The sequence below is a fragment of the Temnothorax nylanderi genome, unplaced genomic scaffold, assembly GCF_030848795.1.
Source record: "Temnothorax nylanderi isolate EJ_2023f unplaced genomic scaffold, tnyl_v1.0 TNYL_tig0020_pilon, whole genome shotgun sequence".
Lineage (NCBI taxonomy): Eukaryota > Metazoa > Arthropoda > Insecta > Hymenoptera > Formicidae > Temnothorax > Temnothorax nylanderi.
This window is the reverse complement of record NW_027249082.1, coordinates 973,326-1,115,131: the sequence shown is the minus strand read 5'-3', so window position 1 is coordinate 1,115,131 and position 141,806 is coordinate 973,326. Positions and strand designations below refer to the sequence as shown.

The 141,806-nt window shown below is 39.1% G+C and overlaps 13 protein-coding genes and 2 long non-coding RNA genes across 40 annotated transcripts in view; 9 read left to right on the top strand and 6 right to left on the bottom strand.

Moving 5' to 3' along the window:
- Homer (homer protein) overlaps nt 1-7,564 on the top strand; it is an 8,292-nt gene extending 728 nt beyond the window's left edge. Inside the window, exons 2-7 of one of the 3 annotated variants that reach the window (XM_071699989.1) lie at nt 905-1,061; nt 1,144-1,275; nt 1,358-1,606; nt 1,700-1,843; nt 1,930-2,205; nt 2,342-7,564. In XM_071699989.1, coding sequence (XP_071556090.1) covers nt 905-1,061; nt 1,144-1,275; nt 1,358-1,606; nt 1,700-1,843; nt 1,930-2,205; nt 2,342-2,527 — 1,144 coding nt within the window. In that variant the 3' untranslated portion in view covers nt 2,528-7,564. Of the gene's footprint in view, nt 223-904; nt 1,062-1,143; nt 1,276-1,357; nt 1,844-1,929; nt 2,206-2,341 lie in introns of all 3 variants that reach the window. The other 2 variants (XM_071699988.1, XM_071699987.1) reach the window with 2 other exon arrangements.
- A 445-nt stretch (nt 7,565-8,009) lies between these two features.
- Nucleotides 8,010-10,733, bottom strand: LOC139769178 (uncharacterized). Its single transcript, XR_011717494.1, has 2 exons — nt 10,592-10,733; nt 8,010-10,325 (listed from the first exon to the last, which is right to left on the bottom strand). It is a non-coding gene; the product is annotated as an uncharacterized lncRNA (long non-coding RNA).
- Nucleotides 9,197-15,747, top strand: LOC139769163 (annexin B9). 5 transcript variants are annotated; one of them, XM_071699998.1, is made up of 8 exons: nt 10,752-10,851; nt 11,456-11,497; nt 12,227-12,608; nt 12,777-12,856; nt 12,942-13,188; nt 13,355-13,536; nt 14,585-14,717; nt 14,822-15,747. In XM_071699998.1, exons 2-7 carry the CDS (start codon nt 11,468-11,470, stop codon nt 14,633-14,635), a joined length of 972 nt encoding a protein of 323 aa, XP_071556099.1. In that variant the 5' UTR covers nt 10,752-10,851; nt 11,456-11,467; the 3' UTR covers nt 14,636-14,717; nt 14,822-15,747. The 5 variants fall into 5 exon arrangements, with proteins under 5 accessions (XP_071556101.1, XP_071556099.1, XP_071556100.1 ...); XM_071699999.1 differs by lacking the exon at nt 14,585-14,717 and adding an exon at nt 14,048-14,223; XM_071700000.1 differs by lacking the exons at nt 10,752-10,851; nt 14,585-14,717; nt 14,822-15,747 and adding exons at nt 9,197-9,373; nt 14,048-14,537.
- LOC139769173 (uncharacterized) lies at nt 14,937-17,082 on the bottom strand. Its single transcript, XM_071700029.1, has 4 exons — nt 16,597-17,082; nt 15,779-15,883; nt 15,607-15,699; nt 14,937-15,533 (listed from the first exon to the last, which is right to left on the bottom strand). The coding sequence occupies exons 1-4, from the start codon at nt 16,736-16,738 to the stop codon at nt 15,265-15,267; spliced, it is 609 nt and encodes a 202-aa protein (XP_071556130.1). The 5' UTR covers nt 16,739-17,082; the 3' UTR covers nt 14,937-15,264.
- A 2,988-nt stretch (nt 17,083-20,070) lies between these two features.
- LOC139769172 (uncharacterized) lies at nt 20,071-25,071 on the bottom strand. Of its 4 annotated transcripts, XM_071700026.1 has the most exons (6): nt 24,433-24,569; nt 23,940-24,071; nt 22,973-23,411; nt 20,846-20,950; nt 20,674-20,766; nt 20,071-20,601 (listed from the first exon to the last, which is right to left on the bottom strand). In XM_071700026.1, exons 3-6 carry the CDS (start codon nt 23,202-23,204, stop codon nt 20,387-20,389), a joined length of 645 nt encoding a protein of 214 aa, XP_071556127.1. In that variant the 5' UTR covers nt 23,205-23,411; nt 23,940-24,071; nt 24,433-24,569; the 3' UTR covers nt 20,071-20,386. The 4 variants fall into 4 exon arrangements, with proteins under 4 accessions (XP_071556127.1, XP_071556129.1, XP_071556128.1 ...); XM_071700028.1 differs by lacking the exons at nt 23,940-24,071; nt 24,433-24,569 and adding an exon at nt 24,936-25,071; XM_071700027.1 differs by lacking the exon at nt 23,940-24,071 and having other exon boundaries at nt 24,467-24,600.
- On the top strand, nt 24,850-33,399 carry Crebb (Cyclic-AMP response element binding protein B). 13 transcript variants are annotated; one of them, XM_071700008.1, is made up of 8 exons: nt 24,850-24,991; nt 25,799-25,912; nt 26,560-26,709; nt 27,041-27,164; nt 29,010-29,099; nt 29,655-29,798; nt 30,200-30,269; nt 30,426-33,399. In XM_071700008.1, the coding sequence occupies exons 2-8, from the start codon at nt 25,820-25,822 to the stop codon at nt 30,568-30,570; spliced, it is 816 nt and encodes a 271-aa protein (XP_071556109.1). In that variant the 5' UTR covers nt 24,850-24,991; nt 25,799-25,819; the 3' UTR covers nt 30,571-33,399. The 13 variants fall into 13 exon arrangements, with proteins under 13 accessions (XP_071556109.1, XP_071556103.1, XP_071556115.1 ...); XM_071700002.1 differs by having other exon boundaries at nt 25,799-26,011; XM_071700014.1 differs by lacking the exon at nt 24,850-24,991 and adding an exon at nt 25,088-25,214 and having other exon boundaries at nt 25,799-26,011.
- On the bottom strand, nt 33,251-35,764 carry LOC139769177 (uncharacterized). Of its 2 annotated transcripts, none has more exons than XR_011717493.1 (4): nt 35,527-35,764; nt 34,524-34,783; nt 33,886-33,929; nt 33,251-33,681 (listed from the first exon to the last, which is right to left on the bottom strand). It is a non-coding gene; the product is annotated as an uncharacterized lncRNA (long non-coding RNA). The 2 variants fall into 2 exon arrangements; XR_011717492.1 differs by lacking the exon at nt 35,527-35,764 and adding an exon at nt 34,859-34,975.
- LOC139769170 (p53 apoptosis effector related to PMP-22) lies at nt 35,072-44,177 on the top strand. 3 transcript variants are annotated; one of them, XM_071700019.1, is made up of 8 exons: nt 35,827-35,882; nt 36,530-36,607; nt 36,773-37,102; nt 37,187-38,358; nt 38,488-38,674; nt 38,752-38,901; nt 38,993-39,055; nt 39,184-44,177. In XM_071700019.1, the coding sequence occupies exons 4-8, from the start codon at nt 38,305-38,307 to the stop codon at nt 39,396-39,398; spliced, it is 669 nt and encodes a 222-aa protein (XP_071556120.1). In that variant the 5' UTR covers nt 35,827-35,882; nt 36,530-36,607; nt 36,773-37,102; nt 37,187-38,304; the 3' UTR covers nt 39,399-44,177. The 3 variants fall into 3 exon arrangements, with proteins under 3 accessions (XP_071556121.1, XP_071556122.1, XP_071556120.1); XM_071700020.1 differs by lacking the exons at nt 35,827-35,882; nt 36,773-37,102; nt 37,187-38,358 and adding an exon at nt 35,072-35,507; XM_071700021.1 differs by lacking the exons at nt 36,773-37,102; nt 37,187-38,358 and having other exon boundaries at nt 35,761-35,882.
- A 650-nt stretch (nt 44,178-44,827) lies between these two features.
- On the top strand, nt 44,828-52,004 carry Man1 (LEM domain-containing inner nuclear membrane protein MAN1). 2 transcript variants are annotated; one of them, XM_071699949.1, is made up of 11 exons: nt 44,828-45,515; nt 46,089-46,765; nt 47,166-47,274; nt 47,386-47,552; nt 48,608-48,831; nt 48,922-49,050; nt 49,141-49,270; nt 49,718-49,988; nt 50,072-50,293; nt 50,382-50,566; nt 50,883-52,004. In XM_071699949.1, exons 1-11 carry the CDS (start codon nt 45,340-45,342, stop codon nt 51,032-51,034), a joined length of 2,442 nt encoding a protein of 813 aa, XP_071556050.1. In that variant the 5' UTR covers nt 44,828-45,339; the 3' UTR covers nt 51,035-52,004. The 2 variants fall into 2 exon arrangements, with proteins under 2 accessions (XP_071556050.1, XP_071556049.1); XM_071699948.1 differs by having other exon boundaries at nt 47,338-47,552.
- Nucleotides 52,005-52,299: 295 nt separating this feature from the next.
- Unc50 (Unc50 RNA binding protein) lies at nt 52,300-54,250 on the top strand. Its single transcript, XM_071700015.1, has 6 exons — nt 52,300-52,480; nt 52,771-52,922; nt 52,997-53,183; nt 53,370-53,503; nt 53,568-53,669; nt 53,750-54,250. Exons 1-6 carry the CDS (start codon nt 52,389-52,391, stop codon nt 53,884-53,886), a joined length of 804 nt encoding a protein of 267 aa, XP_071556116.1. The 5' UTR covers nt 52,300-52,388; the 3' UTR covers nt 53,887-54,250.
- A 171-nt stretch (nt 54,251-54,421) lies between these two features.
- On the top strand, nt 54,422-56,253 carry Chrac-16 (chromatin accessibility complex protein 1). Its single transcript, XM_071700030.1, has 2 exons — nt 54,422-54,922; nt 55,400-56,253. Exons 1-2 carry the CDS (start codon nt 54,788-54,790, stop codon nt 55,802-55,804), a joined length of 540 nt encoding a protein of 179 aa, XP_071556131.1. The 5' UTR covers nt 54,422-54,787; the 3' UTR covers nt 55,805-56,253.
- Nucleotides 56,246-57,233, bottom strand: LOC139769169 (transmembrane protein 199). Its single transcript, XM_071700018.1, has 2 exons — nt 56,807-57,233; nt 56,246-56,717 (listed from the first exon to the last, which is right to left on the bottom strand). Exons 1-2 carry the CDS (start codon nt 57,231-57,233, stop codon nt 56,473-56,475), a joined length of 672 nt encoding a protein of 223 aa, XP_071556119.1. The 3' UTR covers nt 56,246-56,472.
- Nucleotides 57,210-58,665, bottom strand: Muted (biogenesis of lysosome-related organelles complex 1 subunit 5). The gene is made up of 4 exons (XM_071700031.1): nt 58,455-58,665; nt 58,243-58,325; nt 57,614-57,802; nt 57,210-57,523 (listed from the first exon to the last, which is right to left on the bottom strand). The coding sequence occupies exons 1-4, from the start codon at nt 58,471-58,473 to the stop codon at nt 57,356-57,358; spliced, it is 459 nt and encodes a 152-aa protein (XP_071556132.1). The 5' UTR covers nt 58,474-58,665; the 3' UTR covers nt 57,210-57,355.
- Nucleotides 58,666-60,359: 1,694 nt separating this feature from the next.
- Nucleotides 60,360-62,335, top strand: LOC139769176 (uncharacterized). The gene is made up of 4 exons (XM_071700032.1): nt 60,360-60,717; nt 61,240-61,384; nt 61,599-61,670; nt 61,966-62,335. The coding sequence occupies exons 1-4, from the start codon at nt 60,662-60,664 to the stop codon at nt 62,095-62,097; spliced, it is 405 nt and encodes a 134-aa protein (XP_071556133.1). The 5' UTR covers nt 60,360-60,661; the 3' UTR covers nt 62,098-62,335.
- A 15,351-nt stretch (nt 62,336-77,686) lies between these two features.
- LOC139769168 (uncharacterized) lies at nt 77,687-141,556 on the top strand. The gene is made up of 3 exons (XM_071700017.1): nt 77,687-79,349; nt 126,850-127,081; nt 134,917-141,556. The coding sequence occupies exons 1-3, from the start codon at nt 79,230-79,232 to the stop codon at nt 135,243-135,245; spliced, it is 681 nt and encodes a 226-aa protein (XP_071556118.1). The 5' UTR covers nt 77,687-79,229; the 3' UTR covers nt 135,246-141,556.
- Nucleotides 141,557-141,806: the final 250 nt, after the last annotated feature.

The window sequence follows — 141,806 nt, the reverse complement described above, 5'->3', positions numbered from 1 at the left end:
CCGGCATCCCCGGTCGCGCGTGCACGCGCCGCGCACCGCTGCCTCTGTCCTGCCGGGCCCGCCGCCGCTCCGAGCTCCGAAGATGCGGAAGAAGACGACGACGAGTCTCTGTCCCCCCGCGTCGCGACGCAGCGCCGCGTCTCCCTACGCTGCGTATATTCCGTCTCTCCCCCCGCGTGCCTGACCGCCGGCCCGATTGACACTGATGCGGCGCGTATCCGGGTAAATGTAAATGGTATAATAATGTATCGAGAGCAGAGCCGGATATGTAATGTCAACCCTTTCCCTTCTTCCGCGAGAAACTGCGGGGGCTGAGAACTTTCCGTTCTTCTCGCCCGCCGGAGGAAGGGGGTCGATCCGTCCGGTTCGAACAAAGATTTCGAGCCGCGCTCTCGGAAGCTGAGAATTCTTTTTAAATACCCGCGATAGAATATTGTCCTACGCGGGATTATTTATGACGGCAATTGTGACGCGTTAACCCTTTTTTTTCCTCCCGCCCGCGCCGACGTTTTTTTATCTGAAGTCACTCGGCGTTTATTAAAATTATTGTCCTGTATTTCGTTTAAGAGAATCTGTTTCTTGAAAATCAAAAGCGATAAGAGTTTTCTCAACAAAGTGATGTATTGTTTGATAAAACGTCGCTTTTCTATTTTACTTTGTTAATATTTGAAATGTTAGATAACGTTGAATGTCCTTTTATTGATAGATATAATGTCTCTCTCTTTCGTCGCGAGTCCTGTTTTACACGTTTCCTTCCGCGTCACAAGTTTGCAACAATTCCGCGCCGTACATCTGTAAATATGCACTCGCGTTAACTGGGTCGGTTAAAAATAGATGCTTTGTGTCATATGTATGAAAGACCATGGATACGCACTCCCTTGACATTATTCATAATTGATTACAGTGAACAACCAATTTTCATGTGCAAAGCGCACGTGTTTCACATCGATCCCAAGACCAAGCGGTCTTGGGTACCGGCGTCGTCGGCAGCAATATCGGTGTCGTTCTTTTACGATTCCACCAGGAGCTTATACAGAATAATCTCGATCGAAGGAACAAAGGTAATTTGAGAGCGACGCTCTTGTCTAGAGAGTAGAAACGGAAACGAACGTCTAAAATCACTTGTTTCCTCCTTTTCTTCAGCCTGTCATCAATAGCACAATTACCCCGAACATGACTTTCACCAAGACGTCGCAGAAATTCGGCCAGTGGTCGGACGTCAGGGCGAACACCGTGTACGGCTTGGGTTTCGCGTCCGAGGCCGAATTGGGAAAGGTTTGTGTCGCAGTCCCTTATATACGATAATCTGCAAATCCTCGTGTATCACCCACTCAGAGGAGATGTTCTTCGTTGACAGTTCATCGAGAAGTTTCACGAGGTGAAGGAAGCCACGAAGCTTGCCAGCGCCAAGCTGCAGTCCAACAGCTCTTCGGTCACGCCGGCCACGAGCGCGAACGTCAGCCCGATTACGTCCCGATCGGGTATGCCGTCGTCGGAGCAGGATCTCATAGATCCGCCCAACTCGTCGATGATTAACTCCAACGTGTCGTCGAACAACCAGAACCCGAATGCCAATATGATTTCCGCTCAGAACAGTGTATCTTCGGTAAGCAGCAGTCCTTTACCTGGTAGTTTTCAGAATAAAGTGGACGACGAATTGAAAAACGCAGTCCATTCAAGATCACAGAGTGTTTCTCAGAGTACAGAAAGTCCGCAACATCAAGGGAAATCGGGGCAATTGAGCTCAACGCAAGGACAATCGGCTGAGGTGCAGCTCAAGTATGAAAACGACAGGCTGAAACTTGCTCTAGCTCAAAGTTCGGCTAACGCCAAGAAATGGGAGGTACGAATTCCGGAAGAATGTATCCTACTTTTACAGTCATATAAATAATGTTATAGGTAATAAAATACTGTAACGTGTTATTACAGGTTGAATTGACTACCCTTAAAACTAACAATGCCAGATTAACGAGCGCGTTACAGGAGTCCACGGCTAATGTTGACGAATGGAAGAGGCAGCTGCAATTGTACAAAGAGGAAAATGCCAAAATAAAGCTTAAATACGCCGACTTGGAAGCTGGTAAGATCGCGGAGGGAAATAGCGAGGCATTGAGATTGAGAGTCGAAGCATTGGAAAGCGAGCTGAGAACGCGAAACGATGAAATCAAAGCTCTCACTATGGCCACCAAGAATAAGGATTTTATGGTATGTACACGGAGCTTGCTGAAGCCTGATGATCGGTGTTCGCGTTGACGTTGACGTTTCATCAAGTCATATTTGATTAACGAATATTTCTTTAATTATATTAATAACGAAATATTTCTTTTTTTTGTTTTGCAAGGCTCTACAAAAGGAGAATGCGGAACTCCGCGAGATGTTGAATGTAGTTCATGAACAATTAGAACTTGCGTTGAGTGCAAATAAAGTTCAAAAACAAAATTTGGATACGTTAAACGCCAGATTAGCTGGCTACATACAGGATTTGGTAACGGTACATCGAGAAATCACAAATACATTGCAAACCTAAGTTTGCACCATAGGGGAAACCTAAGAGTGCCTCTCTTAGGTCTTTTGTATTTACTGTAAGCGCGATGTACGAATGGACGATATAGATTAATAACAAAGAGAGAGAGAGAAGTTCTGAGAACACAAAGAAAAAAATTGAGCAGAAAAATTATAGAATACTGAGATAATTGTCTCGAAAATAGTACACTACAGAAGAGATTGCTCCCTGAACATGTATTTAAATTGCATCGACCTGACCTGTTTAAAGCTTTCTTTTTTTTTTTAAGGATAAGTTTTGTGCCATAATCGTGCTATTGTTATACGGAATAGGACACTGACTTTACCATCTGCTTTTATTCCTTCTACACGGAGTATATATGATTTTAGAAACTACGAATCCAGTTGAGTTTGCACTTGATTCTGTTTCTAAAAATTGATTGGTTTTCTTACCAGAGTTAACAGAAGTTTCCCGCGCTTTTCTTTTAAACAAAAGTTCTGGAGAATTTCAAGAAACCGACTTAATGCTCATCTCGATATTATTTTCCTAAACATTGCATCACATGTAGAAAGTTTGTTGCATTATCCGCAGTCTGCGAGACGTGGTAATAACTTTCCTCACAACGGTTATTAGACTCTCATTCTGGAACATAGCAATAACTGTTCAGTTATTACTATGTAGACTTTTACTGTAGATATAGTAATAATGGTTATTACTACGGTCATAATTCGGTTATACTGTAGTACATTTATAATCGTGTTCTTATTTGTAATTCTCAGAAATTGAGAATTGAAAGAGAATTGTATACATATTTAGCAAAATGTGAATACTATTAATGATGAGCTGTTTCTCGACGAATTCACAAGTGACTTAATAGAAAACTGAATGGGAGTCTAGTGATTTAAGGAATATGAACTCAAACCACGTCACATGTCGACCAGATACTTATAGATACGGGTAAATAAGGGAGATATTTGAAAACACTAGGACACATTTAAATAATTTAAATACTTTATACTACAATAGGAAGTTTTCCGTGATGTTTTTCAAGCTTCGGATAAGTACAAGAGCTCAAAGCTTTCTATTGTATTGAACGATGTCTAAATTGTTTAAATCTGTCCGAGTGTTGAAATGTTTAGTCTCTCTATGGATCATACAGGGTGTCTAAAAATATACAGTCAAACTTATATTAAAATGGTCGAGCATGTGAAGAAAGTTTATATTGAATCTCCAAAAGTACTTCGTGAACGACTTACGAGAAGTTGACGGTTCCCTGCTCTGCAAAACTGCTCTTATCGCTTTCGTAATTCTTTAGACGTGTCGCTAATTCAGAAGCAAGCGTCAGATATATTTACACTTCCGCATAACTGATTACATTTATTTAAGACGTTACAAAGCTCCAATAAACTTATATGAACTATAGCAGACAAATAAAGTGCTTGTATATATAGAAAAGAAATATGGACAATAAGAGAAATCAATTTCAAGCAATTTATATATAGGAACAAAGGAAAGAAATGTCATATTAATACCCTTTTTATATTTCTTTCATCTATGTAATTACTTTTTCTAATCTCTACTTTAGATTAAATTTAATGTTTTATAATGATATGATAGTACGTTTGTGTTACTTTTTTACTTTTCTACTACATATTCAATTTTAGAACAATTTTAGATGTAAGACGACAAAGACAAATACGAAATTTTCGCAATTTTTAGAAAATGTTTGCATAGCGTAGATTAACTAAGTGAACATAATAATGTCTTCTCTGGAATGTCCTTTAAGAATCATTGCTTCACAATATGTGTAAGACCACCTTCGAATTTTATTGTGCAAAATGCTACTCATGTGTCTGACGATGTGCGCATCATATTTACCACATTGGTACATGAAACAGCATGTGTCTGTGATAATTTTCATCTTGATATTTTTCTATCTACGTTTTTTATATGTCTTTGCTCTGGATTAAATATTTATTTTGCACTTTTCCTCTTCATCAAATTCGGATGAATTACATCTTGTGTGCAAAAAATTAATCGATTTTCCACAATATGCTAACGTTTGCTGGTACAATCTTTTTATGAAACATTTTATGTATAGCTTTTTCTGTCCATGTTGGGTGAAAGATATTTCAGATGGTAAAGTTAGGTGTCCCACTCTGTAAAAGATGCATACAATTATTGTTGAATTTGTCGTATGCGAGCACCAGTCTTATGTATAAAATACAGTAGAACGACGACTGTCTCAAGTGCGTGTTTGTGAGAGAGATGTTTTCATAAGAGCGTTCCTGCGAAATAATCCATCTGGATGAAAGAAAGCACAAGAAAGAAAAATAATATTCTTCCAACAAAAGATTAAGATATTCGGTATCGGTATGACAAATATAATACTGCTTCCCTGAACGCATTATCTAATATTAAAGTACGCATCCTCCGCCTCTCACAACTACTGCGTTTCGATGCTAGCACATAATATATATATATAGAGAGAAAATAATTTTTCAGGTTTCACGCATTTCCTCTCGATCGCAAAATTCTCTGACCTGGACGACTGGTTAAAGAATCCGTAGATAAAAGAAAATGCAGTGAAGAACTGGAACGTTTTGTACATACATTTATTTCGATTTTTGAATCCTGCAGTACTCGTGCACCATGCCCCGTCGTAAAATTTATTATCCACGCTCGCTTATCAACACGATCGCATTAATTTTGCATCAGATCGTAATCGCATTTGGCGCTAGATCGTAATATATTTTAATTACAGAGATATTTGTTGTAGTTTACATCAAGCTTGAGACTGTATGACAGTACTGGAGGGTTTAAAGCAATGTTATATTTATCGACGGAATTATATACAATCTTGTTATTAGAGAGAGAATTTATGTTTTTAAGGAATATTATACATATATTTTTAAGTTTATATTAAACTACTTCACGGATATTATCTTTTATTATAAGATTCTTCGCTAGGATTCTTTTTTGTTATCTTTATTATACTTTGTATTTAATATGTATATCTATATTTAATGTTTTTTCTATTGGAATAATCGTTACTCATAATTCTCGTGTTAATTTATAATCTCGGATAATCGACGTTTTACTGTACAATGTAGGGATAGTTTGATTTTCCATGACATGTACCGAAGTTAAATAATTGCCGCGTGAACGCGCGCATTTATAATTAAGTGATTAATATATGCACTTGTGTATTGAGCCCATCGGAGAAAATGTGTAGTAATTTTACGTCGCGTCTTGGCCGCAGATTTGTATACTCTTTTGCAGTTCGTTTTTATATAGAAATTTATGTTAAATGCATGTTTGTTATATTTTTTATCGTACGAATATCAGAACATATATGATTATTATTATTGTTGGCTGGAAAGAGCATTACTATTGTCATTGCTATTGCCGCTACTTCTACTATTGCGATCATGATACTATTATTAAGTCACTCTCTTAATCTACTATTACTATCGCTCAAATCTCTTTCTCTGTATACATCTATTATTGATAACTTCATTATATATTATTGCGAGTGGCATTGTCGTTAGAGATATTTTAATTACCGGTATTGCAAATACATTGTATTAATTGCGCCTGCAAAAATGTTTAATAGTTAGATACATAAAACATATCAAGAACGTCACACGATTAGCATAACATGCGTTTCTCGAATTCTTCCTTTTCTTTCTTATTTTTACTCCCATATAAACAGATCACAGTTACCCGTGAACATAATTAACGTCTACGCATTTAATGTTAATAACATTTAGTAAAATCCCGATTATATAGCAAAATTAATTAATTTTATTGTATATTATATTCGTATTGTTCTTGCACACAATTTCTCTTTATTATCATTTATGGGGATCTAGAATGTCGCGATACGCACTGTGTAGAACCGTTAATAATAAACGGCTTTGATTGTACAAGGTGGTTATTAGCGATACAGTCAGATAATTTTATTTAAAAAAAAAAAAATTAAAAATGCAGAATGAAATTTTTCTGCACGAAGCTTGGTCCAGAAAGTTTTTCCGAATCTAAAATTGGGAAATTAGTAGTATTTCTTCTGTTTTAAGTTTGCAGTTTTCACCGGTATTGTGCCATTAACTAGATAAATTAATTTTAATAATAATTATCAAAAAAAAATATGAATAAATATGTAATATTCTGTTTAAGAGAATTGTCTTGATATTTTGCAAATAACATTCAATTTTAATTAATCTTTGCTATTTTTTTTTAGTTGAAAAGAGGTTGAATTTATTTATTCATATTTTGATTGCTTCAGAAAAACGATAAAGACAACTAAAAAGAACTAATAGAATAACTGAGAAGAACTTGCTTACAAATATACATATACAATTGAGATTTGAGGATTAGATAGTCGCTTTATATGACTTTCCTCGACATTTTCGTTACGGGAAAATCTATTTCAAGTCCGTCGATGTTGAAATCCAAGATTGTATATCGCAGAACACCTTGTATAGTCGAAAGATAGACGATAAGTAAGATAGGATCGTACGTGTACGATTCGAAAATGTGTGTAAGATGATTCCTTTGCTACGCACAACCCGGAATCGTCAATCAAGATCTGTTCTGATGTATTTGACGAAGGCTTTTCAGTACTGTATGTTAAATTTTTCTTTTATAAATCCTTATACGGTATGTTGAAAATATACATTTTACTGTTAAGACGATGTATCATATTCTGCAAAAATGTGAGAAATTCATTATCGGGTTTTCATCATTCATAATTACGGATGATTACAGCATTCTCAGCTCGTGCGTTCTTCGCTGTACTATAATTGTATAGCGCGGAAAACGTGTAAGGGAACGATTTTCGCACAAGGAGTCTGAATAACGAGAGATCTCTCAAAGTGGTAAAGGTGATAAACCTAGACAAATTTTTAGTAGATAAATTTAGAGAGTAAGACAGGTGCAGATGTGCTAGGAAAAGGGCACTTTTTACCGAAAAAGTGTTGAGACGAATTTTAATTTGAGGAATTGGAAACGGAAGCCTCGCTTGCCATATGTAATCTTAATAAAACATTTTCAGACGGCTTTTCGATGTTTTCCTTTTACTATAAGCCATGAGTTCCACATGCTAACTCTTAATTAATACGAGAATTAGTTCTTTTCCGCGATAATACTTTTTATATTGTAATATTAAAAAATATTACAATAACGATCGAGATCTTACAAGAACATCGTTCTTCAATACATTCTCTTTATTTTTTAAACGTACCCGATTCATCAATGCAAAAGTTTACTTCTCGTAGATACGGTAGATACTCTTAAATAATAATCCTTGTATTGGATACTGGATGCCATTGTAGATTCATCGAATTCCTATGGAACGCGTCATGGAAATCTGATTACAGCGTTGAGTGAATAAATTTATAAGTATGCATGTTACGCAGCATGGCGTCATGCATGCAACACAGATATACAAAACACGGTATCTCTCTCTTGTGTGTATATATATATATATATATATATAAACACGTTCACACAACTATATAATTTAATATGTAAGTGCGGTCATACATTTAATACTACTTTATTACTTAATGGTACTAAAGCCGATAAAGTAATTAAAGTTTTAAAGATAAAAACTATATTAAAAATTCGCTTGAGAGCAATCGGTTTTTGTGGTTTTGGACACTTGTCATTTGTCGGTTTGGCATAACTGACACTTTGTTAAAAACATAATCACTTTAAACTATTATAATAACGCCTCGATATATTACAATACGTTTATTTATAGTTTAGTCTCATTCTGCGGTTCACAGGAAAACGCGTGACTTCCGAGGCACTCCGTGATGCGTGCCGATTCCGTCACGCATTCTACGTGCAAAAGAACGTCACGATTTGTTCTCATTGAGTCAAGGATTATGAATCACGTATACTTCGTGAGTAACATCCATTACGAGATGAAAGGAATACATAATAAATGATACATTCTGAATTTCATGTAACTGCACCGGCAAAATACTTCACATATAAGCTTTTATCCGCATATTTGCTTTTCTCTTATTTAGAAAAGAACGACAAAGATAACAATCAAGATGATCTTACGTAAAATAATAAGTTAAAAGTCAAAACGAAATTTTCTCTCTCAAGTTCTTTTAAAACTGTATGACACATAAAATGATTCAAGCTTTATAACATATTCTTCAATTAATAAGAAATATAAGGAATAAGATATCTTTGCGCATGGTACGATTAAAATCTTAACACACAGTCGTTAAAATCATGATACAATTAAATAAAATCGTGACCCTTATAAATCCTTTCAACATACAATTCCAATATTTTTTACTAATTGTAGATACAAAGGTTCTCCAAGAGCTTTGTAAAATTTATATCTATCCAAAGGTAAAGATGAACATATAATGAACAACTCTATGTTGCAGAACTTCAATATACAAATAATCATGTACTATTGTCAAATCATCATGTAGCGACTATTGTTGCCTCCAATTTGTGCAGATCATTAAAATTAGATAATTTGTAAATCAGTAATATAATTCAGTAATCAATATAATAGTCGAATGATGTAATACATCCGGCTTTTTGGTATCTTATATACATTGTTTTCATTATAGTCTTATCGATCTCATATATGGCATCAGTCCGACAGTTCATTCGCCATCTCTTGGCTCACTACAGGATATTCCGTTCTCCACGTCACTACTCGGTGCTACGTCGACAACCCCACCAACACACACATTCGCTCTCTCTCTCTCTCCTCAATGCTGTCTTTAATATCGCCGCTGTCTGTCCGTTCCCACACAGTTAGTGAAGCATTCACATTCGCGTAGAAGATTTGCGACGAAGAATTCCGAAAGCCGGCATCCTGCGCAAATTGTAAGTGAAGTTATAAGTTCTAACGCAAGTGAAAATTATTTAACATAAATCATGATCTGAACAGCCGGCACTTAAACTGTTACTAAAATTAACATAAAATTACTTAAAAAATAATTTAAGAGATTATTATGCTATTATAAACAGGCATAATCAGTTTGGATCGAAGTGATACGACTGTTGTGTGTGACTTCCATTACATAGCTGACCATGATTGACTAAGTTGTATCAGCATATTAATCATGTTATATGTTGCTTGACCTCAATAATCTTGGCATGTCAAATTCTAAATGTAATTTAAATGTAATCAATGATTTATTACGCAACCTCTGTGTTGAGATACTGACAGCTTAGTCCAGCAATAAAACGAATAAACAGATTACTCATTTTCCCACAATCAATTCTATAACATCAAATTCGATAAAGCTTGACATGAAAATTTTTAGGACAGCCTTGGGAAAATTATATAGACAGCGTTATTTCTTTTACGAGATATAATACAATTAAAGTTTGGTGAATTATTTAATCACCGTTATTTCACAAACAATTAAAAACTAATATTGAAAACTCTTTCGGGCATATATTGAATTACTTTTTCTCAAAAGCACATCATGCATTTGTATTCTTCTCTGAGCAAGACCATTAAGTTCGCGTGAATCATTGTGGGAACCGGAGAGTGAATAAGAAACAAAAGTTACAGCGTACTTCCGTCATCATTGTCAATTATATTAATGGACTATGTATATATAAGTATGTATCTTATACTTTAAACTTTTCCCGTTAAGACACGTAATCATCATTAATATTTCGCGTTGCGAGACCAGCCATCAATGTAATGAGTCGAACAATCGGGGTCGATTTCATGCTTCTTGCATTGGATCCATTTCCTGGCGCCGTAGTGCCTCGAAAGCGATGGCTTTGGCAAGGACTGCTTTCGACGCGCATATACCCAACGCTGAAAAAGCAGAAGTTATTGCGGTCAATGTCGAATTGTTGGGAAAAATAAAGAGCGGTATACCGCAAGCAGATTGAAATCAATTCCGTTAATTGGACATTATTATCATCGATAATTTAATTAATTTGTTACGCGTATCATTACTCAATACTGAGAGAATAAGAGAAGCACGAGCAATATTAAAATTCACGGCTTGATAAACTCGAATAATTAGGAACTATTCGCGGCGGTGTTTCGCATTTAAAGACCATGTGAGAGTCACGGACCGGTACCGGTCTAATCCGCGCTGTGTCATCCAATTCCGGGTTTCATCCGGCAAAAAATACCGAACCGTCGAACCGGTGCCTTCGTAGTCGACGCGATACGAACGCGTATTCGCCCCACCAGCGAATTCCTTTCCTCTTCTCTCTGCTGGCTCCTCGACGGAAGAGGCTCTCAGCGACGGAGAACGCTGGGTGCGGGCCGTTAGTTAGTCGGCCACCAGAACCGGTACCGTTCCCCGGAAAGAGCGTCGCCGTCGGAGAAGGTAAAGCAAGCCACACCCTGAGTGTCACTTCGCCGGTATCCGATCGATATGATCCTGCGGTATTATATCCTGCGAAATAGCGTGTTCACTTCGTCATCTAAAATCAAAGTGATACAACAACAGATTCTCAATAATCATGTAGCAACAGGCGAATGGATGCGGGGTGTTGCTCGATGACATCATCGTCACGAACGTGAGGCGTATCTGAAATGAGCCAAGGACGCAAACACACGCGTCGCCGGATCGCGTGTTTGCACTTACATTAACCGTGACAGATGAGAATTATCATCGCAGAGCGTCGCTTTCTTAATGACAATTACGATTTTCACGTTACAATAAAGCGCCGCTATTATAGCGCAAAGAATTTCACCACAAAATCATTCACATTTTCTACAGTTTCCTTAGATGCTAGTATTAATGAATAATTAATAATTTAATATCTAGAGATCGGAAAGTTGAAAAATTTAAGGAAGGGCTATCAAAATCATCTATCTAAAGTCTAACAATAAAATCTTTGCTCCCGAAATTAGTCATCAATGAATTAATTAATTCTGGATTCTTAATTTCTCACTTGATATAAAATACATACTTAAAATGATTTCAGATAACCAGCAAAATGGCAGCTAGCCAGTATTATCATGTACAGGTAATTTATATGTTAATATCTCATAGCATCGCAATAACAGTCTCACAATAGTGGCCGAGCAAGATAAATGACTCATCTCGTTATTTCCATACAGTTTTAATCTCTTATCCATCAAACATTCTAAACGAATGACTTTTATAACTTCTGTAGCGTGTTTTTAAAGTCAGAAAGAGAAAGAATGTCCAATCGAATTATTGCTAACGACACGAAAAATAGACGTCAACTGATCAAAAAATAAAGTTATATATAAATCTTGCTAAGAATGAGTAATTCATCGATACGTTAATGTTAAAAACGATCGCGTCACCACTTCTCTTTAAAATTACCGTTACATATGTAATTTAAGAGAAGCGAGTTTGAAAATACTTTTCTTACATTATTAAGTTGAAAAGATTTGTCATATTCAAATACAGTTGAAAATAAACTTTCATATACTTTGAAAATAAACTTGAAGTCGAAGCAGAATTGCTTCGCCACAGGCTTATTCTGTTGTATTTCCGAGATTCTCTATTAACTATTCAAGATATGACTGGATAGAAAAAACGACAAGTCTTTCCAACTGAATAAGTATACCTATATAAAAAAAAGATTAAATAAATTATATAAATTGTTTAATTCTAATGCGCTAATTAATTTTAGTATACTAATTAGTGAGCTCGGTATACATTTAATATCATTCATAGTGAGACTATCCGTCGACAATCGTTTCGAGACTAAAAATGCTTCCAGTGCACGCCCACCGTGTATCCGGCCGATCCTTTCGATCCCGAGGCAGATGCGGGCCTCCTACGAACTGCGATGAAGGGTTTCGGGACTGACGAGCAGGCCATCATCGACGTCTTGGCTCATCGCGGCATCGTGCAGCGATTGGAGATCGCTGACAAATTCAAGACAATGTACGGCAAGGATCTAATCTCCGAGCTGAAGTCTGAGTTGGCCGGAAACTTTGAGAATGCCATCCTGGCTCTAATGACGCCTCTTCCCGAGTATTATGCCAAGGAGTTGCACGAAGCTATTTCCGGTATGGGTACCGACGAGGGTGCGCTCATCGAGGTCCTCGCGTCTCTGAGCAACTACGGCATCAAGACGATATCGGCCGTTTACAAGGATCGTAAGTTTCGATGCAGCATATCTTCCAAGATCGATCTTGCCTCCAATTTACAGCCTTCCTGTATAGGACAGATATTTCATTTAAAGAAACGCACTGTATTTTATTTTCTAGTTCCGATCGATTCTGAATTACGTAGTTTGTGAATATATTCTTGATTTATTTCCCTAGTGTACGATAACGAGCTGGAAGACGACCTCAAGAGCGATACCTCCGGTTATTTCAAGAGACTTTTGGTGTCGCTGTGTTGCGTGAGTAACAGTTAGAAGATAATATATGTAACTCCGCGCAATTGTCCTGTCAGACAATTTCTGTAATTTTTTTATCAACGATCAGGCCAGCAGAAACGAAAGTCCTGACGTCGATGAGGAGGCCGCCCGTGAGGACGCCGAAAGGCTCCTTGCCGCAGGTGAGGGACAGTGGGGTACCGACGAGAGCACTTTCAACGCAATCCTCATTACTAAGAGTTTCCCGCAATTGCGAAGAATCTTCAAGGAATACGAACGCCTTGCCGGACATACCTTGCAGCACGCTATCAAGCGAGAATTCTCTGGTTCTGTTGAAGACGGCTACTTAGCTGTGGGTAAGAAATCAAATAGATTAAATACAATCGATATGACTGACTCATTATTCCTTATAAGTATTCAGTAAGTTATTCCTTACCTTTATTAATCGTGCCATTTCTTTTCTGTTTTTTTACACGCATTCACATACCTATCGCTCTAAAACTGTAAATGGCCTTCTTTCAGTGAAATGCGCCTGCGACAAGACGGCTTATTTCGCGGAAAGACTGTACAAAGCTATGCGTGGGATGGGCACGACCGATTCGACGTTGATACGCATCATTGTGGCGCGATCGGAGATCGATCTGGGCGACATTAAGGATACTTATGAGAGACTTTACGGAAAGTCCCTTGCGGCAGCCATCGATGTAAGTGAAACACGCTTCTTCCTAAAACAGTAATAATTTCACGCTAATTATTACTCTGGCCGTTCCGTTCGCTCCTTTTATCGCATTTTATTTACAATTGTGTTTTATTTCCGCAGCAGTAAAGTTAATAAAAGACGGAGAAACGCAATAACATAACGCAATAAATAAACATATATAAAATAATATTAATAAAAATACAAGTCTGAACAGAATCTTTTTAATGACAATTAAATTCTTAGGTGAAATTCAAACAATTTCTTTCCGTAATTCAGATTTTATCGAAAATGTTTAGACACAATTTAATTCCAGCGCTTAAATTCTACGGCTTTTACTCATTCACTTAATACAGTAATGCTTTGTCTCCAGCCGAGGTGTTAAATTACATCATAATTATCTCTTTCATACTTATACGCATTCGCAGTCGCTAAACTACAATAAAATAATAATAATCTGTTAACTCACATATACACTGTATATCTATCAGCACCATATAACTTTCCATAAATTTCAGGACGACTGTTCAGGCGACTACAAGAGACTCTTGCTTACCCTTCTCGGATGAAAATATTTCAATCGTGCAACAGACCCTTTTATTGAAAATTACTTCGCGGAGATTGTATAGCGCTTCGTTATATTCTGCAAAGATCTTGGTTTATTTAATTCCTTATGTTACGCTGGTTGTTAATGGTGAATATGGTTTTACTCGTGTTATTTATGTTTTGCGCTTGTTCGGAGTGACGCAACGTGTGTAAAACGAGTTATAAATAGGAAACGTGTACATACAACGCAATGTGTACACGGATTTCTGCGAAGATCGAGTGAAAATAGATCTGATTGGCAAATTATATACTAGTATAAATTAAGTGTGATTATTAATTTAAACGACAATTCGTCTCTCACTGTACTAATTACATTAATTGGTTCATCCATCTCTGACTGCATGCATGCTTGTATTTAGTTGTATGTATACATAAATACATGAACGTCACGATTTGCCTTGAGTTGATGTTAGCTTTTAATTTTCCTACATTCTTTTTTGCATTTACAGGACGACTGCGGCGACGACTTTAAGCGGCTTCTGATCGCGCTATTGAATTAATGAGCTCGAGGAGAATTATTTTCGTTACTAAGAACTCAGACATATTTAACACTGAATGTTAATAATTCCAAAGCATGCAAATGTAACGCATACATTTATCTGCAATAAACGTATACATTCGCAAATATTATGTCCTCGGCCCATTTTACTGATAATATGCAAGAATATCTTTGTTTTCTTTTCCAGAACGATTGCGCCGCCGAGTGGAAAAGACTATTGATAGCAATGTTGAATTAAGAGTAGCTATAATTGCGCGAGATAAATGTAACACAGGGAAAAATAATATTTGAAACCAATGGAGTATAATGTACAAAACATTTATAATACATAAACAATTATTCAATTAGTAACATGCATTTCAGATCTATAAGATTACAATGTAATGTGAAATACACTGTAATGTTTACAATTACATTTTAAAATATAATTATAGCTTTGTTTGCTTACACGAACACATAGACGTATATATACTATTTCAAATGCATATATAAAAAACATTGAATCTTTGGTCCATTAATCAAAACTTAATCGTTATGATATGGCATGATTATATTACTTAGATTGTCTTTGAAATAAATTTAATTTTATGTTACTTAGTTTATATGGAGATTCACTGTTCAGTACATTATTCACACCATGACCACATTGAGTAGTGTATCTTCTGTCATTTTAAACGGTGACAACTTATTTTCTATATATTCTATTTTCTTACGTAATTCAGCTTGGATGCAACCTAATTTTATTTTAGAAATTGTAAGTTTCATTATCCTTCCTGTAATCTCGAAGCATGCGTGAAAGTCATCGGATTTATAGTTGATATCGTAAATACGCAAGCAAACTTCAACGTCCAGCGCGTCTACAATGTCCTCTCCGAAGCAAATAGGCGGTGGATTTCGAGCTAAAAAAATTTATATTCTGTTCATTGAGAGAAATACGACACTGCACAAATCTCGCTTGTAATCAAATGGTACCTGAAACCGTCTCGTTATAAACCGTAAAGTTGTTATACGTCACTGTGAGCGAGACTCCATAGTCGTTCTCTAAATAAGTTGCATTTATGCATACTGTATCAACATTGGAATATATTAGTATTAAGTAATTATTATAGTTTATAGTACGGATTACAAGTAATTATATACTCACACTTTCCGTCCATAGAGATTGCATCCCATTCTAAACGCTTACAGCATCCACAGTTATGTTTAATGCATTTGCAACCATTATCATACGCTTTCATATTATATTCACCTAGAAAATATTTATATATTTAAATACTTACACATATATGTGTATTTTTTTATACTGGAATTTTATACATTTAACAAACATTTACCGGCAAGAAAGTTCAATATAATTTACACATTATAGTTAGAGAATTATAATTATGCATCAAGTAGAAATTTGCGAAATATAGTAATATAGCCTATTTTTCTCATATTACACAGAATTACAAGGTTTCGAGTTAAATACAGCATAAAATATCCAGATAGCAAAACGTCTGTCATATTTACGAAATATGTCCGTAAAGTGACGAGCGTTGCGCAATAATATATAAAGCTAGTTGCGTCCGCAAATGCTCAGCAATAATATTGAATTTGTTTCAATCAACGGTTTATTCAATATTTGTCATTTTTCCAGCAACAGTTTTCGCCCAGAGGTTTTGTTGGTGTACAGTTTACATATTATTGATGGAAATAATTTACATATTGTTGCTGCAAACAGTTTGCAGCAATAAAATTTACATACTTTTGCTGTAAAAATACCATAAATACGAATCCTAGACGAGCTACGATTCATGTTTACGCAATGTTTGTGGCCAGCAATACATAAATATTATTTTCAGCAATACGTTTGCATGACTTTCGCACACTCACGTTTTGCTATCGGGGTAGTAATGTATAAAAATATCCCGTAGACACATATTCTAAAACGTTATCAAAGAAAGTATATTTAATAAATACTGTTCGTCCCGATGAGGTCCAATACGTTCGATTCCAGCGACGTTATCGCATCTTGACCCGTCGCTTCTTCCGCGACTCCGGCGAAGAATAACATCCCGATAAAGGCAATGCTCGTAATATCGAAGCAACGTAATCGTCCCATATTTAGCCCTGTTGTCCTAATACTTGATATCAAATCTCGTCAGAGAGAGATATCGTTCCGTAATATAATAACTTCTGAATAACTGTCCTCAGTCCTCCTCTGCTTTTCCCTCTCGATTGTGTATCTCCGGCGAACTGCAAAGACTGCGAACTGTACGACTTTTGTTTTCTGCTGATGCCGCGCGAAATACGAACGGGCGAGCAAGGATAAACTCTGAATTCTTCCGCCCCCCTCCAACTCGGGGAAATACCAGGGAGCCGGACCTGCCGGGTGCCGGGCCGGAGTAGTCTCGTCCATAGAATGCAGTAAGCATAGACGCGCGTTTTGAGTATTTCTGTACCCTGCTTTAGAAAGAGAAAGGAAGTTCTGATTAAACTCGAATAAAATTCGGACTTTGCATCGCAATATATTGTTCATCGGACACGTAGAGAAAAAATAAAGGCACGATATATAATTCGATGCTATTACTTATAGGCCTGTTCATCTTTTTATCTGTTCTCCTTTTCTCTCCAACATGAAAAGAAAAAGAGGAAAGATGAACCGTGTAAGAGAAGTAGCTTTGAAAACGAACAGGCCTGAAACTAAACGGCTGTCCTTTTTTGTGCACTTAAAATGCAACAGATGTATAATTAAGACGTCAGAGACACAAAGAAGAAAAATAAAAAGTACAAAAAAACTTAACAAATCTGTTATCAATCAGTTTCCATTCGATACAAGTTTCCGAAAGCCTGCAATTTACAATCTACAATGCAATTACTTTTGTAATATCACGCATTTCTTTTGTTAAACGAGCGAAGCGAGCGAGCAAGAACGACGGAGAGCGAATGAGGAGCGCGCGATGGGAGGAAAGAGAGAGAAGGAGCGAAAGGAGAGCGACAGAGCGCGACAGAACGAATCGCGGGAATCGCCGTCGCTCGCGATTGAATCCGCAATCGCCCATATGACGCGCGCAGAACGTAGAGATCAGATTATGAGGGATCGGAGGGCGGAGGGAGAGCGCGAGTCTGCATCAGCAACAACATATGTATATAAAATAATATTAATAAAAATACAAGTCTAAACAGAATCTTTTTAATGACAAATTCTTAGGTGAAATTCAAACAATTTCTCTCCGTAATTCAGATTTTATCGAAAATGTTTAGACTCTATTTAATTCCAGCGCTTAAATTCTACGGTTTTTACTCATTCACTTAATACAGTAATGCTTCATCTCCAGCCGAGGTGTTAAATTACGGATTCACATCATAATTCTCTCTTTTATACTTATACGCATTCGCAGTCGCTAAACTACAATAAAATAATAATAATCTGTTAACTCACATATACACTGTATATCTCTCAGCACCATATAACTTTCCATAAATTTCAGGACGACTGTTCAGGCGACTACAAGAGACTCTTGTTTACCCTTCTCGGATGAAAATATTTCAATCGTGCAACAGACCCTTTTATTGAAAATTACTTCGCGGAGATTGTATAGCGCTTCGTTATATTCTGCAAAGATCTTGGTTTATTTAATTCAAGGAATGACGCAACGTGTGTAAAACGAGTTATAAATAGGAAAAACGTACATACAACGCAATGTGTACACGGATTTCTGCGAAGATCGAGTGAAAATAAATCTGATTGGCAAATTATATACTAGTATAAATAAAGTGTGATTATTAATTTAAACGAAAATTTGTCTCTCACTGTACTAATTACATTAATCGGTTCATCCATCTCTGACTGCATGCATGCTTGTATTGGTTGTATGTATACATAAATACATGAACGTCACGATTTGCCTTGAGTTGATGTTAGCTTTTAATTTTCCTACATTCTTTTTTGCATTTACAGGACGACTACGGCCACGACTTTAAGCGGCTTCTGATCGCGCTATTGAATTAATGAGCTCGAGGAGAATTATTTTCGTTACTAAGAACTCAGACATATTTAACACTGAATGTTAATAATCCGAAAGCATGCAAATGTAACGCATACATTTATCTGCAATAAACGTATACATTCGCAAATATTATGTCCTCGGCTCATTTTACTGATAATATGCAAGAATATCTTTGCTTTCTTTTCCAGAACTATTGCGCCACCGAGTGGAAAAGACTATTGATAGCAATGTTGAATTAAGAGTAGCTATAATTGCGCGAGATAAATGTAACACAGGGAAAAATAATATTTGAAACCAATGGAGTATAATGTACAAAACATTTATAATACATAATCAATTAGTAACAGTCATTCTGGGCGGCAGTGTGGTCTAGTGGTAGAGCGCCAGACTCGTAATCTGAGGAACCAGGTTCGAGTCCACTAGAGCCATGGAAAGTTTTTTCCGAAAGCTGCGCCCTCCGTGCAAGATAGGTCTCTTGTGCGGAGCAAACTGGGCTCCGTCTTTCGGAAAGAGACGTTAAGCCGTTGGTCCAAAGGGTTAAGTGAGAGGAGAAGGTTAATTAGTAATGGATGAGAATGGAATAAAGGGTTGGGAACGTCCCTACAAAACGCCTTGGCAACCCTGAGGGGTTAAAAGGATACAACCTGCAAAACGGGCAAACGATGCAACCTAATTTTATTTCATAAATTTTAATAAGTTTCATTATTGTTCCTGAAATCTCGAGGCATGCGTGAAAGTTATCGGGTATATAGCTTATATCGGAAATATATAAGCAAACTTCAAGGGCCCCCTGTTGATTGTCTATGTCGACTTCGAAACAAATAGGCGGTGGATTTGGAGCTAAAAAATGTATATTCTGTTTATTGAAATACGACACTGCACACATCTCGCTTGTAATCAAATGTTACCTGAAACTGTGTTGTTTTAAGTGTAGCTTTGAAAACGAACAGACCTAAAACTAAACGGCTGTCCTTTTTTTTGCACTTAAAATGCAACAGATGTATAATTAAGACGTCAGAGAAACAAAGAAGAAAAATAAAAAGTACAAAAAAATTTAACAAATCTGTTATCAATCATTTTCCATTCGATACAAAAGTTTCCGAAAGCCTGCAATTTTACAATCTACAATGCAATTACTTTTGTAATATCACGCATTTCTTTTGTAAAACGAGCGAAGCGAGCGAGAAAGAACGACGGAGCGAATGAGGAGCGCGCGATGAGAGGAAAGAAAGAGAAGGCCGCGATAGAGCGCGATTGAACGAATCGCGGGAAGTATGTATACAATGCCACGAGATCTGTATATTGTCCAGTGCTTTCACTTTCGATCACCAGATGTTATGGCGACGAATGTCAGATCCCAATTGCAGGAGATAAAATGTAACACAGGGAAGAATAATATTTGAAACCAATGGAGTATAATGTACAAAACATTTGTAATACATAATCAGTTATTCAATTAGTAACGTGTATTTCAGATCTATAAGATTACAATGTAATGTTTACAATTACATTTTAAAATATAATTATAGCTTTACTTTGCTTACACGAACACATACACGTATATATACTTTTTCAAATAGGTATATAAAAAACATTGTGATCCATTAATCAAAACTTAATCATTATGATAGGGCATGAAAATAAAAGAATATTACTTAGATATTTATATTTCTTAGATTGTCTTTGAAATAAATTTGATTTTACGTTACTTAGTTTATACCAGAAAGATTCACTTTAAATGGTGACAACTTATTTTCTGTTTATTCTATTGTCTTACATGATTCAGCTTGGATGCAACCTAATTTTATTTTAGAAATTGTAGAAATAAGTTTCATTATCCTTCCTGTAATCCCGAAGCATATGTGACATTTATCGGATTTATAGTTTATACCGTAAATATCAATATGCAAGCAAACTTCAACGTCCACCGCGTCTATAATGTCCCCTTCGAAGCAAATAGGCGGTAGATTTGTAGCTAAAAAAATTTATATTCTGTTCATTGAAATACGACACTACAGCACACATCTCGCTTGTAATCAAATGTTACCTGAAACTGTCTTGTTATTATAAATCGTAAAGTTGTCATATGTCATTGAGAGGGAGATCCCGTCGTTCTCTAAATAAGTTGTATTTACGCATACTGTATCAACATTGGAATATATTAGTATTAAGTAATTATTATAGTTTACAGTACGGATTACAAGTAATTATATACTCACACTTTCCGTACATAGAGATTGCATCCCATTCTAAACGCTTACAGCATTCACAGTTATGTTTAATGCATTTACAATCATCATTATACGCTTCCATATTATATTCACCTAGAAAATATTTATATATTTACATACTTACACATATATATATGCATTTTTTTATACAGGCATTTTATACATTTAACAAACATTTACCGGCAAGAAATTTCAATATGATTTACACATTAGTTGGAGAATTATAATTATGCATTAAGTAGAAATTTGCGAAGTATAGTAATATAGCCTATTTTTCTCATATTACACAGAATTACAAGCTTTCGAGTTAAATACAGTATAAAATATTCAGATAGCAAAACGTCTGTCATATTTTTACGAAATATGTCCGTAAATTTGTGACTAGCGTTGCGCAGTAATATGTATATAAATCCAGATAGCACAGATGATCGTTATGAACTCAAAAAGAATTTTAGAACGAATCCTTTTTGAGTTCATAATGATTATCTGTGCTATCTGGGAAGCTAGCTGCGTCAGCAAATGCTCAGCAATAATATTGAATTTGTTTCAAGCAACGGTTTATTCAATATTTGTCATTTTTCCAGCAACAGTTTATGCCCGGAGGTTTCATTATTGGTGTACAGTTTACATATTATTGATTAAAATAATTTACATATTAATTTAAATAAGAGGGCTGGCGAACAAGTAAGGTCTTCAAATTACTTTAATATAAACAATACAAATAAACAAACGTTTTGGCCCTAAATATGGCCTTCATCAGTGTGAGAAAAACAATAACCTTGGTCGTTGAAATTAAATAATCAAGGCCATATTTAAGGCCAAAACGTTTGTTTATTTGTATTGTTTATATTAACCCTAATCCCTCCAACGTTTTTTCCGCCACTTAATTCCTCCAATTATGCACTTTCGTGTCCTACGCGTTTTTCAGTATGTTAATAGCTTTGAAAAATTCCACAAAAATTATTATAATATCTTTATACTTTTATGCCTAAAAATCGTTAATTACAACCTAAAAGATTCGAATGCTATGATTGGTTGGCAACAGGCAATAGGCACAGAATTTCGAACGTGACGGAAACTTTGTGTCTATTGCCTGTGTCACTGTTTATTCTGCATTTATACATGATTTCTGATGTCTATTCCCTGTTCCTATTGCCTGTTGCCTGGCATTGTGCAAGGGGCTTAATCCTCCAACCATGCACTTTTGTGTCCCAACGCGATTTTGATTGTTTGGGCTCAGACACAATGACAAAAATAAGGAATAAGATTAAGGAATAAGGGAATGTCGCATCTCACTTCAGTACACATACATTAAAGTGAGATACAACATGCCTTATTCCTTATTCCTTTATCTTATTCCTTATTTTTCTCATTGTGTCTGAGCCCTTTGTCGTTTCGAGAACAAATGAACTATGGCTCTGAAATTTCTACCTGATGTTCCCTACCATAACTTTTTTAGGGGGGGGGGGGGAATTATCCCATGATCGTTGGTTTCCCGGGAAAAGTCTCGTCGGGATATGTTCGGACGTGTTGTGTCCTGAATAATTTTTTAAGATTGCTGATGCAATCACAATTTGCACTCAGACTTCCAGTAAATTCCACTTAGATTTTGCTAAGCAATTAGTGATTCAGACTTTGTTAAACAAACAGTGGCAAATCTGGCCGTATTGTCCGCTGAAAAGCGGCAAGAGCCAATATAAAATAAGAAGAAGAAGTTGGTTTCCCGGAACGAACGACCGTTAGGCTGAAGTCACATGGCATGTATTTTCCGCGCAACGTGTAACCGCAGAAACACGTGGGACACGGAAATGCATGATTGGAGGGATTAGGGTTAAAATAATTTTAGCACAAAGACCTTGCTTGTTCGCCAGCCCTCTTATTTAAATTAAATTGTTTTATATAAGGCGAACATTATTAACTAATTGTTAATTTACATATTGTTTCTGCAAACAGTTTGCAGCAGTTTGCAGCAACAAAATTTACATATTTTTGCTGTAAAAACCCCATAAATACGAATCCTAGACGAGCTACGATTTATATGTTTACGCAATGTTTGTGGCAACAATACATAAATATTGTTTTCATCAATACGTTTGCATGATTTTGCATACTCACGTGTTGCTAAAGTACTGTGCGTCCCGATGAGGTCCGATAAGTTCGATTTCAGCGATGTTATCGCATCTTGACCAGTCGCTTCTTCCGCGACAGCGACGAGTGGTTCGTCCTGGCCATCTTTGGAGCTGGAGGGCCATAGCTTGAAGGCCATAGCTTCTGCCGCGACTCCGGCGAAGAATAACATCCCGATAAAGGCAACGCTCGTAATATCGAAGCAACGTAATCGTCCCATATTTACTTTTTAGCTCTGTTTAGTCCTAATACTTGATGTCAAATCTCGTCAGAGATATCGTTTCGTAATATAATAACTTCTGAATAACTGTCCTCCTCTGCTCTTCCGGCTCTTCCCTCTCGATTGTGAATCTCCGGCGAAGTCAGACGAAATGCGAACCACGTGCGAGCTGTGCCACTTTTGTATTCTGCTGGGGTTCTAAAGATCCTATTTTCGAAAAATATCGCATATGATATTTTAGGAATGTCACTAGAAAATTACACTTTGCAAGTATGCTATTGGTTGCAGAGTGTGATATTCCTGGGGTCCGTTCCGTTTCACGCATATTCGCGCATTTTCTATAGTAAACGTTATGCTGGGTCTACAATGCGATTCGCAAAGTCGTGAGTCGCAAGAATTGACCAATCACAGTCGATTATTCTCCTCAAATTCGACTGTGATTGGTCAATTCTTGCGACTCACGACTTTGCGACTCGCATTGTAGACCTAGCATTACGTATGCTATAGATAAATGCGCGCATATGCGTGAAACGGAACGGACCCCTGACATATCGTATGCGATATTTTTCAAGCATAGTAGGGCTCCTATTCTCGAAAAATATCGCATACGATATTTTAGGAATGTCACTAGAAAATCACACTTTGCAAGTGTGCTATTGGTTGCAGAGTGTGATATTCCTGACATATCGTATGCGATATTTTTCGAGAATAGGTGGTGTCGCGCGAAATACGAACGGGCGGGCAAGGATGAACTCTTGAATTCTCCCGCTCCCCTCCAACCCGGGGAGCCGGAGCAGTCTCGTCCATAGAGTGCAGTAAGTATAGACGAGCGTTTTGAGTATTATTTCTGTTAATTTCTGTACCCTGCTTTAGAAAGAGAAAGGAAGTTCCGATTAAACTCGAATAAAATTCGGACTTTGCATCGCAATAATATATTGTTCATCGGACACGTAGAGAGAAAATAAAGGCACGATATATAATTCAATGCTATTAGGCCTGTTCATCTTTTTATCAGTTCTCCTTTTCTCTCCAACATGAAAAGAAAAAGAGGAAAGATGAACCGTGTAAGAGAAGTAGCTTTGAAAACGAACAGGCCTAAAACTAAACGGCTGTCCTTTTTTGTGCACTTTGTGCACTTAAAATACAACAGATGTATAATTAACAATCAGTTTTTCCATTCGATACAAGTTTCCGAAAGCCTGCAATTTACAATCTACAATGCAATTACTTTTTACGTAATACGTTTTTGCGTAATATCTCACGCATTTCTTTTGTAAAACGAGCGAAGCGAGCGAGCAAGAACGACGGAGAGCGAATGAGGAGCGCGCGATGGGAGGAAAGAGAGAGAAGGAGCGAAAGAGGGAGCGACAGAGCGCGACAGAACGAATCGCGGGAATCGCCGTCGCTCGCGATTGAATCCGCAATCGCCCATATGACGCGCGCAGAACGTAGAAATCAGATTATGAGGGATCGGAGGGCGGAGGGAGAGCGCGAGTCTGCATCAGCAACAACAGCAACATCAGCGTCAGCGTCAGCATCAGCGAACAGCGGGAGCAGGAGCAGGAGCAGGAGCAGGAGCATTGGCAGCAGCAGGGCAGCAGCAGGCGCGGCAGCAGTGGCGGCAGCAGCGATCACGACGGCGACTGCCATCTTGAGCGTGACGCGCAACTCAGAGGTCGCGGGCTCCACCAGTGACGAAGCCACTGGAGTTTTGACGTGGCTGCTACGTACCTGCCCGACTGCCCACTCCGATTGCAGCAAACTTGGTGACGAGAAATACGTAACTGGTAAGTGCCCCAGCTGGAGAATAATAACAATCGCGGGCCCGTGGACCAGCGCGCGCTCCTCGCGTCGCCGCCGGGATCGCGCGCGCGAGACGGAGATACGGGAAAACGCGCGCGTCCACCTCGTCATCGTCGTCGCCGCCGCCGCCGTCGCGCTACGCTCTCTCCCTCGCGACGCACACGCATCGTTCTCCACGCTCGTCTGCTGTGCTCCGCTCCGCTCAACGTGAGGATCGCCGCGCGAAATATGGCGACCCGACGGCCGCGCGGGAGAGAGACCGCGCGCGTCCGCGTTACTCTCCCGACGGCGGACACGAGGTGGGTTTTGCGGCCCGTGTGTCCCCGCTGTCCCTGACATCCGCGACCTGGGGGAGAGAGGGGAATCTGCCGCGCGGGTTACCGCGACCCGCGTTTCCGGGGGGGGACGTGTGCGGGATCGAGGGTTACCCTCGCCGTTCACCCGGATGGCAATTCTCTCCGTCGAACGAGAGAGTGAGAGAGAGAGAGAGAAAGAGAGAGATTATCTCGAGCGCGTGTTTATTGTCCCCCTCCCCCCTTCCTACCCCGTATTATTTTTAGCTCCGCTTATGTAAATGACGCAGTAGCAGTCATCCCGCTCGTTGGCGGGAAGTTTAAACAACTCGCGTTTCGTCGAACTCTCCCGACTCAAAGATTCCGGTCGTGTCGCGATCGGGTGTTCGTAACAATCGCCGTCGTTCGCGCGAATCAACGTTTAACGGCATTGAGATTTCTCTTTCTTTACGGAGATATCCATCAAATGTTCGTATTACAGAGCGCTTTATGTTGCAGAGCTCGCGAGGTAGCCGGGCTATGGAAAGTATGGTCGAGGAAAATGGATCAGCCGTCGATCCGTTGTCCCAGGGCTCCCAGAGCGGCGACGCAGCACCAGCAATCGCAACCTCGGTACAATCTCTCGATAGAACGCATCAGCAGCAAACTCATCACCTGGTAGCTTCTACCAGCATTGTGCAACTGACGCTACCCTCGTCGGGAACAACACAGGTATACAGGAGGCTCTCCTGTGTATCTATGTCCGATAATTTGTCTTTCTCTTTATTTCGGAGCATGCGCATACCGTTCATTTGTCCTTTTACTACCGTTTTATTGTTTCTCTCTCTCTGTGATGTAAGTGCAACCTGAACAATCCGGTCTTGCATAATGCTGGTTGGCGTCTTGGGAAGCGCACGGCGTCTTCCCAAGATCACCCTCTCATCCTTAGAATTGTAGGACGTTGGGAGTACTTCCTGTGAATGTGACATTTTGTAAGAGGCATACGTTGGCCGTACGTTTTTTTGGGTGTATGTTTGAAATTTCATGCAAATAAGTTCCCACTTTTCTCACGGCACACAACAAACGACATGTACATTATTCCTTTCTATCGTAGCACCGGTTATTAATAAGGGATATTGTTCCACGCAGTGCAATATGTATATACTTTGTACGTATAAGGAATAATGATCATGTGTATTGTGATTTTCAACTGATTTTAACGATACAGTAATTAACTTAACCGTCTGTAATATTTGACATTTCACCTGATCCTTGTACAGGTGCAATCGGTCATACAACCCAATCAACAGTCCGTGATACAAACCGCCACGAACATACAGCCCGTCACCCTCTCCAAAGGGAACGTTATCCTGGTTAGCAAACCCAATTCCGTTATACAAACTGCGCAAGGCAGTTTGCAGACGCTTCAGGTGAGTCAGACATATCAACTTTTTATAAAGTGGAAAACACAGACTTTTGCATAACGCATAATGCATAAGCATAAGAAAATTGATTGATCCTTATGCACATGTATATGGACCAATCAATTTTCTTATGCTTACGCATTATGCGTTGTGCAGAAGTGTGTGGTCCCCGCTTAACGCTTCAACCTAAAGACACATCGTTCAGACAGTACCTGGATTTTTATCAGTACGAAAATGTGTGACTCGCAGTTATACATATCAATACATATGTATAAAAGTAGGGAATAATTTAAATAACGGAGCACATTAAAATTTGGATATCTTGCTCTTTGTTAAGGTCGTTGAAACTGGCAGCGACGACAGTTTCTCAGACGAGGATTCACCCAAGAAGAGGAATATTCTAACCAGACGACCGTCTTATAGAAAGATTCTCAACGATTTAGGTGGAGGGGAAATTACAGGTAAGACAATGACGTTCCACCTTAGATAAACTTATTTCGAAACGTGTTCGTAGACATTCTATCGCACGATAGAAATTCACTGTCGCGATATAGAGAATATATAATCCTCCGTTTGTTTCCCGCGCGTTGCGAACCAATTGTATCATCCGCGTAACTTGCCTTGCGATTCGCCGCGAATGCAAAGTTATAAGATAAATATTGAAAGTAAATAATTCGCGCATGTTGGTCAATCACGTAGGACGTTAACGTGCATGTCAGTTCATACAAATCGATAACACGACTGTATGAAAGAAATATACAATTTAAATATTAATTTCTATATTTGTATCTTGGAATCGTATAAAGAATTTCAATCGCGAGATTATCTGGTGCCATTGAAATTAACATAAATATCCTTTTTCCCCTTTTTAAATTATATTGTTACGTAATTTTGTCTCTCAAATATGTATATTATTAGCAGGTACGGTATAATGAATATTTTTTGTGCTAAAGCCTTCTGGATCTTTTCTTAGTTTAAACTGCAAATAAGTAATATAAGATCCTTTAAGGCGTAATTAGTTTTAACGCGTGGTCAAGTAAGATGCCTGTATTACGATACCTTTTTTATATACTTTACGCCGAGTATATAAGAGAAGTATGCCATACCAAGCTCGTACAATATTATACAACGTTGCGAACGGTAAATTAACTTTAAAAGCAGACATGGGAGATTATTATTAAGATTATAAGAAATTGGAGATTTTGGAAGGAGGTTTGTGCAGATAGTTTCTCTGACCCCATTACCTTAACACCTAACGTTAATATGAAAAGAAATTTACGGTTGGAAAAAGTAAAATTCCTTATACAAAACTGTAATGAAAGTTTGACGAACGTAAGCTTAAAGCTATCGCCCACCTTGATTCGAAAAAGACGATTTTTCAAAGATTTATCGGCGAATACACTCATGTCCACCGCGATACACCACGGAGCATTAAATGTCACTGTAATTATCGGGTTGACATTTACGTTAAATTTAATTAATTCTCACGTACACATGGTGTATTAAAAGGTAAGTGCAATTACGACGATAATATTAGACACAAATGTCGACGTTTGATTTAAAAAAAGAACATAGTATATAACGAGAAATATATATTTAAAATGCCGGGCAAGAGTAACCACTAACATCTTAAATCGAATTAATTTCTTAAATAAATTAATTGTAATCTTACTGCATGAAATCGTAAACAGTATCGGCCCACTCCTTTCCCATTATTGATACACCTCGTATATCCTTGTTACAACTTAATGTGAGGAAATAAAATAATTATATAAGATGCATCGTTTTCACAAAGTAATTCACATTGTTTTATGTGTGAGCCACTTACGCCAAATTAATTGCTGGTTTCTATGTTATTCCTCTTCGGAATTTAATTATCTTTTCGTTTAATATTTGAGAGCTAATTATCCTTGACGAACGTTTTTTCGTATTTCCTATTTCCTTTTTGTATGAGTTGACTGCACGCAACGCAACGATAAATATATGTCGTATAATCAGCAGCCAGAAAGGAAATAGCTTAATAAATCATGATCACACGATGAAATTCCATTTTGTTCTTTTCGCATTTGTCGCTATGTTATTGTTCTTACTTTCTGGATGCAGATACTTGCAAGTAATTTAGAATATATTTATTTAATTGCGATTAATAAGGATATTAGTACGATTTGGCGCTCTTGAAAAAAAAAAAGGAAGAGAAAAAGAGAAAGTGATACATAGTACATTGTACATAGAATGACGCACACACGTTTAACGGCACCGGTTACGATCTAATTGTAATGGGGGTTTGGGTTGATTCGGTGTTGCAGACGGTCGTTTGCCCCCCTTAGAATCATCCTCCGAGTGTGATTCTAACGTGGACAGTGAAGTGTCTTCCCATTCGCTCCATTACCAAACAGGTTGGTTACTTTATCTTCCTTTTACGTATCTTTCCTGGCTGTATTACGTTCCACAGGCTGTCCACATACGTAGCTCTTGTATTCTTCTGCATACCGAGGGAGATGATGTTAGAGGAGTACTTGAATGAAAAAATAAAAGAAAAAGAAAGACAAGAAAAAAAAACAAAAATCTGAAACCATTCACATTTTACAATTGTCTTCCATCCCTGTGTGTACTGCCTAAACGTGGTATATCATTTCTCACGATACTCGCTTGGTGTGGCATTCTTGCTTATGGGATGATATCGATATAGACTCGTCATTCGGATCGCTCGACGGAACAAAAAAAAAGAGGCGCCGAAAACTCGAGGAATTCTCTCTTATACGAGATATTGCAGAAATCACGATATCACTGTGTATCACGCATATAAAATCTTTTTCAACGCAGACAATCATTTCCAGTTATCGATGCACGGCACGTATCGTTTAATTGGAGGATATTATTTTTCCTGTTTTTTTTTTGTTTTGGAAGAATATATGTGTGCGTTTATATTTCCGATATAATTTGTTTTACAGTAATTCCTGCCGGTACTATTCAAATTGCGACCCAAGGGGAGGGTGTTCCGGGGCTTCACACGTTAACTATGAGCAATGCGGCGACAGCGGGTGGAGCTATAGTGCAGTATGCACAGGGCCAGGACACTCAATTTTTTGTCCCAGGTGTGCTTTTGCATCATTTCCTATCAGAAAGTCTTGAGACAGCTTTGTTTATATTATATTACAATATTGTATTGTGCCAATAATACATTGTTGTAATGTATATATTGTTTTACATGTGGTGCGATTCATTACTTTTCAAAGAGTAATTCTATATTATTACATAGGGAGTGACATACTAATATATTAATATATTACTCTTTATAAATTTACAATAATACGGGATAATATATAAATTAATGATAATACTATTTGATACGTATTTTCTAAATTGTACATCCTCTTCATAAATACATTCTTAGTGAACAAAATAAAATAAGCTGCCTAGTAAAAAAAAAATCATGTAGAATTTTGACACACATAACGCAAAAATTTGGAAAGTGCAGTCTCTTGCAATGTTCCAGCTTATACAGGCCACGGGGTTGTAGTGGAAGATGCGGCACGAAAGAGAGAGCTGAGGTTGCTTAAGAACAGGTGAGCGATAAGAATAGACTTGTCACATACAAAGTTATATCTGTATTTCATACAATACAGATACACAGGATTTTCCCTATACTACACATACATGAGAAAAGATGAAAATCCCTTAGCGACGGAGATTATTCTTATCTCTATTTTTAATGTGTACAGAGAGGCGGCGCGTGAATGTAGAAGAAAGAAGAAGGAATATATAAAGTGCTTAGAAAATCGTGTTGCGGTGCTGGAGAACAGAAATCAGACGCTAATCGACGAACTGAAGTCGTTAAAAGAATTATATCAGCAGAAAACCGACTGAGATTGGTGTTTAAAGCCTGCGCGACAGTGTATCAAAACTATTATCCAGTCGATGAACCTGTACATGTCTTGTTTGTGTACATTATCCTAAATGTTGCTAGGGGTAAGCGATGGTGATGTACATGCATTCTTATAGATATTTCTCTGTAACATACTGTATTTAAGTATGAAATACGAAGGCTTGTGAAACTTGCTGTTACTAAAGCGGGAAGCCAAAGTTATATGGGACACGGAGGCAGCAAACACGTAGGCAATACATCAGTCTCTATTTTGGATAAACACAGCGCGCGGTTCACTCGAAGTTGAATTCGCGTACTCGAAATTTCGATCTTACAGACTATGGAACAGTTAGATTACGGTAATAACTGACAAATTATATTCGTGTTTGTTTAGCATCATTGTCTACCGACCGTTTATAATAGATGAAAGCGTGTCCTGCTTCGTTATGACACGTTACAGTTTATTTCTCTATAGTATATAGAAAAAGATATATATATCTATATATGGAAGCGTTTGTGCGCTAGAAATAGCGTTTCGACTATCTGCGTGAAAATTCTTATGTAAATATTTCCACAAGACGTGCCGTGGCTTACAATTGCGTAACAGACAATGTTCGACATATTTGTGATAGATTTACAAACATTTGTTGATAAATAGATTGAAGAAAAATGAAATATCTCTTTCGTATCCTCATCGTTTAAGAAAATAATTTGTCTATAAAAAGAATAAATTATTTTTCAAAAAAACCTAATTTATTCTGTGACAACATTTTGCAATGTCGTTATATTGCTGCATATATTTGGCGCAATCAGATCTGATGTTTCTATAATAATTTGAGATCGACTATATAACATGATGTAATCATTTCACAACGTAAGGAAATGGACAAAAATGATCTACTCGCTGAGCGTTACAATACCATTTCCTTTCGACATAAATAATACGAACGGTTTTCTGTGCGTGTAAAAATCGTGCCATGGCGAGACGCGCTTCCATCTACCGTAAATAGGTCTTAATATACGATCTGTCGCAAAATAAAACCATGGGTCTGTTTTCTGTTGCTGAACTGGCTGCGCTAGTTCAGAGTTCATCTTTTTAAAAGAGATAAACTCGAAACTAGTGCAGCCAATTTAACCATAGAAAACAGACCCCATATATGTCTAGTTTCACAAAAAAATTGAAACATATGCTTGAAAAAGAACGCTTCTAATGAAGTCGCTTTAAAATCGAATGCTTTACAAAAGAATCTTGGCATCGACGTAGGAAAAATTGTAAAAGTAGTTATACGAGACATTCGAGTGATATAAGGAAAAAAAAAAGAAGATATCTCTCGTTCTCATAATGCCTGCATCGCCTTTTTCGTTTGCTGTATAAACGTGCGCGAAGAGCGGTATTACGTCGCTTTTAAAACGAGTAAAGTGTAATCCTGTTTTATCGTCTCGTCAGAATGCCCCGTTCATTAAACGCTGAACAACACAACTTGTAAAATATGAATGTAATATACATCTGGAGTGCCTTGAAGATTTACGATATTTGTGATATACATATACATATGTTGGATACAAAAGAAGAAACGCGCAACATATGCATATGTATGTATATACGTATGAAGGAAATTATGTTGTAGGTAAATATGGGTAGATATATATATATATATTATATATGATATTTTTAAAGTATATTATTAATATAGTTTTATGTACTTGACACACGCAACTCTATCACGAGAATTGTATTATTTTTTGGAAACTCGTGTTCCCACGTAATCTCATTATCGTCGAGTCGAAAACCAATTAATGACACATTACTGACAATGCGCAATGTATTGTGAACGATACGCGTGGTTTTACCATGAAGAGGTAGCGTTAAAAGATCCAAATAAAGAACATAATTTTTTTAACAAAAGTCGTTGCAGTTGATGACGTGTTTTGAGTTTCAGTTGTTACTTTATGGGCGCAATCTCTTAAATTCATCGTATGGCGTGTTATCGCAAAAAAAAGAGATATGCCCACCGACACGTTTTTTAATACATACAATGATACGAAAATTGTTTATAACAAAGTAGTACGTACCCAGAAATTCGACGCCGGACGCATCGTTTAGAATTTCGTATTTTATCGGTCCATCTTAATTCTTCGTAGTTTTGTAATGCTAACGTGCATAATGAACATTGTCAATTTATGAAACAATGCTTAAAAAAAAGAAGAAAAGAAAACAGACGAAAGAATCATTAGAGATAATAAATGTGCCGTATCCTTTACATGTGCATTTCATTGCCGCCACTGCATTATCAAATTTTTTATATTTATTTTTACTTTGCTTACTAGATTTATAAAGCCTTTATGTTTTTGAAGAGTAGTACAAACAAGTGCATATTTTCATTAACTTTTATATATCTCCTGATGAACGTTACTCAGCAAAGAAATAGAAAGCTTTACTCTATTGTAGAGAAACCTGGTGCAATATTAAGTGTATTTCTTAATTATGAGCTTTCGTTGCTTCATTTGCACCTCTACAATTCGACGAGCATGACTGAAACTAGTCAACTTACTTCTGTTGACTTTTAATTCCGCAATATGTTTCTTGATGAGCATCGACCTAATAATCTCTTTCTTTCTCTTGTATGATAAAACTATACTTTATTTCTTATTACATGTATAAGGTTGTTTAGGAGAAAAATATACAGATGCATCTTTAATATTTATTATACAAACACATAATATATTGATTGTAACACGCAGCAACAGTTATTCTTATATATGTACAAGAGTGTATCAAAGGATAACGAGACAAATTTAATTTTTAATAAAATATTTATTTAATCTTTCAACTAATCTCAAAGTATTTTCCCTGCATCGCAATGTACTTGTCCAATTCCTTTTGTTATATTTAAAATACAAAACTGACCGTGTTAACTGTAAGGCGTGTGTAAACATTTTTAATTTAATTTCTAATTACATATGATTAATTACAAAAAAACATTATGCAAATCAGTCTCATTAGTTTTTGATGTACTCTTTTTTGTACAGTTTATGTATACACACATACTTACACCGTCCATCGCTAGACTTTTGCCATTATTTTCATCCACGCAGATACATTTCTTTTTTCCCTGCAAAAATGCAATATATATTAGTGGAGTTTTCAACAGCAATATTTTTTATGAAAGAAGTTTTATCTACGTCAGTTGGTAGTGCATGTAAAAATAATCAAAATAGGGTAAATTTTTATCCTGTTATTTCATACGCATAACATATCATCCTGTTAATTAAACTTATGTATATTAAGATATGTGCAATTTATAACGGATTCTCACCAATTTGTTTAACAGAATGCGGTATTCACCTTGGCATCGTAATCCTGAAAAATAAGTATTAGCGTAATTAATTTACATGTTCGAGCTCTGTCTCGACGAATATAAATTAACACGAAATGCCTCAGTTGGTAGTGCATGTACAAATATAATCACGACTTCATACTCGGTAAAACTCATCATGTTATTCGAGCATAAAAGATTCCTGATGCCATACAAGAGATACACACGCAAAATTTACAAATAGAATTCTATCTTGAATTCCGATACAAATTACAGATCTAAAAGGGACTCGAGTAAAAAATATATATTGAAATATACGTTACGTACATACGTACATTAAAACACGTGGCACGTAAAATGAAAAAATAGAATTTCTGATAGGAATTAAGTAGATCTTCTAAAACGGGCTCAAGTATAATCGCAAGATCGATTAATATTAATAATAAGTATATCTCCAACTTAACGATAAGAATTGAAATTTATCGCGAGCGTGCATATTACGTTAAGACGGACGATTGCAGTGGATGTACGTGGATTACAAATCGCGGCGTGTACGAGCTTTCGAGAAACCAGGATTCTTTACGCTCAAATCGTGCTTCAATTAAGCGATAGCCACAGGCGCCGCGTGTGAAAATCACCTGTCGTTATAATATCCTCTCAAGCGTGTCGATACCGTTAGGATTCTTTTATCTCTTGCAATTCCTCGTCGTGTAAACCTCCCGCACGTGCCCGCACCACGTTTCATCTGGTTTCATCGTTGCTGGCTTGCTGCTCGTCGCTGCCGGCTTCAACATTCGGCGACTCGGGATCAAATCGAAATGGCAGGAAGCAGGAACATGATGTAAGTATCTTCTACCATGGGAGGAGCCATGTTCCTTCTCGCATCTCGGACCAGTTTCTGATTGGTCAAAGAAAATGGCCGCGTTCAGGAGAACAAACCGCTCAGTAGCAATCGAACGTGATTGGCTCTTACTTTTAGACCTAACAAATCAGCGTAGCGTGTTGATAAGACGACACTCAACAGTTGTGTCATATATCCTTTATCTTTTTCCTTCCAATGTGGAGTAAAAGAATAAACAGAGATAAACTCCGAACTAGTGCAAACTAGTGCAGCCATTAGGGTGCACCTCCGGTGCGGAGTAGAGCGGGAGTAGTGCACCACTGCACTCTGAGTGCAGGCCAGTGCGGACGACCGTGGTACGGCGTTTGGTCATTCACGAATGGCTCGTATGACAAAATACGGAATTATCTTAAAATGACTCATCGGGTCTGCGAGGCGTCGGCCAGACGTTAAATATGATCACAGAGCAATCACGAATTACACTCTTCCGTCGACTCGCTTACGAGAATCTCTATAAAGCCTCCGTGAATTGATTCCTCCGCGAACCGCGGTGGTCGACGAGTGATCATGGCGTGTTCGGGATCGCGACGGTAAATACCGAAGAAGAAACGATTATAACGCGCGCAAGTCTTTCGCGACAGAGAGGCCTGAATCCCGTTCAGGATTCGTGCTCTGGGTCCTCCCGGAATAAATCACCTGGCGGTTCGCGTATCCTCGAAAACCGATACCTCGCGTGCCGATGGCACGTGCAGTGGGACGGACAGAGGTTTCTTTCTGAAAGGTAGTAGTAACGTGCTCACATATAACTATCCCCCGCGAGAACAATCTTTTCCAATCGGCTCGCTTTTCCTCTCGACGCGCGAGTCGAGATCGCTCGCTTGAAACGTGGGTCTTTCGATGCCTCGTACCCTTCATCCGGTCGGTTGAGGGATTCCAGCTTGTCGCGTCACGCGAATGACTTCGGTGTATTGTTTACTGATGTTTGACTGATGTCCATCGCTTCGCCGATACGACGGTTACTCCGATTTGTGTGGGGGAAGAAGGCGCTAGGGGTGTACCTTTCGATCGTACCTTCTGCATTCGAGGTGGATTCGAACTTGGTCGAACCTTCTCCCATCTTTGGATGGGAGAAGAATGAAGAGAGCGAGCGCAGAAGGTGCGATTGAAACGTAGGATGTAATGCTGAACGGACAATGCAGACAAATACTTTGACTGATTAACATTATGTAAACACAGATGGCTTCTGGATGAATCACATGTGGAATGTTGTCGAAGCGGTATCTCTCAGAGAGACAATTTATCAGCAGCTTCTCGATTCTTCTTTTTATTCTTCTCCTAGCTTTTGGGATCTCTTGTGGTTTGAATTTAAGCCAATCAGGGATTTGACTGCATAGAAAATATGTAGAATTAAATATTAGGCTTGATACTGGTGCATTATCAAACTGTATGTTTAATTCCGTACACATATGAATGATGAGAATAAAAGTGCCATTCAAAGTTTATGTTAGACTTCCAATGTAAGACTGTAATTAAATACTATACTTGACGGTGTAAAGCATCCTTCTTTTTATACATCTTTTGGAACCCATGGATGTCCTAAGAGATAACGTTAGACATTTGTCTTTGGTCGAATATGTTGAAGCAAGTTTTATCTTTGATTCTTTAAACGCACTCTGCCCTGTCTCGAGGAGGTTTTTCTCTTTCTTTAAGCACGATAATTTGAAAAATGTTTATGCCAAATTTTTCTTTGCACCATGTTTCTTTCTTTTCTTTTAGTTACGAGTTCTTTCTTCTTGATTACAGCCAAGTGCAAATAAAAAAGCAAAGACAATGCCTCAAACGACCACTATCGAAACCCTTACCGTGACCAGGCCACTCAAGGTAAGTTCAAAGTTTTAATCAAAGCGCATTCTCTTTTTACTGCAAACAGAATTTTCCCATGAATCGTGCATATACCAGTCTCCGTGTGTTACAAGATTTTGAAGCAAAATTTTGTGTCGAATGTAAGATTATTTTTCTGTAAGTTACCAATATTGAATCTTACAGAATTGTAATACCTGAGAATAAATAATAAAATTGATTTTAAAGTGTAATTAAGAAGGAATACATTTCTGCAAAGGATGACATAAAGAAGCTAATATAAAATGATACAGTGCAACTATGACTGCAGAATGACAGATTCATATGCACAGCGAAAAGAACTTTGAGGCTTCAATTTCAATTTGCACTTGAGTGTTCCAATGGAAAGATGAACCAGAATTATGGAGAAATAAAGTTTAACACTGCGCGGACCGTGGGCCTTTTAAGGCACGGTCGATTTTTTATTTACGATTCCCACGGAAATAGGAAAAAAAAATCGCAACAGTTCCGACCTATGTAAGTATAGAAATCACTTTTTGAAACCTTAAAGATTGATATTTAAAGATGACATGAATTTTTATAAATTTATTTGTAACACAGAAACCTTTTCGAAAACTTTTTGGACTTAAAAGTCTCAGGGTGTCCGGGTGAACGCTCCAAAAACACGGGATCCGCGCAGTGTTAATGTAACGACACATATGGATTGTAAAAAATTTGGAGTTTATGCATCTTGCAAAGAGACGAAATAAATATAACTCATATTCGAAAAGGACACGAATAGTCCTATGCAAGGACAGAATTATGGGCGATTAGAAGAACGTGAAAGAGAGAGGCAAATGGAACGGGAGAGAGAGAGAGAGAGAGAGAGGGAGAGGGAAAGGAAATAAAAATATCGAAGAGAAAGAAAGGGCGAAGGAAGAGCGGGAGAGCGGGCAGAGATTGGCGCTCGCGCGCGCTGCGCCGCGACCTTTAATGGGCGCTGATGGGCGCAGCCTCCCTGGAACCTGGAATCCGATTGCCTCCCTCTCCCAATCCCAGTCGCGGAGAGTCAGTCGCTCCCGCTTGAGACGCGCTTCCCTCCCTTTCCCTCCTTCCGTGCAACTATCACGGTCATTAAAAATCGTTCGCGTCGCGAAGGAGGGGAGGGGGCTACGACCTGGAACACTGCCATCGATCTGCGATCCGTCCGCCCCGCTAAAAAGAAGCGAGAAGAAGGGAAAAAAAAGGAGTAGAGATAGACAAAAAAAAAGGAGCAACTCCAGCGCGGCGCGTTACAGGGGGTTGCCCTCGTCCGACAATACGTTGCGGGGCCCGCCGGCGCGACGAGAGCCATTGACCCGCGCGCCCGTTAATCAACCCTTCCTCCCCGCCCCCCCACCAGCCGCACGAACCCACGATCGCCGCGCGGAACCCTTCGGCCCACGCTAGCCCACGCGACGCGCGTATCTCGGTGCCCTTTCGGGAAAGAGAGAAACGGAGGGTGGGTTTTCGCGACTCCGTGGAGATTGCCGACGTTTAAAGAGCGCCGTGGTGGCGGACGATGTCTCGTGCGCGTTGCCCTGGAAGAAGCGTGTCGTCGTCGTCGTCGTCGTCGTCGCGTTTACGTCTTTGAAGGAACGCCGCGGAGGAGGAACTGCCCCCCTCGTCCTGACCGGTCGCCGCCGACTTGCGCGTGTGTTCGTTTCCACGGAATCGTGATCGCGGACTCGTGAAGTGAAATGATTATGTACACGGTCGCCGAGGATCACATGGGCGGCAACGAGATCGCGCAGGTACCGTGTCTCTCCCCGAGGGAAGCGTCTCCTCCTCTCGATATCCCGATTCCGCGACAGCGGAATTTAAGCAGTGGTCGACGGACCCCCGCAGACGTCGCTTTGTTCACCCCCCTCGTCTTCTTGCAGGTGATCGCGTTTATATGCGGGATCATAGTGGTGCTGCTGATGATAATGGGCCTGGCGTCGACCGACTGGCTGATGGCCCTGGGATGGAGACAGGGCTTGTTCGCCCACTGCATCGAGGAAGGTGCCCCAACGCCGCTGCCCTTCAACATGCCCGATCCCCCGGGATGCTACCCAGCTAGGGACAGCGGTACCATTCGTTTCCTCCTCGCTAACCGCTCTCGCCTGATGTCCATTCGGATTGTAATTCCACGTTTTATCTTGCAGCCTACATAAAGGCAGCTGCGGCCTTGTGCGTGGTGTGTCTTCTGACGGACATCGCCGCGACGATCCTCACCGGTCTGGGTTTGCGCACGCAGGATCACAGGGACAAGCACAAATATTATAGATTTGCAGTGTTCTGCATGGCCATTGCACGTGAGTGTTATACGAGCGCCTCGTTTCTGCCTCTCTCTTTTTGTCTCATCTTCTGTTAACTGTACATCTTACATCTGTATGTGTGTTTCAGTGGTGTCCCTCCTAATAGCGCTGATCATATATCCCATATGTTTTGCGGCAGAACTGAATCTCGGTAAGCTTTCGATACGTCTCTCGTATGGATTTGATTAAATCAAAAGAAAAGGAAAGACGAAAGACTATATTGTTCTGCGCACATATTTACAGTCGAATTTATATAAGATACGTTATTTCTTTTTTCAGGAAATCGTACTAACTGGGAATTCGGTTGGGCGTACGGCGTCGGTTGGGGCGCGGTAATCTTCCTGGTCGGAGGAGCTGTACTGCTGTTATGCGAGAAGGAAAGCGAAGAAATTTACTATAAGGAAAAGAAAACCGTTCGCGATGACATAGGAAGCGGCGGTTCCATGATTGGCATGGGACATCACGCTGGACGAGGTGGAACGCAGCTAGCCTAGTGGCATTGCTCCCTGCCCGATGTTGTTCTCTAGGTGATTTGTTTCATCTCTTTCTGCTCTCACAGTTCGACACATGCGCATACGAGAAGGTATACAAGCCTATAAGAATGGTTTTTTTTTCGATAGGGCGTTTTTAGCTAATGCAAGGGAAACTACCTTTACGGATTCTCCGATCTGGATTTCCTCGATACACGAGTATCGAAGTATCGGCAGCTTTTTAAATACATACGAAAATGAATAATCTTATACGCAAGTAACGAAATAAGAAAACTTTAGTTAATCCTTCACGAAATTTCAAATGGTGAAGTTTTATTATAAAAATATTTAATGCTAAAAATTAAGATGGGAAAAGAAATAGGTTTCGCAAGAAACAATCGACTGGAAATTAGTCGAAGAATCCGTCAGTCGGTTTTCATTGTCGTTGTTTGAAAATATCTGAAGTAGGTGTAATCTGTTCATTAGATGGGTGTGTATTCGAGTTACTATTAGTTTGATGTAGGATAACATCTCGTTAAAGAAGTACGCATTTCGATCGTCTTGTTTTTGGCTATTTCTTATTTAAGTCAATTTTTATACTGACAATTTCGGGACCATTATTCTTCGATTCTGTTCTCGTATTTCCTACATTTTGCATGATTTTGGACAATTTTATACACACACTTGTATAATATTTTTACTGTAATTTAAATTGTAACAATTTATAACGTTATGACGACGCTGCATTTATTGTCCATAAACTAAATTAATAAGAGTATCATACTCGTTACCGCGAGTCTGAGAGACAAAAGACAATTCCAACATGGATTTCATGTTTATTTCGCGCAAATAACACATATACATATACACAGATTCAATTTGTTCTTAGTGAGAGTTTGATTAAATTCCATCTTTTTTCATCGAAAAAGATTAAGTTAAAGTTCATTTTATATTAAATGAATAATAACGTTTTTCTTAGCTTTACTTCCAATACTTCCAATTCCAATATTTAAAAATTCTAAATTTTAGAGGCCCCAAAAAGCCTTATTCTTCAATTTTCTTTAATTTCAAACTGATACATTTTGTTTCATTTTTAACTGTAACTTTGAGACTTTAACAGTGCATACAAAGACATTGCCTAATAAGATAATGCTCGATCAAATTTTTGATTGGTAAAATATCAACTTTACATCAGGATCTATCCAAATGTTCTGGACGCTATCTAATACACAACTACACACGTAACACAATTATATTTAATTTATTCTACAACAACGATTTTCTTCGTTATCCTTTGCAATCTATTCTCTTCTACAATGATAAACATATCACACACTCGACTTAGTTTTATTAACTTGATTTCATATGTACAGGTTGTCCCAGGAAAAATATCATAAAGTATATGTTACTCAAGAGATTTTAAATAAAATAATGATAGTTTGAAATTATTAGTAGATATTAAAAATAGAAAGAGATATAGCTAAATCTGTTGAAAACCAGAAATATAATAGAATTTGCCAGCAGAATATGATGGTAGATTGAGTGCAGAATCTATCTTTTCGTATAATCGTTCAAATGACGTATTTTATTTAAATGGTTACAAAAATGACAGATTCTGCTCGGTTTCTTCTTGTTTGTCAGGCACTGCTGACAAAGCACGAAGACGTCAATCTGTTGCAGTATTCTGCTAGATCTTGCTGCCAAAGTACTAGAATAAAATTAATTAGATTCATATATCGGTCCTGTTTCACTTATTATTACTAGAATATTATTAACACTTTGCTTACCGAGTAAGTATATGAAAGTGTCTTATTTGTTAAGAAAAATATAATAGTGTGAAGATAAAATGTGATCACATATAGATATATATATAGTAGAAAATCAGTTTTGCAATTATTTATTTTACTGAATATCTCTAACATTACTAACTTTGAAGGCTGAACGCAAATGCCATTTTTTCTAATACTCTACTTTGCTAAGCAGATGGAAATCTGTTTGAAAGCACTCGAGTAATACCGTCCAAACGTTCAGGATATTTCTGCTGGGATAGTCTGTGCATTTGTAATCTAAACTTTTAAAATAATTCAAATAATTCAAAGAGGAGATATTTACAAGTTATTGGCCTATCATCAACATTTGTCCCTATTTTTCTTAAGCAACACCACGACTGGGAAAAAAATGATACATGTCTGTGTAAATTATGTAAAATTTACCATAAAAAAGTCCAACTTTGAGAAAGATGCGTTTAAAAAAGCTTTCTTTTTCTATCTTACAGCATATTCTTGCGCGGAAACAACTACGATTTCATGGATTGTTGTACACTTATAATGGTTTTCAAACTATTTTATATGAGATATAAAAATAATGTATTTGCTTACGTATCTTTTTCCAGTCGCCGTTTTAATTACGTATTATTAACATTTCTTGTTTTTTACCGAAGAAAAATCTCCAGAGGACAATGTGTTGTCGTATGTACTATTTTTTTCATCAAATTTTTTTGTAAATGTAGTGTACATACTATATAGATGCTAGTAATTTATTATTAATTTCTATGCACACACACATTACACACATCATCTTTATTTTCTTCTTCCCCCTTTTCTCCTCTTTCCTCTTTTCTTTCACTTTACATATAATCCACATATATTACTAATATATACATATATATATTTATACTGAAATCTGCCAATTTTATTATGCATGTCATAAATTTTCGATATGCGTAAACGTGAGGGCACACACCATGAGGAGGGAATATAATTTACTTAATATATACCGATTTGATACGAACCTAAGCTATACATAAAGCGCTTCATAATTTTAGCTTTTACATTTTATTGTTGTAACGGCTGTAAATTTCTCTCATTTACGATAAGGGGCTTTATCGCAGACTGAGCAGCTCTTTAAGTATTTATCGTTTAAAACGATAGCGCATGGGGCTGAGGTGGCGTACAAGTCTCGTTTGAGCCTTACGAATCATTTGTGGGTGTGTTTCATTAATTATTCATCGAGAAGAAAGGAAATGAGCGTGCGTGATAGAGAACAGCTCGACTAAGGCTTATCGTTATTACGTGTACCGATCGTCATCCTCATCCGTTTTATATTGTCAACGGCGTTTGATCGCGAACATTACGACAAAAAAGAAACAAAGACTGTAGTAGCGTATGTACGTATCGGTAAAAAAAAAAAGAGATATGGACCCTGTGCGGCACGCAAAGCCAGCGAGTTCTCTTTCGAACGCTCGAAGGCGACGTTCTTACATTGCAAAGCGAAGCGTAGCGATATCCATCGTTCGTAGCGTGTATCTTTGAACTTATTACCTCATGTATCCTTTAAGTTAATTATAAAGCACAAGACACGTTTCTTAAGTGCAGGGATGGAACGGAGGCAGCTCGGGCAGATGTTATTTATTGCGTTATTTGCATTAGATACGTATACGTATATGTGTATATATATATAAATAAATATATATATATATATAGATATAATATTTTATAAGTACGTGTAGTTTATAGCGTTATATACTCGTGGTTGTAGCAATCTGATGCGTGCAGTTTGCGGTACTCGGCGAGTATACGGTCTACGTTGAACGCATTGAATTCCACACCGCAATACGATTTCTGTATGCTTTCGAAAGCAGACAGCGAGTGGCACGTTTGTTGAAATATTTTCGGCCGACGCGATTAAGAAAAAAAAAAAAAGGAGATGAGAGAAACTCAAGAGACTATTAAGAATTGAGTACAATGTTGTTACATTATATTCCGCTTATACAGTAGATTTTCTATTCTTTAACCGCTTAAACAACTTTACCGCGTATGTAGTAGAACTTTATAACGTATATAAGAAACAATATTACGACATAAGGAGTTAGTAAAGGAATTATCGAGTGTATGTAAACGAATTCGTGATTTCTATATATCATAAAACATGCACATAGCATATAAGACAATCCGTTATGTCAGTCGTGCGTATGCTGACTGTGTGTGTGTGTGTATGTAATTCTGTCGTCTATTTGCAAAAATGTAAAAAAAGAAAGAGAAAACACGTTCAGTGCAACGAGCTAAAAATCTGTTATATCTACGGTGAAACATATCGGAATGGACTTTTTAAAATAAAATTAAATAATATCGATTATATAGATTAAGTATTTAAGGTTTTCGAAATAGATTTCTCTACGTAATTAACGGCGATATGTAAGTTTACGTACTTAAGTAAGTTTACATATGTAAGTTTTTGAATTTGGAATCTCTCTTTCGCCGGCCGCGCCGGCATTTGCAAATCGTCGACAGAATCGCGACCGCTCTGTGTAGTCACCGGGTTTGCCATTTTCCGACTCTATTCGCCGGTCGGGATAGAATTGTACAACGGCCCGTGTGTAACGAGCGAGGGTAAAGGGGAGATATCGGCATCGTCGCTGACTTGATTACACTGATCGTTTAGGCATGCATCTCAAGCAACGGCAACAGTTGTATAGTACTTCAAAGCATATACATATCTCACTCGTATGTATGCCGTAATAAGTATACCATTACACGTATAAGTATATGGATCCTATATAATATAAATCGATATATTATTTGTGCGCCATACTCCAATGTTAACGTATTGTATTGTACAAAGAACAAAAATGTAATGTTAAAGCTACGACGCTGTGTATTTATGTATATGTTATCTAAAGCCACTTTAGACGATCTACAATCACATTCGTGTCAGGATTCTACTTATAATTTTGTGTGCTGTGTATCTTAATTCTTTTAAGTTAGTTTTTTATATATAACTTTTAATTAAAATATTCTTAAATAATTAGTTTTTAATTATATTTAATTTTAATTAAATTTATATTATCCTGATTCGTTAAATGGCTTTTGTGTTACGTGACACATAAAATTATAAGTTGTCTTTAGCTTTACCTCGCTTCTCTTAAATCTTTCTCTAATTTTGCCAATTTTTCCTTTACATTTTCGACTTGGTTAATTATTCTTGCTTAACTATATGATCAACTATAACGCCAAAAAGCTCATTTTAAGTAATCATACTTTTAGTATTTCTTAAACAATCAGTTTTTCTCAGATATCTCGTAAGTTACAAGAAAAGTGTATATATTTTTCTTCTAAATTTCGTAATCATCCAGTATATTGTTATCTATCTCGAAGAAGTGACGTATGCAAGGAGCTTATAAAAATTAAAAATTTCTCCCAAAAGCTCGGGTCATTTTTTATAAATTCCATCAATTTTATTTTTAAGCCTTTCAGTCCTAATCCGATCGAAGCTTTCGACGGCAAACGAAAATTCCCGCCGTTCGTCCGACCAATCCGACGAACTTGGCCGCGATTGGTGGACCGGCTTGACCGCCTCCGGCATCGGCGAAGGGAAGTGAGGAACGCGTCGAGCGCACGAGGCCGCGCATCTCGTATGCGCGCGACAGCGACCGTTAAGAAAATTGCGCCATTTCTCTTTTTTTCCAGTTACCGAGCGAGTTGAATCGTTCGGCGGATGAGCGAGGAACAAGGCGAAGGCGAAGCCGCGCAATAAACCAGACTAACCAGAGCGGTGCGGAAAGACGACCGGGCGGTGGTGGTGGTGGTGGTGCGCGTGATCACACGGCGGTGTCTCGGCGAAATCGAGAGAGCGGAGCGAGAGCTGGTCGTGCGGCCGCGTAGACGGACCCGGGGACGAACCGGGGTACACGACCGTCCACGTGCGCGAACGTCCGAGGCGGAGCAACGCGGCAACGGCGGTGAGCGAGCCTGCGTCCCTCGGCACCCTCGGCGCGAAGGCGGCTGGCGGCGAGCGGCGTAGAGGATCGATCATCGATCGAAATAAACGGAAGCGGGGCCGGGCGTCCGCGAAGACGTCCCGCAACGTCGCGATACGACCGCCGCCGTACGTCGGGCGTCGCTCTTCAACGAGCCGGGCCACACGAGCCCCCGTTCGGGATCGCGATCACGCTCGCCCGCGAGACAAGATGTCGATGGACGCGCTCAGCGACGCCGAGCTGCGGACGAAGCTGATGGAGTACGGGTACCCGGTGGGACCGGTGACGCAGACGACCCGCAAGATACTCGCCAAGAAGCTGAAAAACTTAATGGAGGCCCGCGGCGCGGGCGGGGGAGGAGCCTCCCGGTACTCGTTGGCCGCCAGGTGAGAGTTTTTCCTCAGAAAATATGCATCGACACGAGTTTCCTTTCAGATAAATTTGTACACTTGGAGTAATCTGGAAATTTGGGCGAGAGTGAGAGAGAGAGAGAGAGAGGGGGGGGGAGGGAGAGAAAGAGAGAAGGAGCGAGTAGGAGTCGAGAGACCGGTACGATTACACCGAGGTTTCGGATTCGCGCGAGGTCAGCATGCGATAACGATCCTTGACGGCGAAGCGCGACAAGCAAGATTCTTCTGCACCTATATCTCGATTCTGAATGGAAGAAGGTGCAGGAGGCAATGTTTACAGTCGATTTTTGGCAATGCGTGATATACCTAGTGCATTACGTTAAATTGTTTATAGTACGGCTATCTCCTTTGCGACTGTCGCCAATCCCTCACTTGACTTCCACGAGACTGTTGTATATTTTAGAAACAGATTTTATTAAGTAAACGCAAATTCTATAGGGAAAGTTTATAAAGTTTTAGAATTGCAATAACGCTAGACGCATATACATGTAGGATGTGTTGTGTATTTGGGTCTTGATATTGTTTTGTTTTCTCCATTTATGCGTTTAGATATAGCAGCGACGACACAGATGACGACACAAACACGAGTGTCGTCAAGAAGAAGAAGAGCGCGAACCTGCGCCGGCAAACGATGGCGAACCCCATGCCTCCGCCTTCGATTATTCCTCCCGATGCTGTGAACGTGGCGAAAAATCCGGTCAAGGAGAATCTGTCGCCGCCGCATTCCGAGTTCAAAAATCCCAAAGCGACGAATTACGACAACTCGGGCGTGCCTTCTCGCACAACTTTGAAAACCACGCAGAGCAAATTTATCAAGACGCAGCGTACCTATGTATCTAACGATTTAGAGACCGGATCGGACTCGGATGTCGGGGGGGATACTGGAAGCACGTATGGACGTCCGTACGACAAGTACGTGTCCAGCAGCCCGAGCAGCAAAATATACGATTCTCCGGTGTACGATCGCGGGAATTTAGATTACGATCAGTTCCCGAAATCGACCAGGCCTGCCTATCCGATTAAGGACAGCAAGTATAACGTGCCTCCCTTGAAGCCGAGCGTCTCCTCGATTCAGTCCACGAAGGAGGACGCAAGTGGAGGTGCGAATGAAACGGATCTTCTTGCTAATTATGAAACCCCATATTTATCAGCGTTTACAAGGAGTCTCAAGGAGAATTCGCAATCTTTTATAAACACATCGTCATCATCATTGCCGAGCTTAAAAAGTAAGGGAGCTTTCTGATGCAATAAAATAATATCTAATATGCTCTAATACGAGACACCTAATTTTTATCAGTCTTCTGTAATTTATCAGTCATTACTTCTGTAATTATATATAATTGAAAGTTTGCATTATCTGTAATTTTAATTTTGTTCAGATTGATTTCAAAAACACACTTGTTTGGTTCAAAATAAGAATTTTATTTTATATTAATTATAGAATTACTAATGTGTCTAAGGTTGCGGTCCACTTGACGCTACAAATACTTTGGAGCGTTCTTCTTCTCCTTCTTTCTTCATTGAAAGAATCTTCTTCATTGAATGCATTTGTAGCGTCAAGGGGACTGCAGCCTTAATTTGTTCGTTCTTTTATACCATGCATATATGGGTACTTTTTTACTTTAGGTCCATTACGCTATACTTTGTCATCTGGTTTACCAGAGGTGAAAGAGAGAGATTCGAATGGTCACTTCTCTACCGTAAGGAGCATATACTCGCCGTTGAGTCAGCCAAGGTATATATGAATTATTATTTTATCTGAATTATACGTAATGTAATATAAACGAACGCTATTTAGCTCGAGACCCAATGCATCGTCCGCCGATAGAGTTCGGGATATTTTCAGTAGAGCGACTTACAAACCGTCGACGACAAACAGGGAAGATGTACGAAACAATCAGAACATGGTATCGATGGGCCTCGTGGCAGTGCTTGCCCTGTTCTTTGTTGTTCTTGCGATAATATATCTGGGACTTGGTGGGAAAACCGAGACGTTTCCATCGCTTTCATCGGGTAGGTATGCAGAGATATAACTAGGGGAGATTTCTGAGACGGATATATAACTTTAAGGGGAAGGATAGATTTCTGAAAAATATACGTTTGATTGTCAAATAACAAAGGTGCAAGGCGCAAAGCACAATGTATATGTTCTTTTCATGAATCGATTTTGGCCTATAATGGAGCCCAATTATTGTATATTTATTACTAATTATCACTAACGTTCAGTCACATTATTTTTATGAAGCTAAAGTAATTATCTCGAGCTTACTAAATTAGACATACAAGAGAATCTCTTGAATATGTATTTTCTCTTTTCTCTCGCTCTATATATATATATACACACATGTATAATAAAAATCGCATATCTCTTGAACTATATAATTTGGATATTTTATTTCCTTTTCCCGTTCTTTCTATATGTCTACTCCAATATATTTCAACCTATATTTGCGGACATGCGTTTTGTACCATTTAACTTAGTCGATAGTACGATGTTTATTTGTATGTAGGGACATAAAACTCGTGGAGAGCTCGGAAAAATATATCAATCGAAACGTTCAATTCTTTGCAGAAGAGACCGATTTTAAGAACGGGAGTTACTTGCTGTTTTATAAAAAAAAAATGATTGAGCCGATATTTTTGTTATACATATATTGTATCTTTTGTTCTATAGAAATATTGAATTTTGAATCATTAATTTACAAGCATTTAGACATTCTTTTCAATCTCCTGTATGCACTATATAATAAACTACAGTTTACTTTGAAGGAAGATTTTAATCTGTACAGGAGAGAAAGTAGTTTTGAACATAGAATTTTGAGTTTGTTAAATAAAGGATTGACATTTTCATTTTCAAGGAGATTGAAATACATTGTTTGTTATTTCTCAGTTATTTTTCTCGTTCGTAATACTGGCTGTTTGAAAAAAGTGACAATTTTTCGTTTGAAGCACAGGAGAGACAGTATGATTTCGAAACTGCCTCACATTTACAATTATTTTTGTTTTTTCACATTATGTATCACTTGTATTGATCTTAATTTATAGTTTCGTACCACCTATACTTATAGATAACCACATACCGCAATGTTTTCACGATGGAGGAGCTACCGATCGTAAAGCGCCTGGGGTAAATTGCATAATGAAGGAAAACATAGAATCCGTGTTGCAACTGTTAAAACGCCTGCAACCCATCCTAACGAGAAAGGCGGTATCTAATATATGCGAGAATTCGAATGAAAAACCATATTTGACCGATGCGGATATCTTGGAGATGTTTACGAGCGATAAAGTGGTGGGTTGAGAATTGAAACTAATTACGAAATTAATTACTGAAATTAATCTAACAATGTAAGAACTGTATATTGATAATCTTCACTTCCAGACGAGCCTTGAGGTGAAGGAGGATTTGCAGAGCGCGCAATTTTTAATCATTAAGAACCCGAAATGGGGTATCTCGCTTATCGATATAAATGACGATAACGGAGGAACCACGGAAACGTTGGATACTCTAGTAAATATATTACATGTCAATCTCACGCTCTTTTTTGGGGCGCAGGTGTGCTCACAATATTTACTAATACATTTGTTTTTATTCGTACAGGATAAATTGTTTTCCGCCCGTCTAAATGGAAAAATTGGGATGGCGATTTTAAATCCTGAGCTGCCAATGCAATGCCTCGTTAAGAACAAACTTTTTACCATCTTTTCTTCTCTCCTTATAGTGGCAATCGGTAAAGTTCTAACAGACTGTTTATTTGAGAAAACTTACTGAACCTCATTCTGTGTTATAAGATTTCCATGTGCATGCTGTTAACATGATGTATAAGATTATTATTCACTTCTTTTTCAATGCAATGTAAGCTATACTTTAAGTAAAGTAGTTGCATTTTAAAACGATTCTATATGCTTTGGCAATGTAATTTCGTCTTCAATACGCTATCGTAAACTGGAATTATTTTGCAAGGAGACATTTCTTTCTTTAAATCATGGAGCGCTTTAATACAATGCCGTATCTTTTATATATCGAATGTATAATAAATAAAAAGAGAAAGAAATGTCGTTTTTTACGAGAATTCACAAGTGACTCGCAAAGTAATATCTGTTTACGGTACTGCGATCTATACATAGACAGAAATACGTGTATCAAAAGATTTGTAATGGTAACTGTCCATCTTCAGTCTTATTAACAGGTATCGGCATTTATAAATCGTATCTTTGGTATCTAAGATACAAGAAATCTACGGAGAGAGAGGTATTTAAGCTTGTTAGCGATATTATAAGTATCGTTGAGACACATCATCAAAATGCGTCCACGCAACCCGGGGGCGCGCAGGAAAGTTTCCTTGCCATAAATCACGTGCGAGACAATCTTATTCCACCGAAAGATCGCAAAAGAATGGCCGGTCTTTGGGAAAGGGCAGTGAAGTTTTTAGATGAAAACGAATCCAGGTAAAAAAGGATCTCTCGTGTCTTTCTCTGTCTTCATATTTTACTTGCGGATGAGTAACGCGATACGATCTTTGATCTTTTAGAATTCGAAGAGAGGTGCAGCAAGTAACGGGAGAAGAGTTTCATGTATGGCGATGGTTGCCGAATAACAGTTTGAACAAATCTCCGACGCAAAGCGCGATTTTGGGTAAGAAGCCGAAGGTCTGGCAGGGACAAGCGTTCGAAACGATGGAGGGATCGGTTAATAGCTTGACTTGTTCGCCAACGCCTTGCCTGAAAATCAGGCACATGTTTGATCCAGACATGTGAGTATAATATACACGAGTATAATGTGCACGTTTACAATCTATAATCGGTAACGGATGACTTAAGTTGCTCTGTATCACGATATAGCGAAACCGAAGACGACTGGGAGACGAGAGTGCAGGATGCTATTTTAGAAAAGTGTGGGGAGGGTGTGAACATACTTCACATTCGAGTAGACATCGGTAGCCGTGAAGGTTGCGTTTATATGAAATGTATGTCGCAGGAAGACGCTGGCAAAGCTTACAGGGCATTACATGGTTGTTGGTTCGATGGTACGTTTATAATCTATAATTTCCATTTGTTCCCTAAAACTTAATTCTTGAACGCTGGCATAGTCTGTTGTCGCCTCGCGTAAAGTTTTCGCGGAATTTAGACAGTATTATTGAGAAACTTGTTACAAGACGTGCAGAATATTAATATAAAAGGATAGTAGTACATAATTTTTTATCTTTAATGAAGATTAAAAATATGAAGAATGATGATATTGCTACAATCTGTGCCAGCTTTATGCTGATTTCTACATCGACTTTAATGTAGGTATACGTTGCAATGTCGTGCTTCCAATGGATTCCTTTATTTCCTCCCCAGGTAATTTAGTGACTGTCAAGTACCTGAGACTAGAGCGTTATCACGAGCGATTTCCGGACGCCGCCCGCTGCGTGACGCCTCTCAAGCCGAGTAACAATCAACGATTATCCATGCAGCTCCAGTACTGGCAGAACCGGGCGGAGGCGAATTAAAAGTTCACATTTTTTTTTTCTGTTCGGACATTCGGAGGAGAGTGTGCGAGCTCTCGCGTTTATATAAAATCAGACACAATTGTCTCGCAATTGTCCCGCTGGCTAGAACTTACGGAATCTGTCTACCTTTTATTTATTCCGTGATGACATACCTACGTGCCGTACAGCGCATATACATGTTGTAGGATTGAAGACACTTCTATTTTATAAGAGCATTTTCCTTTAAATTTCGTTAACTTGTGTATTATATTCTACTTTGTATCTTTTGATGAACGAGACGGAGGCGATACGTGTTTTTAATAGTTGAGTAATAATAATAATTATAATAATATTATTAATAACAGCACACAGTAACATTAATATATAATTAAATATGCTTTTTGAAGAGCTGTAAAAAATATTTTAATCTGAGTTTTATAGTATTTTCAACTAGCAATATATGTGTGCGTAAGGATAACGTATACATCGCATTCTCTATAGGCCTAATCTCCAGTACTAATTCGCATCAGCTGTATGAAGCGTATATGCAGAGAAATCGATCAATCATACATCCGATGTACCGAACGCGGCAGAGTACAGTTTTCCTACATATTAGGCTTTTGCGATCGCGTAATTTCTCTGCGCGTACGGTTACGCCATCATTGACGAAAATATCGATTTAATTGCGTAAGATTAACAATCCTGTTTTTTTATATAACTGCATAAGAGAGTTATTTTTTACGATGTATCATAAAAATGTACAGTAAAGTAAGATTAAATCACTTTGTAAAAAGATATCGAGTTAAATGATGGAACGGAAACCGGATAATACGTTGATGTTGTTCAAGGAGCAATAAATTGCAGACTGAAGCAACGTGTATGACGTATGCGTTATAAAAAGATTAAAGCATGCGTGCGCGCACAAATCTATTGTGTTACAGTAAATTAAGGAATACGATGAATAAAAATAAATCAGAAAATTCTATAATTATCTGCTAGCCGATGATTACCGAGATAATTAATATTATCGACCATCTGACGTATTCACGTCCGTAACGCGATGTTAATTTCGTGATTTACAATTATCCCGAAGTTATTTTCGCGAGCACACGATATATTCACGGCGACAATCTACCGAGCGCGGTATAATTTATTTTTAAAAGATAAAATATCTTCTTAATCGAGCGTGTCGATTCCAATTTCCCGCGGTCGAGAAATTCGAGAGGGCGGCAGTGCAACTAGTGCGAGGCGTTTTCGGGCTTGTCATAATAACGAGAACATAACCTGAAATCGTTTCCCGGACGCAAATTTATCGAGGGTATGCTTGTCTGTCGAGAATAATCACGCGAGGTGCGAGCTGTCAAAAGGATCGAGAATGAAGTATTCCACTTCGCCGCCGACGAGCCGGTGCCACTCGCCCGTCCCGACAGAATTCTCGTCCTCGTTGCCGATGCCGATCGTTTACAGGTAAACGTCGCGTATGTTTACAGGCACAGACACTCGTTGCCTCTGTTCGCAATTTATTATCTTCTAAATCAACAATTGCATCAACGTGTCCAGTTTCCGTTTTATGGTTTAACTCAACTTGGTTTTTTTTTGCAAAGCAATTTTATGCCTGTATGCGTATTATTTGTGTTTTATTACCTTGCTGTATTCAATTAATTTACCGTATTTATTTTTAAAACCGCTATTTAATTACCTTACTGTATTTCATTGCTTGGCTTCGAAGTTTGATTGAGTGGGAGAACATATTGCAGGCACAACTGCATGGGCGCGGCGACCAAGTGCTACAAATATCTGAGAAAATTGCTGAAGTTTGAGCAAATGGACTTCGAGTTCGCCGTTTGGCAGATGATCTTTCTGTTCGTGGCGCCGCAGAAAGTGTACAGAAACTTCCAAAACAGAAAACGTACGTTGCAACCGGTACCCTGTGCATTGTTAGCACGCTTTATTCTTACATGCCCGTGTGTTGGATTCTTGCAGAGACAAAGTCACAATTTGCGAGAGACGACCCAGCGTTTTTGGTGCTGGTTACGTCCTGTCTCTGCATATCTACTGTCGGTTTCGCCATAGTACTCAGTTTAAGATTCTTCCAATTTGTAAAGTTGTTATTTTATATGGTATTCATCGATTACATAACCACTGGATTGTTAATAGCGACGGTGTTTTGGTAAGCATACCAATTATCTTTAGGCTGCGCCTGTCGGGTTGTAGTCTTCTTTACTTTAGACTTGGAAGCTTGAATTAATTTGAAATTTGTCAGCTTAATTAAAGCTAGCTCGAGTCTATTCTTAATTTCTAATATATACTGTACGATACATATTAATAATATATAATGTGTACTATACGTTTGTAGGTTTATGAGCAATCGGTATCTCAGGATAGACAGAACGCAAGACGTTGAATGGGGCTACGCGTTCGACATCCATTTGAATGCGATGTTTCCCCCGTTAATCATACTTCACATCTTACAGTTATTTCTATACAATGGTACGTCAATACAGTTGTCAAGCGATATTATTGAATGATTGTTTAACGCGTTTCACCTTTGCAGCTTTGATAAACAACGATACGTTCTCGGCGCGGTTTGTCGGGAACACCTTTTGGTTCATAGCTATAAGCTATTACATTTACATTACGTTTCTCGGCTACGCAAGTAAGTTAATGCAACACGCTTAGGTAACGCGATATATCTCCTCCTATTATTAGACGTATTTACCGTTATTCTTATTTCAGATGTCGAGATACTCCATAAAACGCATCTAATATTGTCAAGTCTACCCATAATACTGCTGATATACATTACTACGTTATGCGCCGGTATTAATGTCAGTTATTTGGTTATGGAATTCTATCGTTACCGGGCTCTGTGAAATATCAGATTTTTGTCAAATGTGTCGTCTATGAACGTCGGAATAACAACCTGGCCGTACGGAATCCCTTCTATTCTAGGATCGACGACTGAAATCTCCCCTTGATCCTCGCTCTCATTTTACATGATCCGTCATTTCGTTTTCTTGTTCTACGATCACGTGACAAATTAGGGGAGCAGCGGGGAAAATTCCGAGAGAGGAGAATTCCATGATAGAGGTACAGCTGTTTCCGAATGGAGTATCACTTGAAGACTGTAGGCTCTTCAACGATCTTGCGTTCCAGGAATAATATGTCTATTTTTTTTCATTTGTATCTCTAAGAGAACTATCGACGTTCCAAATATAACCCGCGTGTAGTAGCGAATTTTTTATGCGAGAGTTTTATTGCGATATTGCACATTTTAATTCATCAATAACAAAGTTGGTGTCACGAAAAACGCGTTTTTTTTGTTCGGAAACCTGTAACAGCGAATCTATAGGCGATATATTAAGTCCGATCTTACGTTTAGGATCGTCTCAGACTTAAGATGATTTTAAATGTAAATTTCAATTTATGAGCAGATTTAAGATTATTTCGAAGATATTGAGTTGTGAATATTTTACGAGTACCGCTCTAAAACATGGAGGCGACAGCCAATCACTTTCCGCAGCATAATTGCCGGAAGGAACCGAGGAGTGGCTGTCAATGCAATGTTTTCCCTCTGTCGTGACTTCTTGCTCCATGCCGCGTAACGAAACCAGCACCATCTGCAGCGCGAGGGAGCATCGTCGAATTTAATCGCTGCACTTCAAATTGTGGGGTCTGCTGTCAATCTCCTCTTCGTGGCTTCGTTTTTAGTCGCCCGACGCTTTTTCCGTGTAAATAAAATAAAATAGAAGGAAGGAAGAATAAGTGCGCGCAATGAGTACGCAACCTCCCTCCGTGAAGATGAAAGAGCTGCGCCTGCCAATCTCGAGGGTGAAGACGATCATGAAGAGCTCGCCTAGCGTCGATACCGTCGGTCAGGACGGCTTGTATTTGGTTACAAAAGCCACGGTAAGACACACTTGGAGGTTAGAGATACGTTCCTGAAAAGATTCACCGAGACGGTTTATTAATTCATAATTATTAATTCAATTTAATAAGTAAATAGCGACTAACATATTCGATATTTATCCTCTATTACATTCATGTGACATAATAGTTGTATATGTATAACATAGAATATAAATATTTACATTTTTGAGATAAGGGGTCTGTTTTCTGTTACCGAACTGGCTGCACTAAGTTCAGAGTTTATCTTTTTCCTTCCAATGTGGAGTAAAAAAGATAAACTCTGAACTAGTGCAGCCGGTTCGGTAACAGAAAACAGACCCGAGATCTTATAGTTTTTGAAGTGTCATACATTTGGTACTTGCGTTGACCCATATATCGATTGTCATTCAGTTTTGCAATGTGGTGCCATTATGGTCTTGTTAATTTAGCATATAATATTCCACGACAAAGTGTATTCCACACTTTGCAACTTTGCAGGAATTATTCATACATTACCTGACGGAGGAGGCGCACATGCAAAGCAACAAGGGGTCCTCTCTGGATTACAAACACCTGGCAGAGGTGGTGCAGACCAACGACACGCTGGAGTTCCTGCGGGAGATAATGCCCAGGAAGATTACGGTCCGACAGTTCAAGGAGATGATGGAGGCAAAGGAGGCGTCCAACAGCAGCAGCTCGTCCGAGAGCAGCTCGGACTCGGACAGCGACAGCGACTCCGACACGGACTCCTGTTCGGACAGCGACGAAACCAAGGGGGACAACGGCAACTCGTCGGGCAGCGAGCGGGAGAGCGAGACCAAGGAGAACGGCGCTTGTCATTCGGATAGTGACAAAAGTGAGAGCAGTGTGAAAAGTGATAGTGAGGAGAACAATAAGAGATGAGAACTCATAGATACTCTACTTCTAGGAGACAGACTCCGATTATTTGACAAACCTAGATTCATCTCGTGTCTTTTTACAAAATTTTGCAGATCTGTAAAATCTATCCAGTGTCAAGATTATGCGTCTGTATCAGCAGATCTAGTTTGGCAAACGCAGTCATCAGTAGTGACTCGAAATTTAGAGACAGGCCACGAGAATTTGTCTCGAAAGAGAAGATATATTATTTTTATATGCTCACGAATGATGAAAAGTGCACCACCACGCAAGATCTTTTTACACATATTTCTTCTCTCTCACATATATTTTTGTACATATATCTCACGACATTCATTATTCACGCATTGAACTATGTTAATGAGATTAATGTTTTTTTACATTAATCATATTTATTTATGATCATGCTTTAGGATTGGTTTTTTTATCTTTGATAATAAATTGATGTCACGATATTTCGTTTTATTTGGTCTTTAAGAATCTTGAATTATATAACAATCATAGGAGAATAATTCAATGATGTAAACGTTTTAAACTTTTGTATAATACAAAGTTAGCGAAAGTAGGTTGCGTGTTATTTATATTATTAGCCTTTTAAGATTTTTTTCTTACTAATCTTCCCTATAATACGCATGTTCAAGATAATGGGACGACCGAATCCTTGGATGTTGTATTTAGTCTCGATGTAACTTTTTCGATTTGGATGTGACATCGAAACCATTCTCATTTAATTTTAGAGCTAGAAAATAGATCTCGGCTAACGCTATAATTAACGCGCAAATTATACCTAAGAGTAATCTAAATCCGAAGTCTAGGTCCCCGATTATGAGTTCTACCCCGATGAATCCGAAAGCGAAGCCAGCTATCACGGAAAATACAAATTGCGCGACAGCGATCAGTTGCTTGTTCATCTGCTTCACTGCAAAATAAAGTGATATTAGGAAGACATTAAACTGTCTTTTGTAAGCGCGCTTAAAAAATAGATTAAACAATATACAATATATTTACTTTGATACGCGATGCTGTCTTCCGGTAAGTATTTCCGTACAGAATCGATGCTCTTCGTCATCGCCTGATATTCTCGGGCGTTTTGCTGCGCCGTTAATTTCTGTATTCTAGCCTCCAGCTCTGGATTCCGTGGCGTCTCCTTTGGCGTTGGCAGTATCACGTCGGAATCATCGAAAAGTTCGTGCAGGTAAATCTTTTGTGTCGCAGTTTTCCTACGCTCTTTTAGATACTTGTTCAACCACTTGAGGTCCTCGATTTTTAACGTGGCACTTGCAATCTTCTCCTTCTTGGATTTTTTCAGTTTGCGCAAGGATGTGATGCCATCCGGTGCACCATCCGTATCTTTTACATCGTACAAGATAAAATCTTTCAATTTCTTAGACGGATTTATCGTTACGGTAGGATCTACAATCGACTCTAGCGGCATATCTAAATGAACTCAATATACACCTGTCTCTCTACCTTAAGAAAATTATTAGGTCTGTATTAAACGCTAAAATGCTAAAAGAGGCAACGCATAAGATAAGGCTAAAACGTTATTGTCATTTCTTATGGCGTAATATGCAATTTCTTTTCCAAGTCAACATAGAACTCCTGTATTTCCTTTTCCTTCTCCTGAAACGTCTGGTCCACCTTTTGACACTTGTCGCTCATATCATTTATGAACTTCTCCCACTCTCTTTTTCTAAGTAATCTGTTTTCACTCAGAACGTTATCCTGCAAAGATAAAATATACCCATGTGAAATCAATTCTTTTTCGTGTCACGAGAGATGAACGAGATGCACAAAGGTTGGCGGCGCACGTACGCTATCAAAATTTTCCTCCCTCTGTAAAACACAGTTGCACATACTCAGCGCGACATCCACGTTCGCTTTGAGGCTAGGCAAGTGGCAATCGCCGAGTTGCTCGGTGCGATCCAACTGGCTCTCCTTCAGCTCCGTTGTGTATTCAAGTATCTTAAACAGGCGTTCCACCTCCCTGTCGGACCTTCTTTCCTAAAAATAGCAAAAATGCAATCTAGGATTCGTACTGCGCACAGAATGCAACACTTAAAAATTAAACGCTTGACAATTGACATACAACAGTTTACAAAGTACAGACAGAATAACTACCGATGTCTGCTTTCATATGAATTTATGCAGTTGAATTGAAATAAGCATTAATTTCAAAAATTAATAAATTGATACATAAAAAGAGCTCTTAAAAGAAGAGGATTAAAACATTTTATTTCGCGGACAAGAGCAATTGCAGTTTCCATCAGTTGTCTTTGTTTAGTGATTAAGTTTTCGCGACTCGTAGGTTATGTCCGCGCATTTAAATCCGCATCTTGGCGGAATATTTATAATTAAATTCCAATCGGTTTTATCGCCATCGGCCATAAAACCGAGCCGACGCCGCTGTCGCGACGCTGAGCTCACGATCGCCAGGCGCTCACCTGAAACTCTCGCAGGAAGAACGTGACCTCACCCTGGACGAACGGACGATGGTCGAACAGCCTGCTCCAGATCTCGCCCGTGTCTACGGAAACGCGTGTGATTCAGTGACAGTGTGGTGATGCCTAACGTAAATGCGTTAAGTGTACCGTTCGCGCCGAGCATAAACGTCCTAAACGTGCGTGCGTTTAGGACGATACCGTGAATGTCGCACCTTTGATGACGGACGCCATGTCGGTGCCAGGTAGAAACACTAGAAACGGAGTCGAAAGTCGAACGGCAGTGACGGCACGTCGCCTGACGGCGGTGCGCCGTCATGTGACTGGCTGTACTACTGAAAACCGGCCGGCCCGGCCGCCAGTGGAAACGGTCGGCACGTCGCCAGACGTCGGTGCGCCCGTCCGGCCCGTCACGTGACTGGATTTACTACTGAACCGACCGCCGCAAGAAGGGAAAAACAGTGGAAATTTCTGGCCAAAACTAAAAAAAAAAAAAATTGGCATAAAATTAATGTTACTATCTAATTGCTACAGTTAGACAGTGACATTAATAATAATGCAATATTAGTCTCGGCTATTCTTTAATTGTTTTTCCATGTTCTCGCCACGGCCACGCGCCGGGAACATTATTGTGAAATCTGACTTATTGCGTTTATAATATTTTCTGATTTCCACCAATGTAGATTAACTTTAATCTCAGTTTAATTTATTTTTATCGTATTTTAATTCTTAGAAAAAGATAAAAAGTAAGTTAAACCGAGATTAAAGTTAATCTACATTGGTAGAAATGGACATTATTAGAGGGCAACTTCGAAGCTAAGCTTCGATTAACTGAATTTGGCGATTAACTTATACTAATGCAGTATTTTGTGAGAATTGCAGTATTTACTTCTGATTATATGTAATAACTTTATTTTGATAGAATTGTTCATTCTTTTATTGTTTAATAAAAGAATGCGAGAAAGACTAAATTTACTGACAGAGAGAAGTGGGACGCTTTTTTAAAATACTTAAATACTTGAGCTAAAGACGAAGAGACATTAGTGTAAAAAAAAGTATTGTAAGTGAATTTTTTTTAGGGGAGAGCGAGTGTTTTGCAAAAATTTTTCTTTGTCTGAAACCGATCGAATTTCGCGCATAACAAATATGTCCCTTGGAAACAATAACAGTTTGTGCTTTTGTATTAATTCGAATATATAATTCCGGTCTTTCATAAGGTTTTGTATTTTTAGAGAGAAAATTATCATACGCAAATAAACGTATGTTTCGAAAAAGCTATCGTTTCGCTGTGCTCACATAAACACTTTTCACCGATGTTGTTTTATACATGTATATATCGTTATTCTCTGTAAAATTTACGATAAACTCGATTCAACGCGTTAATGCACGTTAATGTACATTAAAAGCTGCGATGATAAAATACTAATTAACTATCTAAAAGAGCAGGTGTATAATATATTGAATATTCCAAACCTAGCATGTCATTTTCTATTTTCAAATGCTATTTATTTACTCATTTATTTATATCGTAATTATATTCTATCTATAAATTCTCTCTCTTGGAAACCAAGTATTCCAAATATCATCTTCCACTCTCAGATACCACTACTTACTTATTTATATCGCGGTTATATTCCAAACAGCTAGCATATTATTTTCTATTTTCAAATGCTATTTATTTACTCATTTATTTATATCGCAATTATATTCTATCTATAAATTCTTGGAAACCAAGTATTCCAAATATCATCTTCCACTCTCAGATGCCATTACTTTATTTATATCGCGGTTATATTTTCTATAGATTCTGCGACTAATTGCAGTCGTTTCTCAAGAAAAGTTCTTCGAGAGGCGGCTGAAGTTTTGAAGTTACAAAACGATCGGGGAACATTTTTCTCGGGGAATGGGCTTCGAAAGGTGCAAACAAGTGCGCAATTTCGAACGGACGTGACGCGAAGAAAAAGTTGATCGATAAAATGCCAAAACAACGTCGCCTTGCGTGCAACCGTTTAATGGCAGTTCCCCCGCGTTAATCACCGCGGAATCCCACGTATATTTTTCGCCGAGATCGGTAACGTTACGCCTACGAGACGAATGCGTGCGCGATAGTATTCTCGGATTACATCGCGCTGTCGCAATGGTGAATTATCTCTGTGGGAACGACGCGCTTGGGTATCGAGCATCGAGTAAAATTCGAACCACTGCGAAGAGGACGCCGACAACTAACAATGGTATCGCGTGATTACGCGTGCATTCCGCTGCGTGCACTTACATACGAGCAGGAGAGAATAGAGAGGTGGGGGGGGGGGGGAGAGGATGATTACGCAAGACTACATATGCCGCATGTCGCTCGATCGCCTGTGATAATCGCGGGTAAGGTTTATTCGTGACGATCTCGACGTGAGGTGTAAATTGGAGCGCAATGGAAGCTGCAGCGGGACGATTTCTTCTCCTGATGGCAATCTTGTCTCTCGCGACGTAAGATAGTGACGTTATGAATATTTAAATATTTTTGCTTGCGAAAGGACCCATTATAAATTTTTTAACATATCAAGTTATGATTGTAATTATAATTTTAATTATATTATATATTATAATGTAACTATAATTAAAATATATATTATAACTACAATAGACCTCCATATGTTAACATTTTTCTATCGTGTTATACGAATCTGTGTTATATGAACCCGTGTTACATGAGGATCTACTGTATATAATTAAATTATAAATGTATTTCGAAGATATATATCGAAAGTGCAAAACAGATGCATTTATTAATGCAATTAACCTCGATAATATATGGATAAAATGGAAATAATCTTTCACTTTAGTCACGAAGTTATTAATCTAATGTAAAGCATGTGTTCCTTTCTCTTGGAAATGATTAATTAATTCGCAAATCCAGTAAATTTCTTTAAAGTGTATAATTTTATTCTCACAATTGATATTCTCGCGATTATTGCGATATTGTACTTAAAAAAAATTGTACCCTATCAGACAAGAGGAAGTCGCGGAGGGTGCGTGCAGTTGCGCGGTGTTCCCTGTTCCGGGAACGAAGTCGATAATAGAGCACACGCTGAAATACAATGTGAGCTGCGATCAAGAAGGCGCTGAAAAGTGTCAACAATTATGTATCGCCTTAGTGAGTACACCTTCATGCTATTTTCCTACCATTTCCGCTGCCTGTTTTACATCATTTCTTCATTGACTACGAAAAACGTGCTACTTATTTTTCAATCGGGAATATACGTGTGTTAAATAATTTTAGACAGCAATCAGTGACACACGCTCGAGCACGTTAGTTACTAGAAACTAATTAAGAAATGATATCAAAACTGATACGTTTCCGTGTTTAGGCTGAAGGTTCTCGAGATAAGGCACCAATGCTGATTTGCGAGAAACAGAGTGTGCATGTCGAAAATTTGAAGGTAAGCGGTATAATACATTTTACATACGTACGTAAGACAAATCTCGTTTAAAAAATTCAGAGCAGAAAAAAGCTTCTCTTTGCACGTAATCTTTATCTTCATGAAAAAGTGACGCATAAACACCGATTGGGGTCACGTGTGTAAACGGGAGTAATAAAACCATATTATTTCGCGCGAATGAGACACGATTGCATCGCTTCGGTTATTTCGTTCTTTTGATGGTTTTTTTTTAGATGGTAATTTTCACAGTAATAGAACGACGCGTTTTGTTATTTCATCTTTTTGCTTTTCACAGGTGGCCGTATATATGAAATCGTGTAACACGGCTCTGTGGACACTCACTGGTTTGGAGAGCATCGAGCCCATTTGCTGTCACGAAGGGAAGGCAGTTATTTGTGACGAGGCGATGTCGATAATAGAGAATTAACGAGCTCGCATACAATTCATTATTCCCCGCTTATTTTCACCACCAACGGGTATCTTACTATTGATTACCTACATAATAATGTGCGCGGTGTAATTAATACACCACTGCCTGTTATGTTAACACATTATACGCGTATTAATTTCTAGCTTGATATATTCGCAATTAGTAATTTTCTGCAGATTTATAAGATTATCGTAAGAGTATTATATACAAATAATAAAGCACGCAAACAACAATAGCAGGTCGGAATTTATGTAGAATTCAAAGAATGCCGTTTCGGGAGCACTACCCGATATGCATTTATATATCCTTTGTTCTCCTCACAAAGCTCGGATGCCGAGACTGAAACTGCCAAGAAGTCTATCTGCCATTGAAGTCTCTATACAAATGCTAAAGCTCGAGCTTAAAATACAATAATATCGGTACTAACACAGTTCCAAAATGCCTGACTTTTCGAACAACGAAAAATTTATTTGCGCCCGTCAAGTTTATATCCTTATAAAGAAATCATGCAAGTTAACTTTAAATTACGAATGATAATAAATCATCAATGAAGAATAGAGGCGGAATTTATTTTACAAATAATATATATTTTTAGCAAAAAAATAACTTAATTATTATTAAGAAAGGATTTATTTTAAATAGAGAATCAGGTGTACCACTAATTCGCGACAATTAATTTTATGAATCCTGCTCGGCAAGTTTAAAGTTTTCCCTTAATAAAATATTGCTCGGAAAAATTACTCTATATAATTTGCGACATAAATTTAAGAATTATTAAAAGTTTCACAAGCTTATATACAACTACTTAAATTGAAAAGTTTCTCAAAACTTTACATTTCAAGGTTATTATTTAAAAAATTCGCAAACTTGCAACAAAGCGATGTTTTCTCCCGTGGTCTTTTCATTTAATCCCTGTTTCAGTTGTTCAATTTGCCAATTCAATTCAATTCTACGTTCTCTTTTTCTACCATTCTTTTATCTATCACGAAAGCAAGCCGAACAAAACAATCTCTAATAGACATCTAATAAAATCTAATAGAAAGCACTTACAGACACTTCAATTCTTCACCAGATGTGTATATTGGATTCTGCCTTACATAAAATTTTAATTAGGTTTCTGCTTTATGTTAGAAATTTAATATACAATAAAAATAATTAAACAGCTTCTTTTACCGCAGCTTTTAAACGATACGAAACGAAACGTGCGTTCAATAGAAATACACACTGCTCTCCGCACTTTTCCACGATATTACAAGCTCCGATTATCGGCAGAGATTTAATCCTACTTGGTGCTCTCGCGTATCTAAAAGTCAAAGCTCAGTTTGAGGCCGAGCACGCTTGAAAGCATTACACGGTATTTGTTCCCGGACCCGAATCTTCTTTCGCGGAGTACAAAACGCCACGGCCGATTGTACTGGGTGTATCGTCAAATGTGGAAATCGTGCGTGCCTCGACGAAGTCGAGTCTCTCTTCGACAGTGATTCCATCGGATTCACTTAGTCTAATCGAAAAACGCTTTAGCGTTAGGAATAACATTAAGGATCGAAAGCTTACGCTCGATCAGGTCTCAAGTGACAGAGATATAATGAGATCTTGCTTCTCAGACAATTTCCTTATGCCCTAACGGGGATTTAATCGGCTCAAGCGCGGAAATATTGAACTCGCGTAAGCGTCAATAAACGATGGTCTTCGATGAAAGTTTCGCCGAGGCGGAACAATGGATTTCAAAATTACGTTTCGAGCGTATTCGAATTCGCGTGTTCCATTCCGCCCCGTATACGTCAAGTCGATCTCCGGTCGAGGTATATGAACGCGGCGCGAGTCCGTTGCACACCGAGGCTCGAGATACCTTCTATTTCGACGATGGCGTTCTCAGAGTCTTGTCCCAGAAGCCGCCGCCATTGAACGGACGGTTTGTTATCTCTTTCCCGTCTCCACCCTCGACTTCCTGAGGACGGGTCCTCCTCCGAACTCCAACAGGCTCTCTATATAGGGCTTACCGCGGGAGGGTCATTGTGCAGCGAAGGTTTTGTCGTCCTTCTCGCTCGATTTTAATGACTGCCGCACCGTTTTCGAAGGCGAGCCTTGATCGCGCGACGGTCGATACGCCCAGCTTTTGCCCCGCCGCGTATCAATGAATTGGCCAGTCATAAAATATCGTTGAAAAAATTTTTCTGCGAAACAAATACATTTTTCTCGCGATAAAATTGTATCTTAAATTGTCGTACGTTCTTAAAAATAATAATGAAGGAAGGATTATTATGTGAATCGTCAGTGGACGATCGATAATTTTAATAAATGACTACTTTGACTTATACACGTTCACGGAGATTTTCAGATCTAATTAAATGAGTTTAGTTTAAATCTTTTTTGGATTTAACTGAATGAGGCTGTACTGATGGTCATTTTCAATTTCTACTTAGAGATAAATCCTGTTTATATGGGAATTGTTTTCCGTCTCGAATCGCGCGCCCTATAATTTAGCGATACTCCGCGCGTAATTTATCGATAATTCAGAATTCATTCGGCAATATCTTCCTTTGCGCCGTCCACATATATCGCCGCGTCCGTGGTAGCGGCACAATTAAACGAAACGGAAATTGAGGTAACTAATTGCGAGTTTCCGGCTTTAGTCTCCTCGCCACAAGATATTACGCGAATGCACCCACGCACAAACACCCACGCTCGTTGGTATCCACCCCCGCTCGATTAAATCCTTGTTACCTTTCCACGTCCCGTCACGTGCCACGCATTGAACGTTGTAGAGGCTCGGTGCCTCCATCGGCTCCACCATCGCCATGGCGATGGCACGTGAGTCAATCATCGCCGAATATCCACATCGGCATATAGGCCAGACAGCATCCATGAATCGCCCGAATATGGAACAATCGGCGACGTATCGGTTGGAACGTTAATCTTTGACAAGTGGGCTCGTCAAAATCTCGCTCATCTGAAAGTGAGTCTTCCGTAAAGTTACATGAAATATCAGTTCTCGTTCCTCGTAGTGTAAAAAGGATGTTTGTAGTTTTTACCGAATTTTCGCTAATTACAAAGGAGGGGGTGTAAAAAATCGCCATTTTTCGCCCTCAACGCTATTTTGACACACGCTTCAAAGACATTCATTATCGCTTCTAAAATATTTCCCGCAGTTTCCTAGTGAAAAGAGTATTATTTCTTTCTTTTTTCAACCTCAAATAAGGTAACAAAGCATGTTTTAGAGGATCCCGTTGAGGGCGAAAAATGGCGATTTTTACACCCCCTCCTTTTTCTACTGATTGTCTTAACGACGCCGTTTGAAGTATATGACGTGTCGAGTCATTAATGCGAAGTCACCAGCAGAACTGGACATAATGGATGCTTTTGAACTGAAAAAGTGATCGAAATAAGCTGAGATGAAGCCGGGGGGAGCTGAGATAAAGAGAGGGTTTAAGTTTTCGCTTATAAAAAGACCATCCCAAAGAAGAATCTATAATTAGATGAATTCGTTTAATAAATTATTAGCGGGAGGGATTAAAGCCATGAAGTCAATCACCGAAAATGAATGGCTGTTTGATCTACTAATGTTACACAACTGCCGGAATGCCAGAATGCCAAATATCCCATTAATTTCAGGCGAGTGCGAGTCGAGATAATTTGCGATAATAAAAAAAATTCACATATATACAATGATCTTTATTAGTCAAATTTATAAAATTAAATTTTTCCTCGGGTATAAATTGAAAATTATACATTCAACCGAATTACTCTCATAAAAATGCAAATAGACCTTTAATAATTTAATTAATTAAATCTAATTGTTTAAACTACAAATTTCTGTGGACAAGTTAAAATAATTATTCGTTAAAATTATCAATGGTCCACCGGTGATTTTGGTGTGTAATTTTTCTTTTATTTTCTATCTCTAAAAGCATATAAAAATTTAAATTTAAAACTTGGAAATATCAGATTAGTGTGGAGGGTATTGAATTTGGAATTGACAATAATGATTGAACTCAAAAAGATTATTCATTGAATGCAAACTCGGTGCTTATCACTTTTACGAGGGGAATAAACTATACAAAATCAATATTTATACAGAGTGTCGTGTTTTCGGAAACGTTCCTTGTGGCTGGACAGATACTGATTTGCCTATATGGGCGTTTTGTTTTTTCTGCAAAGAAATTAAACTAAAAAAACTTGCAGGATGTCGCAACGGAACAGAATGAACAATAGTAGTCGCAAGTTACCATGTAGCGAACGGCTTGTTGCGCTTGTTGTAACTTTATAATTGGAATTGAAATATCAGAATGTCTTTTGTAGATTTCGAATTTCGATTTTGAATTTATTCCTCGATCTCGCTGCGTATATCGTACGTAAATACCCGATTATTGGCTTTAATCCGAGATTTCTGCGGAAGTTTGGCGTTCCCTCGATGTAATTTCGGTTTTCGGTATATCTGGACCGGTTCGAACGTATAGGCAAGCTCCTAAGCGCACATACATCTTCCGCGACTAAGGGTATGTTTATGCACGTGTGTTTACCTATTAGCGACACGTCGGGCCCGACGGTACGTCCGACAAGCTTTGTGATTGTTCTCGCCTTGCAGTTCGCACCTTTGCATATCCATCTATGCCAAGCCCCGCTTAGCTGCTTTTCTAGCAGCTCGCGCTCGTTATCGCCCGTTATTTTCACGCATTCCAAATAAACAGGAATTTAGTTGTTTTAGCTTCTGCAACGGTAAAACTCGCGAGCACGCGATGCTCCGAAAAGTCGTAATCCCGAAATTTTTGGTAAGTGCACAGCGGCATCTCGAAAATGTAACGATTTTATATCATCCCGAAGTACAACCGGAATTGTCTTAACAAGTGGTAAAATTGTTAATTATATATAATAAATTAAAATAATATATAAATAAGTAAAATAGTATATGATTTTTTGGGGTAAAATAAGTAATCATTTCGCAAATGCGTTACGTTGCGAATACAACCCTTGGGGTTGCGAAGCGTCGAGTTTGATAGAACGAGCAAGACTTCCGGGAAGCATTCTGATCAATACCACGGCGCTAATCGGGAGAAGTAGCGAGATAGATAAGTCAGCAGACAGACGGACAGATAAAGTGAAGGGAGGCAAGGAGAGGGATATCGGTTGCGAAGGATGCGAGCAATAGTTTGGCAGAACCCGTGAGGCTGATAAGCATGCCTGCGGGGTAGCTCCGATCCGAGAGTGGAGATTCCTGCTGCGTGAGCGCGCTCCCCCCGCTCTAGCGGCCTCCACGGTTCGTCTAACGCCGTAACCAACTTGGTAACAACGGAAAACACGGTGTCCACGAGACGGGAGCATTCCGAAATCCCGGGAAACGACGAGAGACGAGCGCGATTTCCGAAATTCCCGAGAGAGAGAGAACCTTGACAAAGGCAGCAATCTCCATGATTACTCTCAATTTTCGCTCAGTTTGGAACGAAACCCGAGATCTTTCCGACCCGTGGAGCACCGCACTGGGGGCACGGTCCCCAACGACCGCGGTCGTGATGCTATCCGCAATATTCGCGTGTATGTATGCGCGGGTAAGGAGGTGTGTAAGTGGCTAAAGACAGCGCGCGCTCAGACTCCGTCGGGGCCTCGAGTCGGATGCTCGATCGCGGGTACGAAACTTCGCGGGCGGCTCCGCTTATTAACTTATTGCATCCTCCAAGTTGCCGCTAAACTGATATTAATTATCGCGCATCGCCCCTGCCGATCTACTTCGCAGGGGTTTCGCGCGACTTTCGGGCGACCCACTTCCAAGTTTCCGCCGCACTTCTACCCGTCGCGTCCGCCCGCGCGTTGACTTCTTCTCCTTTTTTTCCCCCCCCGTTGCACAAATCGGTCGCGCGACAACGTTATTCGCGCTGGTGCAGCGTGCGCCGAGTCTCTTCAAAGGGACGATCGAATTTTTCAAATTTCTCTCTTTTCGTTCGTTTTGCCGCGCCGCATAGGAGAAACGCATTGTTTCACTTTTTACCAGTGAATTCCATAATACCGCACTCCCTTCTATCCGAAGATTAATTTTTGGAAGGATGTTTTTTTGTCCAGCTTGACGACGCGAATCGAAACTAAAATGGAATGACAGCGTGATCGACAACTCGGCAGAAACACAGATATATTTATTCATATTACTATCGGAATTCGAAGTACAGTAAATCTTATCGCGAGACGTGATTTATACTCGCGAATGAGATTTTTCGTTTCTATACGTCCGCGCAATAACCGGGGCGACGGTTTTACCCGCTTCTCCGATCCCCGACTTCACGGCTCACGGCTCGAGCGCGTTTCCATTGTCTAATCACGAAGCTTTTCGCGCATATACGCGTAGCTCGGTGAGGCACCTTATCAAGATGCATAATTCATTACCGTACGCCGGATCTCGGGCTCCCCGCACGACGGGGGAGAAATAAATAAATACATAATACATCAGTTTTTCGTGCCGAGTCGCGGTATCTCGAGTGCGGGTGCGTTAAGGGTGCGCCGCCGCCGTATTTTCCAGCTTATCTCCCGGGTATACTTGACGGACGAGGATCGTGTTTACCGTGGAGGACGGCACCCGGAGAGCGGCACAGAGTGTAAGAGAGAGAAAGAGAAGGAGAGAGAGAGAGAGAGCGAGAGAGACAGCTTCCTGGACCGTGAGCCGTTGCCGAAAATGTTTTCTCGTTCCGCGCCGGCTGTTTGTCCGGGTATTTGCGCGTTGGCTATTGACACTCGCTCGCAATCGTCGTAGGGTACTTCCTTCTTTCCTTCCTTACAGCGACCCGGTGTAAAACTCGGCGCTTGTGTCTAGCGCGCCGCGAAGTTAAGTGGAAAAGCAAATTTATTGACTCCCGTAAGAGACCATTGTGTGCGGAAAAATTTTAAGGAGCCGCGCCACCGGAAAATCGGTAAGATACCTCCGCGCGCGTTCTCGTCGCGGAGGATTTCCGGGATTAAACGGCGGATTTCGCGCCGGGAGAAGTATTAGCATTTGTCGGATCTAACTCGGTAGTTTTCCGCTGGCTTTAACGCTTTACGGTCTGCGGGCTACGGCCAAGGCGAGGTCGTCAAAGACACGCGGCGTTTCGAAAAACTGTTACAAGATCTAGTGCAGAATGCTAAAGATCACTTAGAACAATAGCGATGGAGTATTGCGATAAATGGCGGAACGAAGTGTGTCGAAAATCTATTGAAAGTTGATTGCGAATGATATTACATAACATTTCTATAATAATAAATTTCTTGAGATTAGATATTTAGAAAAGACTTATTTAAGAAAGAGAGAATCGTGGATGAATAGATAGATCAAGATTGTTTTAAATTTACTACAGCAAAAGGTTTAGGAAAAAATTATATTATAAAGCAAACGTTTTTCCTTTAATCTAATTTGCATTACAAGAAAAAATAAATATATATTTTAAATAATAACGTTATTTTTATGACTAACGCTTTAGTCAGCTAACAGTTCGCATAATTAAAAGTAAAAGAGTTTCGGTAAATTAAGTTTTTCCACGTAATATAACTCTTCATTAAATTTTAATTCAAAACTCATTTATGTTAATAATAAAAGCTCATTTATTAATAATGAAAATCGGAAAGTCCCGATGAATGTTAATCTTTCTAGATTTATTTTTCATTAAAAAAAGATTAAGTCCGAGCGGATAAAAAAAAATGCATGATTAAAAACGATGCTGTAAAAGTGGAACAATGAAGGAGGGAGTTTACTTATCGCTTCTACTCCACTATATATTCGCGAGAAAGATCACGAATGCGGTCTACGCTCCGTTGGATATACCGTGATTTCGCGTACGAACTTTCGCGTAATATGACCCTGATTGGCTGCCGGGAACACTCGCGATAGCGAGCAGAGCAAACGTCATATCCGATTTTCACAGTGCGATTGACCCGGTAGTCGGCAGCCCGGCGAAATGGCGGTAAAGTCAACACGTCGATAAAATCCCTTCTCGTCATCGACAATGGCAGCTAGCCCGCCTGGCGCTACCGTCATGACTATTAAAATATTAGCGAGCGTGCATACACGCTCCCCGCTTCGTGTCCCGATACGGTGGAAGCGCCGACGTGTCGAGCAAATAAGCGAGATTGCAATTAGAAAAGTAGAGACTTCTCGGTTCGATGGATGTAAATTTATTCATGGAGTTGGTCGAACGCCGCCGCCGCGCGCCGAATCGATCGATATTTTCACGAGAATCACGGAATTTCCGATTCAAATTCCGCAGAGTGCTATTTCAAAACATACGTCAACGTAATTTATTTCGTAATTAGAATAATCAGAACTTCTGCTGTAAGAAGTAAAGTACGAAATATAACGACGCTCCATTCAATCGTTCCACTTAAACATCGTTATTTTTTAATAACGCATTTCTTGATTAAGTCAGTTTTTTTTTCCTAAACAAACACAAGTCGAAAGAAATTAACATTTATCTCAGAGCTTTCTAATTTCCATTATAACATATTTTAATAAGTAGATTTTGATTAAATTCTGTTAAATTTCAAGTTAATTGAAGCATAAGGTTCTCTATTATGTATATGGAAACTTAAGTGTATTAAAACTTTCTTATTATCAATCACTCAAGCGAGTTGGCTAAAATATCAGTCATTAAAAAATAATATTTTTATTAAGAGATAATATTATTATTAAGAGATACATTATCTTTTCTTTCAATGCAAATTAACAAGAAGAACGTTTAGTTATTCCCTTTATAATTTATAGTTTGTAATATTTAATGCACTATATACGCGTGTTGTGAATTGATAATTATTTAAATGGAAAGAAATCATGACGCAATCTTGCCGATTAATTTAATTATTAACCACGGAGCTGTTTAAAACTAACGTTGATGCAATAAATAGATAATTAAAACTCTTATCAATTCCAATGAGCATTAAAGTTAATTTCTCATTAATAATACGGCGTAACTGAAATTTTACCTTCTCCTCCATATTTTATCTAGCTAGCTTCTAAACGGAGAGAACAAGAAGCCGTCGATTCCAACTACCTCTCTTACGCAGTATATGACATATACATACGTAATATACGTAAATAAATGATCTCTTCTTAAAATAAAACAATTATAAATTTTACTCGCGAAATACAAAACCGCAAGCGCTTTTTCGACTTTTTTGCTTCCACGGAAAGTCGTAAATATATGGAAATCTATCGTGAGCAGTCTGTTCGGGTTCTGAAATAATCCTATCTTGATCTCACGATATATAAACGTTCTCTCACTTCGCATATCTTAAACGCTCAGCCCGTTTCACATTCACTCGGAGGATACGTCGATTCGGTTACTCGTTCGTTAACTCGAACCTGGGATCCTCCTCTAGCTCGGGGTATTGTCGAAATTAAAAAGGGGGACGGGACGGGATGGCGTAGTCGAAGATATCGTCGAGTTTAATTTAAGCGAGAGAACGATCCGCCGTTATCCTTCTCGTCCTTCGTTGGCGGTAATGGCCGGGCCCGTCGCCGACTCGTACTACTTGCTGCAACGCCGATGCGGCACGTTTCAGCGAGCAAGTTACTGCGCTGTCTCGCTCTTATTTCACGCCGTCGTCGCGGACTTACGGAGAAATAATCATTGTTCCTTTCTTTTGCACGTTCCCTCGCTCGTTGGTACGTAAAAAGATAAAGACTCGAGTCTCCGCCGAGTTTCGAACGAAACAAGTCGACTTAACCGCATCGCGATTTTCTTTTCGTCTTTCCCTCTCTTTGCGGTTCATTAAAGTGTCAAGCAATTGACCGACCGATTGTGGATGCTGGATTTTTAAATCTACTTTAACGCGAGTTCCCACCTCCGAGTACCTATATATGTCACAATTTTCCTCCGGGAAAAGAGTGTTTTGATACATATTTACCCACCGCGATATGTATTAATTCACGAGCGGAAAAATGAGGAGCAACGCGCGGCGCGTAATTTTATTACGGTGAAAATATCGTGGAAAGTAACGGAGACGAATGTCCATAACGTTACGCATACAACGCGGTGGAAACCAGTTTCAAAATGCTCTTTGAAACACTGTTATGTTATCATTACTATTCCGCGGCGGCTTTTTTTCGTCTCGAGATAAATTTCCTTAAATACGTACAATGCTGTACGCTAATTAATACGGACTACATTTTTTCGCGTTGATAAAATTATCGCTAAATCAAAGAAGGGATAACGTTACAATGAGCGCGCTTTGTGGATCCCCAGCGCGAGTATTTTGTTCAGTATAATAATGAAAACAAGCAGATTTATCGCAGCGAGCTTGCGTAATAACGAAAATGAAGTGAATGGTCCCGCGAGTATTGTCTGACAAAACTTTAGCTTTTCATTAGCGGGTAAATCGAGAATGTGCGAGGCGCGTTTTGATTCCGCGAGTTACATTTTCCAGTAGTAATGGCACAAATATTTAACCGCCGAGCATAATTTTTAAACTAAACGCAACAATTAATAATTCGTCCGCCCGTACCGCGAACGTTCATTAACGTTAAAGGAAATATCGCGTATGCCGGCGCGGCGCCGTGTATTTCGTGCAGTTAATTGGTACTACCCCCGTGCACACGATATCCGGGCGCATTTGATAACATTCTGACAGGCGGGATAAGCGATTTGCGCTATGCGCAAATAAATGTACCGGGAGAGAGATTTGAATTTGCTATTTTTGGCAGACGCGTCGCGCTCACTGCTAGTTAAAACTGTAAATTTAATTATTTATAATGTCCGCGCGCGTTAACTAGATTTGAATGTATAAAATTATATGTATCTTACAATTAGCCTTCGGCTAATCAAATTGCACTAAAGTGCCTTATTAAACAGAAGATCCTCTTCTCCGGGGAAAAAAATTAGTGACGTTCTCGTTACGAGTCTCACCCCCCCCCCCCCCGGTTAATGCTCGCGCATAACATTCCCGTTTTTTATTAAAATTGTCTTAATGGTACTCGGCGCAGTTGATAATCTCCTCCTACTTTAATTAATCCACTTGTGCGATATGCAAGCAAGAAGTGCATTTCGACGAGGGATTAGCGAGCGAAATTTCGAAGAGCGCGTAACGAGCTTATCATATTTTCATGCTTTTCATACTCTTGCCGTAATTTCGATAAGCGATCGAGTTACCGCGCGTTTACATCGCATGTTTGCGATGCTGTATACCTAATCATTATAAATTCCGCGTTGAATAGTTCCACGACGATGAGGGGGAAAGCGCAACGAAAAAGTTTATCCTACCGTACTGATTTACTTTTTCAGAAACGCGGAGAAGTCGAGGAAAAATATGCATGAGATGTGCCCCTTCTAATTAGCATTCGGTGAAGCTTGTAATTCTAGACTTGTCTGTTACGAAATGGGCAAGTGTAAAATACGAAATTGCATATAAATATTCACGCTAAAGCGTGTACGACGGAGCATTCGATGATGGAACGTAATTCGGTATTGATCGATACCGATGCTTTGTATTCATCGAATATCATTAGTAAATACGCCGTGTTTGACTGCACCGCGCGTATGACACATAAATATTTAACACGTGACAAATAGTCCGGTGCAACAAAATTGTGCCGCTCAAACACACGCAGCGCGTTTAACTTAATTCCTTATTCATATTTTAGTTAAACTTTCAAAAAATTATTACTTCAACGAGAGAGAGAGAGAGATACAGCCGGACGATATATTATGTTCAAATGCGCCGTTTAATTTTAATTATATGTGTTTGTAATCGCTGTAAAGCCCGAAAAAAGATTAAACTGAAGTTGCAGCCGCAAAAAAGGGGTAGGTTTGCGCGAGATATGAGTACAAAATTGAACTGCGAAACTTCCGGTCATTGTCGTGTTGCACGACACGCAAATAATTATTTTCACGAGCCATGCATCTTCGCTCGCGTCGATTAGTCATACTTATATTCGTGAAACTTATGAAACGTGGTCGACCAGCAAAAAGGAATGGGCTGCGAACGCCGAGTTAACAATCGATCTCCTTGGAGAGCAAGACTGACAGCACGTCATTCCGGTAAGTACGGGCTAACAACTTTGGAGTATAGTTCTCCACTGAGAATTCGTGACGTCTCTGAAGCGAGGAGAATTAATAATGCCATAAGCCGAATGGTAGAAATTAGGATGATATTACACTTCAACTGTGTTTTCTTTTTACTTGAGAAGTAACTTTAACTTTAACTTAACAAAGTTACTGTACATATCGCGAGTACATCAATTATCTCGTAACAAGCGCTAGAAAACGATATTTTTTGTAGAGTAACGAACACCATTTTTAAAATCAATATATCACAACAGTCTAGATTAATTCTGCAGCATAAAAATATTTCATGTTCTGAAATTTTTCCAATATTTTGAATGTTTTGTATTGCTGTAAATTCTGCTGTAAATTCTGCTGTAAATTCTAAGTATTATAAATTACAAATTTTTGTGGGATATGTTAAACTGTTTAATAACGAATGTAAAGAATTTTATTTATACTTTTGCACTAGTCAGTACCATTTAGTCATTAAAAAAATAATTGTTATTTAGATAAAATATATGTTTTATTAGTAATTCAGCTAAAATGTTGGATTCATTTAAGTCGCTGAAGCAAAATAGCAATTTCTTCTATTTAATTAATGACAGAAATGGCTCAATATTTGTAACTTTAAAATTTTTATAGCTTAATGTTAAATTTTTTATGTTCGCAAAACATTATTTGTAGTAATGCGACATTTGCGAGTTCTCTTAAAATTAGAAATAAACACGCCTAAGTGTATAGGTATGTACGGATATGTGTATATTTTAAAAAGTGAGTGTCGATCTGGGGGTCTATTCTGTAACTCATTATGCAGTATCGTTATCGTTATGCTGTCGTTGCGCAAGTATATTATATGGTAAAAAAGTTACGCAACGACAACATAACGATAACGATACTGCATAACGAGTCACAAAGTAGAACCCCTGGTGCAATAAAGTCGTTAAAGAGTCGCTAATAAGTCTCGTGTAAATACAAATAAATTCGCAAGAACGATCAACGCCAATTATTTTCGATTTCTATTATTCTTATTTCCATCCTAAATCTGACATATTTATTATTGTCAGTTATTGGAACAGAAGATGGCTATTTTCGATAAGATTTCTTAAATATTAATCCCATTTTTCCGTACTCATAAAGTCAATTGATATGTTGTGATATCAAATATCTTGAAAAAGATAAAGAAACGAAAAAGATATCCTTTGATGCTTCTGCAATATTTAAATACGAATCAGAAAAACAAGACAAGGGAAAAATAAAGGTGATTACAAATTAATTAGCGAAAAGCTGGATATTACAGAAAGTTCCTCCCTCGCGCATTTCCCATGTAGCTCTACGTGTTTATTGAACAAGTATTTTGCTTCACGCGACGTGTTTGAATTCTATCACACATGTAACTAATATATCTACGAAATGAGAAATAAACCATGGCATTGTAATTATTTCGCGCTAGAAAATGCGATTAGACCTCTCGGCGCGCAGCAGCGCGATGTGATCTTCGACGCTTCCTAAGGGAGTCCGTGTCCATGGATACATTAAACATAAATGAATTCCGTATAAACGCGGGTTGCCCCGTAAGCAACGTGAACGGTATTTTACTTTCAGTACCCAGGTGTGTGGAGAGCGAGTAAACTCGGGAAGACATGTGCTCAAACGCTTTACACCACCGCTTGTGGTGAACGATGCTCCATGGGGGCTTCCGCCTCGTTCCGGACATCTTGGCCCGCAGGCGCTCTCGATCTCGTCTCGCTGCTCTATCAGCGATGGCAGCACGCGGGCTGCGCCATACGCCGGTCTCAATGAACGAATTAAACTCTCATTGTAGCGATGCGGTCACCACGATGGACACCGTTCGTCCGTTCCCCGCGCTCCCTGCCTCACTTCTCCCGCGTCTTATCTTGATCTGCGCGCTTCACGAGCTTCTGTCCTTCTCCTCGCCTCGTTTCCGCTACACGGCTCCCTTCCTCTCTTACTTCTGTTATTGCTCGCGCATCTCGTAGCAGACCCGCAGTGTTTTCCCGCGTTTTTGACCTCGCTGCATCTTGTGCGCCGCGAACCGTAAAATTGCCAGTTTAACGATTACAATTGTTGAAATACTTATCGCTCTTAGACCGCGCAATTAGACATCGATTAGGTGCAAGAGACTATGCACCGCTTTTACGTAAAAGAGAAGAGAAGTCAGAAAGTTTACAATTGCAAAGAAGAATATTTATGCGCCTAAGTAAAAGGATGTAAATGCAAGAGCATATTTTTTCGGGAGTAAAAAGCTTTTTGAGCTTTGAAAATTCAAAATTACAACCACGTACTTTAAAGATAAATTATGCAACTAAATAAATGAAGACAAATATGGAGAGGGTGAATAAAAAGAATCGCTCTTATAAGACCGACATAGTTTTCGATGAGACTGGAACGATCATTACACATCTCGGAGATGCAAATGCTCCATGATTGAATGTTAAATATTTAAATTAATGTCAGTTTTCGTATGCTTGCATTTTTTCGAACGATAACGTGTAACAAAGCGTAAAATATTAAAATGTTGGTCAGTCAAAAGTCCTATCTTGCTCAGAAATTCCCGATTCGGCCATTGTGGTCCTACGAGCACGATTTGGGGTACGATCGATACGATCCTGATGGTATTGTAGCAAGCTCAAAAGGAGAAGTTTCTATCGAAATCGAAGCTCGAAATATTCGCGAAATTTCCTTTTCGTACGTGATCTTTTTCCCTTCTTACATTCTCGTGCATTTCTCAAAGAAATAATTGTAAATATGCAAAGATGGAATTATGTAAAGAAATATTCGTTAAAAAATTTAGTGTTAATATCTCATAATTTATGACTTGAACAGTCTACAGTCTAGAATTGCTCCTGAATTATCTATCATTTCTTTAGAAATAAATCCGCGAAAAGGAGAAGATTTCATATAGAAGGAAAAGGAAGGAAGAGGAAAAGACTTCATATGGAAAGAAAAATGTTTCACTTATCCTAATGTTTATGGATTATGTATGTCATAAGATCGTTTGAGTTAAAATTACTTCTTTTTAGCAGCGCGGAGGAAATGCAGAAATAATATTCTCTTCGGTTTAGAAAGGCTCGCATCTTTCATCTCTAAAGCAAAATACCTTATAAGAGGTAATCTCTATTTTTTAAATATAATTGTCATCTATAAGGTATAATAACTGTATCTTTACAAAATTATATATTTAAAACCAGAAGAGGGCGACAATAAATTGTTTTTTTAAGGAAACTCAAATTCTCTCGCGAATTGAGCGTATCGGTAAAGTTCCAAAAGGTCCGCAGGTCGATTTCTATTTCCCTCAATCAGCATTTATCCCTTCCCGTTTGTATCTCGTAATTTGCAACATCTTTATCGCGCGATACGGGGTTCCACGAGACGACCACAATCCCACGGCGAACGGCGGGGAGTAACAGTCGCGTCGACCATCTCATATTGTCTCCGTTTTCACAGATTCCCTCACAATCCTCCGTCGCTCTTCCGCCCACCGTCGTTATTCCCCGCTTTCCCCACTCACTCTCTCATTCTCTCTCTCTCTCTCTCGCTCCGTTCGTTCTGGCGTCGCGACGGAGGAAGGACGGACGTGGCGTGCCGTGCTGTGCCGAACGAGGACCAGCGCAGCACAGAGCAGCTGGAACGTCAGAGTGCCCTCCGACTTCGTCGCGTACACATCCCTCCCTGCTGGAGATCGCGCGGCTACCATCGCGGCGCCGGCGACGTGTTGCGAATCGCGTTACGCGATCGTACGCATATACGCGAGGCGGGAACGAGGCGGTACGGTAACCCATACGTCTCTCTCTCCATTTATCCGTCTGTCGCTCGCCGGTGGATACGCTTGTGATACTGCGACTGTCCGAGAAAGCCCGCTCGCTTTCGCAGTCACGAGAAGGGGGGTCGAAACGGAAATTGAAAACGACGGTGCAGCAATCCAACCGGCGGATCGGAGGGAGAGAAACTGAACTTCATTCCGCGCGGAATTGCCGGAGCTCGCCTTCGAGTTTCTCTCGATTACATCGCCACGGTATTTCTATCCGTATCTCCGGGAATTATCTCCGAAGAACCGTCGGCGGAAACGTCCGGTTTGATTATTGGGGATTTTACTACGAGGGTCCGGCGAGAGGACACCCTCCGGAAAAAACCCATCCTCTTTCCAGGATCTCATCCACGGGAGAAGATCCGCGCAATCGTTCGTAGGGTTTCGGAGCTATCGCTACATGTCAACGGCGACCCTTGTCGCGTCGCTCGATATAATCGTTCGACAGGTGAAGGAGGAATCTCCGGTGAAGTGACACAACACACTTTAGGGGTTTTCTCGAATAAAAAGCCGAAGATTCACGCATACAGTCGAGAAACAGTCGTCGACTTAGGATGGACATCTGGAAGAAGCGACGCTCGTAAAGTTTTCGGTGTTGGTGCTCCACGTACTCCTCTGATACTCCGATTTTCCCTGTAAGCCGCGGGCGAATCTGAAGGAAACTGAAGTGCTTGGAAGCGGTGAGAGATCGCGAGAGATCGAGCACGATGCGCTGAAGGAGCGTTGATTATCGCGGGTCAAAAGCGGGGCGGCCTATAGGCGCGCTGGACATTAAGTTAAATCGCTTCGGCATCGAGAACGGGACGGGCAGCTAGTGTAATAGTGATAAGGCGCAGGCGAGTGAGCGAGAGAGAGAGAGAGAGAGAATTGGAATCGCGTGACCTGGTCAACTCGGCGATCACGACTGTGATATCGCTATGCCGCGAAGAAGCGTTTTACATTTTCAATAAAAAGAAAGGAGCATAAGGACTGAAGCATAACGTGACTCACGAGAAGAGAATAATACTCGAATCACTTTGAAATATCATTCGACGGGGGCGATGAAAGAATACGAAAGTGAGGAGCACCCGTAGAAATCTCTTTTGAAACGCATTGCGGGGTCGATGATAACGGTGATAGAATTTGAACAGATGTAACTGAAGCACTCGCGTGGAAGGGCAACGTACATACGCGCGCATAAGCAGAGACGTCCGAACCGGTAGGAAAGAGTGAGAGCTCTGACGTCCGTGCGGTGCGGAAGCCGATATTAATTGCCCGTCGTAAGTGGGCTTTGTAAGGCTCGCGGTTAATTAGTTCGGGATCTAACGTGAACGATGAAGTGGTGCGTGTTGGTGTTGGTATTCGCCGGTCTGACTAGGGGCGATAATGCCATCGATACGAAGATCTTCAATTGTCCAGAACTCAATGCTCAAGATGAGATGGACCTCGACAAGGTACGTGCGCTGCCATTCTCACTGCTCGCTATCGTTTCGCAAACACGGTGGAAATAATAGGGTGCGGGGTGAAAATAAGTATTTGCGCGCCCCGTCTCCCGCTTGAGATAATTTTACAGGAAGAAATACATTACACCGCGTAAAATGGCTCCATCAGAGTACGTTGTTTCAATTTGTACATTGGAAATAGAGCACGCCGCGCGGCAAAATGCTTCTTCTTCACGTAAAATTATCCCGGGAAGGATGGTGTGTGCGAATATCTTCTTATTCTTTGTAATTTTTAATATTCTCCTGCAGTACAGTTATATAATTACAGGCTTTTTTTTTCTCTTCTACGGGTCTGTTGTAAATTTAACTTATCCTCGACACTTGTCAGAGATACGCAGCGTTCGGAGAACGCGTCCGCTTTTTTTTCCTCCGACAATTTAGAGGGCACGAAAAAGGATGATAATTACGGAAGATCCGTGTTTTCTTTGCGATATGTAATAACATTAGTCCGGTTGTTACAGATACATAATATGGCGTTCGAATAAAATGTCTCGGCAACGGGTATAATATATCAGACTTTTAATATGTTCGCCGTCACGAGCATTACCCGATGCCCGCCGATAATTCACCGGTGCGTCATAAGCATCACTCGTGGCGGCCAGGCATGCATTTGCCTTAATATAACTTTCGCCGCAAATATCGGACAAGAAAAATGTCGTTGTACAAACGCGCCATTACTTTCGCGATATTAGACACGCGTGTAATTGAAATTTGTCAACGTGATTTCACGTACTGCTGCGCGACACATTGATTTCACATTAATCAATTATTTTGTTTAATTTTCACCTCTCGTTAAATAAGGATAAACTCTATTAATATTATATCGCCGTGCCAATTTGCCCTAGTCTGACACGTGCGTTTCATACATGATTAAACGCGTCATAAATGTGCCTAAATTATTCGTAAACATTATATTGGCCGCTCGTGAGAATTTAAACTGTGTAATCGAAAATGCGAAAATAAGCCCCTTTTAATCAATCATCAAAAAATACAGAAAACTTGAAACCACAGTTTGAAATAAATCGGATACGCCGATCCAAATATATCGGGCCTGATAAATGTAGTATTAATAATAAACAAGTGAAAATACGACCGTACATGATGCACAATCAGATTACAAGGGAAACGTTGTAATCGGACAGGACTGGATCCTGATTGCCTATAATAATATTTTAATTATGTAAATGTGCCATTCTAGCTTTGGTTAGGACTACGTTATGTCCGAAAGTAACGGCGCGTGGTTTGCCAAGGCGAGGAATTACACTTAAAATTCAAAAATATTATTATAGGCAATCAAGATCCAGTCCTGACCGATTACGGCGTTTCCCTTGTAATTTGATTGTGTAATATTAATAATGGGAGTATCGTTTTTAAAGTAACATTTGTTCTATCAGTGAAAAAATAGTAACCGTAATATATAAACGAAGGAAGAAAACAAAAGTGTCGTCGAAAAAGGACTCGTTAAACTCAGTGATATTTAGCTTCAAACTGGAACCTTTGTGTTACATTCAAGCGTATGTACAGAGCCCAACCCAATTTGCTTTGGCTACAGATTTTACATCTAAACTAAAAGAGGCGGGAAGAACGATGTTCGTTTTAACGTCAAAGCATCGATATTTATCGTACAAGCGGACGAAAATTAAGAACATAGGTGAATTAAGTTTCCAGAACATAATAAACGTGTTCCATATATAGAAGTTTAAATGTGGTTTTTAGCTAACAGATTTTTTAATCTGATCAGTCGAGTCTTTGTTCGTTAAATATGCATTTTAAAGACATTCTAAAAAGAAAATCGGAAAACGCTAATCTTGTTACCGTATCGTTCGTATGCGTGATGTATATGCTCGCGCACTGTATATGCGTGTACGTGCAACATGGCACGTCCATTGATTAAACCAGATTTAAACGGGCGCTGTGTGTCATGGCCTCAAAAAGCAGGTCAACCATTTCTTCCTTAACGAAAAAAACTACCGAAATTTATTTCACCGGTTAATGGACGTATGCAAATTTGCATTTTTGTAGTACACGAAATGCCACTTTTAGCTAAAAAACGTTGCGCAACTATTTTTAAAGTAATAAAAGCGACTTACGTGATTAAACGGACCGAAATTCGCGAGCGCGAACCAACGAGTTCCTAATACCACGAAATCACACAACGGATGTAAAAATAATGATTTTTTTAAAATCACCTTTTTTTTAGCGCGGTGAATACAGCTGTATACAATTGGTGTTACAATTGGACGGTACAATCGTTATGGACGAACCGCATAATGGTTCGCAGTTGGGCGCAGCTTAAAGTATCGTTAATTCAAAACAATTACGAGTTCCCGGCACGCTGCCTCTATGAAGTTGTCGAGCCGCTCCGGCTTATGTAGTTACATACGGAGTGCATTAAGTGCCGGTCATAATTTATAAACGAGCGCGTCCAAGACTTGTAATTCCAATCCCACGAGATTAGCCGTACACGTAATAAATGAACCACTTTTTACCGCGCGCATAATTCTCTGATGCAGCGATACGCAGCGAGACGTCGCTACAACGCCACTAAGAAAAAAATGTTAAATATACGTCATGCCAGCCGATTAGCTCGAATAAAAGATTATCAAGTTGAGAAGTACTCGAATTCGAATTATTACGAGTATTTCAATTTGATGGAACTATGCAATTCGTTGATCGAAATACCAATGTCTCGTAATATTCGACATGTATGGATCTCGATACAGATTCTTTTTGGGCACGCGATGCGTGAAGTTATTAAAGTCGCGCTGGCTTAGAACATGACGCAGGGTGCATTAAGTGGTCGTTATGAATTAAATCGTCGTGTTCAAGACCCGTTATTTCAATGGAACAAGGTTACCCGTACGCTAATGTGGCTAGGTGCTGCGCTTTCTGAGTATTCGATACAACAGCGGCGATCAATAATAAAGCACACATAATTCTAACACATATTAAACGTTTATCTAAGAAAATAGATTATGATTTTAGTTAAAATATTCTTAAGTGTGCATATATTTTATTTATATACTTAAGTTTATTGAACCTTTCCGTGCAAAAATCGCTTGGATTATTTTTAGAATCTTAAATAGTTGGCTCTGCAACGTCAGAAACTTTAATAAAATGTTTTTATGATTTAAATTTAATGAGTTAGAACTTTATTTTCCCATCAGTGCCACGCCAGAGCTAATTACTGAATTTTCTTGGAAATTTGTATACCAAAGTGATATTAAGTTGATTATCTCTACATTATTGGACTTAATTTCTTTGGAATGCTTTGACATGGGACGATATTTTTATCCATACGAAGCTTAAATTAAATAAGTTTGACTTAATTTTTTAACGAATTCCACTAAACTCCGTAAATTATTTACGTAAGCATAAATAAATCCAGTCATATTCAAACTTAAAAACTAACGTATGCAAAGAATAATGTATTTAGCTCTTGTTTTAAAAGATATAAAGGCCCGTATTCTGAACGCACTTTTATCGATAAATGCGCGCATTCAGAATATGGGCCAAAGTGTTCATATAAAATTGCAGCAATTTTTTTTACACTTTTTAACCTTTTTTCTGTAGCAATTATATCGACACGAATTTATTTTATTTCGTTGTTGCGTGCTACCAATTTTCAAACAAACGTGATTGTGAGTTCAATTACTTTGGTTACCTTCCCCTGATACAAATGAAAGAGAGAGAGAGAGAGAGAAAGAGAATGAAGCAAGCGGCAATTGCGGAGATGTATCTTGAATGTGTATAATATACACATTCATGGATGGAACCTTAACAGAATTTTCCTCCCTGCGTATTTCATAAACTATTTTATCAACTTCGTTTCAATGCAGCGTCGAGTTAACGTCCGAAAGGTTATCCTTTCCTACATCTTTTTCCACATCCTCCACACGAACTGGACTTACGTTATATTACTATCAAGGCCCCTATCGTACAGCGAGCTTTCAAGGTTTCTCTCTTCGTCCTTCAACAGGACTCCTACATGAACTGCGTCCTACAGCCGTGCAATGAGCCAAGGGAAGAAGTCCAGATCTATAGGAGTAGAAAAATAATATCTATATTTGAGAAAAGCGGAAGGATGTAGAGAGAGAGAGAGAGAGAGAGAGAGAGAGAGAGAGAGAGAGAGAGAGAGAGAGAGAGAGAGAGAGAGAGAGAGTGAGGAAAAGAAAGAAAGAGAGAAGGTTCGCGGAAAAACATTGGAATAGTTCCGAGTGCGTCGTGTTTTATAGCCAAATAAATCACATTTTTGTTTCTTTAATCTATGGCAAGAAGTCAATAGTTGCTATAAAGATAAAAATCAATGGTCAGGCGATAAGAAAGGATTGATACAATTATAAATCAAAATTTTAGAATTCTAAGTACCTTTTTCATTTTATAATATAAATAAAATGCTCATCAATTCGCGGATTTACAAAAACGTATAATTTGCATCGCGAACAATTAACTCTAATTGTAAGTACCTGTTTTTAGATTTAGAAGATCGTTTGTCAGTATTTTCAGAAAAAGAAGCGTCTAATGATTCTTTCCGTGAGACGCGATTCGTTATTATCGCGGAGTTGCACCTGTATTTCGGGGCAGTCGCTCTAGAAAATAGCATGAAATAAGCTGTTCCTGTAAATGGTTCGTCTGTCACGCGTTGAGAGCGAGCGGAACGGCAAACTGCATCTGCGGCGCTTTCATTTACAACCGCATCGTAACGGCGAACGCAAAATCGCTGCCACGGCAGGCGTTATCTTGCTTGTAAAAAAAAAGAAAAAAAAAGAAGGAACTTTCTTCCGCGCTTTCCGTTGAAAAGGCTTTCGGTGTAAGTTTTCGCGGCAGACAATAAACCACGGCCATTTTTCATTGTGCCGTTTGTATGGCGCATTGAGAGAGGGGTATTCACCGACGACATAGAAATTTATTTCCGGATTTATTCTTTAAACTTTTCGCATCAGTAATTAGCGTGGCTTAGAATTTATTGCGCAAGTAGCAGGTGTTTGCATCATAAGCAGCGAAATTGAGGAGATATTAAGATGCAATCTCTCACGCCGGACGAGTTTTAACTTGGAAAAAAAAGAACGTCCTTAAATTCCATTTAAAGATTAATTTCCAGTAACAAACCATTTCCGTTTTCGGAAGCGAAAAATCGTCCCGAAATAAGGATTTTGCGCACGACAGCTCACGAAAGCGCCCGGTTACTTCGTGACGTGACTTCGCGGAGAATTTTCTTTCCAAAATTAATCTGAAGTTCAAAATGTCATGAGTCCCCGAGTCGCCGGCTTCTACGTCTTTCCGGCTGGCGGACGTACGGACGTGCCGGTGGAACGCGGATTAGTGTACGTGTGCGAGCCTAATAATAGTGTGCAAATATAATATAACGTCGCGACATATATCGTATGATATGTGTCACAGCGCGCGGAACGAGCAGAATCGTGGCCGTTCGTCTGTCGTCGTTCCTTCAGAAATTCCCCCGTGTCCCGGTTCGCGACCCCGAACGAGAACGCGGACCCCTATCTTTCGTTATATCATCTCCGATTAATCACGCGCTTCCGTTCCCGAAAGTATCCGTTAGGATAGGGCGCGAGACAATCACGGCCCGTCGAAATGTTTATCCGTCGTTTTCGCGCAATCTCGCGCCGCTTTGTGAGGGAGCGAATATCTCGGGAGCGAGACTTGTTCGCGCGGCCTCGGAAATTTCATAAAGCGCCCGGCTCTCTCCGCTCTCTTCCATTTATTTATGGAAATCCCCTTTCTAATGCGGCCCGGGGGATCTGAAACTTCGCTCGGTCTCGCGCGCTTCGCCCGGCCGCGTACGGGCGGGGGGAAAAAGCCTTTTTGCCTCTTGACGTGCGCCTTTCCACGCGGCCAATTTGACTAACGTTTCGTAAACTTGAAAAGACCCGCCCTCGTTCAACGGCGGGAGACGACAAGGGCGGTAGATCGCGTCTGGCGAGGCCGGAAAGCTTTCTTCCGCACATATCGTTCCCATTTCGTCGCGACGACGGGGTCACGTAAGCCGGTTACGCGAAAGTCTGCGTACTGAATATAAATTATAGCAATAGCGACGTAGAGACGGCTTATGGGCAAGCTGTTGCAGCGCGAAACGCCGCCCACCCCCTCTGCTTTGTACAGCGACGCATGCATTTGCACTTCCGAGGGATGGGAGGGGAAAGGGAAAGAAGGGAGCGAACTTTCTCTTTCGGCCCATATCCCGTATCTGCGGAACTTCTGGGAACGAATCCTTCGTCTCGAGCAAACCCTTTGAAGTTTGAATACGTATTTCAACTCTGTTCGGTTAAATAACTGTGGATTGTCGTGTATTCTCTAAAGTTTACTTGAGCTTAAAGCTCGTGAGTTCATGTAAAAATATGCACATCGCAGATCTCCATTATAACTTCGCGTATATACAAATTTCACGTAAAACCTCCGGTCCTATCGATAATTCATCGGAAATTTCCGTCTCTGAATAAAGAGGAATAAGCTTCGACTCCGTGCTATGTATTTAAAATAAGTCAGATGTGTAAATCCAGATGTTCCACGTAATGAAGGTGTCATTTATCTCAAAGGAAGGTAACCTCCGCGATGATAAACGATCCCCTGTCACATGGTACACACGATGAAACGTAACAGACAGTTTCTCGTTAGTTAAACATCAAAACCCTTCGTCGCTTTTATTATTAATAAAGCCTTCGCGCGCGATACACATTCTCGCGCCATTCTATTCCCGCCATTCGCCTTTCCGGCTTGTCTATCAACCTGGAAGAAGCTTTTTACGACGCACTCTCGAAAGGCGACGCTGGTAATCCGCTTCCGCTTCGGAGAGGCGCAGCCACTGAAAGAACCCCGTGGAAAATCGGCGCGTCGCGTCGCGTCAGCAACCCGAAACTTTCGGGCGTACTCTTTACATCGCGGGCTTTCCAATTTTCCACCGCTATTAGCGATTAACATTAATTCCGTTGGAAATATACGAACTGAATGCAAAGCGACGCCGGGCACGCCGTCGCGGCCGGAATTACGGGCAAGCTGTTGCGGGCGTTGAATTGGTTCCAACAACGTGCCGGTGCACTCATAATTGCAAGCATGTCCCCGCGTTGGCAGTTTTCCACGAGGTGAAAAAGAGCCGGCCTATTTTCTCTCTCTCTCTCTCTCTCTCCCTCCCTTTCCGTTAAAAAAAGCAACGCGATATCGTTTTTTTCAGTTTTGGGTATAACAACGTTTTCCTTCGTCAAAGGTGCATCAGCTGATATCGAAAATGATCGTGCGCGCGCAAAAGGGCACGGTCGCAATAAACCGTCTGTCCAAATGCAAACGTCAAAGAGGGATAAAGTTATGGCACTCTGTATTATATCGTATGAAAATGTCTGTTGGTGTCAGATAATATAACGAATAATAACGGCAGCTGTGAAAATTATTGACACTATCTGTATGTCGTATATTTCACTGTCGAAGTCTACGACGCGACGACACGATCGGAGTATATCCATCATGATAAATTTAAGAGCGAAATTATTTCAATCTTTCAGAGATTACACTGGTACGTTCACGGGGATTTACCTGGAATTGTACATCACAGCAGCGAAAACTCAAAAAGTCGCAATAAATCCTATGTTTAAACGTCTTATAGTATTATAAGATAAACGGGCGTTTACGACTCATGTTAAGATCCATATTTCGGACACAGAGTGACAACGTCGTCGTGTCTCGAGTTACGCGGAAGCTTGCATTTTCACGTCGTGTCACATGCATCTGTAACTGCATTCCAGGGAATTTTCCCCCCATGAGAGAAGGAATCCGATCCTGTCCGCGCGCCATTTCGCGGAGTTCTTTAGACACCTTCAACGGTTTAGCATGTTATTAAGCACGCGTGTCGCGTATTACAGGAGGCATAAACGCGACAATCTTACGAGATTCGAGTGGTTTAATATAGCAAGTATATTCTATTGAAACCCGTCACTTTCCTTTAATTTTAAATGGATTTTTATTGTCAGAATTTTAATATTTAAAACTTAGTTCTCAAGAAAAGATTTAAATTGTGTTAAGAGTGAGAGAACTGAAGCAAACACGTGAAACTTTTCTGCGGCACAGAAAGAGACGACCAATGTATAAACGAATATATAATTCCGTATTCTATTACGTCATTTTTGTACAAGTTTTAAAATCGTAGAAATACGATCCGTAGGATAGTCATCTTCAAAATATAATTTTATCGCCATTTTAAAAAATCGTATTTCAATTTTAATTTTAATTTAAAATTGAAATGTGTAATTAGATATTTTTATTCTAGGAGTATAAAACTAGTCTTCTATAGGTTTAATATAAAAAAAAATACATGTTTTAATGTGACTTTTGCTAAGTATAATTTTTATACTTTAATACGATTAGTTCCAAATAGTATTTAAATGTATCAATAAATTTCCATGCAGCATTTATTGGTACTAATACAGGATTATCTTATATATTAGGACTAATATATAGGATTACTCTGCATATTAGTTTAACATGAAGTATTACAGGATTACTGGATTACGGTGTTACGACCACCATATTGAGACAGCGAAAGTTTCTAATTTCGACCAACTTGATGTTCCCAATTTCGTCCTTCGAATTCGCCGTAACTTGTTCCTTGGTTGCATCAAGTGTGGTACACACCCGCACAAATCAAATTCCGATCGAATACATTTACCCGAATCAAACTCTGATTAAATGCGTTTGCAACTTAAGTGGCTAAACCTGCTCTACTTAACTTGCTATATGAGTTACACTCATATACTATATAACTATTTTAACGTATAACATTTCTCAACAACGTATTCCGTTTCATCCTCAGATTTTGTCGATTGACACCAGACAGCGAAATCTCTATGAATTTCTTTCTTTCTTTCAGTCTCGCTTTTTCAAAAAAAATCAGATAAAACCAGAAATATTTTAGGATGCAATGTTTTGAAAGTTTGTCACTTTGTATTTTCCGTGATAAATAAATGTCAACTTCTGAGATGTATTGATACAGATTTTAGTTAATACTTTACGAATATGTAAAATATTGTGTCATATACCTTTTATAATTATTATTTTACACACACCTAATATTTGAATAAAGTACAATAACGTATCAGTATTTTCTTTAGAAATAAGATTAAAAATTAGAGTTCTATGTAATTAATAATTTTGTGGGAAATATAATTATTATATTACACATTATAATTATTTAGACAAAATATGCCCTTTTACGCGATTATTTCCTTCAGAGTTTCTATGCACGCAATTAATATTTTTGCAAGAAATATCGTTGTCTTATCGGCCTTACAGAACTCGAATCCTGCATGCTGCGGTGCGTTTTGTACACCGGTCCGCGATTAATCCTCTGGGTTTACCCGTTCGAAGTTCGCCAAAAATATCCTCTCTCTACTACATAGATTCGCGATACATTTACCCGGTCGAGCGAGCGAAAGGATTAACATAAATTCTGTTTAAAAAGCATACGGCGAGCGTAAAGCAGCCGCGTTGCGTTCGCCCTTATGTAGAAGCCACCGCGACAACGCGTTCCTCCGTGGAATGGATACAACGGCCACCCCGATGTAACGCTCCGATGCATCGCCGCGGCCGCCGCGTCCGCGGGGTTCCCTTTTCGAGCCCGTGGAAAGGAATCCAATGTTTCCGTGCCACCGGGCGGAAATGCCTGCTTTTCTTTGTAGACCGGCGATTTACGATCGATCGGGATTGCGAGGAGATTTATTAGAGGACCTCCTCGCGCGCGACTTTGGATCCCGTCTCGACGCGTGTTCGCCGCGTTTGAATAAAAGCCCATGCCGCGATGAATCGATTGTCGCGGAGACGGCGGTATTTTTCACATAAAATATATCTTCACAATTACACTTACGATAACACGATCGTCGTTTCAATATTGTCGTACAATGTTCAATTTATAAGCCGTAGGCGACACGTCCGTTTGTTTTTCAAACCTCGTTATGCTTTTACGTTATGCTTTTATTTGCAGTTTCGGTAAATACCGTTAAATCAGAATCCTTTATGCAGTACGCCATGGATATTTTCTAGCTGATAAAGACTATAATTATCGCGCGCATTACGTGGGAGGGTATTACGCATACCTTGAGTCGAGGTCGTTCAATGGATAGATATCGAGGACTGCTGGATTGCGCGCGATCTGTTCGTCGTAACTATCTGCTCCGAACAAAGCGGGATACCGGGCGATTACTGCGAAATCTATTTTAAATTCGCTTTTAAAGCCGAGGAGAATCCAGGTAGTGGCTTTTCCCCGAGATTTATGACCGTCAGAGATCAGAGGAGATCTACACTTTCGCGGATGTCTTCATCGGCCGTCTCTAAAGATAACTTTTTATATATACGCGAATTATATATATAGAATGTGGCAATAAAACGTGAATATGTAAACGTGGTCCTGAAAGTCTTGTCAAAATTGATAATCTCACGCGTTTGTGCGGATAGTTAAATGCATTTTAATAACAACTGATATCTCTTTGACACTATTATTGCAATATCCAATTCAATATTCAATTCAATATCTATAAACCGTAACAGTCCGTACGTTACGTCCGTAACAATTAAAGCAAATCTAACTTAATCTAGCATTTAATATAGTATTGCGTAGCATGTTATTTGATTATTCAATAATCAAATATGTTAGCGCGATTATTTGATAATTAATAACTACATGATAATAGGATTGCTTGATCATTTACAATTATATGGCAACCAATATCAATATAAATTCATAATCATTTTAAAAAGAACAACGAAAATTACTCTGTATTTTATAATTTCGAGACACGATGTTTCTGGTGAGATATTTTAAAAGCTTGTACGTGCAAAAGTTTTGTTAGGTAATAATATGTTCAGCGGGCAAGAACAAAAGCGCTCTATTGAATGAACTTTTATTTCCCGCGCCATTTGATACTCGCAGAAATAGTAGGTGCGTCACCGATCAGTTTGATGGACTCTTACATAATATGTATTGGGTGAATGATCGATCGCGCGGTAGCTGTCGAGTAGGAATCGAGGTCAGGAAGATGCTGCGAATATAAAACGATAGCAAATGTTCCGTGAAACTTCTGATTAGTCGTCCCGATAGCGTGCTTTCCGCGCACGCACAGGAAGAACGTTGAACAGGTAATTCACGGAGGATAACGCGTTATACGTACGTAAGAGAAATGAGGTTGACGTGAAATGAAACGTGACGTAAAAAAAAGCGAGAACTCTAACATTTGATTAACTTTTACTGCAAGACGGTATAAGTTTTGATCAAATTTCCTAGCAGCACGAAAACGAGAAGGCTGCAGCTTCTTCTTCTTCTTCCTCTTCTTCTTCTTCTTGTATCTTGATTGGCAATCTGGTTATCGTCGATTCCAATTTGTGTCTCACTAAAAAGTGTATATAACTAGAAATGTAAAGTTATAAGATATATTTAATATGATTAAATCTTCAAGTTTCGCAGCAGTTTACGAGGTTTACTAGAAATGAAATAGATATTCGCATTTTTCGTGTCAAGAATCGTGCAACATTTTATCTACTTTATGCGCGACATCAAAATTTCAGCAAAACCGGGCAATCCTATTGTTTTCCGCCCGGTTAGATTTCATGAAGAATTGATGGGGACCTCCTCTCAGACAAAAGTGGGATAAGTTAGAAGATGGTATTTCGCATCGATTCCCTCGCGAGAGAGAGAGGGAGAGATTGAGAGAAAAAGAAAATCTTTTACGTAACGAGAAGCTAAGTTAAAACGCTATATACCTTTAGGTATATTATATAATTAATCAAATTATATAATTTTAAAATGTCTTTAATCTTACAAATTTAATTATAAATTTTTTCTATAATTAATAATAATTTTGATAACTTTGATATAAATTTGAGACTAATTGCATATTTTTCTCTTGCTGTCGTTGCGCGAAGGAATTACGTAATCGGTCGTCTGCAAGTGTATAAACCGCTTTTTCTCTCGCGCGGTTGAAGCCGCGTGGAAAAATCTGACGAGAGTCAATTCACGGCGAACAGAGACGACGATTCGATAGTACAGAAACGAGCTCGCGATCCGTCGCAAGACCTGCACTTCGTCCGTATCTCTCTTACGTTAAGAAAGAAAGTTTTTCAACGTTTTCCAGACAGCGGTTAACTTGCTGCTGCGACAGGGTAAGAAACGTCCCCTTTTTATCCCTAGCTCTCCATGCGGAGAGAGCGGCAGCGCAAAGCCCCTGCGATTCTTTCCCGATCGATCACGATCGACCCGGAAGTCCTACAGATGAACGGGCATTGCTTTTTGTTTCATCATCGTTTTAACACGCTCGTGCAAGTCGGTGTGTGAGAGAGAGAGAGTGTGTATGTGTATCTGTGTATGTGTGCGCGTATGAAAAAGAACATTTTATTATACCTTGGGGTAAAGCCTCTCGAGGCTATCCAGTATCATGATGCATGTACACATTTACGGATATACAACGTGAAATTTACGTGGATAAAAATGATCATGCGATTACGGGATTTAAAAATGTAATAATCCGATAATGTGTGATTATACTATACTTCAGATGGAAAGAAGGGTTAGTAGTGAGAGACTGGCGTTAATCAATTTTTGAAAAATTAATCTTATCGAAAACTTGCTTAAAATTTTTGAACTAGACGTATTTAATTAAGTATTTATTTATGTGTTTAATCAATAGTTTAAGAATAGTATTTAATTTATAATCTAAAAATAAATTTTCTTATGTCTTAATCTGTTAATATAGTCTGAAATTCTCAAAATATATCAACAAATTTTTTGCTAAAAAAATTAAACTCAGTTTATATTTTTGTGGCATATATTTTATTTTTTTAGCTTCTTCTTAGTGAGATTAAAAGACCTTACTAATGTATAATTCCGTGTGGAGTTACATTAAAAAAAACGTTACATTTGAAAAGTTTTTTTTAACTTCAAAGAGAAAAAACTTTGACTGCAGCCTAAATCGCCAGAAGAGATGAAAACAAATATGACAGAGAGATCACAAGAATCAGAATACGCGCATCCTGGGAATCTTTCCTTCCCTCCGAAAGTACAGAGGTGGCATTAATAAAGCGGTCGTAAGCGCATAATATACATAAGCCGCCTTCGTCGTTCTCGCTCGCGGTGGAACGTTGCATTTCAAGATTGCATCCTCGAGACAACTTCTCGGTGGTGGATATCCGAGGCATGAGGCTCATAAGAAATTTCGGCGTGACTTTTCCGTGCCGTGCCCCGGTCTACGACCGAAACTCCGAGCTTTCTCGCGGCTGTTCAAGATTCCGTGACAACGGTGAAAACGTCGCACGAGAACGAGGGAAATATTCCTGAGACCACACTTGTGACATCCCGGTCTGACGTTGTGACAACGTATGCTCGCAGATGTGCCGCGAACGCTATTTCATATGCACACGCCTGTTCCGGAATGTGCATTTGCGCAATGTTTTAATAAAATGACAGAAAATGAAGTGATAAAACGATCGAATACGTTTTTGTGCTGTGTAAGCTCTTCTCGAAGGCGGTTATAAAAATCTTATCGGTGAAGCGTTGCAGGAGAATTGGCGAGAAGTATGCTCCCTAATTTTTGGTAACTTCAAATTTCCTTACGTTAAAAGGGGAAAAACTTTAGTTTAAAAGAGGGAATCTTTTTCTCCGAGAATTTTACAAATTAGGAATTTTAAATTTGAGATTAAAAGTCCCCAAGTTTCTAAATTCGTATGTAAAGAGATAATATTTTGTATCACCGTATATTCGTGAAACACGTCTGTGCTGTCTCTATAACATTCGAATTTGAAGAAAGTTTGCCCATATTTGCCCGTCATTGTACGGATGCGACGAAGGAATATGTTTCTCTGCGACAGACAGGGTGCCGAGCTCGTTTGTATTCAAGATCCGCGTTGTCTGACCTGAAAAACAAAGCGAGCAAGTCGGCGACTATATTTTCTGAAGCAGAAGCACGCTATCGTGACATGCGTCTTGCCGCGACGCCAAAAAAGAAATGCATACTTTCACAAGCTGCTCAGAGAAGATTTCAGCTAGATGATGTCGCACACATAGCAATATTAATATATTTATGAAAGCGTTTGTTTGTTTGCCCTGATGAAATGTTGTTTTAAACCGCTGGTGCTTTTATGCGTTGAAAGCACGCTCGTAACTCTTTGATCTGCAAAATATGTTTGTACTTCCACGTGAAAATCAATAATTCAGCGATATCGCTTAGAGAAATAATCATGTAATTTTGATGATGGTAATATTTAATGAAGCGTGTAATTACGTACTTTTTTATTTCAACCTTGAATCAGCAAAACTCCGAGAATAGAAGCGCGTGATAAAATTTTGAAAATAGAAATGTAACGTGCAAAAAATTTAGAAATAAAAATGTTAGGCTGTTGAAAATCGTGCTGACAGAACTCTTTTCTGCGCGATACTTTGGGAAGAACGAATGTCTCGTACACTCATGTACTCCTCGCTATCCATCAATGTTTCGAAATAAGAACGCTTTCACGTTTCGATAGAAATTGTCAACTGATGGAATGCGACGAGACGGTGAAATGAATTTGAAATTTGTCGATCGTAATGCGAGAGACGCGCGTGTACTGTGGAACACAATATGAAATACGTAATAGAAAGTACAGACTTTATTTGAGAGATACTGTCTTGCTAGATATCGCGGGAGCGCGCTTCCTCACCACGGTTAAATTTATACTCGGCGACAATGCAACGGTTTCCGCGCCCCCCGGACTTTGTGTATAACGTAAATTTAGTTAAAAAAGTTCAACGGCAGATATGTTCGCGAGCAAACAAAATATAGTGGCTCGCGAAAGTAGCCGTACGGTTTCAATTTATATAGATATATACTAACGCAAATACTTTCACGAATCGCTGCAGTACCGCGCAGAATATCTCGAAACTGCCCCGTGCGATCTAAATTCTGCATTGTTAATCGAGATAAAAAGTCTAATAATAAATAAAGACTATTACTTTGTAATATAATAAAGTGAGGAATTATATTACTTTGATTTAGAAAGACGAGGAAAGGCAATAATAGCAAACTCAAGTATAAATGTTACTTTTAGAAACTTTTAAAGAACGAAGGAGGTAAAACATGCGAATAATGTAATAGATTATGTTAGTTCGTGCGATGCAATAAATGTTCCTCACACACACACACATACAACACATGTTGACTAGAACTATACCGAGAGGTGTTATATAATAATTATTTGGTTGACGCACGTGCACATACTAATAACGGAGTCATGCCCAGAAATACACGCATGTATTTCTGGCGTGGATAAACAACCGACGGGCATGAGGTTGAATAATTCCGCGCAAGAATAATTCCACGAGTTTGGAGAATCCGAGCTGAGAGAGTGCATTCGCGGAACGTTTCCCAAGCCGTACGAAAAGAGCGGCGAGCTTTTAACTGCGGATTCGCTGCGGTTTCGAGTCTCCGGTATTTCCTACGCGCGACTTTTCGCTCGACTACCTTGTCAGTCAACGTCAAAACGAGGCTTCCCGCGGCGACACGGAATTCTCGTATTTTTTCCCTTCCGAAAATGCCCGAGATTGGAACGTTTACTCGAGAAAGCGACACGTCGATGTATCGAGAGACGAATTTCTCAATTCTGGGGATTCTGAAAAAATTAATCAAATCCTTCGGCACGCGGAATTTTATTTCAGATGGAAATAAGGAATTATTCTTGACGTTTTGCACGAGAGTCGCGCGAGAACCATCTCGCCCGTGGTGCTGGATACTAAAATCGTCGCTCCGCACGCTTTTCTCTTATGACTTCAATCCAATCTGCATGCATCACGCTGCGGTACATAACGTGCATGCTATGTACTTCGTGAAACTCCCATGTACTTATATACACGATACGTTACCCTCTTTATTACTCGAACGGGCGTACACATCGGCATGCGCGAACGCATATAGCGCCGAGTTAGCGTTTACGCATCGGTGAGCCGATACGAAATTTGAATAGCTCAAGGAAGTTTGAAGGAATCAGCCGATTAATACCGATAATAAAGCAAGGCGAGTGAAAGACTTGTTTCGGACGGTCGAAGCTAAAGACCGCGTAAAAAAGCAAATTAGATTCATTATCATTTCTCCCTCTTATCATTCTTCTTCTTGTTTTAACGGTTGCCTTCATTTTTATCTGTTTTCAAATATTTCAGTAATATCGATTTCATATGCAAGTCCGTATCTTGGTTATTAATATATTGGAAAAGCACAGTTTCATAAAATTAAAAAAAGAAAAACGTAAAAAAAAAGAATCACGTTAAGAGGAAAGAGAGACTAAGAGAGAAGAAGCCGTCTTGCCTCGGGCATTGGTGTACTAGCATATTCATGTCTAATATCGTAAACGTGAGAAATTGTAAAAATATTACTCCCTTCATATACTTTCGAAATCGCTCGTAAATGATATTCAACGACACGTAAAAAAATTTCGACCCTTCACAAAAGAAAAATTGTCGAAAATATCCCTCTTTGATTTTTTTTTATAAACCGTCATATTAGTTTATAGTTATTTGCAAATGTAAAGATTCAATATGTATCGTTCTATTTAAATATAAATTGAATAATTTAAATTCACTGTAAAAATGTCATTTCTAGTTAACGAAAAAAACAAATTAAATATTTTATTGTAGTACCCGATATTTGTAGTATTTAACGGCATTTAAATCGTTTCAATTTATGTGACGGTATTTAAAAATATTTCCTTTCCCCCGTACACAGTAATGTTGTCAGCGTAAAATTTTTCTCGTCGACGATAACTTTCGACCATTTCAACTGGCAATAACGACGTGGAATTTCATAAACGATCGTGTAATTGAAGTGCATTACTGTTGCATGAATAACGAACGCTGCGCAACCAAAATACACTATCGCAAAATGGATAATAGACGGCGATGCATACAATTTACCTTCCTAAAGAGAATATGCGATTTATTTTCACCGGAATTTTCTGCAAATCTCTTCCAAGTGGATATTGAATATGCTATTGAGATACAAAAGTATTATCGTTCATAGATCGGTAATAAATCTCGTTTAATTTTACAAGAAATTTGCGCGGACTACAATTTTTATTGTTGAGATCTGTACTACATAATTAATTATAATATTGTTAGAAAATTTAATTAGAATAGGAATTGTTATATCGAGAGTTTCAAATTTAGATCAATTTAAATGTAGCTATCTGTAACAATTATTTGTTATAATCAGTTGCAGTGTTTCGCTTGACTTGAAGTGCTCTATGTCAATTGAAATTAACTGAAACGTAAATTGCCTGATGCTATTGTCTATTTGCTGCAAAATGTTGCGGAATAACATCCTTTACCAGTTAGGTACATGAAAAACGAATCGAGTAGTTCTCACCTGCACAAGCTTACTTTAATTTCTTGGCAACTTTGAAAATTGAGAGTCGCCAGAAGGAAATTTAGACGAAAATGATTTAATCGCAACAGCCACAACTTAAATGGGTTTTCCTTATCGCGGGCGTAACTTTTACGACATCGGCAATTTAAGTAAGGTAACTAACAGTGATACAGCGTTTCATGAACCAACATGCAAATGGAGTGCATTTACTACCCAGGTGAAACCCGGGGAATAATGAACGCGCGGCTGACAGAAATGCAATATCGCGAAACAGATAATAAACGATCATATTAAGCCCAACATGCCATAATATTCTTTTGTCCGCTCCGGGAATTTTTATGCTTCTCCCCGAATTATCAGTTAAAAATATTTCCCTTATTAAATTTTCGAGCGAATAAATTAAAATTAAATATCTCATATAAATATACGAAAATAAGATGTGAATTATCGCGCGTACTAATTTATAAATTTGAATTTTAATTTAATCGTTAACATAATAATCATTAATTATAAATGTAATGCAAATTTCTTTGTCGGCAGTTTTTATTTGCTTTCTTCGTAAATAATATGATCGCACAATAGTGACATACGCAAAACTAGCCATTATTAACTACCTCGCGATGATGTTGAAATTTTCCCGTTATAATCTGTTCTGTGAAGCGATCCCACACCGTGCCAAATAACCGTTGGCAAATTACGTAGCAGCAAAACAAATTTCGGCCTCCTTTTTTCCATCTCGATTCTCCGATACATGCAGCGCGGCCCGCGAAACACGTAATTACTGTCGATAATTTAATGGCGTGTACGCTATTAGTGCCAGACGGTACGCTGATAAGCAAATCATGATGTGTGAACAACCGGCCGGCTCAGTTATTTGTTGAGCGAATTGTTCAATCGGGCCGTTTACGAAATTCATTAAAGAGGTAAACGCAATCGGATTTAGGACTGCTATTTTTTTTCGGTCGGCCTTTTAGCCCCGATGGCACGATGGCCCGGTTTCTGTTTCATTACTCACGTACGGCCGTCCGATAAAGTCCGACTCGTAAAATGCGTCGATCGGCGGTTTGGATTCGTCGCTTAAAACTGCCCTTCGTGGAAGAATAACGTCGATGGACGTGAAGGGCGATGGCGTGTGACTAAGATATCGCGGAACGGTCAAGATTTTTCGTCTGCATCTTCTTTCTTGCAAGAACGATTTATCCCGAAACGCGGAGTTTCTTCGGAAAATGGCATTAATTTTAAAACGTGCGGTTTTTTATTCGACTCATTTAGAAAAATAAGTTCGTCTGTTTTTTTCAGAGTATAATTACAAATTAAAGGGAATCAGATAGTAAATTCTATATTTGCAGGGATTATATTATTATGGTAACAGACATTATATTTAAACAGTATTTTGCAATTAATGAATTAGAACATACAAGATTTTATATTTGACTTGTTTGAGATATTGAATAGTCTAGTAATCTAAAAAAATGTTTGATAATAATGTCTTTTATACTGACAAGATTTTATTTTTGATTTTTGTTTGAGATATTTAATAGTCTATCAGTAATCTAAAAAAAAGTGTTTCATATTTCAATGCTTCTATTGCAATGTATTGCGTATATGCGCTTCAACTATATATATATATCTTTTAATCGTATATCATATTTTATATCATTTTTATGTCATATATCTTATATCTTCACGTTCTGCCTTGCAAATGTAAATTTACTATTTTGCATCCGATATGCTTTTACAATCGAGCAATGCGCCGCGTGCATAAAATGCAAGCGCGCTTTCCATAAGAGAAAAAGCGATGGGAGGAAAAAACAGCAGTGCACAGAGAAAGCAATGCGTGATGACGCATGCAAAGGAAGGTTGATGACGACAAAAAGCTGCGGGCTTGCCGCAAAATTAAAAAGTCCTGTCCGCGTCGGAGTCCTGGGAACTGTCCGTTATGCGTAGCGAGGTACAATGGGAGAGAGGGTCGTATCGAACGCATGTGGTATCCGCATATTGTACACGCATAACCGCGCGCAAACCCGGGTCACCAGGGTGCAAGAATGGAGATGCGTTTTGGGCGGAGCGACCACACATTACAACGCCGAGGTCCCATGACACAATTATCTTAATAATGCCAGTTTATGTTATGCTTGAAACAATTAATTTCGATCCGACGTAAACAGCAATAATTGACTAATCGCGCTGTCCTTTGATATAATCCTGCCAATATCTGTACATTTTACACGTTCACATTAAAATGGACGCGTATGAATTTTTCACACGTTGCGTGCAAGGGGGGGCACGTCATCGTGACACATTTTAAATATTCAAATGTAAAGTAATGCTACGTTACCCATGCTAACTTGTTTCGACGGCCCGTCAGATACACGCTTTCGAAGTTTGACACCGCTCGATCGTACATCGTGGATAACATCATGAATAATACAAGCATGTATCCGGTTCACATCTATAAAACCAATTTCGTTGCTTTACAAAGCTTTAATTTGCAGATGCTGCCTACCAGAGTATAAGCATATATCTTTAAATAATTACGTTTTACATTTGTATAATTATGTAATTTACTTTTCACGCGATCTCTTTACAGCGCGTGTCTTTTATGGGACAAACTAAATTAGACGAATTAAATTAGAGAACCTGCATGCTTGCGATAAAAATAAAACGCTGGCTGAGCCGTATGCTTCATAGACGTCGATAGAACTTTTAATAGAAAAAAACTTCCTGCATAGAGGTTACCAGGAAAATTTGCATATCATAATTGAAAGGGCAGCCGGATGAAAGATAGATATTTATAATATGTTAAATTATTATCGATTTTAAAATCCCATATCATTGGTCGCGATAGTGGTTTAGTATTGCGTGTGAACGAATCATGCATTATTTAATTAATAAATAAATACATTTATTATTCAATATAAGAATTTCACAAATTGATTGTTCTACAAACTAATGTTTTCTTTCGACTAGAAACTTATGGATTATTTTTAAGGTAATTTTCTGTAAAAAATAATTTTGTAAAATATTTTTTCATAATTTCTAACTTTCAGTGTTAAATATCTCTCTGTAAATAAAGATTAAATAAAGATAGGTATAATTATAAAGTTTTTTGGAATTATTCGATAACATTTTGTTACCCATTACCAATTTTGACATTCGTAAATTTGCGTAAGTTTGCGTAAATTTTGTTTAAATTAAAAACACAGTTGATTTGATCCTGTATAGCAGAATGAAAAATAATAAAATGTTTATGAGCATGACTGAATTTTCATAAAAATAGTGTCCCTTTTAGTTTCCTCATGTTCGTAAAGCTACGGAACATTTGTATGAAATATTTATGCTTTTAATTCATCACATCTCGCTGCAACGTTATTCTGTATTCATGTCGTAATGAAGCGCCATGCATTTCGAACATTGAAAAAAATGTGCGCATTTTAAGAACGTAGTAAAAATTTTATGCGTCAACGGAGCGACCGTAATAAATATCCATTTATATGGAAAAAGCATTGCAACTGACGGAAGCGCTAATGGCTAATGTGAAGGACTATTTTCTGCGCGATGTCACATAGTGCATGGGGAGGCAAATTTAATTGTGCGATCGGGCAATGGTGGATTTTCGAATGTAGCGATCCGCATTCCCGATTTAGATGATGTTAATGCTCCACTAATCCGCATCGATTACAATTCGCGCATTGCTCCGGATGTAAATGCACTTGTCCATTCACACACGGATAGTATCGGACCGCGACAAAGACAATCAATCTTCGTTTGCTGTGTAATACCACGTTGTGATTTTCGACGTGGAATTTTCGCTGGAAAATCCCTATACGAAGGGATTCGACGGCTTTCTTTCACGCTCCCGTTCGCGGGAAGATTTACACAGGGATATCACAACAATGGGAAACCTATCGCACATAACATAATTCCTAAAGAGTTCAAGGATCGTGTACCACATCGATTTACGAGAGCCTCAATTTTCCCTTAAGAGATTTCTTGCGCGGCCTCTTGATCCGCGCCTGTAGGCACTCTACATCGTCTGCAGGCGGTCGGCAAATAAAAAGGCGATTGCGAAATATCCACGGTGTACAAAAAGTGCCCCATAACTAACTCCCCCATAGACCGTAAATAAGGTCTTGCGTAATTTCTCGCTCCGCTGGTGCGGCCACGACCGCGAAAAGCTTATAGAACCGTATAAGCCTCGATCGCAATCGCACGTGTCCACGGAACCACATCCGAAAAATAAAATTGGGACATTCCCCGGAATGGCGCGTAACGATCATTTCTACAAACGGTTAAATATCTAAATCGTTTGCAAAATCGAAAACAACAAAGCGTAATCTCATGAAATATTACGTGTATTAAGTAATATCACTAATATCACTTTTGACTTTCACTAAAAAACGTTATTTAAATCTCCATCGAGTAATTTAGATTAAATTTACTCCATGGAAATTAAATTATTAAATACATACACGCTCTCTTTTCTATCTTTTTTCCTGTTAACGGATAAATTTAATATAATCGCTGCGGGAGTATCGGTTCCGATATAATTTAATGCGCGAATGCGATAATGTACGATAAATTTCCTATTTTAAGAAAAAAAGGAGAGAAAATCGGAGGAATGCTCACGCGATCTTTTGTTATTCGGCGTTACGTTGGTAACCGCATTTCTCATCGATAGCCTACAGTTCGCGGCGGAGTCTCGCTTTTCGCGCGATTTGCATACGGGAATGCATTCGGGATATACGTCATCTACCCCGAGTAAAACATTCCCGGCGTGGATGAACGCCGGGAAGGGGGTTGGGGGCGCGAGGAGCGGAGAAGGGTCGAGCGCGAGAATCTGGCGTGAAAAAGACCCGCGTACAAAAGGGATCGCGAAACGGCTCGGCCGTGAACGGAAATGCATTCTATATTGTGACGTCAGGCCGAGAAGAGGAGCTCGCGGAAGCCCCGGGATAAATTCGTAGGTGAATCAACGAGCGATGCGGGAAGCGGGACGTTCGAGGAGGGAAGTTCGCGCGAGATGGAAGGTGTATCGATTGCGTTCTCTTTCTTTCTTTTTTTTTAGCTGGCTACCTTTCAACGTCATCGCCGCTTTAGTCTACGAAACGGCGAGGTTCGAGATAGTCGGAGTCATTTATACGACGCGTGCATGCGCGAGTTTTGACTGCACTCAGATTAAATCGATGAAGGTGTATAGTCGACGTCAGAATTCAAACACCTCCTGTCGCGTAATTCTCGCGGATTTATTCCCGCGCGTAAATGAAGGCGAGATATGATAATAATAATTAATGGAACGTTGATACGATACTCCTATTTTGTGTCCCGATTGCAATCAATTTACAATAAATTTGTCAAAATTGATGATTTTGAATTCCCTGTCTTCTGCTTTTACAATGTTTCAACATTTATTGTATTAAAAATATTGAACGATAGATATTCTCTACTTTGTTTAAAATAAATGTGTGGAAACAAATATAAAATTGAAGAGCAGCTATATTTTATAATATCAACAAAGTACAATTTTTAAAGCAAAGAATCTCTCACTTACAATTAGACTTTATAAAGTCTTATATCGATACTGTAACAATATGTTAATAATCAGTGATTATTTTCGTAAAAAACGCGCGTAAAAAAAAATGCGCGCTTATTATGTTTAAAAATTTTATTAGCATACTGTAATTATCAAAGTCTGTCCTAGTTGAAAATTTCTCGTAACTTTAAATTAGCTGTATTATAGTTAGATTGCATCGCTTTCACGTAGAATGTGCAAAAATTTGAGCGCTAATTGAGGGCTCTTGAAAACCGTAGTCAATCAAACTTTGCTCGAATTGAGTTATATTTCGAATCGAGAATTATAAAGCTACTTGAATATGCAGCTTGATTTCATAGACATTTATTAGTAACGTATCCTTATGCTATACATATATTATTTTATTCAATGCTAATAATTTTACGTAAATGTTTCCAAATTTTTACATCACATTTCTTATGTCCTCCCTTCTTTAGATCTTCAGAAAACCGCGGTAGGTACCGTTTATGCCTTTATAATTTGATATAAAGCGTGCGTTAATATAAAAAACCGGTTACAGGGGATGTATATTGACGAGCAAAACGTAATTACAGTTAGGTTAAACTGCATGCACTCCGTAGCCGTTCATCTGACCGTGCAAAGGGTGCAAGAAAATGCATCGCGTGACCTACATACCCGACATACATGGCTTTCGTACCCACGTCACGTGCATCTGTACCTGGAGATGCATTTTTATCGATCAGAAGTCGTATTTCGCTCTTCGCTATCGAAATATTTATTTCAGTATAACCACTACGTAAATAACTTCGACCCGAACGTAATAATTGCTGTCGATAGCAAACTTTTGCGCAAGTAAAATACAAATTCCAAGTTTTTATTTTATTTTTTAATAAAAGGATATAGAGAAAGTGAGCTTTTCAGCTTTTGCTGTTCTGCTTTATCTTATTATATTAAATTCGTATAGATCTAGCTCTCTTGTATTTATTCTTCTTATTACTCTTTAATTAGCTTGTATTTTACTTCCACTTTTCCTCAAATGTTTATTGCACTGTCGTTCGCAGAAACCAACGTGTACATAGGTGTATGTGATGAATGTATATGAATGTCCGCAGTGTATTGAGCTCAGGTCCGTGGGTTCGCTAAGCCCAAATGACTGTGCGGATCAGTCATCCCTGCGGGAATTCTATAATCTATAATGACAATCTATTACAGGACCATCCCTTGGCTTTTGCCTCCCGATACTTATTACGGAGGGAAAAATTTCACACACACATACACGGTTACTTCTTTTTATTTACTTTTAAAGCGATTTTAGTCTCAGGTCATATGGCAAACGTCGTATCATTTATCGCGGACTGTACCAGACTATACGATGCTAGATAGTAACTTCATACGCGATAGAACCAGGAAATCGCGCATCTGTATAGTTGTATTATGGACCGTACCGTGATTTCCCTAACGCTGTATTGTAATGCGGCACTACATTCGCGGAATACGCGACTTAATGCATCGTGTTTGTCAGGAATAATTGCGCATCAAATATCGCATGCATAGTTAAGTCGTTACATGTGAAATGTCGCTCACGCAGATGGAGGGAAGTGCACCGAGTCCGGATGTAAAATGTCAAAATTAAACTAAGGACACTTAAGGGGAGCTCACGGTTTAACCATACATTGTTCTCATTAGCGAATCAATATTGACACAAGAGTAAAAGACCTGATATCGAGGAAGAGATAGAGCGAGAAAGATATAGAGATACTGAATATCAATCGCGCATTAACACACGATTGTAATGCTTAATTATTATCTGATACTAGCCTGCGTGTAGCTGTATGATAACAGATAATAACTTCAGCAGGTATCCAGGAAACTAAACTTCGATGTAGCCGCAACGCAACCTCGAACGTACGCGGTACATACTAACGTAATAAACACGGGATGTAACATGATTACCAAACCGGTGTCCTTTAAATATGTTACTTTATGTAATGAAATGGATTTTAATAAAAATACGAGAGTATTAAGGAAAAAGGGTTTTCCTGGCGGCTATCATCTCGAGGTGTATAATTCCCTTTTCGGTTTAATTTATAGATCATGCAGAAAATATATCAAGGCTCCATTAGCAGATTAGCTCCACCCAGTGCTCAATTAATGTAGCGAATATCTACAAAGTAATTACAAAATGGGTTTTAAATTATATTCCACAATAGGTAAATAGTACGGTTTGTTTTACCCCATTCAAGCAAAATCGAATTTGCTATAGAATTATGCAGAGGTGATTATCCTCGATACAGAAAGCCACATCGTAAATTCGATGGGCGCATAAATTGGAGGTAAAAATAGCTTGCAGGCATCGATTACATAATGATTTCCTGCCTATGGGAAAACGCTGCGTCGCGGCCGATGCAGTTACAGCATTGTAAGGTCATTCGGTTCACGAGAAACGAGATCGATGGATACATATGAAAACGTATGAGAAGTAGGAGGACGTAAATTTAAAAGCATATTCCTCTTCGAGAGAATTTTGCGAGAGAGAGAGAGAGAGAGAGAGAGAGAGAGAGAGAGAGAGAGAGAGAGAGAGAGAGAGAGAGAGAGAGAGAGAGAGAGAGAGAGAAAATATAGAATATAATTCCATTAGGTTAAATTAAATAAATAAGTACATAAATTCATTTAAATTAAATATATAAATTATATATTTATTTAAATTAAATATTTAATATACATTTTATTGAACGGAAAATTGTGGGTTTTTGATACCTAATAATGTTTTAGTATAATTTATAAATTTTTAACGAACAATTTTTATACATAAGACTCAAACACCGGATATTTTTTGACAGATTGTTCAGTTAGTTCGGAGTCGATTTTTATTTAGTAAGAAGCCGAGAGAGATTATGATTTATTGAAATTTTTCGCATCTTTTACGATACTTCACCTTAATTAAGATTCTGTTAAAATAAACTTTTTTATCTAAAATTAATTGAAAAATGCAGCTTTTTTTAGTCTGGTTCTCTACAGTTTTCGCGACAAGCTCTTTTCACAATCGTTTGTAACTTGAAGATCGATGTCATAACATTTATAAAAGTCATCAGGCTAAAAAAAGTCGATTTCAATTTAGCCAAAGAATTAGATTTATCGTTAAAAGAGTATGCAATGATTTTCAGTATACGATTCCATCTCGAGTGAGTCGTTCTTTTACGAGTACGCTCGAATTTATGCTCGAATTTATCGTCTGCGTGCTTGATCGCATCTCTACAGTGTTCGCCCTAATGTTGATACGTCACATCATGCACCGGAGAGGCAAGGACTCATGTGCCATGACCCACATTCGGCGTCTCCCGAGTCCGCCCCGATTCCCTTCCGCAAATGCAATCGCCGACATTAGTGGCGTTGCACGTGACTATAACGTTGTGTATTGCTGCGCGTTTAGGTCAACGCGATTACACGCGACGTACCGAGGAAAATCTCCGATGATTGTATCTCGACTCGGATGTTCCACGGACGAATGCCCGCGCGTTCCAACCGCTTATTAATTTTGCATAACGCACGATCTCTTCCTTCGCGTTTTTCCAACTGCAGTGACATCGGAGCGCGCAACAACAACAAAAAAATCGTACAACGCGAAGAAGAAAACCGTCTTTCTGCTTGTCGCAGCTATTTTTTTTTAAACTTACTTCCTTATTACGGTGGACCTTGTCAAGAGAAACTCGTTAAAATATGAACGCAAATCCTGTTTTCAAAATGCGCAGTGCAAAGAGAAAAGCATAAAAGAACACGCGTTTGTATAATTTCATTTACTTGCTCTGAACATGGAAAATGGCACGCTTTCTTGCCTATATTATTCTGACAATTCTGACGAAATTATACGGTCGGACGGACTGTAATGTTAATTTGCATTTGTATTTTAAATTCTTGTGCTCGGAGAGGGGGAGGGGAGAGGGGAATGTGCGCGCGTTACATGCAAATGGAGTGCATTTAACTGTCCGGCTTATGTCGGAATAATATTTCTTCGTATCATTACAGCTGAGTATTAATAACATATAATAGTTACATGTTCCGTTTTTGGTGGGACACGTTTGCAGGACGGGACAGATGACATTAAAATAAATGTAAAAATAAAATATATATCTAATATCGAGCCATTCATCAACCTGATGGAGCGCAAACAGTTTAAAATTGTTTATGACCTTTCACAGTGATATTTTCCGGTTCGTTGCTGATACGAAAACTTGCCTGCGGGTAATTGCTTGCCGGTGCTCTAACAAGATCCCAGTAGGACATCTGAAGCGACGCGACGTGCTGACACATTGTCGAAGCGCGAGCGTTCTGTCGCAACTGTTTGTTAACGCGGTATATATTTCATGTACTGACGGACGAGAATTTGAGAAATTGCTCCATAGACACTCGTACGTTATTTCGCGCCTAATTTTTACGTTACATATCGCGCCAGATCGGGCTTTATGTATAGCCATAGCTTACAGTATGGGTATACGTGTCACGATCGATTTACGTCAAAATATTGCAACAAAAGGTGCAACGTGGCTAGGATTAAATATTTGATTAGAGCTGCGCGTGTAAAGGGGTAAACGGGAGCTGATAAAAGTAACCGAAAGTCAATAACTAAAGAAAAACACCTAGCTGCCTTGAAAGACTTTTCTGATACTTACAAATTTTCATTTAAGTTTTCAGGCGTGTGCATAACACAAGTTAAAGATGATACTTTAATAAGATTACACTGTCCAAGAACTATTTGCCCAAAGACATTGAAAAGTTTTTAAGAACTAGGAGACTATAGCTAAGATTATGAAACTTTCACCATTCCCTTTTATGATCTTATCCTATGTGCATTTACATGGCCGAAATATACGCGTTTACGCGGTCGAAGACGAGGAACGTATTGAAAATTATTGTAAAATTAAGCATTGTAAATCCTTTTCTTACGAGTTATTTAATTTATACATATATACTTGTGTATAATCTATTTATGCAGTTTAATTTATACAGATATTCTGGAGCTCTCTCTTCTATCATTTTTAACATTATGGATGCTCTGATTAATTTAAAAATGATTTCTAATTAGGTAAATCACAAATTTCATCAAAAACATCGAAAAAAGATTATTATTTACTTTAATTTTGAAATTATGGTATTGAATAACGTTACACTTAATTCACAAAAATTATAAATCTGTCAAAATAACATTCGAATTAAAGAAGAATATAGTTTTGCTATCTGTTTCTACTTTTACTTCTTAATTGCCGAAAAGCCTTTGTTTTTCATGAGTGCCTTGAATTTTAAAAAGACTATCGGTATTCTTTTATTAAAAATAAATCGTGATCTTTTAAATATAAAAATATAATAATAAAATATAATTTGTTCCACAATTCCAATATTAATCTCAAACTTCTAGAAAGCTAAAGCAATTACGATTTAATGTGGAAAGTCAGTATATTACAATAGTGTCTAATAATTTGCAGCATGCACAAGTCAGTATATTACAATAGTCTCTAATAATTTACAGCATGCACGAGTCGGAACGGTCAAGGACGTCAAAGTGGTGACTGAATACTTCTTATTTATAGGTGTCTTATATTAAAGATTGTTAATTTCTTTGATATTCTTTTTCTAAATATGAAACACGAGCGTTTGGATATAATACAGTGAAATATAATTTGTTGAACAATTTGAATATTAATCTGACATTTCTAGAAAGCAGAAGCAACGGTAATTTAATTAAAAATCGATATATTAGGTACAATATTAGTCTAACGATTTGCAGCATGCAAACGTGCAATAGTCGGAGCGATCGAGGACGCCCGCGCCGGACTGGCGGTTGAGTTTCTTTGAAAGTTCTTCTCCCACTCGTTAGCGCCATTACTCAGGCAAGATTGTCGTCACGTAAGGGTGGAACGAGCAAAGTCGGTGGGGCCCCGGCGCTTGCCGCGGTTATTAAAATTATAAATTATGCGCGTCAGGCATCGCGGCCCGCGAAACGGCCCGGCGAAATTTACACCGTCGGCCATTTCGCAATTTCCCCGTCGTCGACGTTAACCGCCGCAGCATGCCGTGCGTGTCATAGGCCACTTTCTCAAACAACACTTCGTTGTTCATTGTCGAGAGTGCGAAACATCATGACACTGCCATTGTATTGACAGAAACGAACGAACAATTCCGGTTGCAAAAAAGTAAAGAGAAGCAGGGTTCGCTTACCGATCTGGGTCGCAGCCATCTGACATCGTCATCTCCTCCGAGAAGACTCCTCGTTGACTGCTTTCACAGCTTCGGATTGTCGTCGCACACACAATGCACTTAGGACGAGCAAATAACGCGAGGAACGGGTCTTTGCTGCCGACGCGTCTCGACGTAAGCGGAAAATTCGAATTTTTATTTCGCACCCGAAGAGTTGATCCGAATTCCGCGCCGCTACGCTCGCCGTCTCGTCAATCCCTTGATCACTAAATGTCGGAGAGCACTGATTTCGTTGATTTCGATCGCATACATCAGAGTTGACGCACTGCCGGAGATTCGCCCGTGACTGATTCCGACACGGCACTCGCTCGTGATAAGAAAGATATACACAGAATATCGTTCAATGTCACGTCGCGCGGCGTGACCATGAGACGCTTCAAGACGCGGCATCGTAATGACATCAGTCCACTACGCCCGCCGATACGATTATTATTGTTTTTCTAGAACCTCAGGCAAATCGCGTACAACTCACAATACTTCAATCTCGAAATATGAATTTATTAAGATAATATTAAATATTTCGAGGCTCAAGATACTAAACATTAATGTTCTAATTAAACTGTTATTTTATGATTAATTATACCTATATTGTGCTTTGATATGCAATATGTTTTAAATATAATAATTATAGAATATAATTAATATCATATGCTTTAATACTTAATACTGTAATTTTAGTTAAGCAGTTGTTTTTGCACGTATCTAATTATATTATTTCATTTTATTTTTAAATCTGGATTCTATAGTTTCAGTTTCACAATTTTGATTTGAATTAATTGGGAAATACAGAAAAGAGACACGTTTATTATTTTTGTTGCACTCGATAATTTGATAAATAAATGTTGAATAATATGCTATCGTTACGAGCGAAATATGTATATGCGACATGTGATATTTCAGAATAATCTGATAGCGTCCATCACCCGGCCCTTTTTAAAAATAGATAAAATGCAGAATAGATGTATGTATTATGACGTCTAGCATAATGCTGCTGTAAGCGTGAAATAGGACGAGAGAAGTTTGAAACATTTTCGGCCGTCGTTCTAGCGACTGTTTCAGCAAAGAAAGCAACAGAAGCGGTACATTCAGAGACATGCGCGCGAGCGTAACAAAAGGATCAACAAAAGACGGTAGAATCGTCCGTTCCTTTGAAAAGCAAACGGCAGCATTTACTCCTCTCTCTCTCTCTCTCTCTCTCTCTCTCTCTCTCTCTCTCTCTCTCTCTCTCTCTCTCTCTCTCTCTCTCCTTTTCGTGATAGTAAATTCCTCCTTCGGCGAGGATGAAACGCGAAAGCTGCTGAAAACTTGGAAGCCCTTGGCGAGCATCGCGCAAGACGGCGGCAACGGCGCAGGCTTAACTCCGGGAACAGGCAGTCGAAGTTTTGGTTAAATACAAAATATAATAATGCCGTGGGCCGCGCTAATGGCGGCACCGACGCCATAGAAAACTTGGTCTGCACCCCAGCCTAAGTTTAAATGCAAATTTTAGCGCGCGCTCCCCACCCCGTGTCTCCGCCTTTATCACCCTATCTGTCGCTGCTCTCTTCGCCGGAGCGTATTCCGGCGTGTGGAGCTACGGTTTGCGAGAGCAAGAGCACCCTGAATCAATCGCATCGTAACTCAAATGGTAATTCCGTACTAATTCGTCGTATTCACAGTCAATTCGAAGAAACCCGACGTTCGATACGATCCGTTCGCGTAGGTGCGACACGCTATAAACATCATTTCCGGATTTTAATCAACAACATTTTAAGAAAACTTCAATTTGCAGAAAACATTCATTCCCAAAATTCTCTCGAGCGAGTAATCCTTCTATGCTTGAATCTTTCATTAGTCCAAAATTAATTCTGTTTCTCCCTTTTATTAAAGATTCTACGAACAATAAGGGCATTATGGATACTAAATCGTCGGAGTTCACTCGAATGCGCGACACTATAAACCCACGTTAATAGCATCCGGTCCAATTTCGTGGAAAACTTTCGCTGTTCCGAACAGAATAGAGAATTTAACGTTAGTCTCTTAAGCCGAAGTCCTGCCGGAGCTTCGTTCCACCTGATGCTTTCTTATCCCTTGAGATGTTTGATAAATAATGTTCGATTAAAGGATTACGCAGCGTATACACGTGGCAGTGTCAGCAAACCACTAATGGATAACAGTGGATCGCAAAGCTTTTTTTTTTGGCGTCAAAAGCGACCACGTTTTCGCTGATACGATCCGTTTCTGTTTCCCGTTTGCGTTTTGCTACATGCTGCCAGCGAATCAATCGCGAAAGCTGGAGGTTGTTTTTTACTGTGCTCTTCGTAGTCCTTTTAAATCGATCACGCTGCAGACATTTACAAACCAAAATAATCTTTCATGTAAAAGAAACAAGGAAAAATAAATAACTTTCAATTTACAGCTGCAGGTATCTAAAAATAAATAATATCTATTTACAACTTTACGTAATATATATGAAACGTGTTCTAAGTTCACTCCTTCGAGACTTGATCAGGATTACTCATCGTATCATTTGTCTATATCTTAGATTGTTATGAAGATGATGCTTTACTTGCTCCTTGCCGAGAAGTTTTCGACCCGGCTATCAATCTCGCACACACAGCGCCGAAATTACCGCTGTCTAATTATTCCCCGAGGGACCCCCGCCGAGAACTCATCGCGCAAATTACAGTGCGCGAAGCACTTGGCGCGCTTGATCGTTATTTCGCATCACCAGGATCGAAAAATTAATCGATCATCCGGCGACGATGGCGAAAATTCCGGCACGGTCGCGGCGCGCATCGGGACTGACAATCCGGCGCAGTTATGGACACGTTCGTTGTCGGATTTCGAAACGTTGCGTTGGGGGTGGATTAAGTTGAAATTGTCAATTTAACAACCACTTCGGTTTCAAGTCAATATTTTTCGACGCTCAGCGTCCGTCCACCAGCGGATTACTTCACCGACGTGAGCCAGAATGGCACACAATCAATAAGGTTTATAATTGTTTTATAATTCGTTCATCGTGCAGAGTTATGTCTAGTGATTTTCGCGAAATAGGATTATGACGAAAAGATAAATATTTAAAATATACATATATATAATTATGCGTATATGAAATATTTAAAAATAAATAATTTAGATTGAATTCGGATCACTGCGGCCTGACTGTCTTTAATTCGTTTTCTCGTATTTATTACGTTTATATTTTCTCCGACTAAAAGTTTGTATAATTATCTCGATGTTGTTTCAAGTGAGATTTCCATAATGAATCGCATGCTATTTTTTTAATCCGCTCATATCATCCCGCGCGTCATATTGCGGTCGCTATTCAATTTCATTCCAATTACGCGTGTTTAGCGTTACACGCGAAAAAATATGCATTAAAAATATTCCCGCCCCGGCGCGCGGCGCGGCGCGGCGCGGCGCATCTCTCGCGAGCGGCTTAAAAGCATCCGAGCGTCGGCGTCGGGGCGAAGCGCTACGCCGAAAGCTCTCGATTTCAGAAGATTTCAGCCCGCCAATCCGGGATTTCACGGAGATTAACAAACATGCACTCGCGCGCTGATATCACGATGCCAGGAAACCGACACACTGCTGCAGTATGCATAAGATTCAAATTCACGGGGTGGACTTGTCCGTCGCGCCGCGCCGCCGTGTCGGCGGCGTATATCGCCGCTTTTACACGCGGATCTTCGTAAATAGCTTTCGCGAGACGCGAGTTTAGCGAATATTCGACTGCGTACGTGTGCGTGCCGTACGTGCAATGTACGCGCATCTCGGAACGGAGAAACTTGCTTGTGGGGTAACGGGCGCGCGGTAACCGCAGGCGACTGGGAAGGATGCTGGAAAATATTTGCAGTTTCCGCGGCAACATTTTGTCAATATATGTATATATGTATGTACGCACACAATTTCGTTAAATAAGTGGCGTTGTAAGTGCTGAATTTGTTATCAAAAGGTCACGCCGGCTTACATCGCGAGCGTTAATTAGCTCGACGTTTTCCGCACGGCGGACTAGGATCTTGTTTCCGATGTTGTGTTATGCAAATTATACGCGCGACGCGTCGTACGGTATATGCATTATAAACTGGCAACATGACAAATATATATTTTCAATCGTGCTTATCAAACTTGAAACTCATATAAATGAGAGATGCACCGAGAGACGAAGCGGATAATTAATGCCGGGAAAATGGTCCACGTAATCGCGCGTACCAGGCCTGATAAAATTAGTGATATAAATATTACGATGTAAATGATAATTGGTGCCAAGATAAACACGCTATTGTGGCGATTTTCGTTAATAAATGCCTAATGTGCAGATAATATACAAAAACCCGAATACATTCATCTACCCCAGCAGAATTTTTTATTTCACAAAATTGTCAGAAGCTGATGGCTTTAACCATTGATGATTGATCATTATCTTTCTTGTCGTACCAAGCGTACTAATTTTTCATTATTATTTAATGAGAAGCTTACTAATGAGCTATGCACGGTGAGATAAAAGCGCATTAATTCTCCAGAAAGAAAGAAGAGAAGAAAAATGATGTTAAAATTCAGGAAAGAACGCGAGTTCTGATTGGAATAATTGAGAACGAAGCTAAAGATGATAATCATTAAATATGTGTTATTCATTGAAACTATTGAAAATTTTGATCAAATAAAATAACTTAATTAAATATTTCCATATTTTGTCTAGAGTGTGACAAATTATAAATTAGATAAACGTTATTGGCATTTACCTTATTAATCATTTTCTTCTCACAAAACGTATTAGAAAAAAATAATAATATTGATTGATGCGTTTAATACAGAATGCATCCGATAATTATTGCATTTTTGCGCTTTAGTTACAACTTTTCGATAAATCTAAAACCAATATTTCGATACTGGTTTATCACGCATCGCAATTTTTTAAATTCTTCTTGTATAATAATGTGTAAATAATCTGTTACAACGAGATTCGTGTAAAATTTTCTACGGGAAAAGTACATTCTTCATTTACATTCTTCAAACTTAAAAGTTCGCAAAGATTTTTTTCAGGAAGTGTATTCATATTTGCCGGCGATGGTAAAGGAACAACCGGTGTTTGCAGAATTAATCAAGTTCTCGTTAAACAAGCAAAAGTGGGACAAACGGTACGGCTTCTTTCCGCGTTTCTTCCGACGTCGCGCCCAGACGTTTAATTATAACGTTTCCCAGCCGTGCCGACGTAATTCATGGTGGTATCGAACTTCCCTACTGCGGGATATGTCACTTGATTTTAGTTATCCCGCGTGTTCAAAGTGGCCTACCTAGAAATTACTTTATTCTTTTGCGTTGCTTTTCCTTATTTCCTGCCGTGAAACAATCGACGCATTCATACATCTTTCTGTCGAAGGTTCTCCTCCCCTATATACACTCGCGATCGAGCATGACAATTTACGATATGTACGTGTACAAGCCGCGCCTAAATTTCCTTCCGTATAATTTTTTATCTCGTTGTAACTATGCGTTCTTTCACTCGGTGTCATTCGCAGACGAAGAAATAATACGAAGGAGTAATTTTAGTCCAGCGCACCTCCCCTTATACAATTCTTCGCGAATGGAACGAATATCACGTCGTCTACGGATTGGCCACTTAATTTTTCCGCGCGTCGTATTTTGCATAATGGACTCCCGGGTGTTTTGCCGCGTCTCCTCTTCACCCGCGAGACGTTTCGCCGCGCGACTGCGTCCGTAAGAAAGAGGGATTTTGCATGAGCTAATCGCCGTCTGTTTTGAATTTCATTTCGGGACACTTGCGTACGTAATCTTGTGTCGAGATCGCCCGTCTTTCACCTTCCTTTAATTGCTTCATCGTCTCGCTTCTCCGCCGGATTATTTCAACGCACTTAAGGACCACCGGGTTATCGTCTGTTTTATCGGGTACGCCGAGGCAATCACGAGACGCTAAATTGTTAGTCAAATCGACATCATCGCGGACGCGCCTTGCTTTTAAAGGGTTATTGAAAAACTTTCGCCCTACCGCGCAGTTTCCGTCGCTATTCCGAATTGAGCCGGGCCGGGATATGGCGTTCCGGGATCTCCCCCGGACAGTTTATCGTCAAGTGTTTCCGATCGATTTCTTTATCAATCCGCGACGCTTGAAAGAGAAGAAAGGAACGCAATTAATCGGCTTTCAATGGCCCCGCGGATCGTCGGTGTTCTATTTCAGTTGGATGATTAATGGAACGTTTAATGGCTTCCGTTAGATCGGGTCGGAAGATACAAAGTGCGAACGTGTACGTGAAAAATGAATGGATTGAGTCGCGTGTTGAAATAGTCGAACATAATAATAAACTAGAAATAAACTAGAATATTGCGTACACTGTACGCTACAATTGCGTAAAATTAGTTCTAACTCTCATTTCCAAATTATACGCAACAATAGGGCTGTTTGGGAAACGTTAACAATGACCAGAATATTGTAATTTATTAATGTCATACACTGTTAAAGGTTAGAGGATAAAATTTAAACCAATACCATGAGTTAAATTTATTTTGTTATTTTTAACTACCATGTGCGTCAAAATTTATTAGTTTGAAACAAAATAAGATTATTTTAACTCCATTGGTTTATAGTCAAATTAACATTGTTTTAGTTAAATTAACTACATATTGAGTAGGAGCAGTGGCGACCTATGGAATAGTTAAAAATTACTCAAAATTGAGTTTAATCTAACCCTATGAATTTAACAGTGTATAATACCGTGATTTTCTCTGATTGTAATTTCTTAATGTCATATATACCATGATATCATTTTGTACGCTTAAGGGCATACAATCAGGACCTATCAAAGACCAGGGGCAGTTAATTGGAAAGGAAAACTGCCTCTCCAATTGTGTGTGAATGCGGCATTATTCACCCGCGGCGACATCCCACAATCGGTATCGATGAACCCTGTCTGGACCCCGCTGTTTAGTTGCGGTCGCCGATCCAATCAAGCCGCTGGCGCTGGCGCATTTCTTTTTTCGTATCCGTGTAGGGCGATTTCCTGGTTCTTTCACCTGAGGATCTTCGGCTGCGAAATGGCACGGAATGGAAGAACAACGTCCGGGGAAACTGCGATCGTACAACTTCACGAAATCTTATAGCTGATGGTTACGGGTCAAGCGCTCGCAACCCCCGTGCGACTTGCCAACCCCTCGAGCGAGCACGGTCTTCGAGCGTGAAGCCATAAACGTGAAGCGAGAAACTTTGGAAACCTGTCGGTTTCGACGGAACTTATCCGATGATGAGCGGCGCTCACCTTTCCGTTCCTCCCGAGGGGAGATTTCGCGATGTCACCAATTTCAGCGACAAGCAAATCGAAGAAACGCTTAACAATTTCAGCATTCGCGGCCGACCGCGTTACACGATCGGGCGCATGTTGCGGATCGCTGTAACAATAGGAAAACCACGACTGAGAAGCGCGATTGTCTCCCGTAAGCTCGCGCGTACTACCCGAGGTTTTAATATCGGATTTTCGAAAAGCGCGATATCCGCCTCGGCGAGATGCGTCAGCGTTTCATTGGAGATATCTCGGGCGCGCATGCAAATGCGCCGCATAAGTTAGCATAAATAAGGGCTGTTCGCGCGCAGCGGCTGGAGGGTGCTAAGACAACTGAATTATATCGAATGTCTCGAAAGAAATATACATACGCGAGATCAAAGGATCTCTCTCACTTTAGAATGTGCCCAAGGATGTAACCGAATTATTTCTTTTATCTGAAATCTGCATTTGTCAACCTTATAAAGGTTTGCATCATTATCATTTAAACATCCTTATAAAGTTTCAAATTTAGTTTTATACCCTCCAAAATACGAATATCTTAATACTTGTTTCATTCTAATTACCTCTCCTATCGATACAGATTAATTTATAAAAAATCCATAGTATCCTTTTACATTCGCGAATTCATTGAATCGATCACAATTGGAACTTCCTGTTTAATCCATGGTAGTTGATCATAATCGATAATTATTTGAAATGTAATTATTTTTACCATATATTAATTGCGATTACGAATTACAGTTTTACTCGATGATAATTTAATTGCACTTTGCTCCCGACTTTGCTCAATTCAATAGCCACGGAGGATTTTACGCCCTGCGCATTATACGCTGCTCCGTTGTCGCTTCAAAATGGAGTGACGTTGCTGAAGACGTATAATTGAAAATGATAATGATATTCGCGAGAGCTTCAGTTCCACCCGCATGTCGAAATTCGGCTTGCAACTTGCAAGCGAGTAAATAAGCGCTTTCGGAATAAACCTGCGTAACTAAAACAAACCGACGCCGACGTCTTACGCGAGATAATAGATCCCTTGATATCAACGCAGCGTAAAATGTGTGCAAATTAACGTCAGTTTTGTTATAACGTTCTAATGAATTCGGCGTTGCATTAAGTATTCATGCGCATTATTCATTACATTAACCTTCTTTAGCAATTGTTACCGCGTGCGCACAAACTCAGAAAAGAAATAAATAAATATATATATATATATATAAATAGTTTCTTTTTCAAATTTTTACATTTGGAGAGTATTTTTCGATTTTAATTAAAAAAAGAGGGTGCAATTGCGAAATCATAGGGCAAACCTATCTATCTTTTTATATTCCTTTTTCTCATCACTGGGTCATCATACTCGAATTATCTGTTTTATTGTCTTTCCCTCGTATGGCTAGCTACATTTTGATCGATAATTTTCTTTTAAACAAGCTTTTCTTGAATTTTAATTATGGAAAAAATTAGTTTTTTTGTTTATAGTTAGAGCTTAATTGCTCGTAACATTCGATAAAATTATAATTTTTCAATCCAAATTAATCATTTCCGAAAAAATTAAAATAAATTAATAAAAATCGTTTCAATTTACTTCCTAAGAAAAAGGTATATGAAACAAAAAAAATATGATTTTATAAGAGAGCACTTCAAAGATTTTAATGTTATTTGGCATCACACATCTTCACATCCTTTGTAACAATTTACTTTCTTTTCTTGTCGATTTCAAATCAAGGCTACAAGTAGAGAGTGCTAGATGAAAAATTAGATAAAAATTTAAAGGATGTTTTTTCAATTATTTCTTGATCGTCCGGTTATAACGATTCAGACTACGATTAGTATTATGTGTTTAACTTCTTTTGATAGTCACTTAGCTATTAAAAAGTTATTTTATATGGCTCAAAATATGAAGAAAATAATCTATTTTCTTTCAAGAATATTAAAAAGACCAATATTTTGATCATGTTTAAATTCATCCTTTCTCTTAAGGCTCCTGCCATATTGGATTCTAACTATCGAGGCGAGGAAAACACCCAATTTTGTTGTGCGTGTCATTTTCAAATAAAAAGACATTTCAATAAAACATCACTATAGATTGTTTCAGAACACTTCCGAAATTGGCCGAAAACTACCCTTTTCCCTCGACAATAAACAAACAACCATAAAACGAAGCCTAAACATACGGGAAAAACAGCCGTTTAACGACTATCGAAAGGAGGTGAAAACGTTCCTTCCGCGTGCAAATCTTACTTTTCGGCCAATTTTACGACTTTCACGAATACGTTAAACGTTAGAGCACAAGCACAGAGCGAATAATAAAGAAATAGCACGCACAACAAAATAGGTTGTCAACATGTCACAAAGGACTGAAAGGACAGAATTCTCCATTGGAGAGAGTGAGAGGAGAGAGTTCTTATTTCTACCGCGACGGTACGTCGCCACCGTCGCTTCGGAGTTCTCGGCTCAGGGACCAGGAGCCTTAATATCCATAAAACGGCATTCTATAACAGTATTGTACAATCAAATATTGTTGCTCTGTATAATAATCACAAATGATACTATATACATAATCGGTTGTAAAATAAATTTGCTGCATTATTTTATATGTGACTGTGGATATGAGGAAGCGTACAGTGTTCATTTATTGGTGAACGGCCATTCTCTCACCGTTGCAGCTACCTCAAACAATGCTATACGGCTGCAAATAACATCGCGAATGCGCCAGATTACATACGAAATTATATACGCCTCGTAGCCGTTCGATTTAATCAACCGCATTGGTCGCTCAGATTCAAACCCATTGTTTTGCAACATTATATATATAATTACGGGAACAGCTTGCGATTGACATGACAGATTGTGCTACTCTACAGTGTGAGAATCTCTATATTCAGAACTATCGTTTTTATAATTTATAGATTCTTTGATCGATGCAAGATCGACAGTTTTCTTTAATAAACTGACGAGATATATATCTCAGTATATCTTAATTAAAAATATTAATTTTTCCACATTTTGTAAACACCGCGTGTATGAAATAAAAAGACTGAAAAGACTATATAATTTAGAAACGTTGGGAAAAATTTTATACAAAAGATAAAAATGGATCTGAAAGGTAAAGCGGAATGGAGTGGCAGGATGGCAAAGTATCGTTTTGAAACGAATAGTATAGTACCGGGACATCCTGTACAACGCCATACGAAACGGTGAGCGTTTCGTTTCATCGTTGCGGTTGCATGCCCGAGCGCCATATTAAACTGTTACAAAGTAAAATTAGTTTGATTAATTCAAGTCGTCGACGGGCTTTGTCGCCGATCCGATCAATTTGGCACGTTTTGTCACGCTCGAGAAAATCACGATGCATGAAGAAGTAACGCACCATTTCCGCGCAAACTGCCACTACAAATTACGTTCTTGTTGAATCACGCGGCCTCTAATCCGGCTCATTAGGATAATAAAATCCACTTTGAGCGCGCGCGTGACACGGACACGGTGATAAATGAAGATAACCGCTAGAACTTCATTCTGTTTAGTGTGAGTTTAAGGTACAACAAATTCCATACTCGCGAAAAGAGGAATTCAAAATGTTTCCACGTTAACAACAGAATTAGTTTTGAATCCCATGAGCCTTGTATTACGCGATGGAGTTTTAATAGTTTAATGCTTTATTTGTTACGTATTTTCCGTACAGTCCACACGAGACTTGTCGAATTCCGCTCGCAACTCTGTTTTTGTTACCGTAGACTGTGTATATATTAAATTCGCGAAAGACTGAAATGTTATCGACTGCGTACGAGCGGCTTGTTGCAAAATAGCGAGCATTGCACCGTAGTTGAAATTCAACTGTCAATCTTGTGGAGAGCTCGGTGGCCATCGCCGAATGATTAAATAATTTGTTAAATAATGGAGGAATGAAAATTCATTAAGAGCTCCATTGTTCTGGACTATAATAGAAAGTCCGCGAGACTATAAATCATAGTTTTCTGCGCTATTTCAAGAAGGAAGTAATTAAAGTTAAATGATCCCACTAGAATATTGCAAGCGCGATTATTGTAAGAAATTTATAATGGCAAATAGATTCAAGGGGATAAGGGGCGGGCACTGAGAAACCATCAACGACTCGCGATCGGCCTTCGTGTCGGGGATGAAAAAGGGCTAACTGTCAGCCGCGCCGTCGGGGGAGTATCGATTTAAATATAAAAACGATGCCGGCGGAAAGATATACGAGAGGCTTACAGTATCTTGACGGTCTTCTTCCTTTTTTCGTTTTTGAGCTCGCCGCGCCGCCGAGGGTTTGTCCTACGGACCGAGGGGTTTGTCCCATGAACCTCGAGACTCCTCTCTACGCTCTTAAGCCGCTCGTATTCTCGCACCCTTCTTGTATTTTGTCCGGTGCACAAGAAACGTCCGCGAGTCGATTTATTTTCGACGAGTCGTAGAGAGACGGGGAAGACTGGGGAAAATAATACCTACGAAAACACGAAAACAATGCATTCTGATACAAATACATGCAGCTAGTCTGCTAAATATCTTACATCATCGAGAACAAGAATCGTAAAACATTATATCTTGATAATGTTTTAATATTAATTACCTAAATATTTTTTTTGTTTTGAGTGAAGAAAATGAGTGACAAAAATTTTTTATTTTCAAAAAAGCTGTTAATTATTAATCGTTTGGAATTTAAAAGCTGTTGGAACTTCTGCGTTTTTCTTCATGGAACATAAATTACAAGTTGATTGAGGAATTAAGTTAGCTCGCCAGGCCTGGGACACCCTGTACATAAAACTCTACCGATAACGAGTCAATGTGCGTTCGAACGAGGTGCCGAATCGATGAGAGGCAAATTCCCGTGTTTTAATTAAATTCCTTTTGTACAGACACTGCAATGTGACAATTTATTTTAAAATCGACACCCGCTGTAACTACCCGAGAACCGATTTACTTTCTATGTCGTATGACGTTGCCGCGTGTTCACTATGGCTTTTAATATTGACAGTCACATCTGGTTCTGACGCTATCGGTTACTCGAAAATTTCGGATGATACTTACTCGTAAAGAAAAATAACGTCAAAAATGTTCATGATACCTGAAAAATATCGACACCTCTAATTCCTACAGTATATTGTGCACCGAGGGGCGAAAGTAGCGTTTTTCAGACGAGTGTGAAGTTTGCCACCCGAGCCGAAGGCAAGTCTGAAAAAGCTTTCGACCCGAGGTGCACACGATATTTTTCACAACACCTTTACGGAAATGTTCGACTTTTGAATGTTTGTAGAGTGTATGCGTTTGATGTTCCATTCGTACAGTTTGTACGCGCGTGTAGTTAAATAGAAAGAGAAAAAGAGAGTGATGCGGGGTCCAGGGGTGAAGCCCCTGGTAGGGGGTGTGGGAGGCGAAGCCCCCCACATAACACAAAATTAAAATGACAATAAAATTTCAAAAAAAAAAATATAAATAATTTTAATTATTGCACTAAATCTGATTGATTTGGGATTTTATTTAAGGATATTATGTAAATAGGTATAATTAGTTATCTCATTATTTAGTGATATTATTAAGAAAAAACAATTCCAAATCAGTAGTTTTAATATAAGTAATTTTTGAAATAGTAATTCTTTTTTTATTTATTGAAATTAATATCTATAATTTTTGCGTACGTTGTACGTTTCTCTCTCGCACGATGTTGGACTCGATGCTCAATTCCCCTTCCATTTATGGGAGCTTTCTAGCAATCGACACAAGTCGACACAAACGTCGTTTTATCTTTCTTTTTTGGCAATGAGTAACAAAGACAAAACGACACTTGTGTCGACTTGTGTCACTTGCTGGAAAGCTCTCTATATATGTTCTAAGATTTGCCCGTTACTTTACTTTCTGCCCGCTATACAGGGCAGAAAGTACCAATTTTCCTCCCTGTTTAGCGGGCGGAAAGTAACGACTTTCCTCCCTGGCGTGAAATTGGCCACTTTCGCCCCTCTCTACAGGCATGGAAAGTCGGACTTTTCGTGGAAGTGTTGTGAAAATATATTTGACAGAAGAGGAACATCTATTATCATATTATACACATATTTTAACGCGATAGCGACGTATCACATGATATACTACATTATCGCTATAAATGTTAAAGAACTCGTTTTTCATCAACGAATAGTCGAGGGGATACGCTACGTCGCCAAAAATAGAATTTCATATCGCGAATGTCACGCTGCAACGCTGTAAGAATTCAGCGTCCGGCGTCGCGCGCGGAATTTAATAAAGGCATAAATACAATAACGCGTCGCATGTGGTCTCGTGAGGATACGACCTTTCGCGTTCCTTTTTTTCTCTCCATCCTTCCCAATTTGTGATCATGTGCACCGAGCACACGATCATCCCACTCGGCGCAATTTTTACCGCTCGTCTCTCGTTCGGAGAGGCGTCGCGACGCGACGCGTCGCGAACGACGACGAGCGCCGTCGAAAGTCGTAAAGATGCAAATGCACCGTCTCCGGGAGAGATTGCCAGCTGTCCCGAAACCGCCGGGATACCTACCCGATGAATCCACCAGCCCTCTCAATGCCGCCCTGCTATGTCCCGCGGGAATCGCGAGTCGGGCCCCTCGATTCGCAAATATGTATTACGAGAGGCGAAAGGATAAGTATTTTGGAGACAGTTTGGAAAAGTACGAGCGTATCTTGCTCCGTATATCCTCGGGATATTTCTGGCGTAAACCCCCCGTAAGGTGCAAGCTGCTGCTGCGAAAAAGAGAGAGAGAGAGAGAGAGTTTCTGAAACGAGAGAAAACGTACGAGCAGCAAACCGAGTTTAGGCAGCCGTATATATATTTGGATGACTGCCCTCTCTTTCTCTTGTCGCGTGATCGATGAGGCAACCGAAACGAGGTGAAACTCGGAAAAAACACGCGTCACGTCGTTCCCCCCCTTTTTTTCCTATTTCGGAAATTACCCGCTATTAGCGTACGCGTACGGTAATTTACCTTGCTACTAATTACTGCAATATTCCCGTGAAAACGCTGACGTTCTCGTTACGATAGCGAATGCATAAGTCACGAAGCGCGTCCGTGCCGGGTGTCCGGTAGTGTCTAATAAACGAAAATTTATCCCCGCGCGACGCGCCGGTTTATTTGCCGGCAATTTTGCTCAGCGTCGTGTCGCCGCGCCCAGACAAAACGCTTGTATATTATTCGGCTTGTAATTATAATTCGCGAATTTGCGCAGGGTCAACCAAGTCCATCGGTAAATTCCTTGGACAGCAAGAATTATTATGCACAGAGTGTTCAACATGTGTGAATCGTTAATCTTAATTACGATACTGAACAGGAGGAACAAGTTTTACTTTAAATGCAGACATAAAATGAGCTAACTTTTAAAATAAAAAAAAAGAGATATGTACGAGGGTAGTCTGAAAAGTTTTGAGCCTAACATCGACTTAAAAGGAGACTATGTTGAAAAATTTGACCGAATTTGACCGAAAAAATAATGTTTGAGGCTCAAAACTTTTCAGACTACCCACGTATATTGATTGCCATTATAAATTAGCTACAGCGTAGATTATATCTTTTTTATTTTAAAAAAGAAGACCGTTTTTGTAGGTGTGTCTTTAAATGGACTTTGGTGCAAGTAGCGCGGATTTAGTTTGGCAATGCGTCGAGCTTAAAATCGCTGTGGCCTGGCGGCGGTTTTTATCCGATTTTATGCGGCGAATCTTCCCACGTGAAAAACTACTGGTTAAAATAAATGAACGTTAAATCTACTAAAGGGATATAAGATTATTCGGAACACTGGGCTTTTAAAGCCCCGCGCGATTGTTATACCATTTCACGTCGCGGTGATGCTTTCAATTCGTAAAAAAAATACATTTATTACGCTCGCATCATCTGAAACGCTATGGTGAATATATTGGTTCATCCAACAAATAAGCGATTTTTCATTACTGGACGGGTTGAATTTTATGAGCGTAAAACCGAAAATTTTTTTTTAGAAATAGATAATATTGAAAAGCTGGACAAAATAAAAGATAGCAAACAATGAAGGAATATGTGCCAGAAAAAGCTTATTAAAACAAATTAATATAAATTATTCGTTTAATTATTATTGGAAGAAGTAATTAATTTTTTCTGACATATATTTAATCGAAGTCCATTATTTCTTAACTTTCTCATTTATGATTGTATTTTACGCATTCTTGGTTTAATAATATTTTCAATTAATAATTTTTCACGCACGATGTTTCTCTCACATCTCGTGGTACGTAACGAGAATGTACAAGTTGGATCAGACTTTGATCGTAATTTAGTAGCTAATCGGAAATGTCCAAGGGGACGTGTAAGGTAATCGCGTTACACGTAATAATGGCCGGGTTGCCGAATATCAATTAAACTTTTCTAACTACTTTCGCAACTTGAATGAAGGCTTGTGTTTATCCGTCCATTGTCAGCGATATGAATTACAAGGCTAGCGCGATGACGATGCGGGCTATCTGTTGCGAGCGCTCCGTAATATAGTCTCATCTTTTTCAAGCTGATACTGATTAAACTTCCCTTAATTTCGACATACGGCTATCTCGGCATTGTACATGTCTTATTTATAAGACTGAATAACAAAGTAACTCCTCGCGAAGTTCATTATCGGGCGCACATCGGGGTTTCTTAAGACGAGTAAGAAGCGACATAAAGACGAGCAAGAGTAGCTTATTTATACAAACTTCAATAACGTAGTCAGTATTTTTAAGAGCGAAGAAAACTTCGTAAAGATCCTTGTGCAAGATTAAAATTATCCCCATTATCTTTTCTCTCATCGCGCTTTCTTATATACCTAAACTATCATTCTGCGCATACTTGGAAAGTGTCGAGTTGCATAACGTTACAGAAATTATGAGAATTTATAAGCCTCTCTAATTTCTTATTTCCATATTAATTCACTAATTTTTCTAATCTATGAAAAGAGCTCAAAGCTCGTACATATAATCTTGTGTCATCGCAGATTCTGATGTTTAATATTAACATTCGCACGCAGCCGTAATGTTTGTTAAAAAAAAAGTAAAATAGCGCAGTTTCAAATGGACGACCGCGATTGTTCGTGCGATGAGATTCCCATGAAACGACAATTGAAATTTTTTGCGGTCTATTCGGCAAAGGCCATATTTATTATCTCGTTAATTTTAATCCCCCGACCACGCTGTGTGACCCAGTATCACGTACACCTCGACGACAATGATTTACGGCGCTTTTCCGGTACAATAAAGCTAGATTGTGTATGTACGTACACACATACATGCACGTGGTACACGTGGATACGCGTATATCTACTGACAAAAACGAGAACCGCATTTACTTTTATTTTGACCGTTTCACTTGTACACACAGAGTGCTCCAAAATTACCGGATGTCGTTTTCGCTGAAGATTTCTCGATCTGTAAAAATGTAGAATGTCGAAAAGAAAGAAATCTCGAATGTGTCTACGATTTTCGAATAATTAACGATTGAGCTTAGAACTTTCGATGAATTCCCTCTCTTTGTCTTTGTTTTTCTCTTTGAGCTTGCCTCCTCCTCTCCTTGGGGTTTTAAGAAGGAAAATAGGTGACAAAAGATTAATAAGCACAAAGTTAATAAGAATGGCATTTCGCCATAGACATTTCACGCATATCACTTTCCATGAATATCATCGAAGCCGCAGAAACGCGTTTGTGCAAGACTGGAAGCTCATTGGCAACGCGAAGGCAAAGCAGTTAGACGTGCCTTTATGGACCTCGGACCTTTGCAAGGATTATTATAGTCATTGTTCAACAAACTCTCCTTAGACGGCTCCCGCGGGCAAAACCGAGTATCGTACCGCATCTGAGCTCAACAAGTTGATAATCTGCATCACCGCGGTACATCAACTTCGAACCTAAGCGCTTTCAATAGTACATTAGCATCGTATTTCATGTACGAGCGAATTGAATAAACAATTACCTACATTTGCGTATAACTACGCGACGTTATGCGTAAATTAAACCGAAAGCTAAATCGAGTTACCCCCTCCCCCCCGCGGATGAACGTGAGCAAGAAAGGCTGCGTTTATTGCATACCAGCGAGAGTTCGCTGTGCTCTCTAAAGATCGAGTTTCTTTACAAAATAGCTGCGTTACGTGAGGAGGATTGTCAAGATTAGCTTTCACGGGATATACCTTGCGACCGATTTTGTAGTCTGGCGCTATTCGACGCTGTTGCTGTGTGACCGAGATCGGCTTTCGTTTTGATTATCTCGACATTTTGTTGAGGCTAATTCTTTTTAATCCTTATAGCTTCTCTGAACACACATCAGTTAACGTCACTACAAATAAGATCGACGAACTCTTTATTCCCTCGACGGTGCTCGCAACTATTACATAATGTTCTATTTAAGATTCCCCGCCGCGTTGTTTACCGTGAGGTCGGCGAAGCAAAATGTCGCGCATCGATCGACACACCGGATAATAAAAGATAAACCCGGCGAATAAATGTACGGATTACTATTAAGCGAGCTTTAGGATTGCGCGGCGCAATCCGATTAGAGCAAGATTTCACGGAGGTAAAAAATCGGAACGATCGAACTGAAAAAAAAATTCCCGAGCGCATTATGCCGATCGGGATTCGGCCCTCGACGATATTATTTCCACGGACTTAATCGCTAACGGTTACGCGGCCAATAAATCGCCCGTAATTTGCTTTAAGCTTCTCACGGAATTATCTATATACCTTTCGCTGAAGTTGCCGAGTTACTCTCCAAGTCGACTCCCCCGCGCACACACTTAGTGTTCCCGCACTTTACCCCCGTCTGCAATCTCTTTGACCGGTCTAGAACCAATTTTCCCCGAACCAGGAATTTATCTTTTTTTTTCTTTGCAACTTTTTAATATACCTCGAGTATCTTAGAAATTGAAGCTTAAGGGGAAATCATGTTTGCGGAAAGATATCGAAGGAATGTCTTTTTATCTACTCAGCGCTTAGCATGTTCTACTTGCTCAACCGATCCTTCAGGTCGATTCTACGAAAAACATTTCGTTACAGATAATGGGCAAATGGTACGTCGTGGAAGTTCTGGAACACAGGATGGACCCCACGAAGCCAATGAGCAGCTCGTACGTCGTTGACTCGTGTCCGATCGTGAAGTTGAGGCCGATAGATCACGCCTCGTTGAGACTATTGTGGACTGAGGAGTCCGGAAACGTGGAATATACTTTCCGGATACCAGATGTCCACAGAAGAAAGGGATTATGGCGAACCATGACCTCGCAGAACGGTAAAGAGATTTGTTTATTTCTACGCGACCGACTAAATTTCAATTAGTTACTCCACGTTATTTTGACTCCGTCATTTATACGCTATACCCTATGCTTACATATACTTTTCCGATTTGAAATATAAATTTATTATCGATGATAATAAAATGCGAAAACTTCGTTTCATTAAATGGCTTTCATTATGGTATTAAACAGCATCTAATTGCGAACACATTCAATAATGCAACGTTGCGATTTAATTAACAAGTAGACGATGGCTATTCCCGGTTAGAATACGTAAATTAATATTGAAACCGGATGCATTAATTATCATTGGTGTGCAAATTAATGCGTTTGTATTGCACATTTGACATCCACGCAATGAGCCTTGTAAACTAGAATCTGATCAAAAACATATTTGCGTAAGGAGTAATTGCACAAAATGAGGCTTGTGATTGGTAACATCTGGCGGAATTAGAGTAATACGAGTTTCAGGTTATAACTTCTTTTGAACAAATCGATCGAAATCGATGGGTGTATGGGTGGGCTTTACTCTTTATATCTTAATCGAATCTCTCAGCATTCCGGTTTTCTCGATGAGTTTGAAAATATCCCGACCATTCCAATTATAAGACGAGTTACGGCCCTCATTGCGATTGATTTTCCATGTTACACAGTTAGCCGAATTAAGAAACCTTTCGTGATAAACTGGAAGTCTTAATTTTTCAATCATTCTTGAGCAGCGTTTCGTCCAATCGATCTTCTCCCGAGTGTCTCTTTAGAAGCGAAGAAATGGAGCAGCGAAGGACTCTTCAAAATTGCAAAAAAAGAAAGATGGACAATCTCCGCGAAACGCGCAACAATTTTGACGTATGATCCACAACTTTATTATGCCTCGAATAACCTTTCGCGACTAGATAAAATTAAAACTCTGCTTTCGTCGGAATTTTTCAATTTATCTCAAATTATGACGAAAACGTGTTGCGCTTTTGCGTGTCTCGCATTATTATTCCTTTCTCGTAATTCACCTCCTCTTGCGTGCTCCGGATTTTATCGACCCATTGCGTGTAATGAAATTTCCAAAGAAATACATAGTTGACTCGATAATAAATTCGAATTATTTATCCATTAGAATGTTACTTTTTTTAATAAGAAGTTTAGAAATAACAATCAGATGACGTCCTCTTTAAATATAAGTACCGAAAGAGAAATTAATATAAGAGGATTAAAAGATAAGTAATCAGAATTAAAAATACAATTTCGTTGATAAACAAGATGTGATTACAATTTTCGTTTCGCGTGGGAAAAGCTTCTCCGTTTCCATAACGAGGAGCGACAGGGGAAACAGATATATCCATCAGTGCGCGAACTTCGGCGTGGAGTTGGAAGTTCTTTCGAGGGTGATTATCATAAGCCAGTCCGAATAACCGATCACGCCGCGCTTGCCCGACGAGTGGTTGAAAGTTTCGGGGCAACTCCTCGCAGAGGGTAAATTGGATTAACGATTCGGCCGGGTTGATCGCGCCTAAAGTTGCGTCGGCATTAGGAACATGCCATTAGGTTGGCGGCTCTTAAGATAGATACGCGCTTTGAATGGATCGTCAAACGAAGACAAACACTCGCAATGAACGGGCGTCTCTCCATCGTGGAAGAATCAATTAGAATTTATTCCTCGACAAGATTTGCATCGCGAACCTCAAGAGAAGCTTTAAATACGGAACAAACGGAAAAAAAGACTCTGAGACAATATGTTGTGTAAGTTAAAAGAGACTTTGTATTTAAAATGAAGAGCGTGTTTCTTTTTATGTAAAGATTTCTTGATCAATTCTGGTCTCTTTTATTAAAAGTTAATTGGCAATTATTATAATAATAAAAGGAAATTAATTAAAACAGTTATAAAATAAACCGGACAAGAGAACCGATGCGTTTTCAATACATTATTGGAAAATGAAAACCGAAATAAAATAAAGTAACGATATTATGATAAAGATATTGCAATAGATTAATGGTTATACAGCAGACTAGTGGAAATAAAAAATAGAAAACGAGTTATTGCACTCGTTCGACATTTGGGCTGACTGATGGTAGTAGGGATAAAGATCTCGAAAAGAGGAAAGATACGAGATTAAATTGGTTCAACGAAACTGTTTGGCTCGTTGGATACTTTCTTGAACTCCAACCTCTTTATTATGTTTGCGTCCATTGGCGGATTAAAAGCACAGATTAAAAAGTTCATTGATCCAAATGAAAATACGAAGGTAATGTTTCTATGTCAGAAACGATCGCTAATGATTTGTTACCATATTATGCCGCGAATCTGTACGATCCTTTCTGGCCGAATTGAAGTTGATAAAATCATTTAACAGTGTACTACAAGAAAATGCCGATTATTTGGACTGAGTTAAGGGATTTGATGTACTTGTTATCTGTACAAGATATTCGGATAAGGAAGAACGTAAACGAGATATCAAACAAGATAATACTCCCCAGACAGAACGAACAATCGCGTATCAATGTAATTCGCCAGAACACGATTCGCCAGCGGCAATTAAAATCCCAAGACGCGCCGACTAACGATCTTAATGAATTCGTGGAATCGTCCGTGTGATTATCGGTTAACCGTCAGTCGAGCCGGGATGGGATTCAGCCGTCGTAAGCCAACGAAGTCGAGGCATCCAATTACGACTGCCGACTGTCGGAGAATGACGGGGAACGCGGAGAATTCGTCGCGAGGCGCTCCTTCGAGGAAAAAGCGCTCGTCGACGCGGAAAATAATTTTTCAAAAGTCGCACGGCCATCTGCTCTTTCTAATTTCTTTCCGGCCGACTCTGCAAGTTCTTCTTTCTTTCCTTCTCTTTCCTCCTCCCTCGGGCAACCACTCTGCCGAATGGCTTGTCCGACGCTATTCTTCGCTATCGGCCAACAGCAAATACGGGATCCCGTATAATGGAGCAGACGCGGAACGTAATGCGGATTGAGGTCTCTCCGGGATTTCGTTTCAGCCAGCCTGCCTGCCGGAGTATACTAATCCGAAAACCGAAAACGATCTGAACTGCCGGGGATAATATACCGCATCGTGAAACTGCAAGAGTATATATACCCGATTGATGCACGGACATTGTTTGTGGAGTCGCTGGGACAGTTAGCGAGTTCGCTCTCAAATTAATCCTCTCGCGAATGAATCTTCATTCAGGAAAATGATGTCTCTCTAAAATGAACGACTTTCACGTATCTTTAACGCGGAAAAATTATACAAGTTATCTGTTTTGGAGCTAAAAATGATAAATATGCGTCATTTACAATCCAGAATGATAAAGATGTTCTAATAAAATAAAATAAAAATCATTATTAAAATCGATTCCTTTATCTCGCTTTAATTCGCTAGTGTATGTGTTAAGTTCAATAAACTTTTATATATAATAATTTTTTAATAAATTTTTTAACATATTTGTCCCCTGCGTATATTAAAAATCTCTTCCCTGATCAATTTAAAATTGATTCTTCATTAGTGAAAATTCAATTGATCGTAAACCTTCTTTATAAAGGAAGTGTTATAATCTCTTTCAAACAAGAATGCATTTCTATTAAATTACTGAAGAGGATTTTTTAATTTTGACATTTTGTACAGAAAGTTCTCTTAAATCCAATTTTGACCTAGTATTTCAATATCGAAGCACAAGATAAATTCCGGCGTAATAGAATTCCTGAGGAATATCTTTCTATATCAGAGAGAAAGAGAGAGAGAGAGAGAGAAAGAGGAGAGAGTGAGAGACGATAAAATATATTTCGGTACATTTGCATGTACGAATGCGACAATTGATTATTTTCCATGCATAAATATGAAAATCGCTAAACATACATATACGTATACATATATGTGAACCACGGTTGTATATAAACCGTGATTTGAACAATTAAATTTACCATCTGGTTAATTAAATTTGGAGACAACGTGCCGGATGAAAAATAAAAAATAATATCGAGTATCTCTCCGACAAATAACGGGTTTTTAATAATTCAAAATATAATTTTAGCTCATGCAAAATTTTGAAATTGCACGTGTCTTGAATATCTTGCTGGCTGAAATTAAATTCGCATATACACACACATAAACGAGCGCGTGCGCGTTTAATTACACAAAAGAACCGAAAAACATGCTGCATTTCGCGCTGTTTTCCTTAAAGCGAGAAAGAGAAACACGCACGATCAACGGCCACTTTTTCGTCGGCGAAACATATATATATATAGCGACTTTATTACAGAAAGTTAAATCAATTTCGTGCATTAGCCGGTCCTTGAGCCGGAAGGACTAGGACTGCGCGAAGATTCGCTCGTGAGAATGTTTTTACCGTTTTATAGACGACGGCGAAATGAAAACTTTTCTCCGACATCTTCCTCTCGCCAAATTTAACTTCCCCCCGACTTCGGCCGGGAATCTCATCAGAGTTGCAGCTGTCGTACTTTAGGCGCTAAAAACGAAGATCGGAGGGGGCAGTTTTTCGCGATGGAATTCATAATTCTCGTGCAACATACTTCGCGGCTACTGGACGCGACGCTTGACGAGACGATGAAGAGACCCTTGAGAGACTAATACATGGATGTAAGTGCTGCCTGCCCAAGATCTAAGCGCGACTGCAACAACTTTCCAGAGAAGATAAAGACCTCTTATCCTTGTACGACCGACCTAGTTTTCAAACTCGCAAACGGCCAGCGTTGCCCTTTTCTTAAAAGTTACGCTAGAGATGAGAAGGTGCATACGTAAAAGTGCTATAATCCAGAGATAAGATTGCAAAGATTAAAATTTAATTCAATTTAAACAAAATAAAATTTAATTGAAATTAATTTAATTTTTTTTAAATATTCCTTTACTGAAAATTAATCGAGAACTACAAACATTTGCAGTAGACGTTATAATATTGCGATAAGGGGGAGAGGGAAAGACGGAGGGAGAGGAATGTAATTATTAGGCTAATCGCTTAATTGGTTTGCTTGTTAATATACGATTGCTCATTTATCGGAAGGTGTACCGTTTAGCTGTTAATTTATAATTGTTTACATGCGCGTGGAGAGAAGTAAATTGCAATCCATCGCTCAACCGCTCAATTTAGAGCAGCGATATACATAATAGTTAGCAAAATGTAATGATAGTGTCGCGCTAGGGAACGAATTTGAATACTGATCAGGACAATGTATATCGACTGAAGCGATTACGGCGATGACATTGCCGGCATATACGCGGCATATGCAATTAGTTGTGCGCGTTGCAATTACCATGTCGTTTTAATATAATTCGTGACTTCAACGCGATTGGGAAGGACGCGTCGCGAGTAAGTAAACATCTAATTGCTATCACGATGTAATTATGAGTATCGCGACGCGCTTTCAATTTCGTTGCCTGCGCGCTATTCACGTCCCTTTGCTTAATAGCCGGAACAATCCAGTCGCAGTAAATGTCAATCGCAACCGTTTCAGTGAATCGTCATTTCAATGAATTGTCAGGGTATGGCAATGTTTTGCGGCAATGATCGATATGTCACATATCTACGTGAACCGACGTCGTTGTTTAACGACGTTTTGGTCAACTTCAATTACGAGTGACGAGTGTAAAATATTATATGTATATTATATATATTATATATATGTTTCTGAGAAGCGTAAGAATATAAGAATATAAGAAAATTGGAAAGTCGCGTAACATGACGGGATTTTTTCGACATTTTTACTTTAAAAATTTTTTCGAATTATCAAAGATTTATAAAAGTCACATTAAAAATTAAAACGATAGCTCCCTCAGAAGTAGATCGGTCACTCCTCTCTGTACATAAGTTTAGTTGGAAACGTAACGGGTGCTTCTAAATGCCGGTATTAAAGTGGTATCTCCAGAGTGAAATATTTCCGACATCGCGCGATGATCCTGCAAAATGTGGAATGCATGTGCATCGTTTATGGTCGTTGCACATTGCGCATATAGATTGTACACGTGCTTGCCGTCTCGTCTCCGTATATTTCCCTTCATAACGTTAAGTGCGTTCTCAACTACGTAATGAGCCGTAATATTGCGTATTTCCATTTCGCAACCGTGTATTTCGCGTCGTCACGAATGATCATCGAATCCGTCTGAACTGCGCCAACAAGTGAGATCGTAATCAAATCATTATAATTCTGATTATAAGTATTGTATTCGCAAATGGCCCAATTAACTTGATTAAATGCTAAAATATCCGTTAACTGCAGGACATGAAGAATAATGCGTGATAAAAACGTGACTCTGAATTTTTTGCGAAACGATGAAAGTATCGCTTACATAAAGTAAATGGTAACATTTAGGTGTGTGAGACACCAACCGCGGTTTATCCCGGTCAATTCACTTAGATCAAACATTTTTGCAGATTAAACATTGCACAGGTTGGAGTTTATATCTCAGGGTCCGGTGAAGTGGTTGAAACTTACATTTGTCAAAGCCCCGACTTAGTCCATTAAACGTGTTCAGATAAAAGTGCCAAGACCGTGATAAATGATACTAAATACAATGGTATTGCGCTGCTATTTGTTACTCACTGTGGAAGTTTCTAAAGGAAACACTTTGGTTTCTTTGCAATTTCGTACTACTCGCATCAGCCTTTTTATTGCTTCGCAATGCTCGTACTCATTACCCGAGCTACTTAATCACTTCCCGAATACTATAAGAAGATTAACTAAATTTGAAAACTTATAGTATACCATATATCAATTTTGTACAACACTTTCATATGTGGAGCGTATCACGCAAGATCATAATTTTCTTTAAAGCTTGAAAGCATAATAAGTTTTTAATATCGTTGGCATAGTACGGTACACATGCGTGCAGTATATGGAAAAATATTTATGTACCCTATCTTGTTTGGAAAAATTTTATGCGAAGCAAAAAGGCAACATCGTAATGTAGTTTTATCACATTCTGTTTGCGTTTCTACTAATACACTGAATAAACTACCTCGTAGAAATATTTTTCCTTCTATGTAAAATTTTTCCAAAAAAGAGACGAAGCATCCAGATGCTTTTTATATGCACACACGTACAGATTTACGTGTAATATACATGAATTACATTATATGTAGGACTACAGCATTGTAGGTATATAATGTTTCGCCTCTTCGTCGTATCAGTAGAGACAGGAAATTGGAAAGTCAAGCTTTCGCTACTTGCTCGATCCTTCTTTATTGTCGCGCTTTCCTATCTTGACAATATCTTAGATGTCCATTTTAAAAAGTGAACCCAAAAGCCTCATCTATCATTCTCGCCATTAATACATGCGTGTGAAATTTATCGGATTACCAACTGAATTACCAGATTTTTTCGGACACATCTCAGAATTCTCGTTTAAAAATCGTTAAGAATATTTATATTATCTTTAGACTCTTTAAATAATCTCCAAATTGGGAGCTCGAATTTCGCCAGTTTTTATCTTTCATATCACGACAAGTTATTTTCACGTGAAACAAAAATCCGTGAGTACAAAATGACCCTGCTTTTACCCCGTACGGCCCGTACCCTTCTTCCTATTTCACTCAAGAGCATTCCACGTAAAGATAAAACTACTTCATAAAAATAGACTTGTCGTCGACAGACATTTATTTCTGCAGTCGCGACAGTTCCGTTTGTACAAGAGATTCTACTTCGTGCAGCGGACGGAAGCTGACGCGAAAAGCCGGGGCAGGAAATTCGATAGGGAGGCCTCTCTCTCTCTCTCTCTCTCTCTCTCTCTCTCTCTCTCTCTCTCTCTCTCTCTCACCCTCATTCCCTCCTTTCTTTCACCCTCATCTTGCGTATTGCGTCACGTTGCTTCTTTTAACCCAGTTGCTGATTTAATTTGCAGGTACCTTAACGGAGCAGAAATACATGCAGTTCACCGGCAACGTGCACGTAATGAAGGCCGTCGCCTCGGACATGGTGTTGACTTTCTGCTCCCGGAATCCCAACAATCAGCTCTACTCCCTCTTACTGTCACGCGAGCACACTCTGCAGAAGAGCGACAAACGAGGAGTTCACAATCTCCTGGCACGCCGCGGCCTGAAGATCGTCAGCATCCGCGAGACTTGCGTGAATGGCGGCGCGAGATCCAGGCGGGGCGCGCTCGATCTCGTCGCCTGGGCGACCCTCGTCGGCCTCCTATCGTCGAGCGTTCTCTTCAGATCCTGGCAGTAGTGAAATTAAACGGACGATCGATCGATCTCGAGACGCCCAGATCGCCAGATCGCGCCCCGACTGTGTCTCTCCGTCTCAGACTAATTAACGCGATTATGCTAACACTTTGGATGCTGCTGCGCGTGTAATAGAACATTACGCTGGGTTACGGAAATCCGTCGACAGAGCTCGACGTTACGTTAGTTACGCATCGTAACTTTCTGTATAACTTAAGTTCTCATGGAAGAATTTTTAATTACAGAACCAATATCTCTTTTCCTAAATTTATACTATTTATACTCACTACATTATTATAAACTGTTATTTTAATTAACAACTTTTTAACGAATAATATTAAATAAAAAAACCATTTTTTATGCGGTTATACAAAATAAAATATGATCGTTACACACGTTAATATTAATAAAACGCGTTCAAGAGTAATTAAAAAAATTTTTAACTAAAATTAAATTTCGCACAAGGCAATTAATAAACTCTATTCTATTATTCTTTTTTTATCCGAGCACACCTCTCTAGCGTGTATTAATCGATACACGAACTAATTTTAAACGAAACGAGGGAGTCGCATCCAAGGGGTTAAAATTATACCGCACGGCGACGGACGCTCGATCATTGACATCGAAGATTTCTTCCGCAATTAACTTAACGCCATCGTGGATACTCGATCAACATCATGAAGACGGAATTGCGATTTAGATCCGCGGCGTTCCCGGTCTCAGGTAATCGCACAGAAAGAACGAACCGCATCGACGGGATTTGTGATTCGGTTGCTCCGGAGGACGACTTTTAAGGGGATCGAATCGGCGAGACGCGCAGCAAGATCGAGCGTAGGAAAAGCATCGATATCATCTGCGATCTGCGATTCCCACGCAGGAGCTTCTTTTGTCCTATCCCCTTACTGGTAGATCCCCCGGATCGTCGGCCACTCGAATATTTTTCAGCGACGTCCGCCGTCGTTTGTTCCTTCGCCGAGAATGAATTACCCATTAGACGATTTTTCTTCCTCCTTATAGTCCCGACAACTCCCGTGGACCCTTGTGGACAGCTCGCTCTTCGCCGTTCCGTACGGTTTTTAATCAAAGGCCCTTTGTAACGAGAGCAAAAAGTTTACCGCAAACAAAGCGCGTGTATCGCGGGGTTCATTTTTTTCCATGGTGTTTTCTCGAGTTATATACCAACGTATTCTTTCTTGCAACGAATTCGCTAAACGAGGTGATTTTGCATCGGCTCTTATTGAAAAGTCTATTTCAATACTTCTACTTAATGCATTTGTAGCTGTATTAGATAAATAATTATTTCTAAGCTAATTATTTTACTTTTCGTACGTAATATTACTTTTTGCGACGCGGATCCGAGTTTCTACGAGTAGATTCGTCGTGAGAGCCAGGAGAAAAAAAGAGCACTCCCGAAGTTTCAGCAAAGTTGTTAAGATCACTTTGCGTCCGTTGCGAAAATACATGGTCCCCTTTCCTTAATGGCGCAAAACCCAACGAAATCCGTAATAGAGAAAGAGAGAGAGAGAGAGAGCAAGAGTGACGGAGCATCAAAATCTCTCGCGCGAGAACCGCGCCGGGGATTTTCCGCAAATACTTTTCCGATAACTGAGGGGACGCACACCCGTTTGGCGCACCTCTTGGCATCCCTTTGACCACGGCTGAGGGATGTTCGAGCATTCTCTTTCTATCTCTCTGTTCCCCTCCTCCGATAGTTGTCCATCAGAAAAGTTCTCTCGAATTGCCTTATCGTGGAGAACATCTCGATGCCCGACTCGCATCTCGCCGATAAGAACGCGGATTATGGGGGGAGAAGGGGGAGTGAGAAATGGGAGCGCGGGGCCAAGAGGTGACTGCATTCTTGCGTGTCTCCGTCAAATAGACGAAGAGACAGAGAGAAAGAGAGGAAGAGAGAGGGAGAATGAGGTATGCTCACGACGATTTCGAGTTCCACTGATGCAGCAACCTCATGTAGATTGCAGAACTGGCGGTAATGCCGTTCCGCGAGAAGAAATTCCCCCTGAGATTCGCTCTCGTCTCTTCCGGGGATTTCCGTATACGGGGTGCTCTCAAGAATGAGGCTGACGTTGACCGTGGTGAGCGGTCACCGTGACCCAGTCCCGTCTTCAAAAATAGCAATAAGACGGCCGCGGCTTACGATAAAAGTTGCCTATGCAAAGATTTGAGTGACAATTGATCTACTATAACCTTAATTTCTTTTAATTTTTCCTTTCGTGAAAAGTAAATCTCTCTAATAAGAATATTTTAATCTTTCTTTATCATGCGATACAAAAAATTATTGATACACGGAAAAAAATTATGTTGTATCAACAGCATCATTTTTTGTATCAACAGTATCAATGTTATTGAGATAAAATTTATTGATGCACATCAATATGAATGAACAAAAAAACATCAGATAATTGTTTTAATAATTTAAATATATTTGGTCCAATAATATCCAATTGAATTAACTACATACGCTTGTGGCAGCCCGTGACGTCGACGTTTAATTGAAGCAACTTCATTCCTTTTCCGCGTACGCTTCAAAAGACTATTTGTATTTGTTTCTCTATATACATCTATATATATTGCAATCTCGAGACATAACGTAATAGATTTTTTCACCGAGTGGGGTAAGTACTGTATAAATCTAAAAAAGCTCGTGAAGTCTTTTTCAAGACACCCTGTATCACCTAGTTCGGGTCACGTACAACTCGCGAGTGTCGCGACGTCGTCGTCGCGACGTCGGCGTCGTCCTGTTTCGCTCTGCGCCGCATAACGAAATCACCGAAATCTCCGTACTTGCGCCTGGAATTTTCAAACGACTACGCAAATAGATAATCCTCCATTTTTCAAGAGACCGTCGGCAGTTATTGATTTATCAGCCTGATTCGAGAGGAACGAGAATCCGCACCAATCGAGTCTTTTGCGCGATTATCGAATTAATATCCCGTTCGAGGTAAAAAATTAAAAAAAAATACATATATATATAAAGACCATCAGTAGCTTTGACTGTCGAATTTTTATACATCTCTCAATGTTTCTAATGTTTAAAGCGAAAGGAAAGGTGTATCGTTTCGGAATTTCTACACGCGCGTTATCGAAAAGTCGATATCCACGGATATCGCTTGAGACCGGTCCAACGTTGCGCGTATTTACGATAAGTAATTGTAATTTTGGCTAAAGTTCTGAAAAGATTTTTGCTTCAATTACTAATGAATTTGGCGATATCTCTGTCGAAAAAATAATAAGCAGAATTTTTTGTAACGATTTATTCGTTTTTATAATGCTAATCTATAACTTGCAATCTTGAAAATTAAATAAAATTTCCACCAGCAAGTAGATAAATACATACACTAAGAAAAAAATGTTCTGGATTTTAGTAAATATTAGTTTGCATACAACTGTGACTCTATTTATTAAAATAAAGAAAATTTTCCTTTTTATTAGTATATGTGTATTCACCAGGAAAAAAATTCTACTAATAAAAAGGAAAATTTTCTTTATTTTAATAAATGGAGTCGCAGTTGTATGCAAACTAATATTTACTAAAATCCAGAACATTTTTTTCTCAGTGTACTTTTTATTCTTCGTTACGATAGACTTTAAAATAATTCGAGGTAAATACGCTTTTCGGAACTTTGCTCGTAATTTTAAGCGAAAGATCTAAGTGTTCAATTTAAATGAATCAATACGACTGCAAGCCGCATATAAGTGATCATCTTTTTCAGAAAAAAAGTTTAGCCACGATCAGAATTTTATTCTCTAAAATAATGGGTGCTATGTTTGATTAGTTGAATCGCCGTTTTCTTTCTGCACCCTTCAAACGCTTTACAGAATAAAATACTGCCCGCGGTTAACTCTCGAAAAAAATCTTTATGCGGTTTCCAATCGCATCGATGCAAATAATCACGTCGTATGATTCGTGTCTCTGAAAAAAAAATAACGAACTGATCGTCGTTCTTCAATATGAACTTGAGACACGATAGACAGAAATGCATGTCGTACATGTTGCCGGATGTTAGCGAATGTAAAATGACAATAGGTGTCAGCGGTCAAGCTGATTCTGCGAGGATGGATAGGTGTAGCGAATTGTCGAATGTTTAAAGTCTAAACTATCGAACCAAACTATCGTGTGAAGGAGGATATCGATGTACCGTGACAATTTCACATTCAATCTGCAATTCTCGAATGTTTTCTCTACAGTCGTCTACGATTAAGAACGTCAGTTATCCGATAAGCTATACGAACGTAATTAAAATACGTATTTCCCTTGCGTACGACACAAATTTTATTGTTAACACTTAAGTTTCATTACTTTCTCGATTTACTAAATTGATATACAATCGTAGAATTATATGAATTATGTGTGTAAGGAAAATAATAGTTTAATCCAGCTGCGAATAATAACTGAACCAGCGTGAGATAATTATTTCGCTTTGAAACATAAAGTGCTACTCGAAAATACAATAATTATATTTATTATTTTGTTAATTGTTTTACATATAACTCTATAAAGTAAATTTATTACTGATTATCGGGATGCCGTTATTACTAGAAAGTCTATTATAAAATAACGTAGTTGTTAAAATAATCATATTTATATATAGATATATAATGCCGTAAAGATATGATATAATAATTATCGATCAATTAATATCAAGATGCGAAGTGATTGTGATTAATGACGAGTTAAATTAATTAAATTGAAACATTATTAGTAACGATTACGCGAATACATTCCTTAAAGTCTGATGCGCTTGATAAGTCTCATTTAGATAGCTGCAAAATTGTCAAAAATGCATCCGAAAAGTAATTTAATTGATGACAATTAAATAAAAAAATACCAACCTTGATAATTTGTATTATTTATTTAAAACAATGTCGGACAACTCGCGGATGCATTAACAATATAATGACGAAAATAAGAGTGTAAAATAATCATCTATAAACGTCCGTCTTTCGATGTAAACAGACATTTTAAAAAAGCTGCGGACGCGCGTGAGAAAATTATCATTAAGGCCGACGCCGCCGCGCTGATTGCTGTAAATTAATATCGATTGTGCAATAACGTCGCGGCGGCGTGCTGCAAGGGGACGAGTAAACAATTAAAGCTCACGATGGGACGAGATTAAGGCCTGGTGGAGCTCGATAGCTCGAGAAGGAAGGCCCGGCTTATCGATCCCCGTGCTCGAGAGCGGTCCGAGAGTTACCGTTGTTTCCGTAACGTAACGTCGCTCCGTTATGCAGAATTTACGAGGCCGCGGCGCGGCGCGGCGGCGCTAACCACGCGAGACTCGAGAGAGCCGTGCCATCAATTTTTATCACACTCACTTCCGAATTAAGCTTAAACACGATATTTCTTTCCGAGCATACGGCGGATTTATCGGACGATTACACGGGAATCCCGTAACTCCCGTTACGACCCTACCGCGTATTTCTCACATCCGCGCGCGCTGGCTGTCATTACCTTTTTCAATATCTCGTCATTTATTGAAGGATTATTGCCGACGCCGGATTCGTCTCTCGTAGCCCGAGATCCGAATCTCGAGACTGGACGACGATTCAACGTGTGAATTTTCGCCCGGAATTTATTGCTTAATCATGTTCGTTGGGGCAATCAAATTTTACCGTTCCCAGCATCGCTTATGGACAAATCTAACTGGGATTATTAATTTATCTTCCTTTCGTCAGACTAATCAAAGGGTTAATGCGTCACGCTTATAGCGATGGGCATTTAATTTTCAACAATTTTCCATCTTGGATAATATTAAAAGTAAATTCAAGACTTTTATCACATATTTAAAACAATTGAAGACGCTTGATAGTCCATCGCTCTACAATTACCATTAATTAAATTAATTGATATGTTATGCGAAAGAGACGTGATGAAATAATAAAAATATATGAAATCGTGACATCTATTGCGAAGATGTAGTCTGTATATATCTTGACTTCGAGATAAGACAAGATATTCGTGATATCGATCGTGAAAACTGCCCACAATCATCGCTAATTCGCGTTCTCGCGATAATTTTAAGTGTAATAGGGGGGATATATTAGAGAGCTCGTTATTGAATTATTGTATACTCGACGCAATGGTCGCGCGGGAACGCGCGATGTTATGTTTAAAATGCTCTAGAGTCTTTATTTATTGTACAAAACGCTGGATATTATAGATATATATATATATATATATATACATATAAGTATACGTTTAAGTTATACATATACGATCTATAGTACCTAATAGGATGTAATCGTATGCTTATTATGTGTATAAATATGAAACAATAAAAAACTACTTCGACGTTTCACGCATCTTTATACATTACCTTTTCCATCTCTTTTTATATTTCTCCTTTCGATGTAATAATAGTTTTATATCTAGGAAGCGAGATACTCTGGACGGAGGATGTGCTTTCTTCTTACGATATTAATTTACGAAAGTCTCGCCTTACAGCGCAGCGTAGATGTTACGACGCCGTACGTCGAAAGAGACGAGAGCAACTTTAATGCTGCAGCCGGCAATATAATGCATTCTAACGTAACGTGTTACGTCACG

Bases quoted from the DNA above. Each gene is read 5' to 3' on its own strand.
- LOC139769163 (XM_071699997.1), top strand. From the start codon at position 11,468: ATGGCAGCTAGCCAGTATTATCATGTACAG. The intron at 13,189-13,354 runs GTAAGAAATCAA...GCCTTCTTTCAG, and splicing joins AGACGGCTACTTAGCTGTGG to TGAAATGCGCCTGCGACAAG. The intron at 13,537-14,821 runs GTAAGTGAAACA...TTTCTTTTCCAG, and splicing joins CCCTTGCGGCAGCCATCGAT to AACGATTGCGCCGCCGAGTG.
- LOC139769173 (XM_071700029.1), bottom strand. From the start codon at position 16,738: ATGGGACGATTACGTTGCTTCGATATTACGAGCATTGCCTTTATCGGG. The intron at 15,884-16,596 runs GTATTTATTAAA...AATATTTTCTAG, and splicing joins GGACCTCATCGGGACGAACA to GTGAATATAATATGAAAGCG. The intron at 15,534-15,606 runs GTACCATTTGAT...AAATTTTTTTAG, and splicing joins TTATAACGAGACGGTTTCAG to CTCGAAATCCACCGCCTATT.
- LOC139769172 (XM_071700028.1), bottom strand. From the start codon at position 23,204: ATGGGACGATTACGTTGCTTCGATATTACGAGCGTTGCCTTTATCGGG. The intron at 20,767-20,845 runs GTGAGTATATAA...ATGTTGATACAG, and splicing joins AATCTCTATGTACGGAAAGT to TATGCGTAAATACAACTTAT. The intron at 20,602-20,673 runs GTAACATTTGAT...AAATTTTTTTAG, and splicing joins TAATAACAAGACAGTTTCAG to CTACAAATCTACCGCCTATT.
- Crebb (XM_071700002.1), top strand. From the start codon at position 25,820: ATGGAAAGTATGGTCGAGGAAAATGGATCAGCCGTCGATCCGTTGTCC. The intron at 27,165-29,009 runs GTAAGACAATGA...TCGGTGTTGCAG, and splicing joins AGGTGGAGGGGAAATTACAG to ACGGTCGTTTGCCCCCCTTA. The intron at 29,799-30,199 runs GTGTGCTTTTGC...GCAATGTTCCAG, and splicing joins CACTCAATTTTTTGTCCCAG to CTTATACAGGCCACGGGGTT.
- LOC139769170 (XM_071700019.1), top strand. From the start codon at position 38,305: ATGATTATGTACACGGTCGCCGAGGATCACATGGGCGGCAACGAGATC. The intron at 38,359-38,487 runs GTACCGTGTCTC...GTCTTCTTGCAG, and splicing joins GCGGCAACGAGATCGCGCAG to GTGATCGCGTTTATATGCGG. The intron at 39,056-39,183 runs GTAAGCTTTCGA...TTCTTTTTTCAG, and splicing joins TGCGGCAGAACTGAATCTCG to GAAATCGTACTAACTGGGAA.
- Man1 (XM_071699948.1), top strand. From the start codon at position 45,340: ATGTCGATGGACGCGCTCAGCGACGCCGAGCTGCGGACGAAGCTGATG. The intron at 46,766-47,165 runs GTAAGGGAGCTT...TTTTTACTTTAG, and splicing joins ATCATTGCCGAGCTTAAAAA to GTCCATTACGCTATACTTTG. The intron at 47,553-48,607 runs GTAGGTATGCAG...CTATACTTATAG, and splicing joins GTTTCCATCGCTTTCATCGG to ATAACCACATACCGCAATGT.
- Unc50 (XM_071700015.1), top strand. From the start codon at position 52,389: ATGAAGTATTCCACTTCGCCGCCGACGAGCCGGTGCCACTCGCCCGTC. The intron at 52,481-52,770 runs GTAAACGTCGCG...AACATATTGCAG, and splicing joins CCGATGCCGATCGTTTACAG to GCACAACTGCATGGGCGCGG. The intron at 53,184-53,369 runs GTAAGCATACCA...ATACGTTTGTAG, and splicing joins TTAATAGCGACGGTGTTTTG to GTTTATGAGCAATCGGTATC.
- Chrac-16 (XM_071700030.1), top strand. From the start codon at position 54,788: ATGAGTACGCAACCTCCCTCCGTGAAGATGAAAGAGCTGCGCCTGCCA. The intron at 54,923-55,399 runs GTAAGACACACT...GCAACTTTGCAG, and splicing joins ATTTGGTTACAAAAGCCACG to GAATTATTCATACATTACCT.
- LOC139769169 (XM_071700018.1), bottom strand. From the start codon at position 57,233: ATGCCGCTAGAGTCGATTGTAGATCCTACCGTAACGATAAATCCGTCT. The intron at 56,718-56,806 runs GTAAATATATTG...TTTATTTTGCAG, and splicing joins AGACAGCATCGCGTATCAAA to TGAAGCAGATGAACAAGCAA.
- Muted (XM_071700031.1), bottom strand. The intron at 57,803-58,242 runs GTGAGCGCCTGG...TGCTATTTTTAG, and splicing joins TCTTCCTGCGAGAGTTTCAG to GAAAGAAGGTCCGACAGGGA. The intron at 57,524-57,613 runs GTACGTGCGCCG...TTATCTTTGCAG, and splicing joins GGGAGGAAAATTTTGATAGC to GATAACGTTCTGAGTGAAAA.
- LOC139769176 (XM_071700032.1), top strand. From the start codon at position 60,662: ATGGAAGCTGCAGCGGGACGATTTCTTCTCCTGATGGCAATCTTGTCT. The intron at 61,385-61,598 runs GTGAGTACACCT...TTCCGTGTTTAG, and splicing joins AACAATTATGTATCGCCTTA to GCTGAAGGTTCTCGAGATAA. The intron at 61,671-61,965 runs GTAAGCGGTATA...TGCTTTTCACAG, and splicing joins TGCATGTCGAAAATTTGAAG to GTGGCCGTATATATGAAATC.
- LOC139769168 (XM_071700017.1), top strand. From the start codon at position 79,230: ATGAAGTGGTGCGTGTTGGTGTTGGTATTCGCCGGTCTGACTAGGGGC. The intron at 79,350-126,849 runs GTACGTGCGCTG...ATTTCGTTACAG, and splicing joins ATGAGATGGACCTCGACAAG to ATAATGGGCAAATGGTACGT. The intron at 127,082-134,916 runs GTAAAGAGATTT...TTTAATTTGCAG, and splicing joins AACCATGACCTCGCAGAACG to GTACCTTAACGGAGCAGAAA.